Source organism: Hyla sarda, chromosome 1 (genome assembly GCF_029499605.1).
Source record: "Hyla sarda isolate aHylSar1 chromosome 1, aHylSar1.hap1, whole genome shotgun sequence".
NCBI lineage: Eukaryota > Metazoa > Chordata > Amphibia > Anura > Hylidae > Hyla > Hyla sarda.
The window spans coordinates 288,640,180-288,774,393 of record NC_079189.1 but is presented as its reverse complement, the minus strand read 5'-3'; the positions used below and the strand labels follow the sequence as shown (position 1 = coordinate 288,774,393).

Sequence of the window (134,214 nt, the reverse complement as noted above, 5' to 3'; positions counted from 1 at the left end):
ACCTATCATTATCCAACCAATCCCCAACTCCCATAATGGTGCACCAAATACTATTCCAGTGTTTCCCAACCAGAGAGCTTCCAGCTGTTGCAAAACTACAACTCCCAGCATGCCCGGATATACACTACTATATGGTCCAACATGCTTGGAGTTGTAGTTTTGCAACAGCTGGAGGCCTCCCTGGTTGGGAAACACTAACCTATACTATATACTACTATATAGTGCATCATGCTGGGAGTTGTAGTTTTGCAGCAGCTGGAGGCACCCCTCGTTGTTAAACACTGACATATACTATATACTATATGTATAGTCCAGCATGCTGGGAGTTGTAGTTTTGCAACAGCTGGAGTCACCCCTGGTTGGGAAACAGTTAAACACTGACATATACTATATACTACTATATAGTGCAACATGCTGGGAGTTGTAGTTTTGCAACAGCTGGAGGCACCCCTGGTTGGGAAACACTGACCTATACTATACACTACTATATAGTGCAACATGCTGGGAGTTGTAGTTTTGCAACAGCTGGAGGCACCCCTCGTTAAACACTGACATATACTATATACTATTATATAGTCCAGAATGCTGGGAGTTGTAGTTTTGCAACAGCTGGAGTCACCCCTGGTTGGGAAACAGTTAAACACTGACATATACTATATACTACTATATAGTGCAACATGCTGGGAGTTGTAGTTTTGCAACAGCTGGAGGCACCCCTGGTTGGGAAACACTGACCTATACTATACACTACTATATAGTGCAACATGCTGGGAGTTGTAGTTTTGCAACAGCTGGAGGCACCCCTCGTTGTTAAACACTGACATATACTATATACTATATATATAGTCCAGCATGCTGGGAGTTGTAGTTTTGCAACAGCTTGAGTCACCCCTGGTTGGGAAACACTGACCTATACTATATACTACTATATAGTGCAACATGCTGGGAGTTGTAGTTTTGCAACAGCTGGAGGCACCCCTCGTTGTTAAACACTGACATATACTATATACTATTATATAGTCCAGAATGCTGGGAGTTGTAGTTTTGCAACAGCTGGAGGCACCCCTGGGTTGGGAAACACTGACCTATACTATACACTTCTATATGGTCCAACATGCTGGGAGTTGTAGTTTTGCAACAGCTTGAGTCACCCCTGGTTGGGAAACACTGACCTATACTATATACTACTATATAGTGCAACATGCTGGGAGTTGTAGTTTTGCAACAGCTGGAGGCACCCCTCGTTGTTAAACACTGACATATACTATATAATATTATATAGTCCAGAATGCTGGGAGTTGTAGTTTTGCAACAGCTGGAGGCACCCCTGGGTTGGGAAACACTGACCTATACTATACACTTCTATATGGTCCAACATGCTGGGAGTTGTAGTTTTGCAACAGCTGGAGTCACCCCTGGTTGGGAAACACTGACCTATACTATACACTACTATATAGTGCAACATGCTGGGAGTTGTAGTTTTGCAACAGCTGGAGGCACCCCTTGTTGTTAAACACTGACATATACTATATATATAGTCCAGCATGCTGGGAGTTGTAGTTTTGCAACAGCTGGAGTCACCCCTGGTTGGGAAACACTGACCTATACTATATACTACTATATAGTGCAACATGCTGGGAGTTGTAGTTTTGCAACAGCTGGAGGCACCCCTCGTTGTTAAACACTGACATATACTATATACAGTACTATTATATAGTCCAGAATGCTGGGAGTTGTAGTTTTGCAACAGCTGGAGGCACCCTTGGGTTGGGAAACACTGACCTATACTATACACTACTATATGGTCCAACATGCTGGGAGTTGTAGTTTTGCAACAGCTGGAGGCCTTCCTGGTTGGGAAACACTGACCTATACTACATACTACTATATAGTCCAACATGCTGGGAGTTGTAGTTTTGCAACAGCTGGAGGCATCCCTCGTTGTTAAACACTAACATATACTATTAAATAGTCCAACATGCTGGGAGTTGTAATTTTGCAACAGCTGGAGGCCTTCCTGGTTGGGAAACACTGACCTATACTATACACTACTATATAGTGCAACATGCTGGGAGTTGTAGTTTTGCAACAGCTGGAGGCACCCCTCGTTAAACACTGACATATACTATATACTACTATATAGTGCAACATGCTGGGAGTTGTAGTTTTGCAACAGCTGGAGGCACCCCTGGTTGGAAAACACTGACCTATACTATACACTACTATATAGTGCAACATGCTGGGAGTTGTAGTTTTGCAACAGCTGGAGGCACCCCTCGTTGTTAAACACTGACATATACTATATACTATATATATAGTCCAGCATGCTGGGAGTTGTAGTTTTGCAACAGCTGGAGTCACCCCTGGTTGGGAAATACTGACCTATACTATACACTACTTTATAGTGCAACATGCTGGGAGTTGTAGTTTTGCAACAGCTGGAGGCACCCCTCGTTGTTAAACACTGACATATACTATATACTATATATATAGTCCAGCATGCTGGGAGTTGTAGTTTTGCAACAGCTGGAGTCACCCCTGGTTGGGAAACACTGACCTATACTATATACTACTATATAGTGCAACATGCTGGGAGTTGTAGTTTTGCAACAGCTGGAGGCACCCCTCGTTGTTAAACACTGACATATACTATATACTATTATATAGTCCAGAATGCTGGGAGTTGTAGTTTTGCAACAGCTGGAGGCACCCCTGGGTTGGGAAACACTGACCTATACTATACACTTCTATATGGTCCAACATGCTGGGAGTTGTAGTTTTGCAACAGCTGGAGGCACCCCTGGTTGGGAAACACTGACCTATACTATACACTACTATATAGTGCAACATGCTGGGAGTTGTAGTTTTGCAACAGCTGGAGGCACCCCTTGTTGTTAAACACTGACATATACTATATATATAGTCCAGCATGCTGGGAGTTGTAGTTTTGCAACAGCTGGAGTCACCCCTGGTTGGGAAACACTGACCTATACTATATACTACTATATAGTGCAACATGCTGGGAGTTGTAGTTTTGCAACAGCTGGAGGCACCCCTCGTTGTTAAACACTGACATATACTATATACAGTACTATTATATAGTCCAGAATGCTGGGAGTTGTAGTTTTGCAACAGCTGGAGGCACCCTTGGGTTGGGAAACACTGACCTATACTATACACTACTATATGGTCCAACATGCTGGGAGTTGTAGTTTTGCAACAGCTGGAGGCCTTCCTGGTTGGGAAACACTGACCTATACTACATACTACTATATAGTGCAACATGCTGGGAGTTGTAGTTTTGCAACAGCTGGAGGCACCCCTCGTTGTTAAACACTAACATATACTATTAAATAGTCCAACATGCTGGGAGTTGTAATTTTGCAACAGCTGGAGGCACCCCTGGTTGGGAAACACTGACCTATACTATATCTATATATATAAAACACGATGTGTGTGTGTGTATGTGTGCATGTATGTATGTATGTGCTGGAGGCACCCCTCGTTGTTGAACACTAACATACACTATTAACCCTTTAACAACGCAGGACGTTTATTTACGTCGTGCGCCGGCTCCCGCGATATGAAGCGGGGTCGCGCTGCGACCCCGCATCACATCGCGCCGGTCCCGGCGTCTCATCAACGGCCGGGACCCGCGGCTAATACCACACATCGCCGATCGCGGCGATGTGCGGTATTAACCCTTTAGAAGCGGCGGTCAACGCTGACCGCCGCTTCTAAAGTGAAACTGAAAGTGACCCAGCTGCTCAGTCGGGCTGTTCGGGACCGCCGCGGCGTCCCGAACAGCTTGCAGGGAGGGCCCTTACCTGCCTCTTCGGAGTCCGATCGACGAATGACTGCTCCGTGCCTGAGATCCAGGCAGGAGCAGTCAAGCGCCGATAATGCTGATCACAGGCCTGTTAATACACGCCAGTGATCAGCATTAGAGATCAGTGTGTACAGTGTTATAGGTCCCTATGGGACCTATAACACTGCAAAAAAATTAAAAAAAAAAAGTGTTAATAAAGGTCATTTAACCCCTTCCCTAATAAAAGTTTGAATCACCCCCCTATTCCCATAAAAAAACAAAACGGTGTAAATAAAAAAATATATAAACATATGTGGTATTGCCGCGTGTGTAAATGTCCGAACTATAAAAATATATCATTAATTAAACCGCACGGTCAATGGCGTACGCGCAAAAAAATTCCAAAGTCCAAAATAGCGTATTTTGGTCACTTTTTATACCATTAAAAAATGAATAAAAAGTGATCAAAAAGTCCAATCAAAACAAAAATCATACCGATAAAAACTTCAGATCACGGCGCAAAAAATGCGTCCTCATAACGCCCTGTACATGGAAAAATAAAAAAGTTATAGGGGTCAGAATAGGACATTTTTAAACGTATACATTTTCCTGCATGTAGTTATGATTTTTTCCAGAAGTGCGACAAAATCAAACCTATATAAGTAGGGTATCATTTTAACCGTATGGACCAACAGAATAATGATAAGGTGTCATTTTTACCAAAATATGCACTGCGTAGAAACGGAAGCCCCCAAAATTACAAAATGGCGTTTTTTTCGATTTTGTCGCACAATTATTATTTTTTCCGTTTTGTCGTGAATTTTTGGGTAAAATGACTAATGTCACTGCAAAGTAGAATTGGCGACGCAAAAAATAAGCCATAATATGGATTTTTAGATGGAAAATTGAAAGGGTTATGATTTTTAAAAGGTAAGGAGGAAAAAACGAAAGTGCAAAAACGGAAAAACCCTGAGTCCTTAAGGGGTTAAATAGTCCAACATGCTGGGAGTTGTAATTTTGCAACAGCTGGAGGCACCCCTGGTTGGGAAACACTGACATATATTATACTATATACTACTATTTAGTCCAACATGCTGGAAGTTGTAGTTTTGAAACAGCTGGAGGCACCCCTCATTGTTAAACACTGACATATACTATATACTATTATATACTCCAACATGCTGGGAGTTGTAGTTTTGCAACAGCTGGAGGCACCCCTGGTTGGGAAACACTGACCTTTACTATATACTACTACATAGTGCAACATGCTGGGAGTTGTAGTTTTGAAACAGCTGGAGGCACCCCTCATTGGGAAACACTGACCTATACTATATACTACTATATAGTGCAACATGCTGTGAGTTGTAGTTTTGCAACAGCTGGAGGCACCCCTGGTTGGGAAACACTGACCTATACTATATACTACTACATAGTGCAACATGCTGGGAGTTGTAGTTTTGCAACAGTAGTTTTGCAACAGCTGGAGGCACCCCTCGTTGTTAAACACTGACATATACTATACACTACTATATAGTCCAACATGCTGGGAGTTGTAGTTTTGCAACAGCTGGAGGCACCCCTCGTTGTTAAACACTGAGCTATACTATATACTACTATATAGTCCAACATGCTGGGAGTTGTAGTTTTTATTTAGGGCAGCTAATGAGTCACAGGCTGCATCAGGTTCTGCTGGGAGTTGTAGTTAGTAACTAACTGCAACTCCCGAATTTAATTAAAAAAAAGCAATCAAAAAGTCACATAAAAAATGATACTGTTAAAAACTACAGATCGGGGTCCTAAAAATGAGCCCTCATACAGGCCTGTATAAGGAGAAATAAAAAAAAGTTATAGGGATCAGAATAGGACAAAATTTTCCCTGTATTTGCGTATCCTGTGATGTCACGCATATATAATGAATTATATACAGGGCATCACCGCGATCGGTGATGTCCTGTATTAGCCGCGGGTCCCGGCCGTTGATGGCCGCAGGGACCGCCACGATAGGGGTGTATTCGCCGTATAAGACGCACCGACTTTTTCCCCCCAGTTTTGGGGAAGAAAAAGTGCGTCTTATACGGCGAAAAATATGGTAACTGGCTCAGTGATAGGAAACAGAGGGTGGTTATTGCAGCAATGAAAGAAGGTAAATGGCACTCACCAGTGTCGTGGTATAACAAACACGTTTATTCCATAAAGTGCAGCATAGTTACAGGCAAGGCAAGGGAGGACTCGGACGCCGTCCACGTAGCGGTGATAGCTATTTCGTGCGCAAGGCGCACTTCCTCAGACCACTCCCCTACTACCGCCGGAACTCAGGTTAAATACCTGTGCTCCGGTGCAGATGGGCGTATCTCATAACTTACAACTGTGCAAAGGGACATAGAGAAAAACCCAAAGTGAAACACAGACAAGTTAAAAACAATTACAACTTTGCAGAGAACCAGAAGGAGATGCAGGTATAACCTTTTAGATAAAAATTGCTAGGTCTACCTTATCATTCAATCCTAAAGTGCCTTGTGCCTTAGTGCACAAAATCCATCTTGTTTCGCTCTGAAGCAAGGCTTTTCTCCTATCACCGCCGTCTTTGGTGTTAACTCTTTCTATTCCGAAGAATTCCAATACTTTGGAATCTCCATTGTGTTCTTCTAATACATGGTTAATTAATCTTGTGGAGCCCTTTAGCGTTTTCAAGGAGTGAATGTGTTCTCGGAATCGTGTGTGCATGGGGCGCACGGTGCATCCAATGTAAAAACGCCCACAAGTGCACACGATTCCATAGACTACATAATCTGTACGACAGCAGATAAAATCCTTTACTGAAAAATCGCAGCCCCCTAGGGTAAAATTCCTCCCTTTTTTTAGGAAGCTACACCAGTTACAACTTCCACAGCGGTGATTACCTACTAATGTGGACTTGTTCAATCAGTTACGATTTTGTGATACAAATCTGCTGTGTGTTAACACATCTCCAATATTTTTTGCTTTTTTAAAAGTGACAAATGGTTTTTCAATTGCTACATCTGATAAAAGGGGATCTTTTTGAACCAGAGGCCAGTAACGAAAGATAGCTTTTTTAATAATATTAGCTAAAGGGCTGTACTTGAATACAAATGAAAAACGTGTAGATTTTTTTGTAACATTTGATGTAAATTTTTTCCAGTTTTTTCTACTGCTTTTTTTTAACAGGATATCTCTTTTCTGTTCTGGTGCTCTTTTTAGAGCTTTTTCCAAAACTTCCAGCGGGTAACCCCTTTGCTGCAACCTATCAGATAATTCTGAGGCTTGTTTAAAAAAAGATTCTTCTGTACTGTTTATATGGCGCAGTCTTAGGAACTGTCCATAAGGTACTGCGGTTTTTACATGTTGTGGGTGGTAGCTTTTGTAATGCAGCAAGGAGTTACCCGCCGTTGGTTTTCGGAAGCCTTCTGTAAGGAGGAATTTACCCTCAGGTATTACAAGGACATCAAGAAATTCAAGTTTTTCTTTACTGGTTTTCGACGTGAACTTTAAGTTCATCTTGTTTGAAGTATTGAGGAAGGTGACAAAATCTGCGAATTCTTCTTCTGTTCCCGACCATATAAGAAACACGTCGTCTACAAAACGACTGTAACTTTTAATTTTACTTATGTATTTATTGGACGTGGAAAAAATTTACTCTCTCAAAAATCGCTACAAACAGATTAGCGAGGGTGCACGCAACTGGAGTGCCCATGGCCACCCCGCTAATCTGTCTGTCTGTCTGGGGGATGCTAGTATATAAGCTCTCTATATCAATAGAGGCCCTTATATACCCATCCTCCCATGTCATTCCCTTCAAGTCAAGCAAAAACTCATTGGTATCTTTTACTAGAGTTGGTATTTCCTTCAGTAATGGATGCAAAACCCAGTCAATATATTTTGACAAAGATTCACTGACCGACCCCTTCCCGGAGACAATTGGTCGTCCGGGAGGGTTGACTGTGGTCTTGTGAACCTTTGGCAGGAAATACCAACAGGGAAACTTCACTTGTTCCGGTAATAATCTTTTTGCAACTTTTTTAGATAACACCCTTTTCTCTACATAGTTTCTTAGCAGAGATTGGAGTTTGGACAGATATTTATGTGTCGGGTTAGCGGCAAGGCGTTCATAATTAAGTGTGTTATGCAACTGACGAGTAGCTTCCTCTATATAGTGTTTTTCGGTGAGGAGGACAATGTTGCCCCCCTTGTGGTTATTAATGGTACTTATTCTAATTGGGTGACTATTACTAGTGGGGTACCACAGGGGTCAGTCTTGGGTCCTGTCCTATTTAATATATTCATTAATGACCTTGTAGAGGGGTTGAATAGTAAAGTAGCAATCTTTGCAGATGATACTAAACTCTGTAAAGCGGTAAACACTATAGAGGACAGGGCACTGTTACAAATGGATCTGGATAGGTTGGAGGTTTGGGCTGGGAAGTGACAGATGAGGTTCAACACTGATAAATGTAAGGTTATGCACATGGGGAAGAAAAATCTGGGCTGGGATTATGTATTAAATGGGAGAACACTTGGGATGACTGACATGGAAGAGGACATAGGAGTCTTAGTTAAAAGTAAATTTAGCTGTAGTGACCAGTGTCAGGCAGCTGCTGCCAAGGCAAATAAAATCATGGAGTGGATCAATAGGGGCATAGATGCCCATGACAAGGAAACAATTCTTCCGCGGTACCAATCACTAGTCAGACCACACATAGAATACTGTGTACAGTACTGGGCACCAGTGTACAAGAAAGATATAGTGGAGCTGGAGAGGGTTCAAAGACGGGCAACCAGAGTAATACGGGGAATGCGAGGACTACAGTACCCAGAAAGATTAGCAGAATTGGGGTTATTTAGTTTAGAAAAAAGAAGGCTTAGGGGAGACCTAATAACTATGTATAAATATATCAGGGGACCGTACAGAGATCTCTCCCATGATCTATTTATACCCAGGACTGTATCTATAACAAGGGGGCATCCTCTACATTTAGAGGAAATAAGGTTTCTACACCAAAACAGACGGGGCTTCTTTACTGTAAGAGCAGTGAGACTGTGGAATTCTCTCCCCGAGGAGGTGATCATGGTGAACTCTGTAAAAGAGTTCAAAAGGGGCCTGGATGCATTTTTGGAAAATATAAACATCGCTGGTTATGTATATTGGATTTACAGGGAATGAACGTTGATCCAGAGATTTATTCTGACAGTTTTTTTGCCTTCCCCTGGATCACCTCAGTAGGGACTCATTAGAGTTATAGGTTGAACTTGATGGTATTTTTTCAACCTTATGAACCATGTTTCTATGTTACTAAATGAAACCACAGTGCCGTAGTTTCATATTCATGGCAGCCGGCCGGGGAGCGGAGCGCTTGTCATCTGCACTGCATGACTACAAATCTCAGCATGCCCTTACAGTAAAGACTGTGGTGCGGTAATAACTCAAATATGAATTATGGTCATAAAAAATATTAATGACAAAAATAGAAAATTTATGAAAATTACCAAAATTATGACCTGGTGAATTGTAGACAAAGCCAATCAATATAATTCACATCTGAGTCTGACTAATTCCTCAGATATCAACAAGTTCTTTTTATGACGGGATGACATTAACGCTTAAAGGGGTACTCCACCCCTAGACATCTTATCCCCTATCCAAAGGATAGGGGATAAGATGTCAGATCGCCGCGGTCCCGCTGCTGGGGAGCCCCGGGATCCCCGCTGCGGCACTGCACTATCATTACAGCACAGAGCGACTTCGCTCTGCACGTAATGACGGGCAATACAGGGGCCGGAGCATCGTTACGTCACGGCTCCGCTCCTCGTGACGTTACGGCCCGCCCCTTTCAATACAAGTCTATGGGAGGGGGTGTGGCGGTCGTCACGCCCCCTGCCATAGACTTGCATTAAGGGGACGGGCCGTGATGTCACGAAGGGCGGAGCCATGACGTCACGCTGCTCCGTTCCCTGTATCGCCCGTCATTACGCACAGAGCAAACTCCCTCTGTGCTGTAATGATAGCGCTGTGCCGCAGCGGAGATCCCCGGGATCCCCAGCAGCGGGACCACGGCGATCTGACATCTTATCCCCTATCCTTTGGATAGGGGATAAGATGTCTAGGGGCGGAGTACCCTTTTAAGAATCTAGTTTTGCAATATACAATAATAAAAAATGGAAATTGAGGCTCAGGGTCAATGAATATTGGATGATGATATGTTTATTTTGATAAAATATATATGATAAAGTGTGTGCCGAACCTCACAGGGCCCTTGTGGGTCGGCAAATACACAATAAACATTCACAATAAATAAACAAATATACGGCAATTGTAACTAATATCAACAGGTATTAGTAAAATTCATAAAATTGTAAAAAAAAATATACGAGTGTCCACAGTATCCGATAAAACAGCCAAAATTATCCACAGTGTCCGATAAATCAGTCAAAATTATCCACAGAGTCCGATAAGCCAGCCGATAAAATTGAGATATTTTTGAGAAATTGATCTAATAGTTCAGATGTTGGGTACCATGAAAATAAAGTGCATATTAATCTCTCAGTAGTTTTGTTCAAATGAATCCCCTTGTATATGAATATTTGTAATCCGATGTATAAATTCTGTCTCTTTATGCAAAGAGCCCGCTGCTAGAGACTGGGAAGTCTCACCGAGGGAGGATACAATGTTGCTAGACAAGTGATACAATTTATGCATACAATTATGCAAAGGGTTTAGTTCTCTTGAATGAAACACCTGCTGCTAGAGATTTTGCGGTCTCAAATACAATGGGGATCGAAAGTTTGGGCACCCCAGGTAAAAATTTGTATAAATGTGCATAAAGAAGCCAAGGAAAGATGGAAACATCTCCAAAAGGCATCAAATTACAGATTAGACATTCTTATAATATGTCAACAAAAGTTAGATTTTATTTCCATCATTTACACTTTCAAAATAACAGAAAACAAAAAAATGGTGTCTGCAAAAGTTTGGGCACCCTGCAGAATTTATAGCATGCACTGCCCCCTTTGCAAAGCTGAGACCTGCCAGTGTCATGGATTGTTCTCAATCATCATCTGGGAAGACCAGGTGATGTCAATCTCAAAGGTTTTAAATGCCCAGACTCATCTGACCTTGCCCCAACAATCAGCACCATGGGTTCTTCTAAGCAGTTGTCTAGAAATCTGAAACTGAAAATAGTTGACGCTCACAAAGCTGGAGAAGGCTATAAGAAGATAGCAAAACGTTTTCAGATGTATCTGTTCGGAATGTAATTAAGAAATGGCAGTCATCAGGAACAGTGGAAGTTAAAGCAAGATCTGGAAGACCATGAAAAATATCAGACAGAACAGCTCACGGGATTGTGAGAAAAACAATTCAAAACCCACATTTGACTGCACAATCCCTCCAGAAAGATCTGTCAGACACTGGAGTCTATAAAGAGATACTTGTACAAATATGGTCTTCATGGAAGAGTCATCAGAAGAAAACCTCTTCTACGTCTTCACCTCAAAAATCAGAGTTTGAACTTTGCAAATGAACAGATAGACAAGCCTAATGTATTTTGGAAACAAGTTCTGTGGACTGATGAGGTTAAAATTTAACTTTTTGGCCGTAATGAGCAACGGTACTTTGGAGAAGAAGGGGAACAGAATTTAATGAAAATAACCTCTGCCCAACTGTTAAGCATGGGGGTGGATCAATCATGCTTTGGGGTTGTATTGCAGCCAGTGGCACAGGGAACATCTCACGAGTAGAAGGAAAAATGGATTCAATAAAATTTCAGCAAATTTTGGATGCTAACTTGATGCCATCTGTGAAAAATCTAAAGTTAAAGAGAGGATGGCTTCTACAAATGGATAATGATCCTAAACACACCTCGAAAACCACGGGGGATTACATCAAGAGGTGTAAACTGAAGGTTTTGCCATGGCCTTCACAATCTCCTGACCTCAACATACTTGAAAATCTATGGATAGACCTTAAAAGAGCAGTGCGTGACAGACAGCCGAGAAATCTCAAAGAACTGAGATTTGGGCAAAGATACCTCAAACAAGAATTGAAAGACTCTTGGCTGGCTACAAAAAGCGTTTACAAGCTGTGATACTTGCCAAAGGGGGCAGTACAAGATATTAACTCTGCAGGGTGCCCAAACTTTTGCCGACACCATTTTTTTGTTTTCTGTTATTTTGAAAGTGTAAATGATGGAAATAAAATCTAACTTTTGTTGACATATTATAAGAATGTCTAATCTGTAATTTGATGCCTTTTGGAGATTTTTTACATATTTCCTTGTCTTCCTTATGCACATTAATACAAATTTTTACCTGGGGTGCCCAAACTTTTGATCCCCACTGTACCATGCTGCTTTGCACGGGATTGTGATGTCACATTCCCCCCTCCTCCCCATAAGTTGTTCCTCCCATTGCTTGTTTGCCAAGCTCCCTTTTTTATTTTTTGGGTTTAACTACATGTCCCATCATGCCTCAGTTTTTTCCTTGCCCTCCCTTTTTGCTTTTGGCACACCCTGTGGTTGTCTCTCCCATTCATGCCTTCCAGTGTTCATATGCATGCATGCGGGGGGCTGTGGACTACATTTCCATGCATGCATCTTTTCTATCTGATTACTCCCACACTGACACCTTTTCCCTGGCCTGTCAGGTGTTTTTGGCTGGTATTTCAATGAGAACTATTAGAGAATCTTCCCATTTAAATCAATAGGCTGGGTAAAGCCTATGATAGGTGTGCTGACATGTTAGTTTGCTATACATGAGGGACCATGGTCAAGCAGTGGATGGGTGGCTAATATTGTGTTTCATATCCCAGCATGGGCATGAACTTTAATATGTAGGTGAATTTTAATTTATGACAGAAGTAGGTCAGTGTGTTAATTGAATATTGATGTGGTCATGTAAAGGATGAGTGTAATGATGATTGACAGTGCTGGTAAATTGTTGTGGGAAAATAAACAAAGGTCATGTGAATACTTTTGTATACTTTGTTGAAATACATGCAACTTTGTAAATTCATGCGCACATAAGTTAAAGCCAGTAGGTGGCAGCAAAGATATGCAAAATGCCTAAGTGTAGAATTTTTGAATTATTCAATTAATACACTGACCTACTTCTGTCATTCAGACATGAATTAAAATTCACCTACATACTAAAGTTCATGCCCGTGCCGGGATATGAAACACAATATTAGCCACCCATCCACGGTCCCTCATGTATAGCGTGTCAGCACACCTATCATAGGCTTTACCCAGCCTATTGATTTCAATGGGAAGATTCTCTAATAGTTATACCCAGCCACACATTAAGTTGTATTGTACAAGCCCAACCAGCAGCGGACCCTGGGGCCAGGTGACATCACAACTGACCCCGCGACCCGCTCTCCCACAAAACTTTGACAGTTTCTGGGGGAGATTTATCAAAACTTGTCCAGAGGAAAAGTTGATGAGTTGCCCATAGCAACCAATCAGATTGCTTTTCATTTTTCAGAGGCCTTTTCAAAAATGAAAGAAGCAGGGGGCGTGGCTTGGCCGCTGAACGGAATGGCCGCGTGTTAGCTGAGCTCCGGCACTAGCACTCTCTAAACGGCTTATATTGCCTGCCAGCGACTATTATCTCCTCTTTTGAGACATCCAAGACCGAGATGGCGACTAGGGGCAGGAAACGATACAACAACTCGGGGGACTCCGGCTCCTTGAAACAGTTTTTCTCTGCTGGGAAGACCAGAGACGAGCCTCTTAAAGATGGCGCCGGCCTCCCCGCCTCGCAGCGCAGTGAAGCGCGAATGCAGAGATCCCTGATCCCTCAGCCCCGCAGATCCAGCGGCTCCCCCACTGACAAGGTAAGCGATGCCTCGCTTACCTCCAGAGCTCCAAAAGACTATCTACTGCCCCTGGAATGGGAGACCCCCGTGGGTATGGAAGCCAACCTGTGGGGTGAGTCGACAGCTGGGGATGATACCCTCCCGCTGGAACCGGGTGATGAGTCGGCCTTGCAGCATGTTACTAGTGACTCGCCAGTGATGGCATGTTCCTCACCTAAAACCAGTCCTGTGAAGCAGAAACCTAGGCTTACTGTAGGAGATGCACTGGAAGGAGAGAATGGTGTGGTGGGAGAATCAGGAGCTGAACCAGTAGAAGGGGACCTGTTTGCAGCATACCAAGTCTCTGATAAGACTGTTTCTGAAAGCTCCCTGAAGGACATGTTGTCATTACTGCGCTCCTCTATCAATAGAGACTTTACCTCTATCCTTGCTCCACTAAAGGGTACAGTGTCCACACTTGGTAAAAAATTACACCACGTTGAGAACAAAATGGCGTCATTTGCTGCAGCGCACAACGGTATGGTGGATGCGCACAATACCCTGGATGATAAAGTAGCTGACTTGCAGGCCAAAGTAATAGACGCCGAAGATCGGAACCGGCGAAATAATATAAAATTTCGGGGTATACCAGAAAGCATCCCGAACTCCCAGTTAGCGAAATATGTACAGGACCTGACCCGCCATTTCCTGCCTGATTTGGACCCCTTTGAGTACAGTATTGACCGTGCACACAGGGTTGCTAAGCCCAAATCGCTACCTGAAGATGTACCCCGTGATGTATTAGCAAGGTACACGTTCTTTAAAACTAAAGACTTGCTCCTTCAGTACTCTAGGAAGCGTAAATACCTACCTGAACCTTATGTGGATATCCAGCTCTTTGTGGATCTTTCGGCTGCGACACTTCGGGCGAGACGGGACCTGCAACCTTTGACCTCGGAACTCCGCAGACTTGATATACCCTACAGATGGGGTTTTCCGACCAAGATTCTTGTGCTCAAACACAACAAAATGCATGTCTTTACCTCAGTGGCAACTGGACTAGAGACTCTGTTGGAATGGGGATGCCAAGTGCGCGATCTACGCACCTCTCCGAATCACTCTTCCCTGGAGGGAGAAACACTTACCGCAACCTGATTACTTCCCCCCCGAATTGTTTCCAGAATATTGTTCATAACTAGAGGGTGTGATGTTACTTCATTGATCTTTTTCTGTTTGCCACGTTTCCCGGTTGTAGTGTGCTGAAGCCTCTCTAGTTCACACTACTCTGAAGTACACATCTTCCTTTTTATTATTTTAATTATACTATCATCTCTCTTTTTTTTCCTATCTTATATTGATTTATTGTGACCTGCCTGTTTGCCAATTTATCCTTTTATACCCTAACCTCCCTTTTTTCCCTCCCCTTTTTAATTTTTTTAAATTTTTTTTTTTTTTTTTAACCCATAAGCTGCAGCACGGACCAGTGATCAGTGAGCTCCAACTCTGGTAAGGCACAGATCCATTTACTATACCTTCTCTTCTTTTCTTATTTTCTGTTCTTTCCTTCTTTTTCTTCCTAGTCTACTGCCTATATTTTTGCATACTGAGATGGGCTTAAAGATATTATCCTACAATGTTAACGGCCTAAACAGCCCTCAAAAAAGAAACTTTATGTGGCGAGAAGTGGACGTAGCTTTAGCAGACGTGATTTGCCTGCAAGAAACGCATTTGGCTGACAAAAACACCCCAATTCTGCGCCACAGAAAGTACCCTATTGTTCTCACCTCTACATTTGTTAAAAAGCAAAGGGGCGTAATGGTGGCCTTTAGCGACCGCATAGCGGTTACTCTACACCTCCAAATCGTTGATCCACATAGCCGGTACATCATTGTTGTTTGCACCATAGACAATGTAGATTACACAATTGTAAACGTATATGCTCCCAACACTGGACAGGGACGTTTTCTACGGAAAGTGTTGAAAAAAATTGAACCCTTGAAAAGGGGTTCCTTGCTCCTTTGCGGGGACTTCAATTCTGTTGTCTTCCCCTCCTTGGACCAATCTGCCCCTAGCACTCGGAGAACCTTTTATCTCGAGAGCCTCCTGAGGGACAACGACTTATTTGACATTTGGCGTCTCCACCACGCAGCAGAGCGTGATTACACATATTTTTCCCCAAGATTTCATTCCTACTCCAGGATTGATCTGATACTTGTGGATAGGGCCCTCATTGAGAGAACATCCACGACTGCCATCGGTCAGCGGACGTGGTCAGACCACGCTCCGGTAGAAATCACCTTACATGACACGCGGTCTCATCACAGTGATTTCGTATGGCGTGCAAACACACACCTGATTGCGCACACGGTACATTCCGCCACGCTTAATGATGCTCTACTCGACTATTTTCACCACAATGTCACTCCTGATGTTAATGAGACCACCGTTTGGCTAGCCCACAAGGCAGTGATTCGCGGCTCCTTCATTCAAATGGGTGCCACCCTGAAAAGGCTCAAACAACTGGAATTGAAGGAGTCTATGAATAAGATAGCTACCTTGGAGGCTCTCCAAAAGCATTTGTTTGACCATGATAGAAACGAACACTTGAATAGGGAACGACTACACCTACGGAGAATCTTGCTACGTGACTTTGAAAAGGCTATGCACCGTTCCAAAGTGAACTTTTACTCCCAAGATAATAAAGTGGGTTCACACCTGGCAAGGAAGCTGAAACCAGCTTTCTATAAACAACGTATCCCATTCTTAAAACACCCAAAAACCCAGAAGCCTTATTCGGCACCCAGGGAGATTGCCAATGCGTTTAGGGACTACTATGAGAGCCTTTACAACTTAAACAATGACCCTACCTGTCCACAACCTCAGCAAAACATGATTGACTCCTTTCTCTCCTCTCTCAATCTCCCCACACTACACCCTTCTCTGCTTTCCTCTCTCAATTCTCCTATCTCTGCCCAGGAGGTGACCGAAGCTGTAAACTCTCTCCCGACAGGTAAAGCGCCCGGCCCAGACGGACTCCCCAACGAATACTACAGACGATTCTTACCTACTCTTCTCCCCCATCTCACCCCTGTCTTTAACAAAGCTATGACTACAGGATCTTTGCCCCCCGACATGTTGGACGCACTTATCACGACGATCCCCAAACCGGGTAAACCGACAGATCAGACTTCCAACTTCAGACCGATTTCCCTTCTTAACGGTGACGCAAAAATATACGCTAAAATTTTGGCTGCTCGACTCAGGCCCGTGTTACCCGCACTCCTGCATAAGGATCAAGTGGGTTTCACCTTGGGGAGACAAGCCCCAGATAATACTAGGAAGGTGATTTCGCTCTTACAACATTGTGAGAAACATAAGCTCCCAACAGTTTTCTTGACGTTGGATGCCGAAAAGGCATTCGACAGGGTGAACTGGCAATATGCATTCTCAGCATTACAAGCCTTTGGCTTTCAAGGCCATATTGTCACTGCCATTAAAGCATTATACTCTAATCCAGTTGCTAGTGTGTTCACTAATGGTGCGTTGTCCAATCGGTTCACCCTGTCGAATGGCACGCGTCAGGGATGCCCTTTGTCCCCCTTGATTTTCTTGATCACCATAGAACCTCTAGCACAAGCGATTAGGATGAACCCAGACATCAGAGGTATCCCTATAGCTGACAGAATCCATAAACTTGCACTTTTCGCTGACGACATTCTTCTTTCCTTGACGGATCCCTCTTCTTCTTTGACTGCTCTATTCTCTTTAATTGACAAGTTCAGTGCCCTATCTTACTACAAATTGAATGTATCTAAATCCCAAGTACTGCCAGTGGGGATTCCGATTGGTCTTCTACACACCCTTCGTGAGCACTACAATCTAGACTGGCAACTGGAATCGGTCTCCTACCTGGGCATACTGCTTACCTCCCCTTCTTCAAATCTTTTCAGCAAGAACTTTCTTCCTCTCCTTTCTACGCTCTCCTCCTCTTTAACGTCTTACTCTAAACATATTCTATCTTGGTCTGGCAGACTCGCAGCATGCAAAATGCTACTCCTCCCCAAACTTCTCTATTTATTCCGCACTTTACCTGTCTCTATCCCTAAGTCTTACTTTGTTTCTCTAAACCGACTGTTTGACAACTTCATTTGGCAAGGTAGGAACCCGAGGGTATCAAGAAGTATAATGACTCAACATGCTTTACATGGTGGACTGGGTAGACCTAATTTTGAGGACTATTATAAGGCAGCAATTTTGGATCAGATGAGACATTGGTGGGCAGGCACCCCTGATAAACTTTGGGTAGAATTGGAACAGCACCTCAGTCCTGAGTGCTCTTTGCAGTCGAGAATGCTAGCCATAGCGTCTAATACACCGCTAACTAAGACACATATCACGGCAATAGATGTATCTGACAAAATTTGGAGATCGTGTTTGAGGGGCCTCCCTGATGCAACTCCTTGCCCGTCCTCGGCCATTCCGCTGCGCCATCTGTGTCTCCTAATTCCTGATCTTGATATTACAAAGTGGACTGACTCCGGCATATTTTCTATCGCTGACATTTTAGATGACACAGGTTCGGTTCATTTCCCCCACATCAGACACAAATATCACCTATCCAATAGGGAATTCTATAAGAGCCTACAAATCAGGAGTGCACTTAATTCTGGCCTATTGACTGCTATACGAATCCCTCACAAAATGCTGAAATACCTAAACTCTGACAACCCAACCAAAGGCATTACATTTTTTTATGACATTTTAGCAGATAGATCTAATGTACATGCATTCCCTTACATGCACAGATGGGAACAGGAGCTGGGGATCTCCATCTCCTCTGACCGGTGGCAAGAGACTTTCACATTCATTAAAAAGACGTTTAAATGCACGAACCATCGGGAGGCTCTCTTGAAGACGATATTCCGTTGGTATTTCACACCCGATCGGCTACACCGAATTTACCCCACCTCTTCTCAATTGTGCTGGCGGGGGTGTGGTGTTGTAGGCTCTTTGAAACATATACTCTGGGACTGTCCAGTGATCAGACCTATGTGGAAGGGGGTTGAATTGATTGGCTCTAAATTACTAGGATTTGATGTACCACTACTCCCGGCCACAGCTCTCCTATTGATTGACATGTCGATCTACCCACGCAATGCTAGAACAGTAATGGCTCATCTATTTATGTCTACTAAACTTCTCCTGACTAGGAAGTGGAAAACATGTGTCCCCCCTTCCCTGTCCGAAATTCTAGCCCATGTCAATTTCACTTGTGCCATGGAAAGAACCTATGCTCTAGCCAATTTTAGAGATTCTGCATTCCTTATGACCTGGGACATTTGGATTCACAGCCCCCATTACTTTTCTTAAAGCCAGAACTCTAGATTTGCCAATCTCTCTTCCCTTCTTCTGATCTGTCTCTCTATCTTTTCTTCTACTCCCTCTGGATCTGTGCCTTAGACTTAGACCGAGACACACAAACGCAATATATGTGTGGAGTGGATGTGTGCACTATCACGCAGGAATAATCACTGGCCTATCCGCACATTCTTTGTTTATGTTTTCGTGCTCTCAACTCCGTGCTGACATACCCTGAAGCCATTGAATAGTATGGACGCTCTAGATTTGCTAACTCATATCTGTGACCTTATGTTGGCTCGCTTATTGTTAGTATTGCATTGTATCTTATTCTGTTCTGTGCTATACTGCCATATGACACTTTTGTTTATCATGGCGGGATCCGCCATTGTTGTTGTTTATTGGAAAATAAAAAACCTTTTGAAATGGAAAAATGAAAGAAGCAATCTGATTGGTTGCTATGGGCAACTCAGCAACTTTTCCTCTGGACAGGTTTTGATAAATCCCCCCCCCCCCCCTATGTATATAAGAGAGTGTGATGCATACTGTTTGTTATGAACCCGACGAAGAGGGGGTGCCCCCTCGAAACGCGCTGTTCTGCACCTGAAATAAAGCTTTCGATAAACTCCACATCCAATATGTGTCTACCTCGGGCGTGCTCCAAACTAGCCACTAAGTCGCATTTCCACCAGACATCTGGTTAGCCCTGCCAGGCAACCCAGACTCAACATCTGTACACTACTTCCAGACCACTTGCCAAGCAGGACTGACAGCCGGCTTCCTCCCGACAATTATATTCAAAGCTCCCATCAGTGGTGCTGTGGCCCATGGCAACCCATCAGATTGCTGATTTCATTTTTAAAGAGAACTGTGAAAAAGGAAATCAGCTGATTGGTTGCCATGGGCAACTGCACCACTTTTTCTCAACACAGGTTTAGAAAAACCATCCACAATAGTCTGTACCTTATGGAAGTAGTTTGGAACATTTTATACAAACATTAGTGGAGATTTTAACAAACCTTTGTAGAGGAAGAGTGGTGCAGTTGCCCATAGCAACCAGATTGCTTCTTTATTTTTCAAAGAAGCCTGTGAAAAATGAAAAAAGTGATCCGAATCATTGCTATGGGCAACTGCACCACTCTTCGTCTACACAGGTTTTCAAAATGCTACACCATTATTACTGCCAGGGTAGGAGCAAAAGGTGGCCATCAATGCTGCCTGTAATACTACTACAGCCATCATGGTACCAACTGTGGACCATGATGGGGTTAGTAGTACAGGGGCTGAAGGATTGATCGCACCGGGTCTCACTTCTGAGACCTGATCCGATCAGAAGTTATTAAGCAGGGGAGGATGCGGCATGGTCCGCAACCCTGCGATCACCGATGTATGTTTTACTTTCAGTTTTATTTTTTTCAGAAATAATTTTTATTAAAGTTTTTCACATTAAACATACAAAACTGTGGTATTGGGTCATTCGTTGATTATTTTACCAAATCCTATACCATCGGTCGAGTCTAGTGGAGTAGTCACACTCCTCCCGACAACAGTGCCCAATTAGTGTTGTCATACATATTTTACATATCAACCAACAAGATAACACCGAGAAAATAAAAGAAAACAAAAGAAAACAAAAGAAAACCGGCAGCGGCCACTCCTCGTTTCTCTGTAAACATATAAGTCGTGCACAACCATTAATTTTCTGTATTCTCAAGCTTATGAATAAAAAGAAGAGTTTCTGTTATGTTAACGTTAACGGTGAATGGGTAATGGTATATGAGTAATTTTATACTTAGTTCTCTTCAGTGTCGCTAAACCGGAGGCCTATCTTGGTCCGGAGATCTACAATAGGTAGAAGATGCCCACGGGAGCCACCTTGTGAGAAAGGCCTCAAACCTGTTTGCCCCCTGAGCTATAATTTTCTCAAATGCGTGTGTCATATTTATTTTTTGTATAAGTATCTCTATGGTGGGTATCGTTGTGGACTTCCAGTTGCTGACTATTGCTATTTTTGCTAGTATACATATAATACAGAACAAATCTCTCCTATCCTTCGGCATATGTTGAACCCCCAGGAAAAGCAGTACCAGTTGGGGCGTCCACACAATCAGTCTCCCAAATAGAATTCTGATCATTTGCTGACATGATGTCCAAAAGGATGTGAGTAGGGGGCAGGACCACAGCAAATGGAGTAAGGTACCACGCCCTCCGCACCCCCTCCAACATCTGTCCGAAGTATCTGGGTATATTTTACAAAGCTTAACGGGGGTATAATACCAACGTAGAATAGTTTTTAGAGCAGATTCTAAATGGGATGAGCACTGGAATGCTCTATGAATAGCCTTGAATGTTCCCTGCCATTCTTCACATGTGACCTCAAGATTAAGTTCCCTCTCCCATTCTCTCAAAGGATAAGTTTTTGTAAAGGTGTCATACGAAAGTAAATTATTATAAAATTGTTTTATGCCTTTTACTTGTGTAGATAATTGATTTAGAGCCGCGCAGTCCAGAGGAGCATCCACATGTTTTAGTCCTGCTAGAAAATGTCTAATTTGGAGGTATTTATAAAATTCACAATTTTCTAATCTATACCGCTCTTTTAACATGGAAAAGGACATGGTGACAGAACCTTCTTTAAGGTGTCTAACTGAGGTAATTCCCTTATCTATCCAAGATGTTAGGTCCATGTCTGGGATAGAGGCTTGTATAAGTGTAAGCGGAATGTCCTTGCAATTTGGTGAGTTCACCATACCAGGTCTATGTAAATATTTCGTCCAAGTTATATAGGTGGCTTTAACTAGTGGGTTTGGGAGATCTGGCTTAGGCATAAACCAGTAGGGCAAATGTAGCAAATCGCTCACTCTATACGGGTGAGTAGTGTGATTTTCGATATCCACCCATGGAAGATCCGTCCTATTCTGTCTCCAGTGTCGCGCCATCGAGACCAACGTGGCTGTATAATAGTGTCTTAAATTCGGAGAACCCAGCCCTCCCATTGATTTCAATTTAGCGAGAATATGCGCAGAGAGCCTTGGTTTTCCTCCAGCCCAAATAAATGAAGTCAATAGTTTCTCAGCTTTGCGGAAGAAAGAGAGTGGTAGAGAAATAGGGAGAGTACGGAATAGGTATAGAAATTTGGGAAGGAGGAACATTTTAAACGTAGCAACTCTACCCACCCAAGATATTTCAGATTTGGTCAGTCTTTCCACTTCAGTTGCTATGTTCGTCAATAGAGGGATATCATTTTCTTGATATAGTGAATTGTGGGGATAAGACAGTTTTATGCCCAAATATTGTAATGCGGTGGTCTTCCATTCAAATTTAAAGTTGGATTGGAGAGTGTTAAGTGTAGGGGTAGGTACATTAATTGCTAGAGCTTGCGTTTTAGTGGCGTTAAGAAGGTAATAAGATAGTTCACCAAACCTATACACAACGTCCATGACTGCCGGAATTGATTGGGCTGGTGTCGTGAGAGAGAGGATCACATCATCAGCATAAAGTGAGATAGTATGTTCTCTATCGCCAATAGTAACTCCTCTTATTTCAGGATGTTGGCGGATAGCCTGGGCTAGGGGCTCCATGGACAATATGTATATGAGTGGCGAAAGTGGGCATCCCTGACGGGATCCGTTAGTTATAGAAAAAAATTGGAAAAGGATCCGTTGGCCAGCACTCTGGCTGTCGGCTTGGAATACAGCGATGACAAACCTGATAATATTGGTCCGCTAAAGCCCATGTGTGAGAGGGCCGAGAAGGCGTACGACCACCGGAGGCGGTCGAAGGCCTTCTCGGCGTCCAGGGCCAAAACCACCGCAGGGGTACCCTTTCTCTCCAGATGTGAGAAAATGTAAAGTAAGCGCCTCGTATTATCATGTGCCTGCCGCCCGGCAACAAAGCCTGATTGATCAGTAGATATCAAGGAGGGTAATACAGCAGAGATGCGGGACGCCAACAGTTTTGCAAAAATTTTTATATCCTGGTTCAGGAGGGATATTGGTCTAAAGTTCTGGGGCCGGTCTGGGGTCTTTCCTGGTTTAGGGAGAGTTATGATAGTGGCCTGTAAATTTTCCAGCGGAAACTCTCCTCTTTTTATAGCTGAATTACAAAAGTTTGCGAGGTGAGGGGATAGGATCATTTGAAACTTCTTGTAATAAGAATTAATGAATCCGTCAGGACCAGGTGCTTTATCCGACGGTAATGATCTAATTGTCTTAGCCACCTCCTCCACTGTCACATCACCGTTCAGAGAAATCAGCTGGTCTGAGGTAAGTTTGGGTAAAGTGAGAGTAGATAAGAAGGCCGAGGTTGCGAGGGATAGATCAGGTATAGGAGGTTGTAAAGCCCTGAATAGAATGTTAGGAATCCATTTGCTATATCTGTTGGTGTGTATAATTTGTTGCTAGTGAGCGGATGTAATAAAAAAGGAATGCGGGCCTTTTGCTGACGTTTTTTCAGCCTATGAGCGAGCAGCTTTCCTGATTTATTATTTTGAGAGTAATAAGCTGCTTGTAATTTGCGGTGCGATTTTTCATATGTGTTAAGCATTAAACAGCGAAGGTCACGTCGCAGAGCAGCCACCTCCTCCGCTGTAGTAGCTGTGGGAGTTATCTGGTTGGCCTGTTCCGCGAGGCGAAGACGCTGTAAGGTATCTTCTAGACATTTTTCTCTCTGTTTTTTCATGAGAGACCCATATTGTATGCAATGTCCCCTGACCACTGCCTTGTGGCAATTCCACAAGACAATAGGATCCTCCGTGGACGGGCTGTTCAGGGAAAAGTACTCTGTAATGTTGTTTGCTAAGCTTTCTGAATATTCATTATGTGACCACAGAAAGGGGTTGCTACGCCAGGCATAACTAGGGGGTGAGGAGACCGTATCCTTAAGTTGTAGCGTGATGACAGCGTGATCTGACCATTTGATTTGCTCAATGGACGTATTCACGATAGTATGGATAAGAGATCTGTCAGTTAGGAATAAATCAATTCGTGAATATGTGTTATGAGCCATAGAGTGGAAAGTGTAATCTCTTTCCTTGGGATGGTGAATTCTCCAGCAGTCATAAATGTCATGCTCATAAAGGAAAGAGGAAAGGGGTTGAGAAGGAAAGCGAGTGGTAGACGTAGTATCTATAGTAGGTTCAGGTACAGAATTAAAGTCCCCGCACAGTAATAAGGATCCCCATGGCGATCTGCGCACTAGCCTCATTAGTTTTTTCAGAAAACCGAGTTGACCAGAATTAGGTGCGTATACTGCCACTATAGTCAAGGGGGCGGCATTAATGACACAACGGAGAAGTACATACCTGCCCTGTGGATCTGTATCTACCGACTTCAGAGTAAACGCTACAGTATTCTTGATAGCAATGGCCACTCCTCTGGACTTTGAGCTATAGTGTGACTGAAAAATATGTGAAAAGAGAGGATGTGAGAGACGGAATGCATCTTTAGAAACTAAATGTGTTTCCTGTAGGCAAACGACATCACATTTAAGTTTGTGTACTTCTTTCCATAAATATGCTCTTTTATGCGGCGCATTAAGCCCATTCACATTCAGACTTACTATCTTTATGACTATCTTGTGGTAATGACTGTACTTATGAGAATGCGTTGCGAATAATAGAATTTAAGAGGACAGAACACACCTCCCAGCCAGCGTGTGTCTGTCAACCTGTAGTCGTGCACATTACATGGATTTAGGGTAGTGACGCTGCCAATAACAACAATACAAACACAAACAAAAACGTAACAAGAGGTTTGCCACATTAGGGCAACGCACAAGGACAAGGATGGTTTTAACGAAACACCATCCACAATGGAGTGGGGGTCAGAGTCCACTCTGAACTGAGGAACACAGTTAGCACGCCGGAGCCCGCTTCACATGAAAAACAGAACCACCGAAGAGCTTTCAAGCATTGTCCCATTCCTTTTGGACCCGGGCTCTCTGCTCCCTACCACGCTGTCCTCCTGGTGCTTGAATAGGAATGTTCCAAGTTGTCAGCAGGGCTTCACCTTCCTCCGTGGTTTTAATCACGTGTGTGACATTGTCTTTTTTTATCAAAAGGCGAGTCGGAAAGCCCCAACGGTACAATACTTTCGCTGAACGTAAAGCCGATGTTATATGTGATAGTGCTCGCCTAGCCTGAAGCGTTGTTGCGGACAAATCAGCGTATACAGAGATGCGGTGGTATGGAGCAGGTAAACCATTATTGCGTCTGGAGATCTCCATAAGTCTCTCTTTAATATGGTAGAAATGTACTCGGGCTAAAATATCCCTTGGAATTGTGTCATCCAGGTGCTTGGGTCGCGGAATGCGGTGTGCTCTATCCACTATCAATTCTTGTGGCGAGCAGGCTGGCAGGACCAATTTTATAAGAGAGCACACATATTCTGGAATGTCCGCTGGAGCAACAGACTCTGGTACGCCTCTCAGCTTGATGTTGTTGCGGCGGCTGCGGTCCTCTAAATCCGCTACTTTTGCACGCAACGCCGCCACCTCATCTTCCACCTCATAGTGCATATCCATTAGGGTATTGTGGGACTCTCCGATCTCTCCCATCTTATCTTCCAAGTGGTCCACTCTGCTTCCCATCACATGTATTGTGGCTTGTAGAGGGTTAACTAGCTTATGAATGTCCTGCAGGAAAGATGTGCGTAGTAGCATCAACATGTCTTTCATAGCTGTGTCTGTTAGGGATGTATTCATAACGGGCATCTCTGCCAGAGGGTCCCCGAGTGCCGCAGCTACTGGTGCTGGCAGATTTTTCTCTCCACTGCGTTGTGGTAGCGGGGAGAGGCCCGACACAGGCTCGCTCAAGCCTGGTGAGCGCTGCAAAGCGCCGGAGCAGGCTGGGATTCCCGGGGATGAACAGGTGCTGCGGGGTTCACATTGTTCCTCCGATCCCCTTCTTGCCGGTAAGTCTACAACCTCCGTACCTGCAGTTGTCGCCTCCTGTTCAGCCGCATCGTGCAGAGCTGTGTCAGAGGCAGATCTGCGGCGCAATGAAGGTGGCGGTGCTGTCTCTTCACTGTAGCTGGGAGACGAAGGCCGCGACGGCAGGTCCGCAGCGCCATCTTGGATCGAGGCCGCCCGCGGTGAGAAGCGAAATCTAGCCAAGGAACGGTGGCGAACTTGCTTCTTCCTCCTCACAGGCATCTCAGGCGTCTCAGAGGGTCCGGTCCCGGTGAGTAAAGCGGTGATGAGCTGTATATTAGTCGCTAAACGGGCTTTTGTCAGCGGAGCTCTACAGACCTGCGACCATGCGCCTCAGCAGCCAGGCCACGCCCCTACTTTCAGTTTTAAATTCCCCGCCGGGAGCCCTGAATGGTTGGTACTGAGGAGCCATTCAGGGCTCCTGGTGGGGTTTTTAAAATGGACAATGTATATTAAAAGCACTGTGGGGGGCAAGATATATAAAGCTATATATCTAGCCCCCCAGCGCATATATAACACCCCCCCCCGCCAGCACAAAAATATAGACCACCGCATTATATATATGTGACCCCCCGCTGGCGCAATTATCATATACCCCCCGCCGGCACAATTATCATTATGTCACCCCCCCGCTGGCACATTTATCATTACGTCACCCCCCGCCGGCGCATTTATGTCACCCCCCGCTGGCACATTTATGATTAATGCAGCGCTATCTGTGAATAGTATTTTACCCGCAGAGCATCGCACCAGCCGCCGCCAGCGCGATGCTGCTGATAAAATACCATTCATACAAAGCACTGCAGGGGCATATTATATAGAAGCGCTGTGGGGGCCAGATAATACTATATATCTGGCCCCCACATCACTTCGATATAATATGCCCCTGCAGCGCTTTGTATGAATAGTATTCTATCATCAGCATCACAGTGGCGGCGGCTGGTGCGATGCTCTGTGGGTAAAATACTATTTACAGATATCGCCGCATTAATGGCAAATGCGCTAGCGGGGGGTGACATAAATGCACCGGCGGGGGGGTGACAAAATGATAAATGTGCGGGGGGGGGGGGGGGGTGACAATGATAATTGCGCCGGCGGAGGGTATATAATTATAAATGCGCCTGCGGGGTTACATTACAAATGCGCCAGTGGGGGGTCACATATATATACTGTGGGGGTCTATATTTTTTGCACTGGTGGGGGTTATATCTGTGCTGAGGGGCTAGATATATAGCTTTAAAAACGCCGGGAGCCCTGAATGGCTCCTCAGTACTGGCCATTCAGGGCTCCCCGCGGGGAATTTAAAACTGAAAGTAAAAATACATCGTGATCGCACGGTTGCGGACCATGCCGCCCACTACCCCTGCTTAATAACTTCTGATCGGATCGGGTTCCAGAAGTGAGACCCGATGCGATCAATCCCTCAGCCCCGGTACTACTACCCCCATCATGGAACAGAGTCTGTTCCATGATGAGGGTAGTAGTACAAGCACTAATGTAGTCCCCCCAGCCACCGGCAGACTCCTGCAGCCAGGAACTACTACTCCCACCATGGAAACAAGTCTGTTCCATCATGGGAGTAGTAGTAGTCCTGGCTGCGGGAGTCTGTAGGTGGCTGATTTTTCACAAAGTCACAACACGGTTCATTGGTCAATAACCCTCACCCCCAACAAAACCCCAAAAAAGAAAAAAAATTACCTTGAAACACTATAGGATCACAGAAGCCGCAGAGTTATATGCTGAAATAAATCCCAACACATAGATGCTGATCTAATATATTTTATTTCAAGCTTTCTTTTATAATCACAACATAATTAAACACAGACAGACAGGATGTTTAAAAAAAAAAAATGCAGGCTACCGACTTTCATTATTCAACTAAAACCACTTCCAGGGTGCAAATCCAGTCCGGTTTTTGGCCAGCAAAGTATTGACGACAAGACGATCAGACAATATTAAAAACACATGTTGCTAAGAAGAACAGCAAGTTAGTGTGGAAATAATCAATATGTATGACGGCCTCTTATAGTGATCAAATGACGAACCCATGGGCGTCAATAACGTCAGCGGGGGCGGGCTGCAAAGCAACAACACACAGCAGCCATGCCCACTTACATCACAAGATATTCGAGAAATCATGTGACTTTGCTGCAGAGCGGTGATGCGCCCACACACGTCCCCAAAGGAGACGTCATCAGGGGGAAGGGTTCCCAAACAGAAGAGAAAGCAGCACAGCCCACAAAACTGTGAGGTCACGTCTCGAAACGCAAGGAGAGATGGGAAAAAAGGGGCTATAACACTGCACACACTGCTCTTTTACATTGATCAATGGTTTCTCATAGGAAACCATTGATCGATGATTCTGCCGCTTGACTGCTCATGCCTGGATCTCAGGCACTGAGCAGTCATTCGGCAATCAGACACCGGGAAGCAGGTAAGGGGACCCTCCTGCTGTCCTACAGCTGTTCAGGATACCATGATTTAACCGCAGCGATCCCTAACAGCCCACTGAGCTAGCCAGGGGCAATCAACTTTGAACACCGCGTCTAAAGGGTTAATAGCGTGCGGCACCGCAATCAGTGCCGCACACTATTAATCACGGGTCATGGTCCCGCGTTATAGAACGGGAGTAGACTCATGGAGTACAGGTACGCCCTTGGTCCTTAAAGGGGCTATTCTTCAAAGAGATAAGCCGCTGTAAAAAATAAATAAATAAAAACTCCAGAGAAAGAGATTAAGATCAAATTAGAAGCGAAAGGGGCAGAAGTAATCTTTTCAGATAATCCGAACCCAAAATTTTTTTGCCTTATAAAGACTAAGCAGGCCCAGCATCAGGAATTGGTCATTGAAAAAGCACAACAAAAAGTGTATTTTCCGGGAGAGAAGGCGGTAAACCTAATAAATTATTGGCCGATGTCATCTGTGGTCAAAAAAGGGGGGTTAACATTGCTGCGGCCCATAGACAATTTGGGGGTATAACGAACGACCCAGACAAAATTAAGCAGAAGTTAAGGAACTTTTTTTTATTCCCTTTAACAGTCAGAAATCATATCATCATCTGAGAACAATAGAAGGTTTAATGAGATGTGTGATCTCCCCAAAATATCAGAAGAACAAAAGGCTAGGCTTGATAAACGTATCACTGAAGCCAAGGTGAGAAATGTACTATCTATGACGTTCAGGGGCTCGGCACCCGGGACAGACGGCTTGCCCTTAGGTTTTCCAAGACTACAATGAAATTTTGATACCTAACTTCGTTTTTAATGAATCCTGTAAGTCGCGGACTCTTCCTCAGTCCATGAAAGAGGCTTTAATAGTCCTCATACCCAAGAAGAATGCAGATCCACTTAGTGTGTCCAGTTATCGTCCAATCTCGCTAGTAAATGCAGATATAAAGATCTTGGCTATAGTGCTGGCCGCGAGGTTGGACGAGGTGATTGGGGATATAATTCATCCTGATTAAACTGGATTTATCCCGAAAAGATTAATTCATGAGAACATCGCCAGGGTCTAAGCTAATTTATGTTCAAAGTATAAAAGTTCTGAGGATTGGCACTTTTAGCCATTACATACCAGTGCCTCTTGGTTCCAGGAAGAGCAGCAGTGCCCACTAAGCTGGTTACACCTAATCAAGGTGCTCTGTCATTCACACAGATGAAGATGTTATCAAGTCACAATATACAAGGGTGAATTAACCACGGCACTCTCTTGCAGGTTGCACAAATCGGTACATTTGCCACAGAGGAGGAGAGGCCCAAGGACTTTCTGTCCACCTGCTCTGTGACCAATGTACCGATTTGTGCAATAAATGAGGTCTGTTTTTATATGCAACCTGCGAGAGTGCCATGGTTAATTTACCCTTGTATATTTGTGACTCTATGCTAATTTACAACTAGCTGGCTCAGGGTCCCACTCCATCCTGTCACTTGAGGCCATAAAGGACTTTGACAGGGTGGAGTGTGGGTTCCTCTGGGATTGAGGCCTTCGGTTTGCGGAAACAATTTTTCTGCTGGATTCAGTTATTTTTTTCGCAGCCCCGTAGCTAAAATTATCATGAATGGGTCCACCTCCGCCCCGTTTTCGCTGTCTCGAGGAACTAGGCAGGGTTTTCCCCTGTCCCCACTCATTTTTGCTTTGTATACTGAGCCATTGGCTCAAGCCATTATTGTTGCGGTTATGGTGGTGAGGATGACCAGCTAGATGCAAAATTGAGACTTCTGGTAAAAAATTAGGCCTTCGAATATCTTGGTATTAAAATAAAAAATGGGAAAGGAAGACAGCGGCACTCCAAAAAAATACAAAAAATAGTGGTCTTTATTCACCCAAAATGTTCATTGCAACGTTTCAGCCTCACAATGAGGCCTTTCTCAAGCATTATATCAGTGTTACATCACTTCCTTATATGTGAGATTCATTAGTGACATCAAATAACATGTCACCAATTAAGTACAAAACATTACAAATACATACATATTTACAACATAGTGCAATATCAGCATAATCAATTATCTTTAATATCGTGTGCATATTCACAATAACTGTTCCGATCTTCAAAATGCAACCCCAGATCGGCAATACAGTAGTGTTTACATCCTATAAAGTAGGCGGTCCCTCACCTCTGTGCCCATGTGTTTGCCCTCTGATTCGCTGCTCCACTGTTGCGGCCGTCGTTTGTAAACATTACAAATTGCGCAGGTCCGGAAGTGCGTTCATCCCTCAGAGCGCGCTTTCCGGTGCTGTCAATTCGTCACATCCGGAACTACGTATATTATCAGCGCATGCGCACACGCTGATTAATACTTCTGTTCACCATCTTTGTCAAGGGCCAGTCGAGCAGCCTGTGGGCATGCGCATCCTTGTTCTCCCTCTCATAGAGGCCATCTTTATTATTGGAAAGCATGCTCACATCACGCTCCACTAGCTACCCAGAGGTAAATGACGGATCACATACTCAGTGGCCATATTTAGAACATCATCCTAATCTCTCCCATCCAAGATAAAGGGATGCATGAAACAACGCTAAGTAAACCATAGTCTGACCTGTGGGGAATAATAATACCGGCCAATCTATAATAATAAATATTAATAGTTTTCATAAATATGTCTATAAATATGTCCATATATGTCCATAAATATGTCCATATATCATTATTGTAGCATATGTTAGTTTTGAGTCCACATGATTGGACAATATATTGTATGACACTCTCAGCACATAACAAAACACACATGCACCACAGTGCCGTTATTTCGTGCATGATATATCATCATATGCTGCCCGAACATTTATCATTGTCCATGCTCGATCTATAATCGTACATGGCCCAATTCTGTGTGTGCCATATTTTCAGATTCAACTCCACAAGTCCGTCCAGACTATAAAATAGATGTAGAGCCAGATTACTTCTGTGATCTTAATTTTACTCCCTTAGTGAATAAATAAGGCAGATAGAACAGAGTTAATTAAAATGGTGGTCTTGCCACAGATACTCTACATATTATATGCTTTGCCGGTATGGATTTCAGAAAAGCTTTTTAGGGCATTTGAGATCCTGTTAAATGCCCTAATATGGGGGAGGAAAAAAACAAGAATCAAATATGAATCTCTAACCCTTGAAGAAGCCCAAAGTGGGATAGGCCTCCCGGACTTTAAATTATATTTTATTGGCATGAAATTGGGCAACATCAGAGCCTGAAAGTCCAATGGGTTGCTTAGATATGTTTTGAACACATGGGGGAAGAATTGGAGGAAAATATTTGAATGGTTGAATGTAGGGCAGAAGGATAAAGCTGACATTTTCAAATTTTTGAAATTATATAAAAGGGTATAGGATAGTGTTAGGAAAATGTGTGGGATAGAAAAGTGTTGCACAACCCAAAAATTTCTCAATTTGGAAAAATTGAAAATTGTAAATATTGGATAGGGGGTTGTACTGGTGGGTCACTTATTTAATGAAGGAATCATTAGAAAGTATGACGAATTAAAGGATGAAGGGGTGTTAGAGGTAAAACATACATTAAAAATATTTACATAAGTATGGAATGCATTTCAACACACGCAGGATAAGGAGATATTATTGAATCACATGGGGTGTTGGAATTATTGAGAACGCAATCTGCACAGACAAAGGCACTTGGTAAAATTTATAGGATGCTCCGGGAACTTACCCCTAGAGGATTCCAGGAAAGAATAAGGCTTAGATGGGAAAACGAATGTGGGTGTCTCCCAGTGGATTCATGAAAAAATTGTATAAGAAATTTGAAAGAATCATTAATGAAATGCATAAGCTAGTCCAATTAAAAATCTTATACAGGCTATACTATACCTCAAAGACCCTCATTAAAATGGGTGCTAGGTCGGATTCTGGTTGTCCAAGGTGCGGAGTGTTAGAAGCCGATATGTGTCATATGTTATGGGAGTGCCCTTCTCTGCGATGCGTTTGGATGACTCAGAGATAATGTAAGAAGGGTAACAAACAGAGAATTTTGATTTGAATTGGGGTATTAGGTCATGTGGAAGAGTCAGAAAAGAGGAAACTTTTTATAATAAGACTTATTGCATATGCTAAGGTGATATTAGTGAGGCACTGGTTTGATACAAGAGCCCCGATATTGAAAAATGGAAGGGGTTAGTAGAGAAGGTAAAATAAATGAATGGGCGCTTACTAAAAAATCCAAAGAGGGCAGGAAAAAGTTCCAGAAAATATGGGGAAAAAATAAAGGCAAAGTATTTGGATAATATGGGTCAGGCATAGATATGGGAATCCGACACTGAAAAAAACTTTGATATATTTTTTTCCTGTGCCCTGCATTGAGTGGTTCGGGGGGGGTCTGAGGGGTATTGTGTATGGGGGAATTTTTTATTTGGATGTTTGTTGTCGTCTATTTTGTTAAAAGAAAAAATTAAATAATATTTGAGACAAAGATAATTATCCATGTCTATGTCATAGCAAAGGGTCTATTGGGGGAGATTTGTCAGAACCTGTCCGGAGGAGGGGTTGCTGGGTTGCCCGTTGCGGCCAGTCACATTGCTTCTTTCCTTTTTCAGGGGCCTTTTCGAAACTGGGGAGGCAGCCTGGTTGGTTGCTGTGGGCGGCTCAGTGGTTTTTTCTCTGGACGGGTTTTGATAAATCTTCCCCCATATTTATGTCCATATGAAATTGTGTTTTTTTACTTTTAAATAAATTAGCTGAAATTTGTCACAAAAAAAAGCAAAAAAGAAAAAAAACATTCAAGACATTATGGAAAATATATCACCCCAGTACAGTCAAAGGGACAGAAAGGTCTCCGTCCTGCGGCTTTTACTCCAACTGGAGTATGTCAGTACACCGGATAGCATTCATTGGGAGGAGCTTGCATACAAGAACAGTCAGTGCGTAAGCTCCCTCCCATGGACTTTTTTTTCAGAATGTCCACCCCGAAAACAGACAGCGGGCGCAGGCGTAACATGCTAGTGCTAGAACCGCTCAGAAATGTGCCGTCTTCATAGATGGCAATGCATTTCCAATCTGTTTCCGCAGAAAGAATTGATGTCATTTTTTTTCTGCGGAAGCCGAAATAAAAAGAATTTTTCTGCAGAATTTTTCTACTTGCTCCGCTAGGATATTCTGCCATGTGAACAAAGCCTAAAGAGTACTGTCTAGTGACAGATTCCCTTTAGGGTAGGGTCACACGTGCCATATTTTGCTGTGTATTTTCTACAGCTGATTTTGCTACCCACGGACTGTAATGGGTTGAAAACTATGCAGCAAAATACGGCTTGTGTGGCTCCTCCCATAATCAAATTCTTTTTCTAACGGGTTGGAAACCTGTTTTATATTTCCAGTCAGAATTATATTGCCATATTCAGAATTAAACTGCCAACAGTTGTGTTCTTTTACTGTTTTTATTAACACAGCTAACCTCTGATAAAAGAAGATGTTTTAGGCGAATGGCTTGTTCAGGTGGGTTCACACAACGAATGTGCCTTCCATGGTGTGTATGTATTGGAAAGGCTGGGTTCAAACTGGATTTGTGTTTATATTTAATAAATACGTTTTATACTCTTAGCCTTTAAGGAATTGGACTTCTTGGTGCCTGTTACTTCACATACCAGGATATACATTGACGTCCTGAACGTCATTCCGTCTATAAAGTGAGCGCAGAAGCTGCACTTGCTTTATAGACTATAAGTGATGGCTGCTATAAGCCATCACTCACAGTCAATGATGAACAACAGCATTCCCGCTGATATCTGTCATTAACTCCTTATGTGCTGTGATAAATAGCGTTCATGGCACAAAAGAGCTACAAACGACAGTCCCCCTGACCCATCGGTAACCGCTGCAACACATATGCGGGGCGTCCAATCGGTTTCAATGCCCGTCGAAGGTCCTCTCACCTGCAGTCAATATTCCATTCTATGCATCCCAATCAGAATCCATATACACGTTAGAGATCTTTACTTAGGGACAAAATATGTATAACAATACTCAGTATTATCATCCCTGTTTATTTAAAGATACACAATAAAAAAAAAGAACAAAATATAACTATGAAAAATTTTATTTAAGAAAGTTAAAAATATACCTGGAATACCAAGTGCAATAAGAGGGAAGTCAAAACAACAGTATACATTATTTACTTTTGCTTCATTTGCATGAATGTACAAAACTGCTGTGTATGAGATCATTGAAGAAAAGTAAAAAGCAAGTGAGGTTACGATTTTCTTTTGTTTCAACAACTAAAAACTGGTCAAACACAGATTACCATACTTTGATACAACATTCACTTCATATTCAGTTTGATTTGTTTTAAAGTTTATCTCCACTTCTACATACCCCTCAGACATATGGCCCAGATATATCAATCTTTCTGAGACGAAAACTCTTTTGCTCATAGCAACCAAACACAGCTCAACTTTTGTTTACAAGGGCAGTTTAAAAACAGAAAGATGAGCTGTGATTGGTCACTATGGGCAAATTAGACAGTTTCTGTCTCAGACAAATTTGGGACAAGTGTTGTGTTATTTCAGAACGCAGTGTTGCTGGAGATTTGTAAGTTGCATGTATAGTTGCCTTAACTACAGCTTGGAGATATCAAAATTTAAGATGAGTTGAAGGTGTACACCTCTTAAAGAGGTACCCCAGTGGGTGCCAGAAAGTTAAACAGATTTGCAAATTACTTCTATTAAAAAAATCTTAATCCTTCCATTACTTATAAGCTGCTGTAAACTACAGAGGAATTTCTTTTCTTTTTGAATTTCTTTTCTGTCTGACCACAGTGCTCTCTTCTGACACCTCTGTCCATGTCAGGAACTGTCCAGAGTAGGAGTAAATCCCCATAGCAAACATATGCTGCTCTGGACAGTTCCTGACATGGACAGAGGTGTCAGCAGAGAGCACTGTGGTCAGACAGAAAATAAATATAAAAAGAAAAAAACAAACAAAAAAAAAAACTTCCTGTTGAGCATACAGCAGCTAAGTACTGAAAGGGTTAAGATTTTATAAATCGAAGTAACTAACAAATCTGTAACTTTCTTGCACCAGTTGATTTATAAAAAATGGTTTTCTACTTGAGTACCCCTTTAAAGAGTCTCATCAATACTACATTCTTTCTTGTCTAAAGGTGCCATACATTTTCATTAATAATTATTGTCCGAATGTTTGTCAAGATGATCTCCTAATGTATATCTATGAAGTTTGTAAAAACAATGTGAAAATAGCCTTGTTGAAGTCTTAGAAGATATCAAAAATTGGAAGTACATTTTCCATATAATGTTCAAGGGTTATGTACTATTACATCTGAAATCTGAAGTTTGCATTACTATTACTTGTGAGAATGCCTTAGTTGACTCAGTTCAGTTGACTGACAACTTCTTGAAAAGTCTGCAAACAAAAAGTAAACTAAAATGAGATAAAAGTTAATGGAATCAGACAGTTTAAACATCACATATACCGTATATTTTTTTACTTACAGAAAGGTGCGTGAACAAATATGACATTGCTATAAAAAGTGTCTTTTCTTTATCATCAAATCGCCAGCAGTTAATCACATGACCTGACAAAAAAAGGTAAAATGAGTCAGATCCAATGTCAATATTTTTACAGGACAAGTTGCTACATTTTTATGCCACCCTTCTTTTATATAAAGGGGTGTGAATCGCCAAGAATTTGGCGATACGATTCGAATCGCGATACCAGTGTGGCGATTCGATATATCCCGATACCGTCTAGGTGACAATACATCACGATATATCCCGATACATCGCCCACCTGGGAGCATTCATAGATCCCAATAGACGCCGCTGTCAGCTTTGACGGCGGCGATCTAGTACTCCGCTGCACACTTTTCTCATTTTATCCCGTCCGGGCTGCAAAATAAAAGGAAACACCCTTTATCTTACCTGCCAACGAGCCCCCGGAGCTCCGGTACAGGTGTTCGGTCCCCGGGCTGTATTCTTCTTACTTCCTGTTAGCCCGGCACGTCACACGGAGCTTCAGCCTATCACCGGCAGAGGCGGGACATCGCTGCGGCCAGTGATAGGCTGAAGCTCCGTGTGACATGCCGGGCTAACAGGAAGTAAGAAGAATACAGTTCGGGGACCGAACGCCTGTACCGGAGCTCCGGGGGCTCGTTGGCAGGTAAGAGAAAGTGCGTTTTCTTTTATTTTGCAGCCCGGACAGGATAAAATGAGAAAAGTGTGCACCGGAGTACTCCTTTAATAGCCAGCCGCATGCTGGCTATTAGCGGCGGCCCCCGGCTACTGAAATCAGCCGGGGGTCGCATAGTACGGAGCGGGCACGAGTCGGAGCCCGCTCCATACACCCAGAGCGCCACCGTGCCAGATCCGGCCTTCCCGGCTTCACAAATGTGGAACTTTTATCTCCTGGTGCCCAGGACATGCTGTAGTGGGGGTCAGGAGATAAAAATTCCACATCCCTAAAAGAATCGATTCAAAAATATTTTGAATCGATTCAGTATCGGCAAATGAAAAAATCGCGATTATCGCGAGAATCGATTTTCTCTTACATCCCTAATATATATATATATATTTTTTTTTTTTTTATTGAAAATTATTATATCAATACAGGAACTATAGAACATTCACCAACAAGAGTGGTACATAAGCATGGACAGGCAGAGAAAATACAATGCATATCAAGTTGTGTGTCGATCGAGGAGGATTTTGTTGGTAGAAGGGCGATATGGGAACTACATAACTAGAAGGTAAAGGGACACAGAAAGTGGAACATAACCAGCACACATTGTATAAAGACATATAATAGAGCATGAAGAAAAAGACCTAATGGTGTCTCCCAGGTCTGTACTGGGGAGGGGAAGGAAGACGAAAGAAGTAGCAACCCATGCCAAAATAGACAGAGCATGGAGGCAGTATAAAGATGCCCTTCTTTTTTTACCATACTTGCGGTACCGCTGAACGGGTCCAGATGGAGAGAAAATCCCAGGTTGGTTGCGGTGCGCACAACGTTGATAGCAGAAAACCACTGGCACCGTGGATCATAAAAGGATTTGTTTTATTTAGCAATAGACAACGCGTTTCGAGAGCGTCCGCTCTCTTTTTCAAGTCTTTCAAGAAGAGACTTGAATAATAAAACGGACGCTCTCAAAACTGGTCGTCTATTGCTAAATAAAATAAATCCTTTTAAGATCCACGGTGCCCTTGCTTTTCTGCTATCAGCGTTGTGCGCCCTGAAACCAACCTGGGATTTTCTCTCTATCTGGACCCGTTCAGCAAGTATCTTCTAGCCACCCTACTGCAGGTGGATCCAGGTCCGGTGGCAGCCACGCAAAAATATCGCTACTAGGGATCGACCGATTATCGGTTTGGCCGATATTATTGGCCGATATTCACGATTTTTGACGTTATCGGTATCGGCAATTACCTTACCGATAATTTATCGCCCCCCCCCACCGCACGTCGCCTTCCCCACTGCACGTCGCCCCCCCCCCACCGCACCGAACGCCGCCCCCATTGCCTTCCCTATCCCTGATTTTATAATTACCTGTTCCCGGGGTCTGGGGCCTGTGCTACTTCTGGCTCCTGCTGCGTCCTGCGTTACGCTGTACGCTGCGCAGCGACGTCCTCAATGTGACGTCACCGTCAGTGCGCACAGTGACAGCTCAGGACGGGAGCCAGAAGTAACGCGGACCCCGGGAACAGGTAATTATAAAACCGGGGATAGGGGAGGCAATGGGGCAGCGGCGGTGTGCGGTGCGGGGGTAGGGGAGGGATGGCTGGGGGGCAGCGGCAGCGTTGTGGGGGTAGGGGGGGGGTTGGCTGGGGGGCAGCGGCGGTGGTTGGGAGGACATCCAGACAGGCCGGGGGAGAGAAGGGGTGGCGGCGGTGGTCTCTGATTCAGCCAAAGCCGCTGCAGTTCATTGATTTAAAGCGGCCTTTCAGGCCGATAGCCGATAACTTATACCGATATTCCGGTATAAGTTATAGGCTATCGGCCTGAAAGGCCACAGATTAACGGTATCGGCCCTAAAGAAACGATATCGGTCGATCCCTAATCTCTACTATATGCTATAACAGGTGTTGAACTCTAAGCCCAACACCTTCAGGTACGTGAGCATTTTGCATGATCACATGCACCTACTTTGGTAACGGCAAAAGGCAGCACCATCGGTTGTCTAATTTTTGTTTCCACATATTCCATCTTTTTACCATACAATATATAGCCAAACCCAATTTTACAGTATCTTCAGTCAATAAGAAAAAGTAAAGGAAAGACGGAGTACATACCAATCATTTGAATGCCGTGATCTCTTTATTGCTTCATACAGCATAGACGTGGAGGGAGGGTGGACGGGTGCTTCCGAGGAACTTCGTACAACGGTTTGTATCACGCTTCATCATGCCCTACGTCACAGGACTCAAGGGAACATCACCGTGGGATACAACGAAGACCATGACGTACAAATGGATCAGGATTGGGAAGACACAGAATACAGGTACACAGAAAATAAGTGATGATAAAAACAATACATCTCGTCTGTAAATCAAGTAGACATCACAATAGCTCTGAAGCGGAATGGAATTCAGTGTCGGAATTCCGCTAGCAGAATTTCCGCAGTGTGAACAGGACAGCGGAAAAAAACATTAAAGTCAATGGACAGAGGAGATGTGCATTAATTTGGAGCGGAGAATTCAAGAGGAATTACTCGAGTAAATTCCTCTTGAATTACGGTATATATCGGCGTATAACACGCACTTTTTAGGCTAAAATTTTTAGCCTAAAGTCTATGTGCGTGTTATACGCCGATAAGCCGCTGCAGTTCAATGATTTAAAGCGGGCGCTTTAAATCAATGAACTGCAGCGGCTTTGCAGGTGCAGAGACAGCCAGCGCTGCTGGCTTCTCTGACCCTGCCTGCCCTGGAGTCTAGAGCCCTGCTGCCGGCACTTCTCTTCCCCTGGCTATCGGCGCCGCTGCTCGTTCTCTCCCCTTGACTATCGGTGCCGGCGCTTATAGCTAGGGGGAGAGAAGCGGCGCCAGCAATGGGGCAGCGGCGCCGACAGACGGGGAGAGAAGGGGCAGCGGCACCCATTGCTGGCGCCGCTGCCCCATTGCCTCCCCCCATCCCCGGTTGCATAATTACCTGTTGCTTCAGGCCTCCGGTGTGCGTCCCATGCGTCGTTGCTATGCGCTGCACGGCGCATGACGTCAGTGCGCCGCGCATAGTAACGACGCAGGGGACGCACACCGGAGGCCTGAAGCAGCGCGGACGCGACCCCAGCAACAGGTATTTATGCAACCGGGGATGGGGGGAGGCAACAGGGCAGCGGCTTCGGCAATGGGTGCCGCTGCCCCTTCTCTCCCCCTGGCTGTCGGTGCTGCTGCCCCATTGCCGGCGCCGCTTCTCTCCCCCTGGCTATTGGTGCCGGCACCGATCGTCAGGGGGAGAGAACGGGCAGCGGCGTAGATAGCCAGCGGGAGAGAAGAGGCGGCAGCAGGGCTCTAGACCCCAGGAATGGCAGGGGGAGAGAAGCGGGCAGCGACGGCCTCTCTCCCCCTGCCTTTCCTGGGGGTGTATCGGGGTATACACGCGCACACACACGCACCCTCATTTTACCATGGATATTTGGGTAAAAAACTTTTTTTACCCAAATAACCTTGGTAAAATGAGGGTGCGTGTTATAGGCCGGTGCGTGGTATACCCCGATAAATACGGTACCCAGTGTCAATGCACCCTTATATGAAAACTCCCATTTCATTATGTTCATTCAGGCCTAAGGGGCCTGTAGCATTTGTATGGAGAATCCATCTGGATTCTTGCAGCAGCAACTGTTAATGTATATCTCTGCCTTTTGGCAGCGACTGTTCAATCCTTTCCAAGACCATAAACTTTAGTTATTTTGGGTTCCAATCATGATTTTCACATATATGTTGAATAAACCTGGTACAAACCTTTTTAGTTATCAGAGAACGTAAATGCTTTCTTATCCTCTGAAAAAGAGGTCTCTGTTTTCCCTATGTAGTATCTCCCACATATGCATATGAGGGCATATACTACATAGGCTGTCCTACAGGTTGCAAATTGTTTAAATATTATTTTTTTGTACCTCCCAGATTTATTTCATTCTTTTTTAAATTGAACTCACAGACAGAACAATACCGCAGGTAAATAAACCTCTCGTTTTTGGGCAGTAAGCCAGTCTTTTTTCTCATTAACCTGTCTTTATTTCTTTTTAAGATAGTCTTGAATGGTTCTGTTTTTTTCTGTATTTTGCAATAGGTTCTTTCTCTGTTATAATTTTTAAATCCTCATCACACTGTAACATAGGCTAGTTTTTAAAACTGGCTTTTTAAACTATCTTGTTTAATGGTGAGTTTCTGAATGTGAACACTGTCCTGTCGTATTTTTTCTTTTGTCTAAACATGTTTCCCTGGGGATTTTTCTACTTTATCTTTAGCTTTGAATATGATTTCCAGTGGATAGCCTCTTTTAAGTAGGCGGTCTTCCAATTCTTGTTAATGGAATACTTCAGGATCTGTATTAATTCGTTTTAACCTAATTAATTGGCTAACTGGAATGCTGTTTGTGTAGGATGGGATGAATTGTAGTGAAGAATAGAATTTTTTTAAATTGATTTCCTGTAACCTGATGTATGAATTGTATTGTTGTAGATTTCAATTTTAGTATAAAGGAACTCGAGGGATAGCCCCCAAAATGGAAAGTGAACCACATATTGGGGGGGGGGGGGGGGGAGTATTTATCAATTTTGCCTGTTGACAGTTTCTTTTTACCCTTTTTTTTCGTGGACATGCACCAAATTTATTATTTGGCGCAAGTTGTTAGTAATTTTGGCTCAAATGTTGAAATCAGCTGTTCACAGCGCCTTTTACACAGAACTTACCACCACAGAGGACGCGTATATTACCCTGTAGAGCAGCCATTTCGGAGTCCCTCCTGCAGTATATCAGCAAGCGATGCAAGTTATTTTCTTTGTTTTCTTTATTGCCACCTTGTGAAATGGATTTTATTTTCGTAGTTTTTTTTGTTTTTTTTTTGTTACTTTGGCGCAGTGGTCTTCAACCTGCGGACCTCCAGTTGTTGCAAAACTACAATTCCCAGCATGCCCGGACAGCGCTGGGAGTTGTAGTTTTGCAACATCTGGAGGTCTGCAGGTTGGAGACCACTGCTTTAGTGCTTACCTTTCCTGAACCTGTGTGGCCATGTCCAATGCTGGCTCAACGGAGGGTGAAGGTTCCTCAGAGACAACTATGTCGCAGGATAGTATTGCGCAGCCCTGGAGGCGTCGCTGCTTTCACAAAAAAATGTTTAATGTATTTTGAAGTCTTTACATTTTCTGACATTGGTAAGTGTGTTTTCCATGTGCAAAATTTCTTGGCGGGGATTTGCTCCAAAAAAAACGGGATTTGCGCCAAAATTGCGCCAAAGATCAATTGGCGCAAATGATGAATTACTGACTAAAGTTGAAATCACACACAGGACCGTGTGATTTTGAGAAAGTTGTAAAAATGACAGTGGAGAAGATGCAACAAACTTTGGCGTAAAAAGACACTGCGCCAAAGTATTGCGCCAAAGTTACATGAAAAAAAAACACATAAATCCTTTGATAAATACCCCCTATTGACTCCATTATTGCTGCTAAGATAGTTGCCGAAAAGGGAAAAATTTTCCTGGAAATCATCCCAAACTATAAAAATATCGTCGAGCGTAAGAGCATGATCATTGCGATTGGGCATACCATTGCCCCTCATACTGGAAACAATTTTTTGTTAACCCCTTAATGACGAGCGCGCTGCTAAGTGTCACTTCGCACACAGCGTCGTACATTTATGGCGCTGCGTTCCTTGATCACCGCGTCTCCGGACGCAGCGATCGGAACGGGATGACTGCTGATATCTATCAGCAGCCATCCCGACGTATCGCCCGTAAACCCCCCCCCCCCCATGTCTGCGATCGGCGTGATTCGCTGGTCAATTCTGACAGCGAATCACTGCTTTTCCGGGCTGATCGGGTCTCTGGTGACCCGACAACCCGGAAAATAGGGATGATCGGAGCAGTCAGGGAGAGCTCCGATCAATCATCCTAAAGGATAGGAGCAAGGTGGCAGAGGTGCCACCTCCTCCTATCCCCTGCGATTGGCTGATCAGGACTGAGCGGCGAATAACAGGGCAGGGGGGGTCAAAGTTGAGATCCCCGCTCTGCCCGCTCTGGAATTCTGAGCAGAGCGGAGCAAAGATGGCGGCGGCGGTTACCGGCGGCATACAGCAGGGGGACAGTGGAAGACAGCGGGTGACCGGCGGTGGGGAGGACCGGTGGCAGCAGAATGCAGCAGTGAAAATCTGGCAAGTGATCTTCACTGCTGCATTGTAGTTTCCCAACTACAACTCCCAGCATGCCCAGATAGCCAAAGGCTGTCTGGGCATGCTGGGAGTTGTAGTTTTGCAATATCTGGAGGGCTACAGTTTGGAGACCACTGTATAGTGGTCTCCAAACTGTGTACTTCCAGATGTTGCAAAACTGCAACTCCCAACATGCCAAGACTGTCCAGGCATGCTGAGCGTTGTAGTTCGGCAACATCAGTGGTCAGATGTTTATATTTCCTTTTTTGTGAGGCAGTGGTTCTAGGTTTGTAGTTCTTCCTTTTGATGGTTCTATTCCCTGCATTTTGTTCTTGTTTATTTTTCATCCAGGTAAAAATCTGATTATCAAAATCTTTTTTGTCTCTAAGAAATTTGTCTCTCTTGGACTCTTATTGTTGTCTGCAAGAGAGCCAATTTATTTTCCAAATTGTGAGAAAAAACTGTGAACTGTTGTTCAGACTGTCTAGTGCGTAATTCACATTTGGTTCTGCACAACTCTGCGGTAATGGTCGCGTATTCACTTTTATTTTGCTTAAGGATCAACATTTGGCGAATGTTGTAAGTGTAACTCATTCCATTTATTAAAGAAGGATTCATTATTAAGGAACTGAGATGGATATTTGTATGGCCTTAACCCTCTGTGTGCGATTTAGCTTCAGCATAAGCTTGTAGGTAGTTAACAGTCCAAAACAGGTGGAACTCTCGCTCTGCTAGTGAGTACACTTTGAACTCAAGTCTTTTAGTACATGTGACTTGTAGTTCATCTACTGATTCATAGGACGTGAAGAAGTTCCTCATGTCCACCCTCCCTGTAGATACCGCTGTCTCAGGTGTAAATATCGTAGTGTCCATTTCCATGGTGAGTAGAAGCTTAGCGTGCCTGGTATGTTGAATGTAAAGACATATCAATCCAGTATATAGAAATATGTACTGGCACCGCTGCACATGTAGATCCCTGCTGCAATCAGGTCAATGAACTATATGGCAGTTTGGAAATTGAACATTAAAATTTTTTTGCATCACAGAAAAATCTAAATAAAAAAGTTGTGCCACATCATAAAAGGGAGGGGGAAAGTAAATGTACAATTGTCCCTTTGGGTTTTAGACCCTTTAAAGAAATGACAAGGGAGGATGAGGAATTGTTATCTAATTTAAGAGAGCTTGCGGGTGACACGGAGGTTGAATTTGTGGATCCCAGTGAGGATTTTTTTGTGGGTGGGAACCCGTCAAGGTTTAATCCACAGATCACACCAGGAGGAGCGATTGACCTTTTTTACAGAGCAGTCTGAGAAGATGTCAAGGCGCTCATTTATCCTAATCCCCCCTTTAATATTTCAAAAGAAGAAAAAAAGTCTCTTGACTGGTTGGCTGGCAAAATTAATATAGTGGTCTCCAAAGGAGACAAGGGGGGGATCAATTGTGATCTGGTGGAAGAAGGATTATGAGGCAGTAGCCATGAATCAACTTGGCAATATCATGGTCTATAATAAATTAAAAACCGATCCTACTACTAAGATTACGAGTAAATTAAGGTCCCATCTTCACAAATATGTTGAAAACTCAGCAATAACAGAAAAAACTGCAGAAAAACTTACCACTCAACCCTAAAAAAACACATTTGTATTTGTTACCGAAAGTTCATAAGGGAATCATCCCACCCCCCTGTCGCCTGATAGTGTCGGGAATTGGTGCACCAACACAATTCTTATCTAGTTCTATTGACTGGCTCATAGCTCACCTGCTAAAGCTCACATCCACCTACCTCCGTGATACAGGAGATTTAATAACTTCACGATTTTTGTTGGCAGGAAGGATTCTCTTTGGCCTCCATAGACGTTGAGAGCCTGTACAGCCGCATCACCTCATGATGTGGGTGTACAGGCTCTCAGAGAGTTCTTGGAGTGCTCTAATAAATGCACCGATTTCATAAACTTCATATCCAATTCGGTTAGGTTAATATTAACAAACAATTGTTTCCGATCTCATGCTCTTACGCAAATTACTATTTAGCCATCCTAGAAAGAGATCTAATTTTCACTACAAAAAATTCCTTCAACTCTAAAATAAAATTGCTCTTAAGATTTGTCGACAATATTTTTATAGTTTGGGATGATTCCCAGGAAAATGTTTCCCTTTTCGTCAACTATCTTAACAGCAATGATGGAGTCAATATGTTGTTCACTTTCTATTTTGGGGGCTATCCCTCGAGTTCCTTGATACTAAAATTGAAATCTAAAAACAATACAATTCATACATCAGGTTACAGGAAATCAATTAAAAAAATTGTATTCTTCACTACAATTCATCCCATCCTACACATGTTAAAAACAGCATTCCAGTTAGCCAATTAATTAGGTTAAAACGAATAAATGCAGATCCTGAAGTATACCATCAACAAGAATTGGAAGACCGCCTACTTAAAAGAGGCTATCCACTGGAAATCATATCCAAAGCTAAAGATAAAGTAGAAAAATCCCCAGGGAAACATTGTTTTGACAAAAACTAAAAGAAAAAATATGACAGGATAGTTTTCACATTCAGAAACTCACCATTAAACAAGATAGTTATAAAGCCATTTTTTAAAACTGGCCTATGTTACAGTGTGATGAGGATTTAAAAATTATAACGGAGAAAGAACCTATTGCAAAAACAGAACCATTCAAGACTATCTTAAAAAGAAAAAAAAAGACAGGTTAATGAGAATAAAAACTGGCTTACTGCCCAAAAACCGAGAGGTTTATTTACCTGCGGTATTGTTCTGTCTGTGAGTTCAATTAAAAAAATAATTAAATCTGGGAGGTATTAGTTCTGGGCAGTATGGTCAGAAATGTGTATCACGGTATTTTTCATACTTATGGCGGTTCCACAGTATTTGATGGTATTTTTTTGTTTCACTCATCTCCCCCTAACCACCCCCCTTGAATGAATTATCAGCTGCAATGCGCTGGGGAACTAATCATATATGACCCGCTGGCGCTGCTCTGCTTTTCCTCCCCCCACCGAATGAACTATCAGTAGCACCGCTGTCCCCACATAGGGGGACCAATCATGTTCCCACAGGCACTGCTCTCCTCCTCCTCCTGTGAGCTGCGGCACTGGAAATAAATAAATTGTGAGCCGCGGGCGCAGGAAGGAGAACGGAAGCCGTCACCTCCCCCTGCAAGCACTGAAAGCCAGTGGGCCGCGGGTGCTGCAGAGCTTCCTGCGCCCACGGCTCACAACTCATTTAAGCTCATTCATTTCCAGCACCGGTATGAACCGGTATACCGCCCAGCAGTAGGAGGTACATTAATAAAATTTAAACAATTTGCAACCTGTAGGACAGCCTATGTAGTATATGCCCTCATATGCATATGTGGGAGATACTACATAGGGAAAACAGAGACCTCTTTTTCAGAGGATAAGAGAGAATTTACGTTCTCTGATAACTAAAAAGGTTTGTACCAAGTTTATTCAACATGTGTGAAAATCATGATGGCAACCCAAAATAACTAAAGTTTATGGTCTTGGAAAGGATTGAACAGGATCGCCGCCAAAAGGCAGAGATATACATCAACAGTTGCTGCTGCAAGAATTCAGTTAGGCCTGAATGAACATAATGAAATGGGAGTTTTCATATAAGAGCTACTGTGATGTGTCCACTTGATTTACAGACGAGATGTATTGTTTTTATCATCACTTATTTTCTGTGTACCTGTATTCTGTGTCTTCTGAATCCCGATCCATTTGTACGTCATTGTCTTCGTTGTATCCCACAGTGATGTTAAAACACTCCCTCTAGTTCTGTGACGTAGGGCCAGATGAAGCGCGGACCAGCGTGATACGAACCGTTTTCCGAAGTTCCTCCGAAGCACCCGTCCACCCTCCCTCTCCCTCCACCGTCTACCCCGTATGAAGCAATAAAGAGATCACAGCATTCAAATGATTGGTATGTACTCCGTCTTTCCTTTTCTTTATGATTGAAGATATAACATTGTACAGACAACGTGAGCACTACCATACTTTGCCGAGGGGGCTCTTGTCCAGGTGTTTTAGATCCATTGACCTGATTGCAGCAGGGATCTACATGTACAGCGGTGCCGGTATATACCTTGCTTTATACCCAATTTTACGATATTTACACTGTAGTGAAAACTACTTAACCCCTTAAGGACCCAGCCAATTTACCTTTTTGCATTTTAGTTTTTTCCTCCTCCCCTTCTAAAAATCATAACCCTTTAACCTCTTGGGGACCAAGGGTGTACCTGTACACTCTGGTCCCGCTCCCCTTCTATGACGCAGGGTCATAGGCTGACCCCGCGTCATAGTGGGGTGGTCCCGGCGGCCATCAATAGCCGGGACCCGTGTCGGATGCCGAACATCACCGGCATTAACCCTTTAGACACCTTTTACTTTAAAGTGAAAATAAACCGTTCTCAGCAACTCAGTCGGGCTGTTCGGGACCGCCGCAGTGAAATCGCAGCGTCTCGAACTGCTAAGAGGACAGGGGGAGGGTCCCCACCTGCCTTCTTGCCATCCGATCGGTGATTTTCTGCTCCATGCCTGCTCAGCAGGTGAAGCAGCAGAGCGCCGATAACACTGATCAATGCTATGCTATGGTATAGCATACAACAGTGTATGCAATCAGAAGATTGCATGTAATAGTCCCCTATGGGGATAAAAAAATGGTGTAAAAAAAGAAAAAAAAAATGTAAACAAAAAAAAAAAGCATAAACCTATGTGGCATCGCCGCGTGCATAAATATCCGAACTATAAAAATATAATGTGTTAGTTAAACCGCACGGTCAATGGCGTATACGTAAAAAAAGTCCAAAATTGCGTATTTTTGTTTATTTTGTATACCCTAAAAAAACTAAATAAAAAGTGATCAAAAAGTCCCATCAAAACAAAAATGGTACCGATAAAAACTTCAGATCCCAGCGCAAAAAAAATTAGCCCTCATCACTGTATGCAGAAAAATAAAGTTATAGGGATCAGAAGATGACAATTTTAAACATGCTGATTTTGGTGCATGCAGTTCTAATTTTTTTAAGAAGTAAAATAAAATAAAACCCCTAGGTTCACACTGCGTTTTGTACTTATGGTTCCCGTATACGGCTGGGAGGAGGGGGGGCGGGGCTTAATCGTGGCGCCCGCACTATACGGGATATACGGGAAGCGTATTTAATGCATGTCTATGTGCCTGCGGTCGGGAAACCGCATTCGGCCGAAAATGCAGCCCGACCGGTACAGTATGGTACATACTTGTATGACCTGCATCCTTAACAGGTTAACTTTTTTCTGTGGGTCAGGAATTGAATACTCAGCCAATCACTTGCAAAAGTGATGTTTCACCATAGCCAGTGACTGGTTCAATGGCACTCCTTGCGAGAACATGTCACCAGCAACCAGGAAGTTGCTGGTGCCAATATACTATGTTGTGCACCAGCATTAGAAGTCAAATTTGAGCTTTATAACCATCAGAATTTTCCTCATCAGAAAGTGGTGAGCAGCAAGGACCCAGGCAATGTGAGAATAGCAATAGTGAGGGATCAGGCAGGCGATGTAAATGGGCGATGTCACGATGAGCCGTGTGTAAATGTCCCGGGCAATCTTGTAGCCCAAGACTGGTGCCATCAGGAGTCGGAATACTAAAAGTCTCATAGACTGGCATGGGGCTTCCAGCATTCCAACTTCTGATTACATCAGTCTCAGGATACGAGATTGCCAGAGACTTCAAAACATATTCTGCCATGGCTCTTCGGCACAGGTATCCTTTAAAGACAAAAAATAAAACAACCCCTTTAAACAGTTGCACAATAAAAAATATCTAGATCTGTCAACTAATGCATTATGAAATATTTTACTTAAATATGTGAATGCATCCTAATTAAACTATGTTTAAACAACAACAAAAAATATAATACCTTGCTCCTTCTGTACACATCCTCCAGAGTCATCCCCTATAAAAAAAAGTCCTTCATCAAAACTTATCTGATCATATTTTTCAAAATTTACTAAGAGATGTGATGTGACTGGATAGTACAATGTGCTGCCATTGGGTTTCCATTTCTCTGACTGGAAGACTCCTTTGTTGGGAAGCATTTGTACAAAACAGGTTGCTAAAGAGAAAAGAAAAACAATAACACATTGTCAATGCAAATTTGTTTTAGTACCATGTCACACAAGTTAACGGCTAGGACAATTACCTCACACTAGTCATACTCATAATATGAAGGAATGGATAGCGCACAGCGATAAACCTTTTAAGGTAGGTGGGTGCCTTTCCTCAGAGGTTGACCAGGGTAAGGAAGATACAACAAAGTAAGAAATGGAAGGTGGCACTCCAGGTCTGGTGTCCAAAATACAGTGTTTTTTATTGGTCCAAACACAGATGATGCGACATTTCAACCTTACAATAAGGTCTTTATCAAGCATAGTGCGTAGACTATCAAACATGTGTTTTATAGAGTCACCAATTGATGGTATCATAAGGAGGCGTTACCCTCAGGCATAAAGTGGGAGTGTACAAAAGTGACATGACCGATAATAATAAAGTGCTAGAAAAAACATCCAAATGCAAATATGACAAAATGCAAAAAAAAGCATTTTGACATATTTTTTAAGGTTTAACCAATAAATATGCCTTTGATCTGATATTATTAACCCCCTAAGGACTCAGCCCATTTGGGCCTTAAGGACTCAGCAAATTTTATTTTTACATTTTCATTTTTCCTCCTCGCCTTCTAAAAATCTAAACTTTTTTAAATTTTTATCCACAGACTAGTATGAGGGCTTGTTTATTGCATGACCAGTTGTCCTTTGTAATGACATAACTCATTTTACCATAATATGTATGGCGCAACCAAAAAAAATACTATTTGTGTGGGGTAATTTATAAGAAAACAGCAATTTTGCTAATTTTGGAAGGTTTTATTTTCACTGTACAATTTAAAGTAAAAATTACATGCTTTCTTTATTCTGTGGGTTAATCTGATTAAAATGATACCCATAATTACATACTTTTCTATTATTGTACCGCTTTAAAGAAAATCTCAAACTTTTAAACCAAATTAGTACATTTAAAATCCCTCTATTTTGACAACCTATAACTCTTTTTCATTTCTCCGTATAAGCGGCGGTATGAGGGCTAATTTTTTGCGCCGTTTATTGGTACCACATTTGCGTATATGAAACTTTTAGTACATTTTTTTATAAATTTTTTTCGGGATCATTAACATTACATTTTTATATTTCGGAGCCCTGCTTGTCCTCGCTGCACAGAGCGCCGCTTGTCCTCGCTGCACAGAGCGCCGCTTGTCCTCGCTGCACAGAGCGCCGCTTGTCCTCGCTGCACAGAGCGCCGCTTGTCCTCGCTGCACAGAGCGCCGCTTGTCCTCGCTGCACAGAGCGCCGCTTGTCCTCCGTGTACAGAGCAGAGCCCTGCGGGGTATGCGAGTGAGCAGACAGGCGGGGAGCTGCGCTGAGCTCATCACGTGCTCAGCCAGCGCTTTGCGATTTCGGACTCACTGCCAAGCCTGAAATCAATGCAAAGCTTGTGGCCAGGGACTCCTAGGTGAAAATACACCTAAAAGGAAGCATTTTTTATTTTAAATAAAATCCAATTAGAAAGTTGATCTATATACAATCAGCAATAGCATATCAAAAAAATATAAAGCTTAAGGTATGGTTTGCTCAAAATGTCTCAAAAAGCTGATGTCAGAGCTGGTGAATTGATTTTGAAGAACTATGATTTGTATAACAAAAGTGAGTTAATGCCCCCAGTTAATTATGTGGCCATTGACACTTTTATATCTCTAGTGAATAGGGATACACTATCTTTTAGGCAGAAGCAATCATCCATAAGAAGAAAACTTGAGGCAATTTTTCTAGGACCGACCTTGAGACACTGCATGCGCTTGTCCATAATGACGACATTATCATCAAACTCGCTGATAAGGGCGGAGCTATCATCGTTATGGACAGGCGCATGTATGAGGATAAGATTGTCAGGCAGGTTTCTGATGTTGAAACATATGAATGTATTGCATATGATCCTACATCTAGGATCAAGACGAGATTAAAAACTTTAGTAGATCATGCCTTAGCCATTGATATTATCGATTCTGAGACATAGATTTGTGTTACTGGAACATCCAGGATACCTGTCATCTATGCCCAACTAAAATCCACAATTCATTGATAAATCCCCCAGGTAGGCCCATAGTGTCTGGGTGCAAGTCTCTTTTAAGCCCTTCTTCTATACTGGTTGATAAAATATTGAGAACACATGCCACACGGGCTAGGTCCTATATTAGAGATACCTCTGACTTCTTGACTACAATTAATGATCTTGTGATTCCCCCTGGTGCCTTATTGGCATTGTTTGATGTTGTTAGTCTATACACTTGTATTGAATATGAGAGGGGGCTTCATAGTGTCTTTAAGGCCTTACAAACTACAGATTTTACAATTGAGTGTAAAGAATTCAAACTAGGACTGGTCAAGATCATTTTATCCTGTAACTACTTTCTTTTCAACAACAAATTCTATATCCAATGTAAAGGGACAGCCATGGGCTCTAATATGGCACCTACCTATGCCAATATTGTCATGGCTGATCGTGAGGAAGCTGACATCTATGTATCCCACCACTTCAGCCAAGTGCTGCTTCCTATGCGCCTCTCCCTCTATTCCGGAGATGCGCAGTTTCTTTGTTCACAAGCCTAAGCATGACGGTGACAGAGTTGGTGCGGGTCCGCTCCCGATTGGCTGATATGATTGTTCTTGTTTTCTGATTGACAGGTTAGATTATCTGCATTCATGAATATGTTTTGTTTCTTAAATATATAGTCAAGATCATGACGTATTGATGTACTGATTCGCACATTGTGTATTTAACACTTTATTGTATATATAAATGTACAGCATGTGAATGTTTTTCTAGCACTTTATCGGTCATGTCACTTTTGTACACTCCCACGTTATGCCTGAGGGTAACGCCTCCTTATGATGTCATCAATTGGTGACTCTATAAAACACGTTTGATATTCTATGTACTATGTTTGATAAAGACCTTATTGTAAGGTCTAAACGTCGCATCATCTGTATGTGTTTGGACCAATAAAAACCACTGTATTTTGGACACAAGACCTGGAGTGCTGTCTTCCATCCTTTACTTAGTGATATTCATACGATAGTACAATATGTTTACTTAATATGATTAAGGGGTACTCCGGTGGAAACATTTTTTAACCCCTTAAGAACTCAGTGTTTTTCAGTTTTTGCATTTTCGTTTTTTCCTCCTTGCATTTTAAAAATCATAACCTATTAAATTTTCCACCTAAAAATCCATATGATGGCTTATTTTTTGCACCACCAATTCTACTTTGTAATGACATCATTTTACCCAAAAAGTAAAAAAAAAAAAAAAAAAAAAAAATAATCATTGTGCGACAAAATTGAAAAAAAAAAAAAAGCCATTTTGGAACTTTTGGGGGCTTCCGTTTCTACACAGTGCATATTTCGGTAAAAATGACACCTTCTCTTTATTCTGTAGGTCCATACGGTTAAAATGATACCCTACTTATATAGGTTTGATTTTGTCATACTTCTGGAAAAAATCATAACTACATGCATGAAAATTAATACGTTTAAAAATGTCATTTTCTGATCCCTATAACTTTTTTATTTTTCCGTGTATGGGGCGGTATGAGGGCTCATTTTTTGCACAGTGATCTGAAGTTTTTATTGGTACCATTTTCTAAAAATTTTTTATTTAAAAAAAAAATGTTATACATTTTTTTATAGTATAAAAAGTTATCAAAAATACGCTATTTTGGACTTTGGAATTTTTTTTACGTGTACGACATCGACCGAGCGGTTTAACGATATGTTTTTATAGTTCGGACATTTACGTACCCGGCAATACCACATATGTTTATATTTATTTACATAGTTTTTTTTTATTTATTTTTTTAAATATGGGAAAAGGGGGATGATTCTGACTTTTATTAGGGAAGGGGTTAAATCACATTTATTAACACTTTATTTTCACTTTTCACCCATAGGGGACTATAGCATTGCAATAACATGGCATTGATCAGTGTTATCGACTGCTCCTGGCACAGAGTAGTCATTCAGCGATCGGACAGTGAGAAGGCAGGTAGGGATCCTTGTCGCCTCCTGCGAGCTGTTCGGGATGCCGCAATTTCACCGTAGCAGTCCCGAACAGCCCTACTGAGCTGCTGGGAAGGCTTCACTTTCACTTCAGACGTGGTAATCAACTTTGATCGCCGCGTCTGAAGGGTTAATTTAGGGCATCACCGCGATCGGAGATGTCTGGTATTAGCCGCGGGTCCCGGCTGTTGATGGCCGCCGGGACCGACCCGTTATGATGCAGGGTCACAGCGCGACCCTGCGTTATATCGTAGGAGCTGGTGCAAGACGTAAATATACGCCCTGCGTCATTAAGGAGTTAAAATCAACTGGTGCCAGAAAGCTAAACAGATTTGTAAATTACTTCTATTGAAAAATCTTAATCCTTTCAGTACTTATCAGCTGCTGTATGTTCCAGAGGAAGTTGTATTTCTTTCTGGAGTTCTTTTCTGTCTGTCACGCTATCACGCCCCCTCCCGTAGGCTTGCATTGAGGGGTGGAGCGTGACGTCACATGGGGGCGGAGGCGTGACGTCACACGCCACCGGCCCTGTGGTCGTCGGTAATCAGACCCGGAGTGAACACGCTCCGGGGACTGATTACAAACGGGGTGCAGCATGCAAGATCCCGTCGGTCCCCAGTGGCGGGACTCCCGCGATCAGGCATCTTATCCCCTATCCTTTGGATAGGGGATAAGATGTCTAAGCACCGGAGAACCCCTTTAAGATTTTTAAATAGAAATAATTTACAAATCTGTTTAACTTTCTGGCACCAGTTGATTTAAAAAAAATAATAAATTTCCACCGAAGTACTCCTTTAAGCGTGAAAAGGCTGCCCGAGAGTTTAAAAAATAAACTAGCTGGAGACTGTATCATAAAATAGAAATAAAATACCTGTTTAACCCCTGCCACTCCAACACTGTAGCTAAGCTGGACAGTGGCTGTCTCTCTTTATTTTCCTGAAATAATGATGATACATCCACATGACCACTGCAGCCAATCACTGGCCTCAGCAGTAATGCTACCATGTGTCTGCCTTCAGCACATCATCACTCTAAGTAAAGTGAGAAAAAAAAAAGTAACAGCACTTAACCCTTTAAGGACATGCACCGTAAAATGTACGGCACTAAATAGCATCACTTAGGGCACAGCGCCATACATTTACGGCGCAGCTGTGATACGAGCGCAGGAGCTGCGCTTGCTTCATTCCCAGCGGGTCCCGGCGGCTGTCAGCAACTGCGGACCCGCCGGTAATGGCAGACATCAGCGATCGTGCTGATGTCTTCCATTAACCCCTCAGGTGCCGTGATCAATACAGATCCCCGCGGGGATCAAATCAGCCAAGATGGCGGATGGAGGTTCCCTCAACTGCCTCTCCGTCCGTCTCCCGGGGTCTTCTGCACTTATCTGCCTTCCAGCAGACCAGAGCAGAAGATCGCTGATAATACTGATCAGTGCTATGCCCTATGCATAGCACTGAACAGTATTAGCAATCTAATGATTGCTATAAATAGTCCCCTAGTGTAAAAAAAAGTTTTAAAAAAGTGAAAAAGCCCCTCCCCCAATAAAGTTTCAAAATCACCTCTTTTCCCCATATTAATACAAAAAAGCGTAAAAAAAGACAAATAATAAACATATTTGGTATAGTTGCCTGCGCAAATGTCTGAACTATAAAAATATAATGTTAATCCTCCCCTACGGCGAACGGCATAAACGTAAAAAATATATATATATATAAAAGTCAAAAATTTCTGCTTTTTTGTCACATTGAACTGCAAAAATTTTTAACAAAAAGCGATCAAAAAGTCACATATGCACAACTATGGTACTAAAACAAACTACAGATCATGGCACAAAAATTAAGCCCTCAGACACGGATAAATAGGAAAGTTAGGCTAGGTTCTGACTACGGAATCTCCCAGCAGAAAATTTGTGTGAATCAGTCGGCGCTAGGACCACGCAGACATTGCAGGCTCTAATAGGCTCTAGATTCACACCTGAAGAAAGAGCAACGCCATTCTTCAGGCGGAAATTTCCAAGCGGATTTTCCGTTCACAAATTCTGAAGTGTGAATTTGTGAACGGAAACCCATTTACTACACTATACATTTTAGCAAGCGGAATTTCCGCCTGCAATTTCAAAGCGGAATTGCAGGCGGAAATTCCGTAGTCTGAACCTAGCCTTAGAGGTGGTCAAAATAGGGCAATTTTAAACAATGATTTTGTAAAAAAAAGCTGTACATTAATAGAAAATGTAACCATGGGTATCATTTTAATCATATTGACCCAGAGAAGAAAACATGTAATTTTTTACCGTAAAGTGTACAGCGCGAAAACGAAACCCCCCAAATTTGCAAAACTATGATTTTCGTAAAAAATTCCTTACACAAAAATTTTTTTCGGGGGCTTATCATACATTCTAGGGTAAAATGAGTGATGTCATTGCAAAGTACAACTGGTCATGCAAAAAACAAGCCCTCATATGGGTCTGGGAATGGAAATATAAAAGAGTTATGAATTTTAGAAGGTGTAGAGGAAAAAACAAAAACGCAAAAATAAAATTGGCTGTGTCCTTAAGGAGTTAAAGGGGTACTCCAGTGGAAAACTTATTTTTTTAATCAACTAGTGCCAGAAAGTTAAACAGATTTGTAAATTACCGGTACTTCTATTAAAAAATCTTTATCTTTCCAGTACTTATTAGCAGCTGTATGCTACAGATGAAATTCTTTGCTTTTTGAATTTTTTTTTGTCTTGTCCACAGTGCTCTCTGCTGACACCTCTGTCCGTGTCAGGAACTGTTTTGAGTAGCATAGGTTTGCTATGAGGATTTTCTCCTGCTCTGGACCGTTCCTGATACGGCAGCTGGAGATTTAACATGCTACTACAACTAGTTTTATTTCTCAAACTTTCAGTCAACCCCTCTAAGCAAAAAGAGAGACCTCTGACATTGCTTATGTCCTAGTTGATCAAATGATCAGGTTTTAATCAATAGATCCTGATAGTTATGGTCTGAACAATAAGTGTTTATTATGGCAAATATTACATGTTCTACAATTTTGTAATGTACTTGCTTTAACAATATATCCCCTACACCCCCAAAGTCAAACTATTGTAGAATGGCACTCTATGAGAGGCGTAAATACTCCTACAACCACACACACTCGCCCATAGAATTCATTATATGATTGAGCCACATAGAACCCTATGTATGCTACTTGTGATAGGCTCTTTTCACACTGGGGAAATTTCTCATATCCACACCCTATGTATGTTATTTTTTTTCTTTTTCTGGCTTTTACACCAGCTGCAACACTGTTAAAGTGGGGGGGGGGGGGGGGGGGGGTATTAGCATAAAAGGATGTGGCCTTCTCTAACCAGATTTACTACAATTTATGCCAGGAAACTCGTGGAAGGTTCAGATGAAAGGCTGATGGGGCGGGGTGGGGGAGAAGCCACCGGGAATCTCCCTGATAACTTGTAGTTCAAGCAGCAAGAAAGTAATGACAGGTTCCCTTTAGTATATTTTCCCCACTGTGTTTTTGCAGTGTCTAGGGTAAACAATATACATTGGGGAACTGCATAGCTAAAATGGAAGCCACTATCCATGTAAAAAAATAAAATAAAATAAAACATATACCGCGTCATACATGTTTTTACTGGATTCTGCTCTATGGACACAGATGGGGTTTACACCCCATTCCCAAATATTAGTCACAGTAGTGCACTGTTTTTCTTCTTTCCCCACAGTAATTGCAGCAGTGACCATAAAATTGCTCACTCTTCCCATAGAAGTCATCACACATATCTAGACGCTTCCTTTGCTGGCACTAACAGCTGCATATAGCTCCCATTTCCAGCTTGATTTGCTTTTGAGATTGATGCATTAGAAGACTTTGCGCTGACATCATCTGAGGGTGCTTTCACACCACGTTTTGTACTTACGGTTCCCGAATACGGCTGGGAGGAGGGGGCGGGGCTTAAACGCGGCGCCCGCACTCAGCTGTATTCGGGAACCGTATTTAATGTATGTCTATGAGCCGACCGGAGGGAACCCCAGCCTCCGGTCGGCTGCGTTTTCGGCCGTATGCGGTTTCCCAACCGCAGGCAAAAACGTGGTCAACCGCATTTTTGCCTACGGTCGGGAAACCGCATACGGCCGAAAACGCAGCCGACTGGAGGCTGGGGTTCACTCCGGTCGGCTCATAGACATGCATTAAATACGGTTCCCGAATACGGCTGAGTGCGGGCGCCGCGATTAAGCCCCGCCCCCTCCCAACCGTGTTCGGGAACCGTAAGTACAAAACGTGGTGTGAAAGCACGCTAACAGCTATTTGCTATTTCCTTTCCAGGCATAAGTGTATGAAAACCTCTGCTGGGAGACATGGAGCCAAATGCTGTCACACATAGCCTGGCTCATTGCACCCTGCAGTAGAGTGAGGATTTGTTATACCTGTACCTAATTTATAAGAAGTAATGACATTCTCTCATTTCTGTATTGTCACCATGACATGATACAGGTGTACTGTGTATGATGTGTGGGCTTTATTAACATTTCATTGTACTTAGCAGAGCTCAGGAGAACTTAATGAAAGTAGAACTTAAAGGGGTATTCCAGGAAAAAAAAACTTTTTTTTATATATCAACTGGCTCCAGAAAGTTAAACAGATTTGTAAATTATTTCTATAAAAAAATTCTTAATCCTACCTTATCAGTTGCTAAAGTTAAGTTATTTTCTGTCTGACAACAATGCTCTCTGCTGACACCTCTGTCTGTCTCAGGAGCGGTCCAGGGCAGGAGAGGTTTGCTATGGGGATTTTTTTCCTACTCTGGAAAGTTTCTGAGACAGACATAGATGTCAGCAGAGAGCACTGTGGTCAGATAAAAAAGGACAACTTAAAGGGGTATTCCAGGAAAAACTTTTTTCTATATATCAACTGGCTCCAGAAAGTTAAAAAGATTTGTAAATCACTTCTATTAAAAAATCTTAATCCTTTCAGTACTTATGAGCTGCTGAAGTTGAGTTGTTCTTTTCTGTCTACGTGCTCTCTGATGACATGTGTCTCGGGAACCGTGCAGTTTAGAAGCAAATCCCCATAGCAAACCTCTTCTACTCTGTGCAGTTCCCGAGACAAGCAGAGATGTCAGCAGAGAGCACTTGTCAGACAGAAAACAATAACTCAACTTCAGCAGCTGATAATAATGGAAAGGATTAAGATTTTTTAATAGAAGTCATTTACAAATCTGTTTAACTTTCTGGAGCCAGTTGAAATAAAAAAAATAAAAAATAAAGTTTTTTTTCCCTGGAGAGCGTAATGAAAGTAATACATTCGGGTTTAAGAGTTCCAAATACCTCTTAACTTGGTAGGTCCTTTCAGACTTTCTTTGCAGCCATTGGAGTCAGTGAAATATCCGTTCTCATATCTCTTCCTCTTATAAGCTGTGCCGTTAGACTGTTTATCACCATTCCATGCAGACAGGCTTGTGTTGCATACACCATAGCTGAATGAATTTTCACATTCCATCCTGATAAAAGTTTTGATCAAGCAGGCTGCTTAGAGGAAAAAAAGACATAAAATGTATTTAAAAGCCACATTGATTCCAGGTCGCTGGTTAAAATACATAGCATAAAACAGTACAATAACACGAATAAAGTAAATGACATATTGATATAGAGGGAGAGAAGACTCTGCTTACAATCTACAAAAGGGGGGGAAGCAGATAGTCACATAGCAGTGCAGTGCAAGTGGGATTAGAACAGGTTGTAAGCTATCCTAAAGAGATGAGTTTTCAAGTTATTTCTGAAAGCTGTGGTGGTGGGTGAAAGTCTGGTGTGTTGGGGTAATTTGTTCCAGTGTATAAGGGGTGCACATGAAAAATCTTGGAGTTAGTTTTAGGAGGAGCGGACAAAAGGGAGATATTCAGAGGTCAGGGTGGATCTTATATGTCATATATCAACTGGTGCCAGAAAGTTAAACAGATTTGTTAATTACTTCTATTAAAAAATAGAAAAATCTTTACCCTTCCAGTACCTATTAGCAGCTGTATACTACAGAGGAAATTATTTTCTTTTTGAATTTCAAATTTTTCTTTTGTCTCAGCTGACACCTCTGTCCACGTCAGGAACTGTCCAGAGCAGAAGAAAATCCCCATAGCAAACCTATTCTGCTCTGGACAGTTCCTGACACGGACAGAGGTGTCAGCAGAGAGCACTTCCTGTAGTCCTGAGCAGTTTGGTTTGCAGCTCATTCGGGTGTGTCTCTTTGTGTGCTCCAGAGAGTTCCAGCAGACCAGAGCAGGTGTTTCATCAGCCTCCCCAGGAGTGTGGCAGCCTCCTCGGGAGAGCCTCCCTGCATGGCGTCCCTGGCCTCCACCTCCCGTTCTTCAAGGCTGGCGGGGGGTGGAGAGCAAACAGCAACAGCCATTCCGGCCCGGGGTAGAAGATCTGGCAGAGTCTGCAGCAATGCAGGCTCTGCTCCCCCGGCAACAGGTACCAGCCAGAGATCTGGTGGACAAAAGGCGAGGAGGAGAAGTGTGGAGTTGTGGGTAGAGCGAGGGCCCAAGGAGTCCAGTGCCAACTACTGCTCCCGCCTGGCCGCGAGGTTTGCTGAGTATGATCGGTGCGGCAAGGATCTGAAGTTGGCCAGAGAAGATCTGCGAGGCGCTCAGAATCTGGTGAACACTGCACCAAAAAAGAACAGGCCAGAGTTAAGGAAAAAGATCGCAGCACTGAAAGCTGAGATTGTGCAGCTGGAGGAGAGGAGAGCAGAGATCTTGGAGGGGAGCGGTCTCTTTAAGGAAAAGCTTGAGAACGACAGCCGGTTTGCCGCCACGAAATCCCCAGGTAAGGTGGAGGTGGATGTTGGGGAGAGTAGTGGCGGTGAAGATAGCGAGGATGGTGGTGAAGCTGTAAAGGAGGAGGAGAAGGTGGAAGAAAGTGCACAAGTTGTGGAGATGGATGCTGTTCCTGTGGCTACTCCCTATGACACCAAAACACAGGACAGCTACATTGAGCCAGCACAGGTGGCACTACCAGCAAGCGACAGTGAGGAGGATGTGGAAAGTGAGGCTGGGGGATTGTTGAGGGCGATCATAATGCAGGAGTCCCCAGCCCACCTCCAGAATTTTACCTTTGGAGAAGATCAGTGTGAGGATGTGGTGGTGAAGCAAAAAGCTAAGAAACAAAAGATTCAGGAAACAGTACAATATGTGTTTGTTCCCTTCCAGCAGTCTGGGCCAGCTGCAAAGCTGGTTCAGGCTGCTGGGCCCCCCAGACTGCCAGACCCCGTTTCTGTGGTGGAACGGAGCCAGCATGGGGGGTACAGCATGGCGTCAGAAAAGGCAGAGGGCGCAATAGATGTGAAGCCCACCCATCTTGCCGGTAGGGAGGGGCAGGATGGGCTGATGGTGGGCAGTGGCGAGGCAAGCTATGCTGCCGTGTGCTCGGGGGGCGGTTCCCCGAGTGCTATGGGCATTACTGGCACTGCGGGGCACTCCCCTGTGAGGGGGGGGAGTGTCCGGGTGCCGGTGGAGGAGAGTGGTAGGTCTGTGTGCTCGGGGGGCGGTCCTCCGAGTACTGTGTATTCTGTGGGCGCTGCGGGGCACTCCTCTGTGAGGGAGGGGAGTGTCCGGGCGCCGGCATCATCCACAGAACCCGTGTGGTTGGGAAAAGTAGGTGCTGGCACTGTGGGAGGAGCTGGGGTGCGCCCGGAGGGGCAGCCCCAGACTCCGGAAGTGACTTCAGCTATGGAGCAGGAACTATCAGCATCGACCCCGGCAGCTAAGCCAGAAAAAAAGAGTGTAATAAAACCTGCAACACTACAAGTCCCAGCCAGCCCAGAAAATGTTAGTCAGGATAAGAGTGCTGGATGTGAGAATGCTGAGTGTGGAAGTGTTGTGGATGAGAGGAGTGTATGTGGGAGAGTCAGTGGAGTGAATGATGGTGGGAGTAGTAGTGATATGAATGGGAAGAAAGATGATGAGAGGAGTGGTGTGAATGGTGTTATTAGTGGTTCTGGGTTTGGTTCTGGGTCTGGTCCGGCTGCCCCCCCGGTAGTGACTGCTCCTAGGAGCTATGCCAATGTCGCTGCCGGGGGTTCAGGGGGGTCCCCGTCTCCGTCCGGCTCTGGAGGCCTCTTGCAACAGCGCCTCCTGGAGGCTCTACGCAGGGGTGACAGGTCGATCCAGGTAGAGGGAAGGGGTGAGGTCGACCTGTCTTTCTGGATAGAGAGGCACGGTTTGGGGGCTTTTCGAGAGAGGAATGGGGAGGTGGTCTGGTCCCTCCCGACATCCGGGCAGGACAATAACCGTAGGAATGTGGTCCGTCTGATTTGGAGGGGCGAGGATGCGTGCCCACCTCGCGCAAAAGTGGTTGAGCTCCTCCTTCAGATGGAATTCAGGGCGAGCGACATCTTTGCCCTGATTCACCCCTATGGTTCGTCTGAGTTTGACGTCAGTTTCGTTCGGCCGGAGGGTCTTGAACTCTTCTGGTCGAACTACGAAGTGGCGAAGAACGAGCCCGGCTGGCGGGATTTCGCCGTAAAGGCGATTTCCCTTCAGAACTCTGTCAAGAAGGTGACCGTTTTGACCCGTAACGAGTCGCTTTCTTGTTATGACATTATGACCTGGCTCGGACGGTATGGGGATGTGACGGACATGCCCAAGAAAAACTTTGATGAGCACGGGATCTGGTCCGGGGCCTGGACGTTTTCCGTCAAACTCAAGCGTTCAGGGAGTACAGTTGCCCACATTCCGTCAGCCGCCTTCCTTGGACGTGATAGGATCCAGGTCTTCTACCAGGGGCAGCCTAAGGTCTGTCACAGGTGTGGCAGCCCCACCCACTTTAGCGCAGCCTGTACTGTGCAGGTCTGCGCTTTGTGTGGTGGGGTGGGTCATCTGGCCGCATCCTGTAGGCAGATCCGGTGCCACCTGTGTGGTGTCCTCGGGCACCCTTTCAGCCGTTGTCCTAGCGCCTTCGCCCGTGCAGCGGCCGCTCCGGCTGAGGAGAGCTGTGAAGTTGCCTCGGCTGGGGAGGGCACGGGCAGGGATGGGGGTGCAACAGGGCTAGTGAGGAGGAAAAAGGGCCCCGCCAAACTAAGGCGGGAGGAAAATCGGAGGAGGAGTAGGGAGCTGGAGAGTGCCCAGGTGGCGGGGGTAGCTCCGGCCCCTGCTCCTGAAGCTGGCCCTGTAACCGCTGAAGCCCAGGAGGAGGACGTGCTGGATGAGGAGGTCAGGATGCTGCGCAAAGAGGAGGGCAATATGGCCGACACTTCCGATTCCTCCCACTATGAAAGTGTGGATGAGGAGAGTGGAGAGAGGCCTAAAAAGAAAGACAAGGGCAAAAGAAAAGGGAGAAAGAAGAGGTCAGAGCCCTCTGTTCCCTGTACTACGGGCCAGGTCCAAAACGGAAGCCTGATTGCCCCCCCTCTGATTGACCTGTCAAACCGGTACCTCGTCCTCGATACCATCTCCTCCCCCTCCTTGAAGGGGGAAGGTGAGGGCCAGGTGCCTAGGAAGAAGGAGCCTCCAGGGGGAACTGGGCCCTGTCCTATTGAGGCTCCTTCCTTGGAGGGCAGGGCTAGACCGGGGCCGGACGTAGATGGGGATCAAATGGACCAAACTGAATCAAAAAAAAGAACTAAGAGTGGTCCTGCCCTCTCATCTTCTTCGGGGGATGAGGGGGCTAAAAAGAAGGGAAAGAAAAAGTAAAGGGTGTGGCCGTCTAATTTAATCACCCTGTATGGCGGCACTCACCCCATTGACGCTGGCATCTATTAACTGTGCCAGCATAAAGTCAGATACGGCTAGATTCGCAGCCTTTGATTTTCTCGGCCACGTTGAAGCTGACATTTTCTTTTTACAGGAGACCAGGTTGCCAAATCTAGCCTCTCTGGTAAGAGCCAGAAGAGAGTGGAGGCGTGGTCCCTCCCACTGGTCTCTTGCGGCTGAGCCGTATAGTGGGGTGGCGGTCCTTTTTACCGCTCCTGTTGAATGCCGACGGGTTATTGAATTAGAAATGGGGAGGTGCCTGATCTTAGATGTCTTCATGAAGGGACAAGAGCTTCGGCTCATTAACATCTACGCCCCGCAAACTAAGCGGGGCCGTAAAGATCTCTTTATGAGGATTAAGCCCTTTCTTTTTACGAGTCGGCAAGTGATCTTTGGAGGGGACTTCAATAATGTCACGAGGTCCCAAGATCGGAGAGGCTCCAATGGTCCGCTGACTTGCGATAGTGTGGCACTGATTAGCATAGCTAGAGAAGCTCGCCTAGAGGACGCCCACATCCGGAGCCCCTCGGGCCACGCGGGTTTCACCTATCATCAAGGTAGTCGCAGGTCTAGGATAGATAGGTTTTATTTAAAGGAGGAAGCCGTCTCTTCCGCAGTGTCCGTGGTTGAGGTGGAGTTCTCCGATCACTGTATGATTTTGTTTTCCCTGAATGTTTCAGAGACCCCCCGGATGGGTAAAGGTTATTGGAAGCTGAATTCGTCCCTCCTGGAGGAAGCAGAGGTGAGACAGTCCTTTGAGGATTTTCTTCAGAGTCAGGTACCTTTACTGGGCCTCTGTAGTAATAAGCTGGAGTGGTGGGAGATATTCAAGAAGCGGGTTGCGGGGTTCTTCCGCCAGCTCTCGAGCCTCAGGTCCCTGAACAGGTATCGCCTGTATCAGGGTCTGAGGAGGAAACTCGAGCTTCTTGTCTCGACTGGAGGTAGCCGAGAGGATATCTCCAGAGTGAAGTCCTTGCTGATGAGGTGTCAGTACGATAGGCACGCATCTTTGGTTTTTGAGAGGGATTTCGGGAAGTACCGCTCGCCCGACCCTTACAGGAACTGCAAGATGTCAGTGAGTAGTAAAGTCATTTCAGGACTGATTGATAGTACAGGATCTCTGAATCGGTCCAGATCGGCCCAGGAGGAAGGATCTAGATCGAGACAGGATGTCGGTTTTCCTGACTGAAACCATTCCTGAGCCAGGGGTAGACCCCTCTCTTGATGTTTTGGCAGAAGAAATAGGGGAAGAGGAAGTGAGACTGGCGATCGAGGGGCTCGCCCCCAAGAAGTCGCCAGGCCCGGATGGCTTAACATCTGAGTGGTACAGGACCTTTAAGGAGTCTTTAGCTCCCCTCTTGACTGAGGTATTTAATGAGTGTCTCTCCTCGGGCACTCTGCCGAAGTCAATGAGGAGGTCAGCCCTGATTCTTCTGTCAAAGGGTAAAGATCCTAGCCGTGTTGAGAATTGGAGGCCCATAGCTCTTCTCAATACGGACAGGAAGCTTCTGGCCAAGATATTGTTTAATCGGTTGGTGGATTTTGCACCCCGACTCCTTTCGGGGGCTCAGCACTGCTCTGTTCCAGGCCGAAGCACCTTAAGTGCTGTCCTTAGTGTCAGGGAGGCAGTGGAGCGGAGTAGTGCAGGTCTCTGGAAGGGGTACTTGCTGTCCTTGGATCAGGCCAAAGCATTTGATCGGGTGAACCACGAGTACCTCTGGTCCGTCCTCCTGAGATATGGCTTACCAACTACTTTTGTTAATTGGCTTAAGATCTTGTATGCAGGGGCAGAGAGTTTCCCGCTTGTGAACGGGTGGTCTGGCCGCTCTTTTGAGGTGGGGTCCGGAGTCCATCAGGGTTGTCCTTTGAGCCCGCTTTTATACGTGTTCGCAATCGATCCCTTCGTCCGGAGGGTAGATTGTGGGCCGTTGGCGGGAGTCGGGATGAGTCTGGCGGAGCCGGCTGTCACCCAGAGAGTGGTGGCGTACGCTGATGATGTCACTATTTTCGTCTCCTCGAGAGAGGAGGTCGATGTGGTGATGTCGGAGGTGGAACGCTACTCGGAGGCATCCGGGTCTAAGATCAACCGGGATAAGTGTGAGAGTCTCTGGCTGGGAGGGGGGGATCCCACGTTTGATCTCCCGGACACCCTTCCAGGGCCCCAAGAATCAGCAAAAGTCTTAGGCATCACATTCGGCCAGGATGATTATCCCACCAAAAACTGGGATGGTAAGCTCCAGGATGCCACTCAGAAGGTGAACCAGTGGAAGGGTTGGTCTATGACCCTCAGGGAAAGGGTACACCTGATCAAATCGTACCTGCTCCCCTTGTTTATCTATCTGGGCAGCGTATGTATCTTGCCAGAGGCTTACTATACTAGGATCTACAGCCTGTTTTTCCAACTGTTATGGGGGAACAGGATGAACCTAGTCAAGAGGGAGGTTACGTACCGCACGAGGAGACTAGGGGGTTTATCTATGGTAAACCCTGTGGTGTTCTTTACGAACACCTTCTTGAAAGCCAACATCGCAAACCTCTGGTCAGAGAGGGCTCCTCCGTGGGTACTCTCCTGCAGGGAATGGTTTCGGCCTTTCTTCCAGGAATGGGAGACAGGAGGGCAAGTGAAGGACCTCCGTACGCCCCATGGATATCTTCCGGCTTACGCTACCCCGATTCTGAAGGCGATACGTCGGTGGGGTCTGGGAGTGTGGGAGATCAGGACCCAGTCAAGGCAGTTCCTTGACAAACGGGTTCTGTTGACCCACTTTCAGAAGCCTCTGGCGCTCAGGGACTGCCCAGGTCGGGATCTGAGGGTGGGGTTGTATCTTTTGAACATGAAAAGGATCCCCCAGAAGTTTTGGGACTTGGCCTGGCGCTGCTTTCAGGGGAAGCTATATGTAAGGGACAACCTGAAGTGTAGGAACTCTGATGACCGGGGATGTCCCCGAGAAGAGTGCGGGGACACGCTGGAAAGCATGGACCACTTCCTGCTTCATTGTCCCTTTAATATAGGGGTTTACAACCGGGTGGGCGCTTCCATCGGCTGGAGTCAACTTGCCGGCCTTACCTATCCGGAGTGGGCTTATGGGGCATTCAGGTCCCTGGGTGGCCGAGACCGGGGCACTTTATTCTTAGTTAGCTTAGTGGTTAGGTACTACACGTGGAGTGCACGGTGTTTAGTGTCGACCCAACAGAAAATCCTCTCCGAGGTGGAGGTCTGTAGGAATATCACCGGTGACCTTGGGAAGATCAGGTCTTTGGAGTATGGCAGTCTTGGTACCAGTAGGGCTTCTCTCCTATGGAGAGGTTTTTCTTTTGATGTGCCCTAGGTACTAGGCCCTTAAGGTGAAGTACCTTATTTTGGCCAGGGATAGTGTATATATCTTAGGGTGAGTATAGGGTCAGTTTCATGAAGGGATAGTGATAGGGTTAGAGGTTGATAGGGAGAGGAATTTAAATTTAATTTTATCAGGATTGCCATCCTTCTTCCTGGTGGGGGGCTATGCATGTCACCTTAGCCTTTTGTTTTGTTTTCTATGGAAAAGATTGTAAAGGGCTTGCAGGCAACCAAACTTGAGCCTTGTGGTTTTGGTGTATTGTACTGTTAATATTGCTTGTTGTAGAGTATGTAAATATTGTTTTGTATATATATTGTTCTGTTTACATTAGGTGGGTAGGGGTGTATTTTAGGTTGGGTGGGGGGTTTTCGGGGGGTGGTGGTGGTCTGTACCCAGGACTGGACTGTTGCAGTGGGTACTATTTTGGGGGTCTGGTATGGGTCAGTTGTGGACAAAAACTGTGACCTATGGACTCTGACCCATGTCCAGAGGGGGTGGTGGGTGATGGGATAGTTTAGTATAGGTTGTTTTTCTGTGTTATTGAGTTGTTTGTTATGTATAATCTGTATAGTTTTATGTATACACCTTATATATATATATATTTTTTTTTTGTAATATTTTTTATTTTATTTGTACAATGTCATAATTATTTGGGAGAGAAAGGCAGTCGGACCAGTTTTCAGTTATTATAGTATAGTGTTAAGAGTACACTATATTTATGTTTGTGTTTATGTTTGTGTCCCAGTGTGGATTAGTTTTTGTTTGTGGGTATATGTATGTGTGTGTGTGGTGGGGGTAGGGGAGGTTAAAAAAAAAAAAAAAAAAAAAACATAAAAAAAAAAAAAAAAAAGGGTGGGTGTGTAGGTATGTGTGTATGTATATATATATATATATATATATATATATATATATGTATATATATGTGTGTGTGTGTATGTATATGTGTATGTATGTGTATATGTGTATGTATGTGTATGTGTATACATATATATATATATATGTGTGTGTGTGTATGTGTATGTATATGTGTATATATATATATATATATATAGAAAAAAAAAAAGGAAAAAAAAAAAAAAAAAGTGTATTTGTATATATATGTACATATGTATATATATATATATATATATATATATATGTATATATTTTGTTATCCAAGTTGAATTATTTTTGTTACGGCAGCTAGCCATATTTTTGTTTTGTTATTGGGGGGAGGAGCAGTGTGGTAATGTTTCCTAGTTTGGATATTTTTAGTTTTTGATCCCAGCGTGGAAAGCTTTATTTATGTTCATTAGGTATGTGTGTGTGTGTGTGTGTGTGTGTGTGTTGGACTATAGTAGGTAATGATTTATTTATTCATTTATTTTTGGTTTATCTGGGCTGGCCGGTTAGGAAGGTTTAAGTTGTTATTTTGAGACGGATAGTTTGTTTTTATGTTCAGTTTTGTTAATTTTGTTACAGTGAAATGAACTTGTTTTATGTTTTGTAAAGTTTTGTACTTTTATAATAAAAAAAGAGTGTCAGCAGAGAGCACTGGGACAAGACAAAAAAGAAATTCAAAAAGAAAATAATTTCTTCTGTAGCATACAGCTGCTAATAAGTACTGGAAGGGTAAAGATTTTTTAATAGAAGTCATTTACAAATCTGTTCAACTTTCTGCCACCAGTTGATTAAAAAATAATAATAATAATAATAATGTTTTCCACCGGACGACCCAGATAATTTTCATTTTTGCACTTTCATTATTTTCCTCCTCACCTTCTAAAAATCATAACACTTTCAATTTTGCACCTACAGACCCATGTGAGGGCTTGTTTTTTGCATCACCAATTGTACTTTGTAAAGACATCAATCATTTTACCACTAAATCTACCGTGAAACAAAAAAAAAATTAATTTGTCGGGTGAAACTGAAAAAAACAACAGCAGCACCGTTTTGTAACTTTTGGGGACTTCCCTTTCTATGCAGTGCACTTTCAGTAAAAAATGACACTATCTTTATTCTGTAGGCCCATACAATTACAACGATACCTAATTTATATAGGTTTTATTTTACTACTTTAAAAAAATTGTAACTACATGCACTAAAATTAGTATGCTTAAAATTGTAATATTCTGACCCTTATAACTTTTTTATTTTTCCGCATACAGGGCTATATAAGGGATCATTTTTTTCCGCCGTGGTCTGTCGTTATTATCGGTACCATTTTTGTTTTGATTGGACTTTGATTGCTTTTTATAATTTTGTTACGGTATATGAAGGGACCAAAAATGCTATTTTTTTTTTTTTACGTGTACGTCCTTGACCGTGCAGTTTAACTAACCATATATTTTAATAGTTCGGACATTTACGAACGGAAACATAATATGAGTTAGTTTAGAAAATATGGTTTAATGGAAAATGGGGTGATTCTAATTTTTATTAGGAAAGGGGCTTATTCACATTGAACACATTCGCAAAATTCTTTAAGGGGCACTGGCAGCAGTTGGATCTCCACTGATAACAGTTATTGCCTATGAGAGATGAGCGAAGTTACAGTAATTCGATTCGTCACAAACTTCTCGGCTCGGCAGTTGCTGACTTTAGCCTGCATAAATGAGTTCAGCTTTCAGGTGCTCCGGTGGCTGGAAAAGGTGGGTACAGTCTAGGGATCGACCGATTATCGGTATGGCCGATGTTATCGGCCGATAATCACGATTTTGGGCATTATCGGTATCGGCAATTACCTTGCCGATAAGCCGATAATGCCCCGCCCCCCGCACCAAGACCGCCCCCCCACCACCCACCGCACTGCACCGCGACCCCGACCCACCGCGTCTCACCCCCCACCGTAGTGCTGGGCGTATACCGGTATGGATTTTTGCCCATACCACTATACCGGTCGGGCCCCTCCCCCACCCTCGGAGTCAATAAAAAAATAAACTTACCCGTAATGGGGGTGGTCCGGGCCATCCATCCTTCCTTCCTGTAGTGTCCGGCGCCATTCCTGGTGAAGGGTGCACCGGTCCGGGCTGTCCTTCTTCTCCGGCGGTCATCTTCTCCACTCCGGGCAGGCTCCGGCCTAGTGCGCTGCATAGATGCCGTGACGTCAGGTGCGTTGTTGCGCACGGGCGTCACTGCGCAGCGGCGTCTATGCTGCACTTCTAGGCCGGAGCCTGCCCGGAGTGGAGAAGATGACCCCCGGAGAAGGAGGACAGCCCGGACCGGTGCACCCTCCACCCGGAATGCCGCCGGACACTACAGGAAGGAAGAATGGATGGCCCGGACCACCCTGACAGGTAGGGGGAGAGAAGCGGGTGGTGGCGGCGGCGGCGGCCTATGGCACCGCAAAAGCCACTGCAATGCATTGATTTAAAGCGCCCGCTTTAAATCAATGACCTGCAGCGGTGTCGAGGGGAGATAAATAGCCGATAACTTATACCGGAATATCGGTATAAGTTATCGGCTATCGGCCCTAACCTCCACCGATTATCGGTATCGGCCCTAAAAAACGATATCGGTCGATCTAGTACAGTCCTAGGAGTAACCGTCGAGCTGCGAGGTTCGTGACAAATCGAATTGCTGTAACTTCGCTAATCTCTACTGCCTATCCTGAAAGGTGGGGGACATTAGAGGCTCCTGACTCCTAGAATATGCCAGCATCGTCCACTTGCTGTGCCTCCTCATCTGCAGTCATCTCTACACAGGCCACGTGCACATTGTGACATGGCTTTCCAGTGCTGATTGGTGATCAGGCTAAAAGGAAGACAAATGTCCATCAAGTCCAACCCATACTACAGTGTTTATCTAGAGGGAGGGATAGGGCCTATGAGGTGAATGTCACTTGCCCTATACAGTAGAATCTACCAATAGCAGACACTCATGAGGGATTAAAAAGATTCCGCTATTGAGAGATGTCACCTATTGGGGGAAAAGGCTCAAAAACCTTTCCAAATGTCTGAATACTGTCCTGTACTCACTCCAGAGTGTAATTACCTATGAAACATGATAAAAAGCAACATTACAGTATAATCTCCTAGTGATGTTTAATCACCCCTTATCATTTCATCCACTCTTTACAGCCTGTGCCACTTTATGCCAAATTATCCCCCCCTACCCCGTCTCACATAATTTCCCCTTGATCCTCCCTGTGCCATTACATTCCCCCATCATTACCCTCTGTGTAAATGCATCCCCTCTTTATGTAGTGGCAAAGGGCGATAAAATAGCACAGGGGAGGGATCAAGAGGGAATGATGTCGCACAGGGGGTAAAAAGGGGGGTGATTTGACACAGGGGAATAAAGTGGCATGGGGGGTGGGATCAAGGAAGGAGGGGGTAAATGATGTGGCCGGCAGATGTACAGAACCATGTGACCACTGAGGTCTTCTGCTTCTGTGCTGGGGCTGGGCCCCTTAATGGGTATTGGCTGTACCCCCTGACGGCGACCCTGTGTACAAGGTAGGGCCGACACATAAGCCTGGTTGTCCCCTATTGGGAGTGTTTTGTCCTTTATTGTCCCCTATTGGGTGTGTCCGTGTCCACTATTGGGAATTTGGAGGGTGAAAATACAAACTTTTGAAAACAAAAAAGTTAAACAGATTTGTAAATTACTTCAATTAAAAAATCTTTCAGGACTTATTAGCTGCTGTATACTACTACTTTTTGGATTTCTTTTCTGGCTGACCACATTGCTCTCTGCTGACACCTCTGTCCATTTTAGGAACTATCCGAAGCAGCATGTTTGCTATGGGGATTTTCTCCTGCTCTAGACAGTTCCTGACATAGACAGAGAGGTGTCAGCAGGGAGCACTGTGGACAGATAGAAAAGAAATTCAAAAAGAAAAGGACATCATCTGTAGTATACAGCAACTAATATGTACTGGAAGGATTAAGATTATGTTTAATAGAAGTAATTCACAAATCTATTTAACTTTCTGGCACCAGTTTATTTAAATAAAAATGTTTAAGTCTTATGGGACTCCTAAGGTGGAACAGTTCTCTTTCTAGGAGAACTGAGAGGTAGGTAGCAGAGAGGTAGGCCCTGGGCAGACATAGTGTGGGCACCCACAGTCAAGTGCCCATTCTAGGGAGGAGATGCCAACAACTCTCCATATGTGCGCCATATAGTGACAATAATCACCCCACAGCGCCCTACCCCACAGAGTTTCCCGCCTCCTCAGACTTACAGAACAGGTCGTGTCCACTTCACGCTACTTCCTCGAGAAGTCACAGAGACAGGACACCATAACACAATCCTTCTTGTCCGTAAGTGATGGAGTAACAACTTCCCTAACTGAAACACAAGGGGAAAGCGGGCTCGCTTCCCATTGGTTGCAGCGCGGCTGTACGTGGTCACATGATCCTTCACTGTTTACTTACCATAGTACCGAAGAGAGTCCGTAAGCCATACAGTAGCAGAAGTGTGTCCCTTACACCACTCCGTACTCCCGGAAGTGTAACTAGGAAGTGTCGCCGCCAGCTGTTGCTTGGCGATAACCACTGAGCAAGGGAGCACGGACAGCCGAGCCATGAAGGTCGGGTCGTCGGTCCTGGCTTGCTGTTGCCTTTTGATTCAGGTACTTGGTCTGGCCCTCTTCCTCCGCGGCTTCTTTCCAGTCCCTGTCCGATCTCAGTCCAGAAAAAGCAGCATCTCTGAGATCCCAGCAGAACCTTGGGCAGGTAAGTCCTCCTTACATATACTGAACTCTCATTAATTTCTGTACAGCTGCTTGTTCAGAGACATCCACCTGTATGCACTGTGACTTCAATGAATGAACCGTAGGTATGTGTGCGGGGAATCCTCTGTGCTGTCTTTGGTGCTGAAACCATCAGGGGCAACACTAGCAGAGTACCTGGCAGTGTCCACCTACCTAAACCTTGTGGGAAAGGAAAACAACAATGGCGCTCCTGTCCTTGTGTCATGTACTCATATCTTGTCCTCTTATGCCTACCTCTTTTCTCGTCCTTGTATGCCTACTAGAGATGAGCGAACTCTTGTCCTCTTATGCCTACCTCTTTTCTCGTCCTTGTATGCCTACCTTATATCAAGTTCTGGTATCCATTTTCATATCTCGTCCTTGTATGCCTACCTTATATCAAGTTCTGGTATCCGTTTTCACATCTCGTCCTTGTATGCCTACAAGAGATGAGCGAACTCTTGTCCTCTTATGCCTACCTCTTTTCTCATCCTTGTATGCCTACCTTATATCAATTTCTGGTATCCGTTTTCACATCTCGTCCTTGTATGCCTACCTTATATCAAGTTCTGGTATCCGTTTTCATATCTCGTCCTCGTATCCCGTTCTCATATCTTGTCCTTGTATGCCAACCTCATTTCTGTCCTTATATTCCGTCCTCATTTCTCTAACTTGTATGCCTACCTAATATCTCTTACTCGTATGTCAACCTCATTTCCTGTCCTTATATTCCGTCCTCATTTCTCTAACTTGTATGCTATCTAATATCTCTTACTCGTATGTCAACCTCATTTCCTGTCCTTATATTCCGTCCTCATTTCTCTAACTTGTATGCTACCTAATATCTCTTACTCGTATGTCAACCTCATATCCCGTCCCCCCGGACATACAATTCTCTGCACCTCTCCAACCCAACCCATTTTTTTCCAGTACATAGGTTTCTATTTTTATTTTCATTAAAGGGGTTGTCTGGGGAGCAAAGAAAGGCATTCCCTATTCTGCTAATGTTGCGATCGTGACTGGCACCAGCCCCCTCTTACCTATGGAAAGGGTGGAAGTGAGTGCCAGGTAGCAGAAAAATGAAGGATTTTTCTGCTCCTTACACAACACCTTTAATAACACTAAGGGGGAGATTTATCAAAACCTGTCCAGAGGAAATGTTGCCCATAGCAACCAATCAGATAGCTTCTTTCATTTTGCAGAGGTCTTGAAAGAAGCAAGCTGATTGGTTGCTATGGGCAACATTTTCTCTGGAAAGGTTTTTTTTTATAAATCTCCCCCTAAGTCTTTTGGTATTTGTCTTTTGCTATTGAATCTGAATTTACTAAAATTCAACAGCTTCAGGAAGGCAGGTATACACTGTCCCTGTCTTCTCTCTGGAGAGTCAGCTCTCCTATCCTGCAGCACCATCTCTGCTACTACAAGGACATTCAGGAGCATCTTTGTCTGTAAAATCTATGGGTGCTTAGGTCTTTATTCCTTCTAATGCTATGTCTAGACATGGCGGACATCTCATACATTTATTGTCCTCTTACACTGTGGATGTATTTGAGGACATGCTAAATTCTTGCACATTTTTTCTGACAGCTAGTTTATCTGCACTAAACCCAGTATACTGAGTTATAGTGCTGGTGAAGAGCTGTGAAATGAGGGTTTACTCACTGAAATCTGTTAGTTAGGTGCTACGTTATGCTTGTAAATAGTTTTATTCCTAATGCGCCCCAGTGTGTATTCACGGCAGGAAGCTGGCTGCCGAGCTCCCCTGTCTCCTCCATATTCCTCCATGTAACCGAAACATTTCAGTAAGTAACTCCTCATTTTACAGCACTTCACCCGCCTTGTAACCCAGTATACTGCATTTAGTGTGGGCAAACTAGCTGTCAGATTCTCTTTAAAATGGGCACTGTCAGATACAAAAACTTTTAATATGTTGTACATCTTGGCAAAGCATTATCCTTTCTCATATACTTCATAAGAAAATATTATTTCCATTTTTATAGAAATCGTGGCTTGTAAAATCATGGCTTTGTCCAAGCTGAAGCACAGGCATGGACAAAGACCAGTAAGTGAGGGTGGGCTATCACTTCTTTCTGATAGGAAAGTAGAGAGCACAGAGGAGTGCTATCAGACAGGAGAGCGCACAGATCAGACAGGAGAGCGCACAGAGGAGTGCTATCAGACAGGAGAGCACACAGAGGAGTTCTTTTGGGCAGGAGAGGGCACAGGGGAGTGCTATCAGGCAGGAGAGGGCACAGGGGAGTGCTATCGGGCAGGAGAGGGCACGGGGGAGTGCTATCGGGCAGGAGAGGGCACGGGGGAGTGCTATCGGGCAGGAGAGGGCACGGGGGAGTGCTATCGGGCAGGAGAGGGTACGGGGGAGTGCTATCGGGCAGGAGAGGGTACGGGGGAGTGCTATCGGGCAGGAGAGGGTACGGGGGAGTGCTATCGGGCAGGAGAGGGTACGGGGGAGTGCTATCGGGCAGGAGAGGGTACGGGGGAGTGCTATCGGGCAGGAGGGGGCACGGGGGAGTGCTATCGGGCCGGAGGGGGCACGGGGGAGTGCTATCGGGCCGGAGGGGGCACGGGGGAGTGCTATCGGGCCGGAGGGGGCACGGGGGAGTGCTATCGGGCCGGAGGGGGCACGGGGGAGTGCTATCGGGCCGGAGGGGGCACGGGGGAGTGCTAGCCCACCCTCACTTACTGGTCTTTGTCCATGTCTGTGCTTTAGCTTGGACAAAAATCCAAATCTCCCACTAAGGGTTTCTCAGAGTTATAAATTCAAATTACTAATTCCCATTCAGGCTTGCACCCTCCAGGGACTGATTTCCCAAACTAGGGAACCCTATCCAATTAAAACTTTTATTTTAAAACTTTATTTATTCATATTTAAAAATGTATCAAAGTGTGAACAAACTAAATTATGATGTGTATTAAAAACATAGCTCTAGGATCAGTTGGTAATGGAGCTTGCACTCCTATTCCTATCTCTTATAGCAGATATGTAAATTCCCAGCCGGGATGCTTCTTTACTGTTTCTCAGGAGTTTTTCTTAATAATACCAACTACTTGCAATATATAATATTCTGATCCTAGAGCTGTGTTTTTAATACACATCATAATTTAGTTTGTTCACACTTTGATACATTTTTAAATATGAATAAATAAAGAAAAAAGTTTTAATTGGATATGGTTGCTTAGTTTGGGAAATCGCTCCCGGGAGGGCGTCAGCCTGAATGGGAATTAGTAATTTAGCTTGGACAAAGCCATGATTTTATAAGCAAGGATTTCTGTAAAAATACTCCAATCCCGGCTTAGTATGCAATAACAGAAGAGTTGACTAGCGCCATCCGGTGCATGAATTTCTTATTCACAGGATACGGACATGTACAAAAGTGACGCATTTCGGACACTGTACCACATACAGTGGCCAAAACGAGTCCCTTTGTCCATATCCTGTGAATAAAGAAATGCATGCACTGTATTTGCGCTGGACAGCTTTTCTGTTATTGCATAGAAAAGTTAATGTTTTGCTAAGATGAACAACATATAAAAAGTTTGTATCTGACAGTGTCCATTTAAATGGGTATTCACGTGAAAAACATTTTTTTTTTCATATCAACTGGCTCCAGAGAGTTAAACCTATTTGTAAATTACTTCTATTAAAAAATCTTAAAGGGGTATTCCAGGAATTTTTTTTATTTGACTATGCTACAGGGGCTGTAAAGTTAGTGTAGTTCATAATATAGTGTCTGTACCTGTGTGTGACAGTTTTCTCACAATTCTTCTGTGATTTTCATCCCAATATTTTTATCAGCATACAAAATGACTGTTGTCTCAGATTTTTCCCAGCTTGCAATGCGGCTGAGACCTGACTTACTAGTCAGCTGATGACAGGGAGCCTGTCTGCTTCAATGGGTGGAGGGATCGCTTGGTGGGAGAGAGATCAATCTGCAACTAATGCAACAGCTGTAGGCACCCTGATTGAAAACCACAGGTCTTTTGAATGGATGCAGCCCATTTATGTTTCAATGGGTGGAGTGGCTGATGTGTGAGAGGGAGGAAAATGGAATTGTGGGATTTGTAGTAAAAAAAAGAAAAGTCAAACAGGAAATATCAGTTCACAAAAAGCTAAAAAGCCATTTAGCCCCAAGACAAGCGCAGATCCTTCCTAAGCATGTCCATTACTGTCTGCCAGGTACGTACTAAAATCACCTTATGGTGGAGAACCCCTTTAATCCTACCAGTACTTATCAGCTGCTGAAGTTAAGTTGTTCTTTTCTGTCTGACCACAGTGCTCTCTGCTGACACCTCTGTCTGTCTCAGAAACTGTCCAGAGTAGGAGCAAATCCCCATAGCAAACCTATCCTGCCCTGGACAGTTCCTGAGACAGAGGTGTCAGCAGAGAGCACTGTTGTCAGACAGAAAAGAACCCAACTTCAGCAGCTGATAAGTACTGGTAGGATTAAGAATTTTTTAATAGAAGTAATTTACAAATCCGTTTAATTTTCTGGAGCCAGTTGATATGAAAAAATAAAATTTCACCGGAATACCCCTTTAGGGTACGTTCACACATACAGGATCCTGCGCAGATTTGATGCGCAGGATTTGTATCTGCAGATAAGAAGCTGTGCTCAGTCATTTAGTTTACATTTAAATCTGCAGCAGAAAATCCTGTGCATCAAATCCTGCGCATTAAATCTACGTACGTGTGAACGTACCCTTAAGGCATATGTTGGGTAATAATTAATAGATCAATGGGGTCTAACTGCTGCCATCCACACCAGCTGCTTGAACGCAACAACTTGGTCTCTGTGTTTTCTCCATTATTGTCAGCCGCTAGTGTGGGAGTATATGAAGGGATGATGATGCATGTGTATGAGTCTATGGGGTATATATGGAAGCAGCAGAGCATGCTATTGGTGCCTGATGAAGTTTGCCATCTACACTCCATGGTTTCCTTGCAGATCTGTCAGCAGACACTGCTGATGCATTGCTTTTTAACAGGATCTGTGGCCTCGATCATCAGGTTCATCCATTGTTTCACAGATTCAAGGGTTTTTTCTAATCATTGCTGGAAATTGTGTTAAAGAGTAACTATCATCAAACCATATTTCCTAAACAAACTCAGATTATATTCTCTAACTACTCCTGACACCCCTCAAATTTTTTTTCCGAGCTTTAAAAAGCTCTGTATCATACCTTTCCTCTTGTTCACACTGTATGAGCTCTCGGCAGGAGAAAGTGGATGTTCCCTAGCAGGTGCAACGTCACTGAAGCCTGTGAGAGCTGTGCCCTGCCATGCCCCACATGCACGTCCTGAGTTTGGTCTGCTGACAGGCCAGGAGGAGACCAAACTGACTGTTTAAAGGGGTTCTCCGTTGCTTAGACATCTTATCCCCTATCCAAAGGATAGGGGATAAGATGCCTGATCGCGGGAGTCCTGCCGTGTGACGTCAAGCTCCGCCCCTCAATGCACGCCTATGGTAGGGGGCTTTATAGCTGTCACGCCCCCTCCCATAGGCTTGCATTGAGGGGCGGAGCGTGACGTCACACGGGGGTGGAAGCTTGACGTGACATGCTGCCGGTGCTTTGCAGTGGATTGCAATTTGCCATAGAATGTAATGTTAGACTCAGCACTTTTCTCTGCCTGAGCGCTCCGCCTCCATTACATTCTATAGGCTGACACTCGCACACCAGCCCCCAACCATTGGTTTCTGCGGGGGCTGGGGTGCGAGTGTCATGTGACATATTTAATTGTCACTACATCGCTCCTCACTGCAGTCTCACGGCGGGTGACATTAAAGAGTACCGCTGACAGGGACAGCGGTGCTGACCGATGGCGCTCGCCGGGGGCACACGATCGATATCGCTGGCGGGTGACATTAAACAGTAAATACAGTGAAGAGCATATGGCTTAGCTTTTGTGGCCCGATTCCGCTCTCTGAATCGGGCCACAGGAGCCAAGAGAGCTGCATGAAGCTTTGGGTTATCATAGGGAGAGGAGATCATCTCTACCTGTGATAACCCAAGTGAGACTGCAGTGAGGAGCGATGTGGTGACTATTAAATATGTCACGTGACACTCGCACCCCCCAGCCCCCGCAGTAACCAATGGTTGGGGGCTGGTGTGCGAGTGTCAGCCTATAGAATGTAATGGAGGCGGAGCGCTCAAGCAGAGAAAAGTGCTGAGTCTAACATTACATTCTATGGCAAATTGCAATCCACTGCAATGCACCGGCCCTGTGGTCGCCGGTAATCAGACCGGAGTGAACACGCTCCGGGGACTGATTACAAACGAGGTGCCGCGTACAAGATCCCGGGGGTCCCCAGCGGACTCCCGTGATCAGGCATCTTATCCCCTATCCTTTGGATAGAGGAAAAAATTTCTAAGCACCGGAGAACCCCTTTAACTTGTGCAGGGAACAGAACAAAGCCACCTAGGGGTAGTTTTTTAATCGCATTAAAAACATATAAAGGTTGAGAATTTTAATAGCAAGTAAATAGTAAAGTGTCTTAGAATTACATAAGGAACAATATATTAAATATATTTAGTTTAATGGCAGTTACTCTTTAAACTAGACTGTCAACTGGGCTGCACCGTCCATTCCCTTCTCAAAGGAGGACTCCTTTCGATTCACACTTCATTGTGAGCCTCTTCAGTCTATTTACATTGTTGCAGTGTGAATTGTCAAGGGGGCAAATACCACTGCAATGCAGTGTGAGCCTGAGCTCTCTGATCTGAGTAGTGGTGACAGTAGTAGCCCTTATATTAATTCATGCCCAAGTCTGTGAAGCAGAGGCTCTACATTAGTGGTCTCAAACTGTGGCCCTCCAGATGTTGCAAAACTTCAACTCGCTGCCCGGGCATTCTGGGAGTTGAAGTTTTGCAACATCTGGAGGGCCACAGTTTGAGACCACTGCTCTACATGAATGATGACAGCACACTTTGTGGAAGTGGTCGCAGGTTCACTTTTAAAGCCATGTAATATTTTGCATTAATAGTTTTTTTTTCCAATTATCTCAAAGCATCTAAAAGTAAAGGAACGTAGCAAATGCTATGGATTAAACATTTCCTACATTGTTTTATTTGTAGCCCCAATGCAGCCCAATGCATCTTCTTTGTAACAGCTAGAATCAAACCTCTTTGTAGTTCTGTCTTATCCCCTTTACATTCAACAAGTTAGCAAGTAGAAGAGAATAGATGTAAAAGAGTGTGTCTGCAGGATGAAGCGGGTTTTTATGTTGTATGTAACCACGAAAGGGCATAGGAGCTATAGACATAAAGAGAAGTGCAATATGAATTTGTCATACTGCAACTCTTGTCCAATCTATCAGCAGCGTGTTCTAAATCTGGAGGAGCGACATAGAAGATTGTAAGAGATTCAATATAACTTGCATTTTATACAGTTAAAGGGGTATTCCAGATACAATGTTTTTTGTTTTTGTTTTTTATACAGTCATGGCCGTAAATGTTGGCACGCGTGAAATTTTTCAAGAAGATGAAGTATTTCTCACAGAAAAGGATTGCAGTAACACATTTTGCTGTACACATGTTTATTCCCTTTGTGTGTATTGGAGCAAAAATGGGCTGGGCAAAATTATTGCCACCCTTGCAAAATTGTGGATAAATAAGATTGTATTTAGCAAGTAACAGGTGTGGGCAATATAAAAATCACACCTGAACGCATATAAAAAGGAGAGACGTTCACTTAGTCTTTGCATTGTGTGTCACTTCCGACGGAAGTGTCCGGCGCTCATTCAGCGGTTCTCCTTCGTGAGAGGAAGGAAGGTCCTCTGAACTCCACATGCCCAAGAAAGGGTGAAGATTGAATGGAGCTCTTATGGACTGTCGCGGATATCAGTGAGCACTTGGGGTGATTATTGTTTGTATTTCTTGAAATTTTGGCCGGAAGGCTGCTACTAAAGGAAGTTTTTTCTAAACGCAAAAATTGCTTTGTGATTTTTCTCTCCAATACTTGTCTGAATATGGACTGAGCCTCCATTGTTTAAATCACATTCACCCATGTGCATAATCAAGGTATCATCTTTTTGCTATTTATACACTAAACATGGACTACAGAAAGAGGAGGAGAGAACTGTCTGAGGACTTGAGAACCAAAATATCAACAATTTCAAGGTTACAAGTCCATCTCCAGAGATCTAAATTTGCCTCTCTCAACTGTGCGCAACATTATCAAGAAGTTTGCCACCCATGGCACTGTAGCTAATCTCCCTGGGCATAGACGGAAGAGAAAAATTGATGAAAGGTGTCAATGCAGGATAGTCCAGAAGGTGGATAAGCAGCCCCAAACAAGTTCCAAAGATATTTAAGCTGTTCTGCAGGCTCAGGGAGCATCAGTGTCAGCGCAAACTATGCGTCAAAATTTTAATAAAATGAAACGCTATGGGAGGAGACCCAGGAGGACCCCACTGCTGACACAGAGACATAAAAAAGCAAGACTACATTTTGCCAAAATGAACTAGAGTAAGCTTAAATCCTTCTGGGAAAACATCATTCTACTGTTTACCAAAAACTGAATGAGGCCTACGAAGAAAAGAACACAGAACCTACAGTGAAATATGGTGTTTTGGGGTTGTTTTGCTGCCTCTGGCACTGGGTGCCTTGAATGTGTGTGCAAGGTATCATGAAATCTGAGGATTACCAATGGATTTTGGGTCGCACTGTACAGCCCTGTGTCAGAAAGCTGGGTTTGCGTCCGAGATCTTGGGTCTTCCAGCAGGACAATGACCCCAAACATGCGTCAAAAAGCACCCAGAAATAAATGGCAGCAAAGCGGTGGAGAGTTCTGAAGTGGCAGCAATGAGTCCAGATCTAAATCCCATTGAACACCTGTGGAGAGATCTTAAAATTGCTGTTGGGAAAAGGCGCCTTCCAATAGGAGACCTGGAGCAGTTTGTAAAGGAAGAGTGGCGCAACATTCCGGCTGAGAGGTGTAAGAAGCTTATTGATGGTTATAGGAAGCCACTGATTTCAGTTATATTTTTCCAAAGGGTGTGTAACCAAATATTAAGTTAAGTGTAACATTATGTCCAATTTGCTTTCTTTCCTCCCTTTTTTGGTTTAGTTCCAAAATACTCAAAGGGAATAAACATGTGTATAGCAAAACATGTGTTACTGCAATCCTTTTCTGTGTGAAATACTTAATTTACGGCCATAACTGTATATATGTTGCTAGGGCTGTTGTGAAAAGAAAAAAGTGCATGCTCTCCTACTGTTAGGCCTTGTTCACACTGAGGAAAACGACAGGGAAAATGTCTTTGCTGAAATGTTGGAGCAGAAATCCTCATTGTGTTCCAGAATTGGTAGAATTTGCGGTATTTTGCTCATGGATTCTTCCTCAAGAATTGACTGTCAATTTATCCTGCAGAATACGGATCTACTTTGGAGATTTCTGCATTATTATTTTGAACTCCATGGGGGACATATATCAATGTTTGCTTATGTATTCCTTTTTTTAGTAATTTTTTTCTTACTATTTTTTTGCTTATGTGTGACTTATTTATCAACTGCTTTCAGCCTGTTGATAAATTTATTTTACGTAAGCACTTTTTCTGTTTTTGCTTTGGTAGGGGCTTTTTCTGCTCCATGTTTGAGCTGGAGTAAATTTAGTAGTTTTTTTCATGCGATGCGACTGTTTTGCGACTGTCGCACTTGATAAATCTCTGATCACTGCAAGTCAAAAATCACTTTTTGCTTTGGTAAGCGAGATTTTTATTTTTTGCTTAGGACACTGAACAAGCAAAAAGTCGCAGAAAAAAGAGCGTAGGCGCACGTGCGACAATTATGTGACAAATTTAAGCAAGAAAAAACTACTAAATGCTTTGATAAATGTCCCCCCATGAGAGCCTTAAACCAGGTGGAATTCATGCTGATTTTGTTGCGGAATCCACCTCAAAATTTGCTTGCGTTCCACCGGTTATTCGCCAGTTTTCGGATTTGTGAGCAGTGAATAAATGTTGACCTGGTGTATTTATTTCCTTTCTAGGTAAAACCTCTAACTGGACGCAACTTCCCCATCCTCTGTTTAAGAGAGTGGTCATTCTCCTCATTGATGCATTGAGACAAGACTTTGTATTTGGTGCTAAAGGCAAAGAATACATGCCTTATATAACACAACTTATAGAAAAGGGGCCAAGCCTTAGCTTTATAGCAAAGGCCACAGCACCAACTGTTACAATGCCACGTATTAAGGTTAGTACTTTATGTGCATTCCAGATGCTTTTCTTCTTTCTTTACACTTCCCTGCTTTGATTTGGAATCCTAGCAATAAAAAACAAAGAGACCACGAGGGAGCCTGATGCGTTACCCGAGACACAGCGAGCATGATGTCGGGGGGAAAGAAGGAAGTATCCTGCTCACCTTGAGTGTATAATAAATATGCATTGAACCCTGTATTTAGGGTGAGATGTCTGCAGGGAGTGCTGCTGGGCCATAGGGTAGTGGGGTCCACTGCAATTCCAGTAACATGTCATGGAGATGATACTTTCAATAAAGATGAATTTTTATTCCAGTACATGAAATTTACACATTTGGAGTAAGTACTCTTTGTCAGGTTGGTATAAGGCAATAGTGTAACATACAGAATATAGCGGTTTTATTTTACCAAGTTCTCGGAAACTTCCACATACCTGTGACGGACTACATCTGTGACGGAGGTGAGCGCCCACAGAAGCACTTCTCTTTTTTTCTCGGGACCACGGGACCGATATTCTTCCACATACAGAATATATATATATACACACACACACACACACACACACAGCCTTCTTTATACATAGCCTGGTAAATAATAATCAGAAGAAGTTGGTAGCATAGCAATTGGTATAGAAAATAAAAATTACATAAGATTAGGTTAAATGAATTTCTCAGTGGGAGGCACAATAACATGCAGTTCAATGAAATTGGTGTGAAAGTAATGTACAATGAGTTATATAGTATAGGATGAGGTTACGAAAATGGCGTAGAAACACATGACCAAATCTGCCAGCTGAAAAAGAGCGTGACCAGAAATCTAGTATTTCAATCAAATAGTATTTGATGCTGTTGCCTAGTGTTAACAGAACTGGCCAAATGCTATGTTATGCGAGCTGTAACCTGGCATCTGTACGCGTGGTTATGACTCCAAAATGGAACAGGCTTATCCGTGAAACGTATAGGACCAGATCAATTAGGCAAGTATGTGTCTACATGCTACATGCTGTTAGCTTTGTTCAGTTCACAGAAAAATGTGTTTTATCTTTTACATCTTCTATTATCCTTTCCAACAGCCCCCAATCACTTGAGGGTACTACTGTTTTTTTTTTTTTTTTTTTACTGCTTCATCCTACGAAACATTCCCCTTCCCCCCCCCCCCCCAAAAAAAAACAGAACTGGTGACAATGGAGCGGATAGAATACAAAAGATATCAGACTACATAACTGAAGCTGAAGATTTATTATCCAACACCACCTTTTATAAACCGGTCACCCACAATCCCACTTCAGAATATTTAACCACCTTTAAATCATTAGTTATCATGAGGTATGGGAAGGGTATCATCTCTAAATATGGGATGAGCTATATCATCATCCTCAAGGAACCATCCCATATCCTATTTTATTATTAACTGAAACGTCATAAAAGTGTTGTCAATTCTCTCTAGAGACCTATAGTCTTTGGAATCAATTCATTGTCTTCGAATCACATTGCGTAGATATTCTACTTAAAAAATATTTTTGTTTTAAATCGCATCTAAAAAGATACAACTCAAATTTTCAAAGCTATTAAAGAGATAAACTTAACCTTTGTCGCAATGGACATTACCTTTTTATACACTGTTATAGACCATAAACATGGTATTTATGCAGTGATCCTAAAAAAACTTGTTTTGAATGCCATCGGTTTTAGTCTAGGGGTATGTTCACACTGAAAAATTGGATAGGAAATGAAGTGGAATAATTTTGGTCAGGAAAATGTTGATTTTTGCCTTTTTCTCCATTCCACGTAATTGGCATGGAATTTTCCCACAGAAATGAAGGGAACTGAAGGAGGAAGAAATGCTGTGGGAGGGGAAATTCTCCTTTTTAAAATCCCTTTGACTTCAATGGGCTTTTAGCTGTGGATTCTGCCTGAAGAATTAACAGGTTCTATCCTCAGAATTCAGCAGCAGAAATTCCTCAGTGTGAACATGGGAGCGGAAAGTCCATAAAAATCAGTGGAACGTTCATTTAAGAATGAATGTGAGCAAAATTACTCGAGTAAATTACTTTCTAATTCCTGCTACATGATGTATCCAGACATTCCTCTGAATGCCATAAAGCATCTTTGACATATTTAAAGTGACCCCAATTGAACACATTCAAACTAGTCACCAACATCGGTTCAGTAGGTTAAAACAGATATAATCTCTGGATATTTAAATTAAGCACACTTGTACCTTAAGGGTTAAGCTAATATCATTACAACCATTTCTAAAATGTGCCCTATCAGTTCTTTTTTTTTTTCTTGTGTCCTGTTTTTTGTGTTCCTTCGTTGTATATCAGCATTTCATTCTATAGGTAAGCCCCAAATTTATGTCTTTAGGAAATACAAAATTCCATAAAAATACATGAATATAAATATATATAGGGAACCAAAAGTAAGGCAAGAAGCGGCACTCCAGCAATTCAGGATATAAAATTATATTTATATCATTTTACCTTGTGGATGGGTGAATAAATATAATTTTATATCTTGGATTGCTGGAGTGCCGCCTCTTGCCTTACTTTTGGCTCCCTGGATTTCAAGTGCCTGTGTTTCTTGGACTTATATATAATTACTTTTATATATCTTTAAAGACTCACTGCAGTAGGCAGGACACTTACGGAGGAAGTGGATCCACTGGACCTGTGTGGCAGATGAGGCGGCAGGGAGCGGCGTCTAAGGTGCTGCTAGTTTTCACCAAAGCCCGCTGCAAAGCGGGATGGTCTTGCTGCGGCAGGCAGCACCCAGGCACGACTCGACCACACAGGAGGCTGAGGTGAAGTGAGGCACAGGAGGGATAGGCAAGACGTGGTCTGGATCGCAGGAGGTCAGGGCTGGCAGCAGTGGAGCGAGGTCAGGTACATAGCAGGAGGTCAATAGGCAGGCGGCACAGGAGCAGGGTCAGGACACAGCAGAGCAAAGACAGAATAAGCTTTCACTAGGGCATTAAGGTAACAAAAGATCCGGCAGGGAATGAAGGGAAGTGCAGAAACTTATAAGTGAGGCGCAGGTGGAAACAATAATTAAGGGCGTACTGGCCCTTTAAATCTTAGAGCTCCGGCACACGCGTGCACCCTAGGAGGCGGGGGCACACGTGTCGGCGCTGAGAGAGCACAGAAGGGACAGTGGAGAGTGGAGGTAAGTGATGGACTGGGATTCACATGCGGACACTTCCCGCGATGCAAAACCCGGCTCCGCCAGCAGAGGAGGAGGAAGAAGGAGAGCGTGACATTATCCATTTTTTTTTGTATCATTACCTTTTTATCTATATTAAGTTTGCAGATTTGTTAGCACATGTCATAAGTTAACCAATTTTTCCATATACTGAATGAACCCTATAGTATGTATACTATATACTTACCTAATTGATCAAATTCCATATGTTTTAAGGTTAATCCTGGTCCATTTTGCGGTCATACTTACCTATTTGATCCAATCCCATACATTTCATGTTTAATCCCGGTCTATTTTGTGGCTATAATCACGTGAGCAGACCCCTTACAGTTTCCCTAATGACTATTAGCCAGTCCTTGTTCTAGGTAACAGTGTGGAAATTGATCTATCTGATTGATACGGATACTGTAAGCCTGTGCTAGCATTTCTCCTGCAGTATTGCTATAAGTGTGTGAAGAGTGGGAGAAGAGGGTTGCATTGACAATCCAACACAATGGGCAGCACATTGAACACATTTTATAAGTGGTCAGAAACTTGTAAATAACTCATGAAAGAATAAAGTTACATTAAAACCAAGAACATCACTGTTTTTCTTGTGAAATTCCCAATAAGTTTGATGTGTCACATGACCCTCTTCCTATTGAAAAAAACAAAAGTTGGATTCAAAATGGCCGACTTCAAAATGGCCGCCATGGTCACCACCCATCTTGAAGTTTCCCCCCTCACATATACTAATGTGCCACAAACAGGAAGTTAATATTACCAACCATTCCCATTTTATTAAGGTGTATCCATATAAATGGCCCACCCTGTATATTCCCACACTTAGGACAATCTGCATTCCTCCAACACTCTATCTGTTTTAAAGGGGTACTCCGGCGCTAAGACATCTTGTCCCCTATCCACGCTTTCACAAACGTATCAATTTTTCCAGCCCCAGGGACTCCTTTAGGGGAGACAGATCTTCTTACATTTGCCTTTGGGGGCATAGTCCCTCCTTTTTATTTCCCCCTGAATTAAATATATGCTCCAAGTTACCTGGGAGAGAGGGAAAGGATAGCGGAACAAGACTTGGTCCATTGTAGCTTCCCAGATAGTAGCTTACCTACGCACTTCTCTCCCCCCCCCCCCCCCCCCCCCCCCCACACCCTGACTTCTGTCCAAGCTTATGATGTTAAACAGCACTTGCCAAACATGGTTCCAATAAATTCTCCTTCCCAGAGCTGCATACACAGCTCTGAAGGGGGGGGGGGGAGGAGCGGCGAGTACAGCAACAAACAGCACCGTGGCGCCCCCCGGAGTAACCTAATTTCCAGCCCCACCAAGCCACAAGTTCTTCTACCCCCGGACGGGTCCCGTCCACAGTTACTTTAAAAAAAAAAAAACTCACTCGGCATCCAGCCTCCCAGACCCCCAAAAGCAGCCAGGCGCAACAACCCTCCTCCATCACAATCTCCCAGGTCACCCAATCTCCATCCTCACCGCCGGTCAGCAAAGTTCCCCACTCCATTCCGGCAGCCGCTTCTCTTGAGCTCCATCTCGCATCTGCAAACAGCACCATACCTGTCCTCAGACTGTGTGTGGTATTACAACTTGTCTGCATTCACTTTAATGTAACTAAGCTGCAATACCACATACAACCTGAAGACAGAAAGGGGGCTGTTTTGGAAGGAACTAGCTATGTTTAAACTGAATACTATTTGAATGGATTATGACTGATACTGCTGGCATACCGTCAAAATGCTATTTTAGCAGCCCCTGAGAATTCGTTCCTATGGAAGAAATGAACTGTTTCCTATTGTGTCTCCAGGCATTGATGACTGGCAGTATACCTGGTTTTATTGACATTGTAGTCAATCTCAATTCCGCTGAACTACTGGAAGACAACCTGATATGGCAGGCAAAGCAAGCTGGAAAAAGAATAGTCTTTTATGGTGATGACACTTGGATAAAACTTTTTCCAAAGCATTTTGTGGAATTTGATGGAACAACATCATTCTTTGTTTCGGACTTTACAGAGGTACAGTAATGACTAAAATACGGGGCCTTCCTATTTCTCATGTACCTGGTTTTATGTTTGCCTGAACAGCCCTAAGTGAAAGTAGCATTATGATTGTGTATAATTCCATCACATTCTTTTTCTTTCAGGTAGATGATAATGTCACCCGGCATTTAGATGATGTTTTAAAGAGGAATGACTGGGATATGTTGATACTTCACTATCTTGGATTAGATCACATTGGGCACTTAACTGGACCACACAGCCATTTGATTGGACCAAAGCTTTATGAAATGGACCTTGTCTTAAAAAAGATCCACTCTGCCCTGATGTCAAAGGCAAGAAGCTTTTGATGCTTCCTTTTATTTTTGAAAGAATAAAGATGTAGTAATAGATATGTTTGAGTAGGTTTATACAGTGGTCCCTCAAGTTACAATATTAACTGGTTCCAGGACGACCATTATATATTGAAACCATTGTATGTTGAGACCATAACTCTATGGGAACCTGGTCATTGATTCTAAAGCCCCAAAATGTCATCCAAAAATAGGAAAAAGTGAGAATTAAACAAAAATAAGTAGATAACTAATATAGATAAACCAAGTCCATCCATATAAAAGTAATAAAGATCTGCTGGAAGCTGTAATCACTGTCTATGTAGAGGACAGGAGCTTCTTCAGGGTCCTGTACAGTACACACAGTGTCCTAAAAGCTGCCCTTACTTGGTGTCCAAAGGAGCAGCTAACCCTGGCACAGGTAAAGAGTAGTACAGAACATGTAATAACTCTCTGTACTGTAGGGGGCGCTACCAGACAGGAATTCAGTGCATACGCTTCAGTAATACAGGTGTTTTACCAGTAAATGTTCATTCTAATTGGTCAGTTCCTCCAGCCATCGACATGTTTTGCAGATCTGGACTGTCGGTAGCATTGTATGTTGAGTCTGGTTTTAAGTAACAATGGTCCAGAAAAGACCATTGTATGTTGAAACTATTGTATGTTGAGGCCATTGTAAGTTGAGGGATCACTGTTCTTCTATTGACGCCACAACACTTTACACAGATATTGCATAGCAATTACTCACACCTACAGGATCTGCTGCATATTTTCTGCAGCTGATTTTGCTACCAATTGAAGTTAATGGGTAGCAAAATCAGCTGCATAAAATATGCATCAAATCCTGTACGTGTGAACTTACCCTTACAGTAATAATGTGTGTTTTAATTTGATCTACTTGCTTCTCAGCATAATTTGAAAAACTAACAGGTTGTTAGTATACATTCTGATCAAAAAGTACAAGCCCACTCACCACGTCAAGGCCACCTAGTCAGAGTGGGTTCCAAACATAACACTGGCATAGCGGCAGGCAGTGACCACCGCCTCCAAGACTCTATTCCCACAGGGGGAATGATCCAGTGGCCTGGCAGCCCCACTGCTGCCCGACCAAGCTCCTGGCTCTGGCCCAGCCCACCTAACAAAACATCACAGAAACAATGGATGCCACAGAGCACCACACCAGTGTGAAACCTACCATGTGCTCCCTGCCAGAGGGCTGGGAAAATGCTCAAAGGAAACCCTTAGGCAGTCTCCTGCTAATTAAAAACACTGGGTCAGTAATGGTGTGGGGTGGCATTTCTTTGGGGGGGCCGCACAGCCCTCCACTTGCTTGCCAGAGGTAGCCTGACTGCCATTAGGTACCGAGATGAGATCCTCAGACCCCTTGTGAGATCGTATGCTGGTGCGGTTGGCCCTGGGTTCCTCCTAATGCAAGACATTGCTAGACCTCATGTGGCTGGAGTGTGTCCGCAGTTCCTGCAAGAGGAAGGCATTGATGCGATGGACTGGCCTGCCCGTTCCCCAGATCTGAATCCGATTGAGCACATCTGGGACATCATGTCTCGCTCCATCCACCAACACCATGTTGCACCGCAGACTGTCCAGGAGTCGGCAGATGCTTTAGTCCAGGTCTGGGAGGACATCCCTCAGGAGACCATCTCATCAGTAGCATGCCCAGGCATTGTAGGGAGGTCATACGGGCACGTGGAGGCCACACACACTACTGAGCCTCATTTTGACTTGTTTTAAGGACATTACATCAAAGTTGGATCAGCCTGTAATGTGGTTTTCCACTTTGATTTTGAGTGTGACTCCATATCCAGACCTCCATGGGTTGATAAATTTGATTTCCATTGATAATTTTTGTGTGATTTTGTTGTCAGCACATTCAACTATGTTAAGACGAAAGTTTTTCATATGATGAAATATGTGTGTGTGTTATTCTTGGTATAATGAAAAGTTACACATTTTTTTCTGTTAACTTGTATCAATGTCAATGCTTGCAGTCATTGAGTAGCAACTTCCATGATGATCACACAGGACTGATTACCAGTTACAATTCTGTACAGCTATCAGAGCACTGTCATGAAATAGGCTGTGCACCATTGTATATAGATTTTTGTCCCCAAAATACTAAACAATAAAAGAATTGATACAGAAAGTATACCCAAAAGTGATATAACTTTTTCCTTTATAAAAAGAATGACTTTTATTTGCTAAACCCAAAATACCTGCAGAACGATCCCCATATCTTTAATACTTCTGTCCCCGCTCTTCTGTGCATACTGCCCATGACCAACAGTTTGGTAAAGTGTACCCATTTCTAATTTCTGTGTAAAAGAATCTTCTGTAAGGTCTTTCTGTTTTTGTAGTAACCATGCATGCACACACATTGTATAGTATATAGTTTTTTTTTTTCTTTTCAAGTACAGGAGGAGGATCCGTCTTTCCCAAGTTTACTTGTTGTCTGCAGTGATCATGGTATGTCAGAAGCGGGAAGTCATGGCGGATCATCTGATGAGGAAGTGCAGACCCCGCTTGTGTTAATAAGTCCAGCGTTTAACAACAAAGCAGGTACCATATTTTTCGTCATATAAGACGCACCTAATTTTATAGGATAAAAATCTAGGAAATAAAGATTCTGAACCAAATACAATGTAAAGTATAGGACAGTGATCTTCAACCTGCGGACCTTCAGATGTTGCAAAACTACAACTCCCAGCATGCCCGGACAGCCGTTGGCTGTCCGGGCATGCTGGGAGTTGTAGTTTTTCAACATCTGGAGGTCCGCAGGTTGAAGACCACTGGTATAGGAGGTAGTACTCACGTGTCCCTGCCACTCCGGACCCGTCACCACTGCCCTGGATGTCGCCCTCAATCGCTGTCGTCGTGTCCCCGTCGCTCCGGAACATCTCTGCTGCCGGGCATCCTCGCTCTCCATCGCCGCCATCACGTCGCTACGCACGCCGACGCACGTGCGTGATGACGAAGAAGAGCGCCGGCCATGCAGGGGATCCTGGCACGGAGCGGACACCGAGGAGGCAGGTAGGGTCCCTCCCGGTGTCCTGTAAGCTGTTCGAGACGCCGTGGTGGTCCCGAACAGCCCGACTGAACAGCCGGGTTAGTGTTATTTTCGCGGTCAGCTTTGATTGCCGTGTCTGAAGGGTTAATGCAGGGCATCACCGCGATTGGTGATGTCCTGTATTAGCTGCGGGTCCCGGCTGTTGATGGCCGCAGGGAGCGCTGCGATAGGACAGGTATTCGCCATATAAGACGCACCCCCCCTTATACGGCGAAAAATACGGTAATAGTAAGGATGGAATAGTTTTTACAAACACTATGGTTAGCGGCTGCAGATGTGTATGTGTATTATATGTAGCAGCCTGAACTGTTGTCTGTAACCTGCATATCTGGGGTCTTTCTGCTAGGGATCGACCGATTATCGGTATGGCCGATATTATCGGCCGATAATCACGATTTTGGGCATTATCGGTATCGGCAATTACCTTGCCGATAATGCCCTGCACCGCCCGACCGCACCGCGGTCGCCCCCCCCCCCGACCAGCCGCACCGCGATCACCCACCTCTAGATCACCCCCCCCCCCACCGTGCTGGGCGGTATTCCGGTATGGATTTTTGCCCATACCGCTATACCGGTCGGGCCCCTCCCCCACCGTCCGAGTCAATAGAAAAAAATTAAACTTACCCGTAATGGGGGTGGTCCGGGCTATCCATCCTTCGTGTAGTGTCCAGCAGCATTCCGGGTGGAGGGTGAACCGGTCCGGGCTGTCCTTCTCCGGGGTCCTCTTCTCCACTCCGGGCAGGCTCCGGCCTAGTACGCTGCATAGACGCCGCTACGCCGTGACGTCAGGTGCATCACTGCGCACGGGCGTCACTGCGCATCGGCGTCTATGCGGCGTTACTAGGCTGAAGCCTGCCCGGAGTGGAGAAGAGGACCCCGGAGAAGAAGTACAGCCCGGACCGGTTCACCCTCCACCCGGAATACCGCCGGACACTACAGGAAGGATGGATGGCCCGGACCACCCTGACAGGTAGGGGGAGAGAAGCGGGTGGCGGCGGCGGCCTATGGCACCGCAAAAGCCACTGCAGTGCATTGATTTAAAGCGCCCGCTTTAAATCAATGATCTGCAGCGGTGTCGCGGGGGGATAAATAGCCGATAACTTATACCGGAATATCTGTATAAGTTATCGGCTATCGGCCCTAACCTCCACCGATTATTGGTATCGGCCCTAAAAAAAAACGATATCGGTCGATCCCTACTTTCTGCTTCCATCTGCTGGTTTCTTTTTTCTTTTTTCCCATCTCTATGCTTGCTTGGCTTCCGATGTTCTGTCCAATGAGATAAATATGAAAAAAAAAAAAACTCAGCCGCACACTGCAAAAAAAATCTGCACAAAACTTGTGTGGCAAGTTACCGGAAGTGTGGATTTAAAGTCAGCAAGACCACTCCAGATGTTAAGGATTTTTCTATGGATATGGAATTATACTGTTGATATTTGCTACTGTGGTCTTTAAATGCATTGCAGTTTTAACAACATTAGCATATTCATAACTAAAGTCACAATAACAAATTCACATGATTTGTTGTGGATTTACGGCAGCAAATTTTCCGCTGTGGAGAATCTGTAGTGCATGTCGGTTCATCCTTGTACATTTGGATTCTGATTGTAATCCATACCGCCACAATGATGCAGACGGCGTTAATTTCTGTACTGAACAATGTGCCTCCCAGCTTATTGTCCGTGAGCCTTTTGTATCATAAATCTAATGTGTTATTCTCCTGGTTTGTGCAAGCTATATTGGCATAGTGTGGCTTATTGCTTTGTCTTTTAGGGACGTTTAAAGAACCTGAAATGATTCAGCAAACGGATTTGGCTCCCACGCTAGCACTGGGCCTTGGATTGCCTATTTCCATGAGCAGCTTGGGTATGGTTTTACCAACAGTAATAGAACATAAGACCATGAAAGAACAGCTGCGTTTTTTTCACTTAAATGGTTATCAGCTCTGTAAACTCCTGAAAGAGAATCTGAAGACTTATGAGAAAGGTAGGTCTTGTTTTCAGTTCGCCTTATATAATCTCCTGATATTTAGTTTTTCAATTCTTAGCTTAAAGAACACGGTCTTTAGATAGCTTTTCTCAACACCCTCTTTGATAGCTTTTTCAGAACCCATGTGTATATTTTTTTAAAGCATTAGCAAGAAGGAATTACTAATGGTATGTTGACTGGGTTATAGTGGGGGGGGATCACTGATTAAAATACGTACCTTCGGTCTGAATATTTGTTGTCCCTGGTCACGTGAGCACTCAGTCGGCGCGTGTGCTTGCGTTACCAGCCACTCCACATTTCTGTGGCGTCACAGACTATGAATATTCAAATTGAGAGACAAAGGATAAAAAGTGCCCGCAACTCACCGTTGCTTCTCGATCTTCTTTAATGTAGCAAAATACTCACGTACATGTAACTGACGGGGAGGGACACATAGCCGGGGGGGTAAGTGGTAGGCGACAGCAGCCGTTGTTTTGCACGAGTTACGTGCTTCGTCTGGCCTAAGGCCAGACAAAGCACGTAACCTGTGCGAAACAATGGCTGCTGTCGCCTACCACTTACCCCCCCCCCCCCCGCTATGTGTCCCTCCCCGTCAGTTACATGTATGTGAGTATTTTGCTACATTATAGAAGATCGAGAAGCAACGGTGAGTTGCCGGCACCTTTTATTCTTTGTCTCTCGTATTGATCAGCTTGCCACACCAGAGCACCTCCGTATCTCATCAAGTGAATAGCACTCCCCTACTCCCAATAAGTGACGTTCTACATTTACAGAGTAAGCAGTGCCGGTCCTACTTGTGTTTCCTAATATTCAAATTGACCCGGGAAGATAGAAGCGGAACTTCAGTGGGACATATCTTCGGACTGAAGGTACATATTTAAGTTAGCGACCCCTCATTGGTCTCCTGTTCACCTACCCTAGTATGGGTGAACAGGATGACTGTTTGTTTTCTTTTAAAATATAATTTGTGTTCTTAAAGGGGTAGTCCGGTGCTTAGACATCTTATCCCCTATCCAAAGGATAGGGGATAAGATGCCTGATCGCGGGAGTCCCGCCGCTGGGGAACCCCGTGATCTTGCACGCGGCACCCCGTTTGTAATCAGTCCCCGGAGCGTGTTTGCTCCGGGTCTGATTACCGGCGACCACAGAGCCGACGGCGTGTGACGTCACGCCTCCGCCCCCGTGTGACGTCACGCACTGCCCCTCAATGCAAGCCTATGGGAGGGGGCGTGACAGCTAGGACACCCCCTCCCGCAGGCTTGCATTGAGGGGGCGGAGCGTGACGTCACACGGGGGCGGAGGCATGACATCACATGCCATCAGCCCTGTGGTCGCCGGTAATCAGAACCCGCTTCGGGGACTGATTACAAACGGGGTGCTGCGTGCAAGATCATGGGGGTCGCCAGCGGCGGGACTTCCGCGATCAGGCATCATATCCCCTATCCGTTGGATAGGGGATAAGATGTTTAAGCATCGGAGTACCCCTTTTAAGCCCAATATAACAAAACGTATATTCCATCCAATCCATTAATAAGCTATTGCTGGTCCCGTTTTCAGTGAAGTAAGCATGCATTTGAACTGTTGATTACTCGATTGGTGTTGATTACTCTTCTAGGAATTGCTTGAACCTTGGCATGAGCAAAACTTTTTTGGGCTAGAGAGAAGATATGCAGAACATGTATAGTCTCTCTCTGCTAAGCTGGTTGTGTTCCAGACTTCTTCTTCAATTATGTTATAGGGTACTAAAAGTAGCTGTATGACATTCCTCTTTTGTTCACCATATAGGCTTCCATAAGGGAGCTCCTACTGTCACCCAGAGGGTTCTCTTCCTCCTTCTCTCAGAAATCAATTGCTCAAAAAAGTATTTGAATCTAAAAATGTTCTGACCTATAACCAGAATATGCCAAAACATTATGATCAGTAAGGGGTTTAACCTATAGAACCCCCACCAATTTTGTGAACAAAACCACAGGATAAGAATGGTAAGACATGGGGTTTCTGACAGATGTAGTATTTGTATTGTATTGGACTATTAACACATTAGGGTTAGTTTCAAATTGGTTTTTAAAAAGCTCTATATTTGTGGTATACTTCGCCATGCTGACTTAAACTGTGGCAGGCAGGCTTATTCAGTTTACTGGATCAAATATAGTCTACTAATGTTCTGTCCAGCACAGAACATAGCCATTAGATGATCACACTTGGTCCATGATACTGAATGGAGCAACCAAGGTATTTGTCAACATAACTTTCTGCCAGAATGCTGACCTAAAACACACATGTAGAGAAACTGTAGAGAAACTGCATGAAATGCGATGTGATGCCACTTATCATCTTTACATCCTTACAAAGGAAGCCATGTTGTCACATTTGTCCTCATAGAGATGCAGTGTGGATGCCACAGCTACCAGGCTGTCACCAGTCTGTCCCTGACTTAAATATTTTTTTTAACAGTTGCTTCCTGCAGATTGGCATATGTACATTTTTAGTGGTGCCTTGCCGCAAATAGACTTATATATACACGTCCATTCTGGTCCCAAGCTCTGTAGCTGTGCGGGTGGTGACCAGCCGCGGGACCCAGCTGCCATGTATTGCCAGGCATCCGCCGCAACTGTCAGAAACAGAGCTTCCTGCACTCATTCACTCATTCAGATTGTCGTTGACTTCTGTCTGGATGGAAGGAAGTGCAAAAAACTTACTATAAATGTTTTGCATGACTGCATAACCAATAACAGTCAGGGGCAATTAAAGTTAGTTTACAGCCCTCTGCACACCACAGAGAGCGGAGGAAAAGTGTCAGAGCACTGTTCTTCTTCTGACAGGTTCCCCTTTGAACTTTCTGAGAACTACAGTTTTCATTTATTCCTCCCATTCTGTTTTTCCCCTTTTTAACTCATTGTTTTCTCACGATACAGCTATGCGGACTTAATTCAGTGGAACTATTTTCATTTCTAGTGGGTCTGAACATGTTGCTCACTGAGATAAATTCTTGTAAGGCTGGGTTTACACCACGTTTTTTCCAGGGCTGTGGAGTCGGTAGATAAATGTTCCGACTCCGGAGTTTTTTTGTGCTTCCGACTCCGACTCCTCTGTATTAATATGTGAATGTATTTTATACATTTCTTGAAGGAAAGAAAGGCAACCTACATGTCATTACTGTCTGGGAAGCCAACAGTCTACCGTATTGAACAGTTTGTGTGCTGATATGCTGCTGAAGATAGGGCAGTGGGAGGATCCAGGAAGGGGCATTTATTATAAAACATAATTTTCCTAGTAGAATCCCATAGTCAAGTTTAAAGGGGTACTCCGCCCCTAGACATCTTATCCCCTATCCAAAGGATAGGGGATAAGATGTCAGATCGCCGGGGTCCTGCTGCTGGGGACCCCCGGGATCGCCACTGCGGCACCGCGCTTTCATTACTACACAGACAGAGTTCGCTCTGTGCGTAATGTTGGCCGATGCAGGGGATGGAGCAGCGTGACGCCATGGCTCCGCCCCTCATGACATCACGCCCCGCCCCCTTAATGCAAGTCTATGGCAGGGGGCGTGACGACCCCCACGCCCCTTCCCATAGACTTGTATTGAGGGGGCGGGCTGTGACATCATGAGGGGCGGAGCCATGATGTAACGATGCTCCGGCCCCTGTATCGCCCATCATTACGCACCGAGCGAACTCGCTCTGTGCAGTAATGAGCGTGCAGTGCTGCAGCGGCAATCCCAGGGGTTCCCAGCAGCGGGACCCCGGCGATCTGACATCTTATCCCCTTTCCAAAGGATAGGGGATAAGATGTCAGAACGCCGGGGTCCCGCTGCTGGGGACCCCCGGGATCGCCGATGCGGCACCACGCTATCATTACTGCACAGAGCAAGTTCGCTCTGTGCATAATGACGGGCGATACAGGGGACAGAGCATCGCTACATCACGGCTCCGCCCCTCATGATGTCTAGGGGCGGAGTACCCCTTTAAGCTAACAATCGAGTTTACAAGTTTTTATAGCCTTAGCTGAATGGCAGCAGTTTTTTCAATGGTTTCCAGCTTCAGCCTTGAACTATTTACCCTCCATTCCCTTCACTTATACAAGTGTCTCTAGTTCTGCAAAAAACATATTTCCTTAACCCCTTATCAATGAGAGGCTAGGTTACCCATGGGTTCCCTGTAACAGCAGAACACAACACTATGGAAAGTATAAGTATTGCCACTCCTAATTGTGCGTTGTGTGCCAAATAGTAAAGCACATGAAAAGCATGCTTCTTCACAGTCACTTAACGTGTTCGTTTTGCGGTTACATGAGGCACTGCATGCATTGGTCTTTATTCTTAAAGTAGAGAAGTCATTAATTATAACTTTTTGTGAATTGGGACATTTAAACTTGCTTTTTTTTTTTTTTTATTCCAATCTAAATTTAGTAGGAGTCGGAGTCGGTGCATTGTTTGCCGACTCCGACTCCAGGTACCCAAAATTTCGTCCGACTCCTCGACTCCGACTCTGACTCCACAGCCCTGTTTTTTCAATACAGTTCCGTATCAGGTTTTTGATTTTTTTTAAAACGGATTCCTCAAAACCTGACTAAACTGTATCAAAACGTGTGTACAAATTCTTTTGAAAACCGTATACAGTTTGAAAAATAATGTCCGGTTGCATCCGTTTTTTAAGAAAAAAGACTTATACGTTTAACTTTTCACTCCATTGTGAATAAAGTTTCACTTGTTTGATTGAAATTCCAAGAAAAAAAACTGTGCAAAGTCAAAAACGGTATGGTGAAAACCTGATGGAACCGTATGCACATACGGTTCTGTACAGTTCCCATTTACTCCCATGTTAAAAAAATAAATAAAAATAAAAAAAAAGTATACGGTTTAATGCGGTTTTTCACCTGGACCAAAAACCGTGGTAGGCCACGGTTTTCTGTCTGGTAAAAAATCGTATGGTTTGAAAAACTGAGACAACCGTCTACATTATGTTGCATATGGTTTTGTGTCTATGGGCACAGTTTTCTGTACGGTTGCATACATTTTTTTTTTTTTTTTTTTAACGAAACCATATAGCAAAACCGTGGTGTGAACCCACCCTAATTTTGAGCTAAGCATGTTTTCCTATTTATGATCTTACCTGCTGAAATGTACCCAATTTTATTTTCATTGATTTTATTTTAAGATGACGGTGTGGAACAATTTAAGAAGGCAGAAAAGTTACATGCTAATTGGATTAAGCTATACCTTGAAGGGAATACATCAGAAGTCCTCACCAACCTTGGCAGAAAACTGATCAGACAGTATTTAGAGGCGCTGCAGAAACTAAGCTCTTCATTAAGTAAACAAGTGGCAGAGTATGACATCTACTCAATGACCGTTGGAGCCATTATAACTCTAGAGGTAGATCCATGTCCTCTAAAGTTTTCCGTTTTGCAAGATTGTATAATGTTTTGCTTATAATGACATGGTCAAATTGTAATTGCACAGCTGTGGCGTGTTATTGATATTATTTATCCCATCACCCCTTGCTGAGCAGGATAATCTAAATGCATTATTGGAGTATAGCCAAAGACCATGTTAACATGCTGTGAGTTAAGGCCGACATACACTTCAACGTACATACACTTAATGGTCCAACGTGATCAACCATTGACTATGTTTGGGCTATTTCACAGACCTATAGATTTATTTAGTTGGGCTCAAAAACACAGTAGACTATGCTTTTGAGTCTTGGTAAATAACCTTATCTGTGCAGGAAATTGGCCCAAACGTGGTCACTGGTTTTCTACTTTGGGTCCATTAGTAGTACACTGCGGTATACAACAGCATTCTCCGGAGATGTGGAAATCCTATTGCCCGACGCCCAGGACATGCAGGTGATTTTTGCTGACATTTAGCCCTGCTTCAGGCTAGCAGAGCTGGACTGACAACTCTGAGGCACTAAGGGTGTATAGAGCAGGCTAATAGCCGGTATGCGGCGATCACCACTGCTGACTATTAACCCTTTAGATCGGGACCTTTTTAACCTAGTGGTCTAGTAGGGTCGATCGCCCATGAATTAATTAATATACAATGTCATCAGATATGAATTTATTCCATACACTGCATCCTCCACATATGAATTTATTACATACACTGTAACCTCCACATGTAAATTTAACCCCATACACTGTAACCTCCACATATGATTTTTTTCCATATACTGTAACCTCCACATTTGCCCCATATTATATTATATGTATACAAGTATGTCCACCTGTACAATACTTAACTAACAGTGTGCTAGCTCCCATCTCACCATTGCTCCCGCGCCAACCTTGCTAGATGTCATGCTCTGGCCTCAGCTAGCGATGCGTGGCACAGAGATACAGATGTAGACCATGTGATTACGTCCTGGAGAGAGCTTTTGGTTCAAGAACAGAAAACTACACAACTCTATTTTATTTTATCTGTCTATATGAGATTCTGGCCACATGTCTTATATACTTACAACAGTTAGCTGGTATATTTTCTTTTTGCAGATGTTCTTCCTCCTTATCCTCGCCATTCCAAGTGCTTTGAGCAGCAAGGCTGAGTTTGATCTGCCTCTAGCTTCACCAGTCTTTTCACTCTTCTTTTACCTGACATGTCTTGTGCTTGCTGCTGTCCATGTTGTTGTATGCACATCAGCTGAAAACATGTGCTTCTTCTGTAGCATATCATGGATGATGGTGATGGGCATTATGGTGCTCATGTCAGCACTTCTCTGTATTCTTCTATCAATCTTAGGAAAGATTATTTTGAAACCTAAACTATCTAATGAGGTGAGTACAATTAATAGAATACCATATAAGGTATGTGGTGTGCCTGTTATTTATATTGTATGTATTATCATTGGAACTACAGTCAATAAATATTCTCCACCTTGCACATGGGCGTGTATATTTATAATTTTCAAATTATTTAAATTTTCAACTTTTCCTCTCCACAGGAAATAATTTTTATATAATAATTTTTTAATAATTCTTCCCCCCTAATCTCTATGTAAATATCATCTCTAACACTTCAGACACAAGCCGCATGTCTGAAATGTCAATCACTAAAAGCAGAAAGTGAGAGGAGGCTTGGCTCTGAAAAGAGCAGATAAGAAAATCCCTTTAGGGTAGGGGCACACATACGCTGTGTATAAGCTACATTTGACCCTACCCTTTGAGTTAACTTATTGTTTTCCATCTAAATTAAAACATATAAAATATGTGTGTGTGTGTATCAACCTTCTGTATTACAATGTGAATAAGTGCCAGTAGTCTGGAGACTGTTCAAGACTCTACGTAAACAGATAAGAAAATGAACGCAGCACTCCAAATCGGATTTATTCATCCATGTTCTGCACTGTGTGAACACGGATAAATGAATCACTGATGTATCTGGATTTCTTTGGAGTGCTGTGGTTATTTCTTACCTATTAACATAGAGTCTTGACCAGCCTCCAGACTCCATACCTTGGGCAGCCGTCCATTCCGCCGGTTGAATTTCACTGCGGACATTGCGCAGTATGCACAGAGCAGCAGAATCCCATTGAAAACAATAAGACTCTGCTGCAAGCAAATTTCGCTGGCTAAATGATGAGCCCTATCTTTCTGTGCAGATGATTCGGAGAGCTGTGTGAAATAGAGCTCTGACAGCTATAAATACATGTTAAGATATTTTTTAGCACAGATTGTTGGATCCATATCGTGTCAAAGTTTAACATTCACTGTAAATCCTTAGCGTAATGCACTGTACATTATCAGTTCTGGGACTATGTATTTCGCATCAGATGCTGTAAATGTACGTCACAGGGATAGTATGGCAGCAGCAATGTCCACATTGAGACTCTGTGATGCAGTCATTAAATGCCTCACTTGGGTAGGCAGAAGGCCTAAAGCAGTGTAATATGATGTAGCATTACAACATAGTATTGTTGCAAAGCATTTTGTAAGTAGTCCGAATGTATGGTCTAAAAAACATTATGGCTCTCAACAAAAGATTTAAAAAAAGAGTAAAACTTGACAGAATTGCTGTTTTTCTTGTCAATTTCACCTAGAAATTTTTGACACATATATGTACCCAAAAAGGATATTACAAATTTAAATGGACACTGTCAGATGCAAAAACTTTTTATATGTTGTACATCTTGGCAAAAAATGTACCATTCTAATATACTTCCTAAGAAAATTATATTTCCTTGTAATAGAAATCATGGCTTATAAAATCATGGCTTTGTCCAAGCTGAAGCACAGGCATGGATAAAGTCCAGTAAGTGAGGGTGGGCTAGCACTCCTCTGTGCTCTCTCCTGCCTGATAGCACTCCTCTGTGCTCTCTCCTGGCACTCCTCTGTGCTCTCTCCTGGCACTCCTCTGTGCTCTCTCCTGTCACTCCTCTGTGCTCTCTCCAGCCTGATAGGACTCCTCTGTGCTCTCTCTCCTGCATGATAGCACTCCTCTGTGCTCTCTCTCTCCTGCATGATAGCACTCCTCTGTGCTCTCTCCTGTCTGATAGAACTCCTCTGTGCTCTCTCCTGTCTGATAGCACTCCTCTGTGCGCTCTCCTGTCCTGTCTGATAGCACTCCTCTGTGTTCTCTCCTGCCTGATAGCACTCCTCTGGGCTCTCTCTCCTGCCTGATAGCACTCCTCTGTGCTCTCTCCTGCCTGATAGCACTCCTCTGTGCTCTCTCCTGGCACTCCTCTGTGCTCTCTCCTGCCTGATAGCACTCCTCTGTGTTCTCTCCTGCCTGATAGCACTCCTCTGTGCTCTCTCTCCTGCCTGATAGCACTCCTCTGTGCTCTCTCTCCTGCCTGATAGCACTCCTCTGTGCTCTCTCTCCTGCCTGATAGCACTCCTCTGTGCTCTCTCTCCTGCCTGATAGCACTCCTCTGTGCTCTCTCTCCTGCCTGATAGCACTCCTCTGTGCTCTCTCTCCTGCCTGATAGCACTCCTCTGTGCTCTCTCTCCTGCCTGATAGCACTCCTCTGTGCTCTCTCTCCTGCCTGATAGCACGCCTCTGTGCTCTCTCTCCTGGCACTCCTCTGTGCTCTCTCCTGGCACTCCTCTGTGCTCTCTCCTGTCACTCCTCTGTGCTCTCTCCAGCCTGATAGGACTCCTCTGTGCTCTCTCTCCTGCATGATAGCACTCCTCTGTGCTCTCTCTCTCCTGCATGATAGCACTCCTCTGTGCTCTCTCTCCTGTCTGATAGCACTCCTCTGTGCTCTCTCCTGTCTGATAGAACTCCTCTGTGCTCTCTCCTGTCTGATAGCACTCCTCTGTGCGCTCTCCTGTCCTGTCTGATAGCACTCCTCTGTGTTCTCTCCTGCCTGATAGCACTCCTCTGGGCTCTCTCTCCTGCCTGATAGCACTCCTCTGTGCTCTCTCCTGCCTGATAGCACTCCTCTGTGCTCTCTCCTGGCACTCCTCTGTGCTCTCTCCTGCCTGATAGCACTCCTCTGTGTTCTCTCCTGCCTGATAGCACTCCTCTGTGCTCTCTCTCCTGCCTGATAGCACTCCTCTGTGCTCTCTCTCCTGCCTGATAGCACTCCTCTGTGCTCTCTCTCCTGCCTGATAGCACGCCTCTGTGCTCTCTCTCCTGCCTGATAGCACTCCTCTGTGCTCTCTCTCCTGCCTGATAGCACTCCTCTGTACTCTCTCTCCTGCCTGATAGCACTCCTCTGTGCTCTCTCTTGCCTGATAGCACTCCTCTGTGCTCTCTCTTGCCTGATAGCACTCCTCTGTGCTCTCTCTTGCCTGATAGCACTCCTCTGTGCTCTCTCTTGCCTGATAGCACTCCTCTGTGCTCTCTCTCCTGTCTGATGGCACTCCTCTGTGCTCTCTCCTGTCTGATGGCACTCCTCTGTGCTCTCTCCTGTCTGATGGCACTCCTCTGTGCTCTCTCCTGTCTGATAGCACTCCTCTGTGCTCTCTCCTGTTCTATCAGACAAGAGGAATGCTAGCGCACCCTCACTTATTGGAATATGTCAATGCCTGTTCTTCAGCTTGGACAAAGCCATGATTTTATTATGATCCATGTTTTCTATAAAAAGGAAATAACATTTTCTTATGAAGTATATTAGAAAGGTTAATGTTTTGCCTAGATGTACAACATATAAAAGTTTTCGTATCTGGCAGTGGCCCTTTAAATTGTCCTGCAAAAAACTATGCTTTAAAAAAAAAAAAAAAAAGGAATGACTTTCGGAATGTGAGGTAATAAGAAAAACTTATGTCCTCCTATGGCCCAAAATATCTGTGTCCTGAAAGGGTTAAGATGGCCAGAGACTTGAGTTAAGTGTTTCTCCGTGATTATCATCCATGAATTGCACACAAATGTTTATGCAAATTTCAAGTCAGCATCACTTTTAGGCTATGTTCACATAGTGAAATGTCCGCATGGAAAATTTCTGTGTGGACATTATACTTAGGCTACGTTTCGACTTGCTTTTTTTGTGGCCCAAAAAAATGCAAGAAGAAAATGCCAGAAAAAACTCCACAGCGTTTTCCTGTTTGGCGTTTTTTTCTTGTGTTTTTTTTTTTATGAAGTTTTTTGCCTTTGAGTGGAAATTGCATTTTTATCAAAAAAAGATGCAGTAGTGATGGAAAAAATGTACTTCATGAAATTTATATTCTTTATAACAAAATTTCAATACATTTTTAAACAGGGATCAATCTATATGTGGGCGGGCAAGGGACTAAAAATGTAGCGTCAATAATAAAAATGTAGCGTGTGTGTGTTTTTCACTTTTGTTTTTTTTTTTTATATATTTTTTTTAGGTAGTAGAAGAGCGGCCGGTCGCATCTATAAATTATACAGGAGGATCTCAACGGGTGTCAGAAGTGATACCGGGAGCGATCTGTCAATTAGTACAGGTATTACTGCTCCCATCATGGAACAGTGTGTTCCATGCTGGGAGTAGTAGTACTACCTAAAAAATATAAACAAAAGTGAAAAACACACACGCTACATTTTTATTATTGTCAGCTACATTTTTAGTGCCCTGCCCGCCCACATAAATTTATCCCTGTTTAAAAATGAATAAAGATTTTGTTATAAAAAAAGATAGATTTTGTTAAATACAATTTTTTCCATCCCTACTGTATCTTTTTTTATAATTTTTTTTTAATGGTACCCTACGAAATTTTATTTAAAAAAGTATCTCCATCACTTATCATTCTTTTTTGGACTTTAGAGATAACCGCCTGCAAAAACGCCAAAGTTAAAACCCACATGTTGTATTTCTTGTTTTTTTTTTTTTGTTTTTTTTTACTCCCATAGACTTCTATTGGAGAAAAACGCCACAATTTCAGGGAAAAAAACGCCATAGGCTCAACATGCTGTGACTTTGCAAAACTGCCAAGGAGCTAACAGTGAAAAAATGCCAAAAGGATAAAAAAAAAAAAAATATGCCAAACTGAAAAACGCAAAGTGGAAAAAAAAGTAGCGATTTCTCATTGATTTACAGCTAACATCTGGCCGCAGCGTTTTTGCACTTTAACTTTTACATGCATAATAATTACAGATGTAAAATTAAACTACATGTAAACTGACAGACATTCCCATTGAATTCCATACAGTTTTTGGAGGTTTTTAATGAAAATAAGTCCCAAAAATAGTGTGTGGACATAGTCTGAGGAATATAGTCTAATGCTTCAGCTGCCACATGCAAATTAAACTATGCTCACATGTGGTGGGCAACGTCAGATAAACTGTCAGCATACAGGTATAGTTTTATCCTTATGTGGTTGCTTCCCTAATGTGGAATATTTTCTTTTGCTATTGGGTCATAACATGTATTTATGATATCCTTGGCTGATTTTACATGCTCTTGCACTACCTTTTTCATGTTTTTTATTTGTGACTTTAATGTTTTTCAGAAAAAAACCTCTGACACGTCAACATGGTCAGAACTAGATCTGCTTCTGTTGGTGGGAACACTTGGCCATGTTTTGAGTATGGGGGCAAGTAGCTTTATTGAGGAGGAACATCAAACCTGGTATTTTCTTGTCAACACATTATGTTTAGCTCTATCGCAAGAAATGTGTAGGAAATACTTTCTTGTAAAAAAAAGAAATAATGTAAACACTGAAGACTCAGACCATGAGGCAAAAGGAGAAGTTTACATTGATGAAATTTATGATGCACACAAAAAGGAGTTAAGAGAAGAAAAGTTATCAATTTTACAACGTTTTACTAAAGACAATGAAAAATGGATTTCGTTGACAAGTCCTGGTGTTATCCTGATATTTTGCCGGTTATTACGTCCTTTAAATCAGACTGGAGTTCAATGGATACATCGATCAGATTTTGGACACTGGTTGACAAGGTAACCATGCAATTTATCTAGTGAACAATCTGACTATTGCTCAGTAAATCCCCCCCTCTAAGTATATGGGAACATCAAAGACCAGGACTCTGCTGCAATGGAATTTCGAAGCGGAATATTTCTGCCGGATTCCGCTTGGAAATTTTGATGTGTGAATGGAGCCTTAAAGTGTACCTGCCAGGTCACCCAAAAAAACCAAAACTGTTATATGTTCCTTAGTATCTCATCCTGATCATGTACATGTAATCTTTATGTGCCTATGCCACCCAATATTTCTCTTAGAATTCACATGATTTACTTGGAATGAAAGTACTTTTCATTTACAGCAGGGGGGCGGGTCCTCATTGTGATGACCACTCCCCATCCCTCACTGCTCTGGGAGCGGTAACTCTCACCTTTCTGGTTTTATGCTCTACACACACACATACACACTGTGTGCCTACAGATTTTGCAACACTACAGCTCCCAGCATGCCCACACATCCTAGGAGTTGTAGTTTTGCAATAGCTGGAGGCATATGATTGGTAAAACTGATTTTCAGCAGTGTTGCTGCAGGCTGTGTTCCTCGATTTGTTGCAAAACCACAACTCCCAGCATGCTCACACATCAGTTGGCTGTGCAGACATGCTGGGAGTTGTAGTTTTGCAATAGCTGGAGGCATATGATTATAGTCCCCCTGTAACACACACACATTCACTTGATATATTCACAGATTTATACACATACATATATATATCCACACACACACACGCACATATATATAATATATAATATATATATATATATATATATATATATATATATATATATATATATATATATATACATACATATATATACACATATGCTGGGACACTTACTTTAAAAAAAAAAAAAAAAAAAATCCTCCATTCAGTCTCCTGCTCTGTCACGGCAGCGGTTAGCTGCCCCTTCCCCCCTCTCCTTCTCTTCACACAGTAGACAGTGAGGGAGCCTGTGCTTCTGCACCTCCCCTCCTCTCCACAGGAGCACGCAAGCAGCAGCTTTAGACCTGCAGACCTGTCAATCATGAAGTGTGTCCATGACGTAGGTGATGACAAGTGGACACAGCAGGTCTAGTATGTATCCCAGGAAGCGGGGGGCAGTTTTTTGACTGGCTTTTTCAGTATAAAATACAGAAAAAAAATTTATGAAAGCAATTGCAAAACCTATTGGTTCTGCATGCTTTACAACATATCAAAAGTTTTTATTTCTGACAGTGCCCATTTAAAGAGTTTTCCAGCAACAAATATATGTATGACACATTTCCAGTAAACTGTGACATTTAGAATGTCCCATACATTAACCATACATGGTTTACTTAATGCTGTGGGCAATCACTGGAGCTTCCCTCATGTATGGCATGTGTCCACTGAGGCTAGTGATTGGCTAGTGATTTTTGTGGACATTTAACATTATATGACTCTAAAAAGTATTGCATTACGGGACATTCGCACATAATGTGTTTATTTGCTATAGATTTGATGCGGTGTTCAACTAGTTATTTGTATTTATTCAACTGCAGCAAATCTGCAGTGAATATGGTATGTGTAAATGTTCCCTAAGGGATAAATTCACCAGTGTGTGTTGATATTCTGCTGTGACCTTAGAACACTATTTCTTTTAAAGGACTATTGCTGTCTAAGTAAATTCTTGTGCGTCTCCTCTGATATTACTCATATGCCATTATCTCTTTTGACTAGACTTTTTCTTTATATTTACAGCTCTGAACACAAGGCTGAACTGTCATTTTTGGTAGGAATCTGCTTAGTGATGATCTTTATTTTAATTCAAGGAAAATGCTCTTTAGTTTCCAAAGTAGCACTGATGTTTGGATTGCTGGGAGTTTATAGTTACAGAGCCGCCATAGGTCATGTTTTGTATCCGTGGCAGCAAACTACTAAAGACATCACAAAGTGAGTATATGGTGGATATTTTTTCCCTTTAAAATCTCATTCATTTCATTATATATTTTGTCTAGCATACATTCTGTATAGCTGCTGCCCATGCACATCACATGAACAGTTAGTTGCATAACTGCAAGTGCCACACAACAAGAGCATCAGCTGAAGATCTCATGTGCATTAGAAAGCCGTTTGCATGCATGGCTCTGTAGTACTGGAGGAGCATGACCTCGGTATGCCTTAGAAGGCCAATTTTTTGTGCAGTGTTGGGTGTTTGCCTTAAAGAGATTTCATTGTATTCATTAAATGGAAAGCATTATTTAATAGTTAGAAAACTGTGTTGAAGGGGTAGTCCAGGGAACCGAACTTATTAGACATTTATCCCCATCCGCAGAATAGGACATAAGTATCTGATCGCGATTACTGCTGGGACCCCCCCCTCCCATGATCTTCTGTACTGGACCCCGGTTACTTATGCGTCCTCTGCACTTTCGTGCACAAACACAAGTCACAGCTGCCTCAGCCAATCACCGCCAGGACATTTCTGGGGCTGGGCTGTCAATAGCTTTCGTCCAAGAAAATAGGGGCTGCTCTGCTCCGAGGACGTGTAAGTAGCCAGGGCCTCGTAAGGAGATTGTGTCCCAGCAGTAGGACCCTCTCTGGGGGGATAAGTATCTAAAAAAGTTAAGTTTCCTGGAATACATCTTTTAATTTTGCACAGGGTAAATAATGCTAAGCAGTGTTAGCATTGTGTGTTAGTATATGTAGTACAACCAGTACGTCTGCAGATACTAACATCACTTCTGCGACCTAGAAGATGACCACTTTTGTTTGCAGGAAAGCCTAGGTAATCAGATCGTAAGGACAAGTGGGGCCTGTTGCTTGTCTGCTTCCATAAGTCATTTAGGCACTGCCTAGCAAGCTTGGTGCCCACATTTCAGTAATGTTTTCTAATAAGCTGTGATTTTATTTATTTATTTTTATTACAGAGGAATCACCGAAGCTCGTTTTGTCTACATATTTGTACTTGGGATTCTTATAACTGGAATAAAAGATTTGTTGAAATCTCATGTTATGTGCACAGATCCTAAAGCAAAATCTATGGGATTATGGGAAGTATATAGTGGATTGATCCTTCTTGCAGCACTGTTATTTCGACCGCACAACCTTGTGGTTTTGGTATTCTGCCTCCTCATCCAGATTATTCTAACAATGTTTATCTGGAAAAAACTGAAGTATGATGCAGCTCAAATCACTATAATGCATTATTGGTTTGGACAAGCATTTTTCTTTTTTCAGGTAGGTGACACAGCAGATATACTGTATCTTTTAGGCTATGATAATGCAATTCTAAAAAAAAAAAAAAAAAAAAAAAGTGTAAGCATGTTTGTTTCAAAAGTTGTAGCAGAAAGGGTAGTACTGGAAGGCCCTGCATCTCTTCTCTCTACACACATATATGATTGACAGATTTCGTCCTATGCATAGTGATGGGGGGGGGGCAGAGCGGTGGTGAATGTTTCAGATAGCCTTCTGCTCGCTTGCAGGTGTAGGTTCTCAAAATCTCCTCAATGTAACGGCATAAGGGACACATGTAAGCAGGGGAGCATAACATAGCTTACTGATTTCCTTTTAACCTCTTAGAAGACGAGGAGGAATAAAATAATTAGCTCAGTTATTAATAGCCATAAGTGTTTTTTTTTTTTTTTTTTTTTTTTATCCACAGAGTCCTTTATTTTGGGGGCCTGTTTTTTCCTTCTTAAATGGTGCACTTTTCAGTAAAACGGACATGTTGGGCCTCATTTACTAAGCTGAAACCGACCGTTTTTTGTCTGGTTATTTTGGCGCAGAGTGTCTGAGACATGTCTGTGCCAGTTTGTGACATTGTGCGCCTGAAAAATCCAACAAACCCGACATTGCACTGTGAAAAGCCAAAAAGAGGGGGTGGTCTGTTGCAAAGGGGGCTTGGCCGGCCCGTAAAGGGGCGTGGTTTCTATTGAATTCACAGAAAACCCTGTGGATAAATGGCTGGAAATATCGACCTAGAAAAAGCTGGTCAGAAAATGTTCCCGACTTTTCCCACTAGGAAAAAACCAAAACTCTTCGTAAATGAGTCCCGTTATCTTTATTCTATAGATCATATAAATATAAAGTTTTATTTTACCACTTAAAAATGGAAACTTCAAAGAAATATGCTCAAAATTGCCCAATTCAGACCCCTATTCCCCTGTTTCTGAAATTAGAAGTTTTATTTTTTGGCTGACTGTCTGTACCTGACAATATGGATGAGAACTTTATAAAAAAAAATAATAATCATAACCCTGGAACATAATTCGCCTCCCTTTTACTTCCCCTAACCCTAACATTCACACCCTGTTGTGCAATAAAGTTCTCACTCATCTGACTATTCCAAGAAAAGTAACGGGTAAATGGGTAACGTGTCAAAGTAGGAATGTCGTTTATAGTGCATGTTTTAGGATCTCAGAGGGTCAGAAAAGTATATTGGGGGAGATTTATGAAAACCTGTGTAGAGGAAAAGTGGAGCAGTTGCCCATAGTAACCAATCAGATTCCAGCTTCATTTTTCAATAAAAAAAAAGGCTGCTGAAAAATAAAAGCGATCTGATTGGTTGCAATGGGCAACTGAACCACTCTTACTCTACACAGGTTTTGATAACTCTCCCCCTATAACTGGAAGTCTCCTTCTGTTGCAACAAAAAGAGAGGAAGGTATCAGTTATTCCTTTAGGGTAGGGTCCCCAGTGTATTTCACGCTGCGGATCAGTCTGTGCACCGACCCATTTTGTGCCTCCAGCTGTTGCCCTTCCGCCGCTATGAGCAGCCACTCAGGGCCAGCTGGAGGCACAAAATGGGTCGGGTCACTGGAGGATCAGCAGTGTGAAATACACTGCGGATTAGTTATGTGACCCTATCATAATACTTTATTTTTTTTATTCCTTCATTTTGTATGCACTTGAGGCATTGTTTGAGTTACAAAAAAAAATAAAAAAACAAAGAGCATTAGGCTCTTTTCACACTTGAGGGTATATGTCGGGGGACTCCCAACACATGGCAAACTGACACCACAAATGTGGAGGGAAAAGAGCCATAGAACGTGCCACAAAAACGTCACTTATGATTCCAGCATAAAGTTACCAGTCCATCAGATTAGTGTTTTCAGTATTATTATAATATATACACACACACACACACGACTAATTGACAGTAAGGTGTTTAAATTGCTCAACCATCTACACAAATAAGATATTGCTGCCCTCTTGCATTGTGATGACTTTATAATGCTAAAGCATTGTCTTTTTGTCTTTTGTTTTTTTTCTTCAGGGAAACTCCAATTCAGTTAGTACTGTGGACATTGCAGCTGGTTTTGTTGGTCTGGAGAACTATATCGAAATACCAGCCATTTTACTTACTGCATTTGTGACCTACAGTGGGCCGTTCCTTTGGTCTATACACCTGTTAGGTTATCTCAGTGGAGAAACCAAGAAGTAATTATTCTATTAATAAAACGCTATTTAACCTAGTAAAAGAACTTTAGGATGATTTCACAGTATTCATTCATGTCAGCCTTATATTGTATTTTTGAGATTTCAGTATTTTATCATTTAGTTGGCTCTTAGATTATATTTTGTAATTTGCTGTTAAAGAAATACAAGACTTCTGGTTGCCACAATCAGGCTTAGGCTATGTTCACCCCACCAGAATTTCCGAGTGGCATTACACGTGAATATTCCGCAAAATTTACTGCACATTATGTGCAATGGTATTCAGCTGTCCCAATCATACAGACGTGTCTTTAAATTTTGCGGAATTCTGTTCAGTGTCCCATTGAATTTAAGCAGAAATTGTGTTTTGGAATTTCGCAAATCACAGAAAATCCTCATTCCGCTTTTCTGCACAGAATTTGAGCACATAGCCTTAGCGTCCTTTTTACACTGCAGAATTCCCACTACTTCTCCATGCCAAAAGCATGTCACATGAGTAATTTGACGCACATTCAGGTGGAAATTCTGCCTGGGATCCTTGTGAAATCAAAGCCCCATTGATGTCAAAGGAAGGTCCTCATGAGGATTATTTTCTGCTTTATGAAAGGACATGTCAATTCTTAAAGCAGAAAATAATCGTTGTCGGGATCTTTCATTGACATCAATGGGGTTTTAATTCTACAAGGATTCCAGACAGATATTCCACATGGAAATTCAGCTTGAATCTGCTTTAAGTTACTTGTGTGCCATGGTTTTTGCATGGTGAAGTAGAGGAAATTCTGCCATGTGAATTTGCCCTTATGTTTGCATGGCCGAATGTTCACCCGGAAAATATCTAGACAAACATTCCTAAGGCAAGGGGTGCCGGCAGAACATGCCAGCGCTAGGACCACTGTCTCCATTGACTGCAATGCATTTACGAGCGAATTTCGCAGAAAGAATTGACATGTCATGTTACGGACATTAAGACTGGAATTGGAATTTCTGTGGCAGATGTTTCCTTTGTGGAAATTCCGCTTTGTGCATAGTGCAGCAGAATCCCATTAAAAACAGAATTTCCGAGTGGAATTTTTCCAGCAGATTCTGCTTAGAAATTCTGCTGCGTGAACATGCCTTTTTCTGCATCTTTCTAGACATTTATGGCATATCATGTGGATAAACCACAGATGTTTGTGATGGGAGTATTATTTTAAGGTGTTGTCCCTTCAGAAATACTTTATATTAATCTTTTATTTTAGAAGAATTTTTTAATAAAATTTTTAGTATCTTACCAGAAATACCTGGAACTTATGATCATCTATTAAAAGAAGTCTAAAATTGTAAGTGATTTCCATTGAAATCACTTGATCATAGCATATTTCTATTTAATTTAACATTTCTAGCAGTAGTATTGATCTGTATAATAGTACACAAACCAATCACATACGACATGTAAAGTTGACAATCAATATTTAATCGAATATGGTTGTCCCTTTGCACAATATAGCAAATGAAGTTTCGCTTTACAAAGAAACAAACTAACATTTTGAAGAGCAACTGTCATTTCAGAAAACTTTTGACATGGCACACAGACATGTCAAAAGATCTGATTGGTGGGGGGGGGGAATCTCAGTGCTGAGGCCCTCACCGATCTCTAGATAGAGTTAGGAAGAATACGATGATGTGCACTCTCCGTCTTGGCATTTAGTCCAACTCATTACAGGATGGAGGTTCAATCTTAAGAATGTTCAAGACTACCTATCACCATCTAAACTTTCCCTAATCCCCCTCCCCATCTGTACCTGACTAACTCTGTCCCTGCATTTATTTTGCTTTAAAAACTCCTAAAAATACCTCTTTTCTATGCTCTCCAGTAGCTCAATTCAATGCACAGAAGGTCGTCATAGCAACTGCAAGTCGTGGAGAGAGCAGCATGTGGAAAGTGGATAGAGGGGAGAGGAACGGAGAAAAAGAGAAGAGGGAATGTATCCTCTCTGTTTGCTCCCTGCTTGTGTATAAGCTGAGTGCTCCCCCTCCGTCCTGCCTGTCTGACTGACAGGCTGGGTGCTGCACAGAGCAGATTTCAGACTGCTTGCTGACAGGATTGCTAGGGAGACCCCTAGTGGAGAAGTTTTTAAAGTAAAAAAAAAAAAAAAAAACACGAAAGGAGGAATTTTTTTTAATTAAAAGCAATTAAAAAGTTATTCAATAGGGCTTTATCTTTAATATATAAAAAGTTTGTTTAATGAGAGGTACACTCTAAGTCTATGAAGCATGACTGCTGCATTGAGACAGATTGTGTGCTGAGCCGGGAAGTGAAGCACACAGCTGCACACTTCTTCCAGGTATTTCTAGCATTCAGTAGGGGTCTTAAAACTGAATTTATGTGATGTCAAAAGTGTTTTTTTTTTGTTTTGTTTTTTTACACAGTAATGATTTAAATATGTTCTGTCACCCTTGCCACCCAAACCCTCCCACCCCACAAAAAATGTAGTGTGCACTGTCCAGCGGAATTGTATGCAATGCTGCTGCACTGGAATTTCCTAGCGGAATTTTAAAACAGAATTCCACTCTGAAATTCTGTAGTGTGAAGCCAGCCTTTAAAAAAAAAAAAAAAAAAAAACTGATTCAGAGTTTATTATAGTTTTTTAAAGGGGTACTTCGCTGGAAAACTTTTTTTTATTTTTTTTAAATCAACTAATGTCAGAAAGTTAAACAGATTTGTCAATTTCTTCTATTTAAAAATCTTAATCCTTCCATTATTTATCAGCTGCTGTATGCTACAGAGGAAGTTCTTTTCTTTTTGAATTTCCTTTGTCTGACCACAGTGCTCTCTGCTGACACCTCTGTCCATGTCAGGAACGGTCCAGAGCAGGATAGGTTTGCTATGGGGATTTTCTCCTACTCTGGACAGTTCCTAAAATGGACAGAGCTGTCAGCAGAGAGCACTGCGGTCATACAAAAAATAAATTTAAAAAGAAAAGAACTTCCTGTGGAGCATACAGCAGCTGATAAGTACTGGAAGGATAAAGATTTTTTAATAGAAGTAATTTACAGATCTGTTTAACTTTCTGGCACCAGTTGATTAAAAGAAAAAAGTTTTCCAGCGGTGTACCCCTTTAAGGTCGAAAAAAAGATCACAATCCATCAAGTTCAACCTATATTCTTATTTTGTCCCTCCTGTGTTGATCCGGAACAAGGCAAAAAAAACAAACTGTATGAGGCAGATACCAAACACCCCATACATTATTAGCTTTCTACTTACATTTTCCCACCACAAACTTTAGGAGTCCTCTCCATATTATTACCAAGCTTAGTAGTCCTCTTTAGGCTTGTAAGGAGATTTATCAAAACCTGTCCAGAGGAAAAGTTGCCCATAGCAACCAGATTGATTCTTTCATGTTGCAGCGGCCTTGTTAAAAATGTAAGAAGCGATCTGATTGGTTGCTTTGGGAAACTCAGCAACCTTTTCTCTGGACAGCTTTTGATAAATCTTCCCCCATAGTGAGGGAATGCTAGTGAGTAGAAAGATAAAAATTACAGATTTGAAAACTGTGTCCTTTTAACCTATTTGGGGGGAAAGGGTGGTTGGAGTAGACAGTGAGTTTTCAATTTTTTAGCTTTTGGATGAAACCTTTTTGTAATATTTTATTTACAAAATAAATGTTTTAAAGGGGTACTCCAGCATTAAAATATTTATACCAAATCATGCCCAGGCTGGCAGCATTTAAAAAAAAAAAAAAAAAAAAAACCTCTACTGACCCCGAAGGCAAAAAAGAAGTAGCAATAGGTAAATAGTTTATTTTTTTTTTCTGGCAACCTGGGCATGATTTTGAAAAAAAAAAGTTGGAGTACCCCTTTAGATTTAATTATGGCATAATAAACTGGCCTAAACATCCTTCCATTTAGCCCTTTTGTAATGTATTCAGTAGGGATCGACCGATATCATTTTTTTAGGACCAATAATCGGTGGAGGTTAGGGCCGATAGCTGATAACTTATACCGATATTCCGGTATAAGTTATCGGCTATTTATCCCCCCGCGACACTGCTGCAAATCATTGATTTAAAGCAGGCGCTTTAAATCAATGCACTGCAGTGGCTTTTGCGGTGCCATAGGCCGCCGCCGCCACCCGCTTCTCTCCCCCTGCCTGTCCGGGGGTCCTAAGACCTGCCACCGCACCCGCGACCGCCCCCCCCCCCCCCCCCAACCCGCCACACCGCGACTGACCCGCACCGCACCAACCCCATTGCCTCCCCCATGCCCGGTTTTATAATTACCTGTTCCCGGGGTCCACTCCACATCTGGCTCCGGTGCCGTCCTCCTGAACTGTCACTGTGCGCACTGACGGTGACGTCACGTCGCGCATGTCATGTCACTCGTCATTGCGCACAGCGTAACGCAGGACGCAGCAGGAGCAAGAAGTAGCCTGGGCTCCGGAAACAGGTAAATATAAAACCGGGGATGGGGGAGGCGATGGGGGCGGTGCGGTGTGGCAGGTCGGGGGGGGGGGGACGTGGTGCGGCGGGTCGTTGGCGGTGCGGGGCATTAGCGGCTTATCGGCAAGGTAATTGCCAATACCGATAATGCCCAAAATCGTGATTATCGGCCGATAATATCGGCCATACCGATAATCGGTCGATCCCTAGTATTCAGAACCCCTTTTAAACTACAGAAAGTGATGAAGTGCACATACTAATTTGTACATCTTCTATCCACAGGACCTCCACAGCTGTGGCACATGGATGTTACTGCTATGCCATCATCCGTTCACTACCAGTGACTGTTTACATTATTCTGGTAACGGGGCTGCGTTACCATTTGTTTATTTGGAGTGTGTTTTCTCCTAAGCTGCTTTATGAAGTGATACATCTAGTCATTTCAACTGGAGTTTGTGTGACATTTACTGTTGTGGATAAGAACAAAGTATCAAAAAGTGAAGTATGAGTAGTGTTATCGTAAAGTGACTCTTCTCCATTAACACTATGGTGTTATTAGGTCTTTCATTCTGTGCTAAATAATTTCTTTAGAGCAGTTACAGCTCCATCTAGTGCTCCAAATCCTGGCACTTTTAGCTGCCACAAAAAAACCTGCATATTGCACACGGCGTTCTTATGACTTTACAGTTTATTTATTGAAATAAGTTTCCATCTAGTGGTGGCTGCCTATTTATGGGATTGGGGGATCTGTAATAGAAACAGAGCTCTGAATACTATAAAGAGCTCATTAGAATTTTAAACCCAATGAGATAAAAATAAAAAATGATGTTGAAGGGTCAGCAGATCTTCTGTTGGCATATTAAAGGGTTGTCCAGGATTATAAAAACAGCAACACATCAGTTTATGGTTTACAGGCCAGCTCCATTGAGGGGAACGGGCGCAGCATTGTAATGACACACAACCTGTGGACTTGGCACTGCTTTTGTAAGAAGGCAGACTTGTTTTCCTAATCCTGAATAATCCATGTAATTGTTTAGCATTTTAAGAGTATACCCTCTTGTCATATATTTTAGAAACCTATTTCAGGCTATATGTTTATATTTTTATTTATATAAATGGGGCCCTTATTAGATTTAAAATTAAGTGCTGATTAATTTAATAGAAACAGTGCTCTCATTTTCTGATACAGAGCTCCAAATCTGCTGCAATATGAAACAGCGTTCTGGCTTCCTGCTACCCCCAGAGGCCCAGATTTACTTTGCAAATGCACAAACTGTCTCGCATGACTAGCATCTCATTTATGACTTTTAGACATTTTAGATGCTTTTCTGCTGGGTCCAGCAAAAGGAGTGTGTCCTTTTGGAAAACCAGCATGGCTTAAAGGGGTATTCCAGGGGTATCAACTGGCTCTGGAAAGTTAAACAGATTTGTAAATGACTTCTATTAAAAAATCTTAATCCTTCCAATAGTTATTAGCTTCTGAAGTTGAGTTGCTGTTTTCTGTCTTAACTGCTTTCTGATGACTCGCGTCCCGAGAGCTGTCCAGCTCCTATGGGGATATTCTCCCATCATGCACAGCTCCCGTGACGTGACATAATCATTGAGCAAAATGTATTCTATGGAGAGAAAGATAGAGCAGAGCTCCTCATAGGGCAATATGTTTGGAACAATGTAAATATGTATAAGGTGAGGCAGTAAAACAAGTAAGTAGTCTCGCTCACCTTGTACTGTTGTGTATATAGACACAACAGCAATAAGCGCGTGGTTCAAAGTGATGGTGGAGCAGCTTCCTGGGATCGGCAGCAGGTGAAACCTGTCCGAGGAATATGATGCAAGTACTGGTGCTAGGCAGGAAAGGTACCAGGTTCTATAGCGCAATCCACCACTCAGGCAACACTGTACAGGTAAAAAAAGAGATATCTTTATTCTTCAATCTTTAAAATCCTCTCTTGCTGAGGTTACAAATGCAGACAGGTGGGGGATGTTAGGTGCAGGGACGCAAGGTTACAGAGATGACGGCTCTGTTTCGTTCCCTGGGGAACTTCTTCCGGTCTCCTCACCTGAGGAGACCGGAAGAAGTTCCCCAGGGAACGAAACAGAGCCGTCATCTCTGTAACCTTGCGTCCCTGCACCTAACATCCCCCACCTGTCTGCATTTGTAACCTCAGCAAGAGAGGATTTTAAAGATTGAAGAATAAAGATATCTCTTTTTTTACCTGTACAGTGTTGCCTGAGTGGTGGATTGCGCTATAGAACCTGGTACCTTTCCTGCCTAGCACCAGCACTTGCATCATAATCATTGAGCAGTTAGACAGAAAACTTCAGAAGCCAATAACTATTGGAAGGATTAAGATTTTTTAATAGAAGTAATTTACAAATCTGTTTAACTTTCCGGAGCCAGTTGATATATAAAAAAAAGTTTTTGCCTGGAATACCCCTTTAATTTTGACTTGAAGTCAACCAAGTAATAGTTGGTCTAAACTTAGACTAGACAGTCTTCAGATACACCAATCAGCCTGATGCACTTTGATAAATCTGGCGCATTCAAAGACTGTGTGACACTTTTAGTAAATCTGGAGCAATCTTCTACATTAAGGAAGATCTGTAGTCGGATTCCAATGGTGTTTTTACTTTTTTTAATACTCCTCCTTGGTTTCCAAGATGAAGAACATTTATTTTTTGGCTGATCTGCACTTTTTACTGAATAATCAGATGGATAGGAACTTGTAGGATGAGATGTGAAGCTTTTTCAATAAATATATAATGAAAGAAAAGCTTCAAATAATTTTTAATAACTGATCCCATGCCCCCTTTATTGAATGCTGTTTTATTATTGAAATTAAACTCCCAAGTGGCAGTTGCATGAAGCCTCACCAGTTAGAACATGGTGATTCCTGGGCCTCACTGTCTGCGGTTGAAGCCCATGCCAGAATTTTAGAAGTTAATGCAGATTATTATGATTATCATAATGTTACAGTGACAGTTACAGTACAGTCACAGTGAATGCCGCCAATGTATTCATATTAGTATTCTGAGCTACAAACGTAGTGGAGAATGTGAGGCGCTGTACATAGCAATCTACTTTAGCTGTGCGCTAGCCCCTTCTGATTGAAGCCTCAACAACTTTTTTTCAAAGTGGTAAGGGTGGCATAAATCTGTCCAAACACTGTGGCCTTTGGCTCTTTTTTTCCTTTACATTAGATATAAAAATAGGTAAACCCCCCCCACCACCACCATTTTACTTCTAATGTGTAATGTGTTTTCCAATGTGTCTGTAAAAACCAATGAGGGAGATTTATCAAAACCTGTTCAGAGGAAAAGCTGCTGAGTTGTCCATAGCAACCAATCAATTAGCTTCTTTAATTTTTGAGAGGCCTTTTCAAAATTGAAAGAAACGAATTGATTGGTTGCTATGGACAACTCTGCGACTTTTCCTCTGGACAGGTATTGATAAATCTCCTCCAATGACTTTTGGTTAAATTGTTAAAAAAAAAAACTAAGAAAATATCCAGTTAGCAGCACTACCAGGGGACGGTTTCAGAAAATTGGTTTAAATCTTTGTCTATGAAGAAAAATCTAATTTCTGATCACAATGGGGGAGATTTATCAAAACCTGTGCAGAGGAAAACTTGCCCAGTTCCCCATTGCAACCAATCAGATCGCTTCTTTCATTTTTATGAAGGCCTGTGAAAAATGAAAGAAGCAATCTGATTGGTTGCTATGGGCAACTGGGCAAGTTTTCCTCTGCACAGGTTTTGATAAATCTCCCCCAATACCGATATATTAAAGGAGTATTCCTATATAAAAAAAATGTAATGTTTTGCTGGGGTTAGTGCTAAAAAGAAAAAAACTACTTCTTTTGGAAGCACGAACAATCTGTGACCAGTGGGGTGGGAAATGGAACAGGTGCTGTAAGGGGTAGGGGTCTGGTAGAGGAGTATAATTTTTTATTTATTTTTAGAACTCCAGCAAAAAAATAAAATAAAAAATAAATATATATACTGTAATACCCCATTGAAAACTTTATCAGAAAGGACCTAAAAATGACATGGTATTAAAAGATGGATAAAGACAATGTTTTTATAATACCTACCTGTTTAAATTTACTGATTGCCACGCTGTTTGGATACTTGCTTTAGTAGCTTAATATCTGATACATGTAAATAGTTTTGGGGTGTAATATTTTTCTAAAAAACTGTACATGAACTTTATATATTTTACTTGTTTGTTACTCCGCTGTACGTTTATATGTAAATAAGAAGCAATTCCTTTGCATTTAGGTATGATCAAGATTAAAGAGAAATTAATAAATATTGTATTCCCTGCCTCTATTTTATACTAGCTGAGTACCCGGCGTTGTCCGGTTTTTCCGTCCTAATCCTTTATGTGGAGGAAAATCAACAGAGGAAGCTTTTGCCTTCATATCCCGACCTCCTATCCCAACCACCTATCCCGACCATCCCGTCCTCCTATCCCGACCAGTAATATGTGTACCAGGTATTGAAATATCTCCAGCCGTAAGGAAGTTATGTGGGAAACTATAGTTCCTATTGATTTTCATGGGACTTTAAACAAAAACCCTGACCCTCACAAATGGGGAGGTTAAGGTTTAAATTAACTATCCTATATTTTAAGTGGACATATAGGTAACATGTGACCAAGTATTATCGAAATATCTCCAGCCGTTTGGAAGTTATGCAGTAACATATTTCCCATAGACTTGTATGGGACTTTAAACAAAAACCCCGCCCCTGGCAAATGGGGGTGAGTAAGGGTTAAATTACCTATCCTATGTTTGTTGTTGACATATAAGTAACATGTGTGCCTAGTTTCATGTTAATATCTTTAGCCATTTGGACGTGATGCTGGAACATACACACACACACACACACACACACACACACACACACACATTGAGTTTTATATATATATATATATACTAGCTGAGTACCCGGCGTTGCCCGGTTTTTCCTTCCTCATCCTTGTTGGGGAGGAAAAAGCTTTTGACTTCATATCCCATCCCCATATATTGTTGTCATATCCCAACCCCATATCCCGTCCTCATACCCCGACCTCCTATCCCGTCCTCCTATCCCGACCTCCTATCCTGACCTTCTAACTCACCCTCCTATCCTGACCTCCTATCCCGTCCTATCTCCACCTCATATCCTGACCTCCTAACTCACCCTCCTATCTCCACCTCCTATCCCGACCTCCTATCCCTTCCTCCTATCCCTTCCTCCTATCCCGTCCTCCTATCCCGTCCTCCTATCCCAACTCGTAATATGTGTACCAGGTATCGAAATATCTCCAGCCGTATGGAAGTTATGTGGGAACATACATTACCCATTGATTTGCATGGGACTTTAAACAACAACCCCGACCCTCACAAATAGGATAGTTAATTTAACCCTTAACTACCCCCATATTTTAAGTGGACATATAAGTAGCATGTGACCAAGTATTATCGAAATATCTCCAGCCATTGGGAAGTTATGCAGTAACATATATTTCCCATTGACTTGTATGGGACTTTAAACATAAACCCTGCCCCTGGCAAATGGGGGTGAGTAAGGGTTAAATCACCTATCCTATGTTTGTTGTTGACATATAAGTAACATGTGTGCCAAGTTTCATGTTTATATCTTTAGCCATTTGAAAGTTTTTGTGGAACATACATACATACACACATTGAGTTTTGTATATATATGTATATATATATATATATATATATATAGATATAGGACTATGTTTTAGCTATAATGTTCTGGCAGTTGCTTGCTTGAGCCATAGCTGTTTTCCAACATAGCTGTTTAGGGGCTTGTTTTTTGTAGGACAAGTTTAACCCCCTTAAGGACCAAGCCCATTTTGATTTTAAGGACCAGGCCAATTTTATATTTGCATTTTCTTTTTTTCTCCTTGCCTTACCAATTGTACTTTGTAATGAAACCTCATTTTACCATAAAATGTACGGCGAACCCGAAAAAAAAAGTTTTTATAGTGAGGAAATTTTAATGAAAACCACAATTTTGCTAATTTTGGAGGGTTTCGTTTTCACACTGTACACTTTACAGTAAAAATTACATGTTTTCTTTATTCTGTGGGTCAATACAATTAAAATGATACCCATCTTTACATACTTTTCTATTTTACTGCTTTTAAAAAATAGCAAACTTTTTGTACAAAATCAGTGGGGGAGATTTATCAAAGTTGTCTATTTCCCGCATCAATATAGAACAAACTTCAGTCTATTGTGCGCTTAATTCATCAAAAGTCACACGGCTCTTGATAAATTTTGCGCACAGACTTTGGGATCTACTTCAGCACACTTTCGCCGAAAAGTCGCTATTGATAAATTTAGCACCAATGCATTTTTCCGTCTAAAATAGACTAGAATGCATCCTGTTCTAAAAATCCTCTAAAGCAAAAGTCGTGAAAAAGTCACACATATTTAGACTGCGACTTTCTGTGCAACAATTTTAGACAGGAAAAAACTGTCTAAATCCTTTGATAAATCTCCCCAGTATGTTTAAAATCGCCCTATTTTGACCACCTATTTTTCATAGGAACTTTTTCATTTTTTGTATACGCGGCTGTATGAGGGCTAATTTTTTGTGCCGTGTCCTGTAATTTTTTTTATAAATGTGACAAAAAAGCCGCAATTTTGGAATTTTCTAAATTTTCCCTGTTTGCCGTACAGGATCATTAGCATTATATTTTGATAGTTTGGACATTTTACGCACACAGTGATGGCAAATATGTTTATGATTTTTTTTTTTTTACACTTTCTACGGGTAAAATGGGAAAAAGGGACAATTTACATTTTTATTGGGGAGGGGCTTTTTCAAAATTTGTAACACAATTTTTACATTTGTGTCCGTGGTCATTAAGGGGTTATTATACAATATCTTTAAAAATATTTGTGAAATGGGAAAAAGAACTCTAATTCTGAACTTATGGGAACAATGTTCCTGCACTTTTACTACCGCAGGAATGAGGATGTGAGATGTAAGGAGGCAGCTGACATAGCTTGCAAATTGAGACCATGGGCTTTTGGGGCTTGAGCGGAGCCAGAGATTAGATTGTTATAAGTTCCATGTCAACGGTGGCAAGGAGGCTGGTTTGGGGCCTGTCACCAAGGGAAAAAAAAACATATTCCCTGCTCACATGAGGCACAGCTAAGAAGAATTAAAGGAGTTCTTGACCATGTCCTGTACAGGTGGACAACAACAAGCATGAGACTAAAAGCAGAAAAAAGGCCCTGCAGGCAATGAAGAGAGACACCGGGGCAACAGAAGGCTGGTAAAGGGTAGGTATAAGCAGAGGCTAGTGAGGGTAAGACATAGGCAGAGACTGAGAAGCAGGCAACATGGAGTAGAGGCTAGTAAAGGGTAGATGCTTGTGAGGGAACAGGGATGGAGTAGGGAGATAGAAGGGCTTTGTGGATGACATGGGTATAATGAGAGACCAAAATAGCGGAGGGTGGAGGTGGAAGGATGAGTAAGGACACCAGTGAAGAGACACTTGTGGTTGAAGACTAGTGATGAGAGAGACATGAGTGAATAGAAATGGAGTGCGATATAAATGGTAAAGAGGTAACAATCACATTTAGCCAACCACACAAATAACCCACGCACATCATAACCAGCCCCTCTTACAACAACACACAACCACACACACCAAATTAACTGTGTGATATATTCTTGCACTGTACATTATTATTTGTACTACTGCACATTACTGTGAATGTTCTTACTGGGATACACTCACAAACACACTGCACTTTAGAATGACAATTCAAGGGAAAATAAGAGTGAATTTCAAATGTACAACCAAAGTACCTGGACTGAAAGTATACATCATTGTTTTAAGTTTGGCTTTTGTTACCTTGAAAATAAAATTCACTTTGAATCACCATGAATTCTCAGTTTAGTTGAAAACCCTCTGTGATCTATATTGCTAGTGAGCTCTGTGATGCACTCATACACACCTCATTATTAGTTTTCTGAAACTGTTGAAGTTATAAAAAAAATGGTAGACAGGCAGGATTGTGTTTCCTAGACAACAATGGGCGTACAGGTATGCCCTTGCTGTCTGGGACCTGTATGCCCTGGATTGTTAAATGCCTATGAAGTGAGCGTATAGGCAGTGAAGATCGACTACTATCATTGGCTGGGACCTCACTGCTAATGACAGGCAGCGGTGATTGAGCTGCTGCCAGCATTTACCCTTTAGACGCTGTGATCGATGTCGATCACAGTATCTAAAGGCATTAATATCAAGTGCCGGTAGCTCGGGGATGCTTATCTGAACCATGCAAACTTGATCGCTGGGGTCTGATGAGCTTAAATAGCAGAGAAAAATCCCCTTACCTGCCTCTGGTCACCAGGTCTCACTGTTCAATGCTATGCAGCGTAACCTTTAACCCCCTTTACTCAATAGCTTGTTTTGACTTTAATGACCAAGGCAAATTTTCAAAATCTGACATGTGTCCACTTATTTGGTAATAATTTTGGAACGCCTTTACTTCTGAAAGCGATTCTGCGATATTTTTTTCGTGACATATTGTACTTAGCGGTAAATTTTCATTGCTATATTTAGCGTTTTTGTAAAAAAAAAAAAAAGTTGCGAAAAAAATGAAAAAATTGCACTTTTCTAGATTTCACATTTCCTGCTTGTATGATAAATAGTCATGCCGCACCAAATTAATGATTAATTCACATCTACAATATGTCTACTTTATGGTCCCATCTAGAGATGAGCGAACTTACAGTAAATTCAATTCGTCACAAACTTCTCGGCTCGGCAGTTGATGACTTTTCCTGCATAAATTAGTTCAGCTTTCAGGTGCTCTGGTGGGCTGGAAAAGGTGGATACAGTCCTAGGAAAGAGTCTCCTAGGAATGTATCCACCCTTTCCAGCCCACCGGAGCACCTGAAGGCTGAACTAATTTACGCAGGATAAGTCATCAACTGCCGAGCCGAGAAGTTCGTGACGAATCGAATTTACTGTAAGTTCGCTCATCTCTAGTCCCATCATTTGGTAAACATTCTTTTACCTTTTTAAAAAGTTTATAATTTTTGCAGCAATTTTCCAGATTTTCAAAAAAATTGCAAAATCAGATTTTTCAGGGACCAGTTCAGTTCTGAAGTGGTTTTGACGGGCCTGTATGTTAGATACCCCCATAAATCACCCCATTTTATAAACTGCACCCCTTAAAGTAGTCAGAATGACATTAAAGAAGTTTAGAAGTTTATTAACCCTTTAGGCGTTTCACAGAAATAAAAGTGGAGGCGGAATCTTAAAATGTTTTTTTTTTTTTGCAGATTTTTAATTTTAATCCATTTCTTTTCTGTAACACAGTAGGTGTTGACAAAGAAATACAACTCAAGATTAATTTAGAAATATCCCATATGAGGCCTTTGTGCGCTACGTGTCTCTCACACAGGCCTCAGACATGAAGTCGTGCTGTGTGGAAACTGTCACAGACTGCAGAGCATTGCACCCTAGGGTCTTCTAGCGCAGCTCTGATCCACTGCGATTGGTCCCTGGTCGGCTGCACCCTCGTGTCTTCTATAGACCCTAGGGTGCACTGCTCTGCAGTCTACACATACCCCCACCTGTATAGTAATGTACATACCCCCCCCCCATGTGTATAGCAGTGTGTGTGTGTATGTGCAGACTGCCGAGCATTGCATCCTAGGGTCTTCCAGCGCAGCTCCGATCCTGAGTGCCCGCGGGTAGCCTCCTCCGATGGGGCACCCCTCACCACCAATTGCTTCACACAGTGAAGCGACGGAGGAGAGGGGGAAGGAGGAGACTCCAGTCAGATCCCTGCTATTGGTCCGTCTGTACTAACGGACCAATAGCAGCGATCGCCGGCTGGGGACCGCTGCGATTGGTCCCTAGCCGGCTTCAGGGAGGCTCAGCTTTGCAGCACAGCCAAGCTCAATAAACTGTCACAGCGCCCGGCAGCGATGTGACCGTTTATTTCCATCAGGTACATGTACGTGGTGATTCGGGAAGTCATCCCTAATCATCACATACATGTACCTGATTTTGCCTAAAGGGGTTAACAGTGAATGCACGCTAATAATTGCACTTATAAAAGTGTACAATAAAACAAGCCCCAACCCTACTTAAAAATGAAAATCACCCTTCTTTTCTCATTTCCCCCCAAAAAAGTAAATAAAAAAAAAACCCAAACATTATTTGGTATCGCCATGTGCGAAATTGTCAAAACAATAAATATATAATGTTAATGATCCCCTTCAGTGAACGGTGTAAATGTAAGAAGAATACCAAATGCCAGAAATGCTGATTTTTGGTCACATCTCATGTCAGAAAAAAATGAATAAAAATAGAACAAAAAGTTCCATCTAAACAAAAATAGTATGGATAGATCATGGGGCAAAAAATTTGCTTCATATGTAAAAATAGAAATGGTATAGGGGTCATAATAAGGCAATTTTAGTCATACTTTTTTTTAGTTTTTCAACCCCTTTAAGACACAACCCATTTTAGCCTTGAGAACACAGCTAATTAAAAATTTTTCCCTTGTAATAAAGAGGCATAACTATTTTTATTTTTCTATCCACAGACCCATATGAGTGCTTGTTTTTTGCACAACCAATTTTACTTTAGCCATAAAATGTACGGTGAAACAAAAAAGTATTTATGGGGGAGAAAACCACAATTTGATTTCTTTTTTATGCAGGGCTCTTTATGGTTTAACCTCTTTAGGACTCAGCATTTTTGCATTTTCGTTTTTTCCTTACCTTTTTAAAAATCATAACCCTTTCAATTTTCCAACTAAAAATCCATATTATGGCTTATATATGAACGGCACTCCAAAATCACATCAAATAGTGGTTTATTCACTCATCTGTGTAATCTGTTTGCTTACACAGATGAGTGAATAAACCACTATTTGATGTGATTTTGGAGTGCCGCTTCCACTTTTCTGAGGATATTACATTGGGGGTCGGTCTGCCCCTGAAGCTGAGCACCCAGACGGATCTAGAATCCTGTACCACGGTGCTTCTTCTTTGTTTTCTATATATATATATATATATACATATATATATATATGGAAAACAAAGAAGAAGCACCGTGGTACAGGATTCTAGATCCGTCTGGGTGCTCAGCTTCAGGGGCAGACCGACCCCCAATGTAATATCCTCAGAAAAGTGGATTTATATATATATATATATATATATAAATTTTTTTTTTTTGCGCTACCAATTCTACTTTGATGTAACATTAGGAATTTTACTCAAATCTACAGCGAAACAAAAAAAAATCATTTTGTAACATTTGGGGTCTTCTGTTTCTACGCAGTGCATTTTTCGGTAAAAATAACACCTTATCTTTATTCATATGGTTAAAATTATACCTTTTTTATTTTGTCGTACTTCTAGAAAAAATCATAACTACATGTAGGAAAATTTATACCTTTTAAAAATGTCCTCTTCTGACCCCTATAACTTTTATTTTTCCACATATGGGAATGTATGAGGGCTAATTTTTTGCGACGTGATCTGAAGTTTTTATCGAGACCATTTTTGTTTTGATCAGACTTTTTGATCGCTTTTTATAAAAAAAATTTTATGGTATAAAAAGTGACCAAAAATACGCTATTTTGGACCACTGACCGTGCTGCTTAATTAACAATATATTTTTATAGTTCGGACACTTACGCATGCGGCGATACCACATATGTTTATATATTTTTATTTACATAGGTTTTTTTTTTCTTTAATGGGAAAAGGGGGGTGATTCTGAATTTTATTAGGGAAGGGGTTAAATCACATTTATTGACACTTTATTTTAACTTTTTTTTTGCAATGTTATAGCTCCCATAGGGGGCTATAACATTGCACACACTGATTTCCTACACCGATTACTGCCATGCATTAACATGGCATTGATCAGTGTTATCGCTGTTCGACTGCTTCTGCCTGGATCTCAGGTACGGAGCAGTCATTCGGCGATCAGATGCGAGGTCACCACGGGAGCAGGAGTAAATATACGTCCTGTATGACACTGGGTCACCGCGGGAGCAGGAGTAAATATACGTCCTGTGTTGTTAAGGGGTTGAATAACGTTCTCTTTATTCTGTAGGTTAATATGATTAAAACATTACCCAATTTATGTAGTTTTTCTATTATTGTACAACTTAAAAAAATAGTTTTTTTTAAACAAAATCATTATGCCTAGAATTTAGTTTTTTTTGACCCCTATAACTTTTATTTTTCCCTATACGGGGATGTATCAGGGCTTATTATTTGTGCTGTGATCTAGAGGCCCGCATTGGGATTGGGATCCCATGGGCGGTCAGGAGGCTGCTGCAGGCGGGCACGGATGGTCAAGCACTATGCCTGCGGGTCCCGCAAATCCCGCACCAGCCTCAATATAACTCAAAATGAGACAGTCACTGTCTCACACCCACAGTGCTCATCCCAGGACTGTCTCCTCCCCCTGTTGCCGGCGCCCCCACCACCATCGCCATTTTGTGGAGCCCACTGAGCTTAGCCTGCCCTGTACTCTCTCCATCTTTTCCTGCCGGCCTGGTAGGTCAGAGAACTGCCACCAATGCTCACACACAGAGACACAAAGTGTGCCGTGCTCGTGCTGCGGCCCCGGCTGGGTATGTAAGTGACTGCATCTCAGTGATCCTCCCAGCCTGGGCCTCTGCACTGCTATGCACATGGGGGTAAGTGCACTGCAGAGCATTGCACCATAGTGTCTTCTTCCCTAGTATTCTCTGCAGTTTACACATACCTGTGTATAGCAGTGTGTGTATGTGCAGACTGCAGAGCATTGAACCCTAGGGTTTTCTACAGACCCTAGGGTGCAATGCTCTGCAGTCTGCACATACCCTATGGGAGCTATATCTAAAAGCAAAAATGTACAAAAAATTAATGTATGAAGTCAGATACGGAGCGGCAGATCAGTCACGGCTTTGCTTTGAGTTATATGCACCAGCTGAACTTCCCTGCTACCCAGGAAAACTGCTAAGGATCCTGTTGGGGGTGCTAACTTCTAATAGAGGGAAGGTAATAATCCATAAAACAGCAGTAGCAGATATAAAAGTTGCACTAGTTTGGAGTCATCCCAGGACGCTTCTTCTGGCCAATGCGTACACATTGGCCGGAAGAAGTGTCCTGTGATGATGCAAAACTAGTAGCCATTGATTTGTGTGCCCCCGTGTCCTGAGAGCTGCTGCTCTTGTTCTCTGCAAGTGGAACCTGTGTTTCCTTGTATTCTGCACCTGTCTTTCTCTAATAAAGGCTTTCTATTTGGATCCACTATACATCGGGTGAGTGTAATTTTTATATTTTCTACTGCCGTTTTATGTAAAAGAAAATAATTAACCCCTTCCCTAATAATAAAAGCTTGAATCCTCCCCATCCTTTCCCATTTTTTAAATAAAATTATATAAAAAAAGATAAATAAACGTATGTAGTATCGCCGCGTGCGTAAAAGTCTGAATTATTTTAAAAAAATGATGTTAATTAAATTGCACACATAAAAATACTAAAGTCCAAAGCTGCGCATTTTTGTATGCCATTTTTATAGGCCATAAAATAAATAATAAAAAGCAATCAAAAAAAGTCCCATCAAAACAAAAGTGGTAGTAATAAAAACCACAGACAACGGTGCAATAAAATGAGCCCTCACACATCCCTGTATATGGAAAAATTAAAAAGTTATAGGGGTCAGAAAAGCACCATTTTAAACATACTAATTTTGGTGCATGTAGCTGTAATTTTTTTTTTTTAAGTAGTAAAATAAAATAAAACCTATATAAATTGGTTGTGCAGAGCATTGCACCCTAGTGTCTGTACATTCCTATGTTAGCAGGAGCTGGCGGGACTGGACAAACATTTTAGCGGGATTGGACACCAATGTTGCGGGAGTGGAGCAAACACCCTACGGGAGCGGGCGAGTTTGATCAAAAAAATCATCGGGAGTGGGATTAAAAAACCAGCCCCACGCAGGGCTCTACTGTGATCTGTAGTTTTATGTTAACTATGTTTGTTTTGGTGGAACTTTTTGGTCACTTTTTTTTTTATAAAAAAAAATTCTGATATATGATGTAACCAAAATATCATTAGATTGCATTTACTGTATAGTGCTATGCCTATTGCATAGCATTATACAATGTAATCGGTGACCCACTGACCAGTTAGTAGGCAGTCCGGCAGCCAGTAAAGGGATCCTCCACTGCCATTTAGCTCATTGGACCCCCAAGATGTGATTGCAGGGATCTGATGAGGTAAAATGGCCGATAAGCGACCTGAGCTAACAGCATCTATGATTTAATGCTCTAGATGCCATGATTGGCATTGAAAGGGTTATTTACGGTGGTCATTTACGATGAGTGTCCAGCTATTGATAGTAGCTGACACTCACTGCTATTAAGCAGGCGCAGCTCCTATAATAGTGTGTAATGTCCCGGGCATCAAGGGGAAAATTTTTTGCCCAATGTCCTTAGCAAGTTAAGAAAATATTGAACCAGTTCCCAGACATATGGGGGAGATTTATCAAAACCTGTCCAACAGAAAAGTTACTGAGTTGCCCATAGCAACCAATTGCTTCTTTCATTTATCAGAGGCCTTTTCAAAAAGGAAAGAAGCAATCTGATTGGTTGCTATGGGCAGGTTTTGATAAATCTCCCCCATTGTGTAGTAGAATTTAGATGGTTGTTGGTAAACACATATAATTCAGTTAAACACTGTGCAGATCAGTGGTGGATTGAGAGGCTGAACATTGCCCAAAGGGTCCGGGCCTGTGGGGCTGGGCCTGCTCACCGAAGTAATCCTCCAGTCACCTCAATAGCCGCAACCATTATTCCCGTGGTTCCCAACCTTTTTCGGCTCGGGGAACCCCTCGGCAAAAAAAAAATTTCCGCTGAGCACCCCTACCAGATTTGACAAAAAAACAGCTGCAGCAACTCACAAGTGACATCTTCTAAAATCAGCATCATTCCCTTCTCTTCTCCGGAGAGAGGGAGGAAGGCGCCTCATGTGCGGGATCAGTAGATCTTGTTGGTGGGGGTAGGGGACGGTAATTCCCAAGCCGCTTACCAAAGTTGGTTGTGCGCCCACACACAACAAGGTAAAGTGCAGAAGGAGTAAAGAAGAAGGTCCACTGCAGCCCTCCTGGGTAAGAGTAAAATCAAAACCGAAAGACCAGGGAGTCAGGAGTTTGTCTGGCGCAGAGAGGAACCATCAGGCAGCCGAGTAAAATCAATGGATTTATTAGATGCAACGCCCTGGTCTTTCGGTTTTGATTTTTCTCTTCTCCGGGTCATCATCTATCATCATCAACTATTTCTTCCTGCCACAATTCTTCAGAGTTAAACCTGCAAAACAAACCTATTAGGTAGGCTCCGAACTTTTCCTGCATCAGCCTCCAGATTCCCCTTTTACAAGTGAAGTGGCGTACAGGGGCGTATAGGTGTAAAGGGGTAACAGAGGGGTGTAGAATAGTGTACATGGGTGACAGGGGTGTAGAGGAGTGTCCATGGGTGACGGGTGTTGAGGGGTGTACATGGGTGACAGATGGTTGTAGAAGAGAATGCATGTTTGACAGAAGGGTGTACATGGCTGTACATGAGTGTACATGGGTGACGGAGGCGTAGGGGTGACAGAGGGGTGTACATGGGTAACGGGTGTTGAGGGATGTACATGGGTGACAGATGGGAGTAGAAGAGTGTACATGGGTGACAGGGGGTGACAGGGGGTGGACAGGAATGACAAGGAGGTAACAGAGGGGTGGACAGGGGTGACAATGGGACAGAGGGGTGGTGAACATGGGTGACGGGCGGACAAGTTGGACATGGATGACAGGAAAAGTGAACAAGGGTGAAAAGGGGTAACAGAGGTGACAAAGGGGGGTGACGGAGGGAAGAGAGTGCATTACCTTAATTAAGCTGAGCTGAGGTGATGGAATAATATAGGGTCTGCCCAGCAGGACATCAATTTAGGGCATACTGGCCCTTTAAATTTAGCAACGCCGGCACGCGTGCACCCTAAGGACAGGGGATGCGCGCGCCGGCGAGGCAAGACAGTAGAGAGGGCGGGGACAGAGGAAGATAAGGGAATGCCTGGGGCTCGCATGCGGGAGCGCTCCGCGTAGCGAGTCCCGGAGTCAACAGTAAAGACATGTTATCACGGCCGGATAACATGGCCGGAGCGTTGCCCCTATTAAAGCCCAGGACACGTGTGCCGATGCGTCCCACCGCGAGTCCCGGAGCCAGGGAAGTCAGGAAGGGGGGAGCGCTCACGGCCAGAATGAATGGCCAGAGGGCATGCCTGTACCCCCTCCGTATTTCCAATCACCGCCGCTCGCCGGGCGGTGATCGGAATGGGTTGCCTGCTGAAATCATTCAGCAGGCATCCCGGCATATTGCCGAGCGGGGTCCTGAGACCCCCTCATATTGGCGATCGCCGCAGATCGCCGGTCAATTTGGACTGGCGATTTGCGGCATTTCCGGGCCATTCGGGTCTCCAGAGACCCGATGACCGGAATTAGAGGGTCACGTAACACACGTGACCCATCTCCCTCCTGACATAGCTGTGAGAGGAAGCAGTGATGCTCCTCCCGCAGCTCTTTGATTGGATAGTCGGTACGACCATCCAATCAAATATATTGGCGGGAGGGGAGCCCCCTCCCCTTGCCCTCCAGATGCCCCCAAATCACCTCAAGATTCTGCTCTGCCCACCAACAGCTTGTAGTTGGTGAGCAGAGCAGGGTCTGTAAGGTGATTTTGTGAAATTCCCTCCCCCCCATACTGTGCCCTTGGAGCCCCCCTGTAGCCCCTTGTCCTGTGAGGGATAGTGTTGTTAGGCTGGGACAGCATGTTCTTTTTTTGCAGTGCCCTCCGTCCACGTGCACTAGCCCTTACACTGCGGCTCACCCCCATTTTTTTTTGGGGTGGGGGGGGTGTAAGTTCCCCCCCCTTATTCGCTAATGTTAGCCGGACCCTCTTTCCTTTAAAGAGCCTCCGGCCACTGTTAGCGAGTCGCCCCGCCCATCGGGATAAGTGTTTTTTTTTCTAGCACCTTTTTTGGGGATCTGTGGTCCGTTCCACCAGCAACAGGTCCGTGCTGTGTGGAATGACCATACCCCTGTGTCCACCTGCCCGGACCACTGACAGTAATTTATAACTGATCAGCATTTTTTTTTTTAGGGTTCAGGCAGGTGCTTTTTTTTCCCCGTTTTTATCCCCCCTTTTTGTGTCTTCTGTGCCCCCTGCCGCCACTTAGCCCTAATCAGTGGTGCACACAACTGATTAGGTATGCGCTCTTTGGCACAGGGTTTTTTGCTCTAGAAGCACACACCTATTTTTTTTTTTATTTTCCTTTTTTTTTTTCTTTGATAGGTTTGGTATAAGTATGCATATGCCATACTTGCCTCTGACACTGAAAGAACCAGTGAGGGCGAGGAAGACCCCTATTTTCTGCTCTCTTCCTCGCTCTCCTCATCATCTAGCGATGATGAGCCCCTAAGGTGGCGGTGACGCCGCCGTGCGAGACCACAACCCCCCATGCAACTGATCCTGTGCCCCATAGCCGTTCTAGCGACCCTGTTGCCAGTACTAGTATGCCGGCCCACCAGGCAAGTCCACCAGTACCCTTTACCGGTGAACCTGTCTGGACTACTTCAGAGAACATAGAGCCCATGATTCCTGAGTTTGTTGACAACCCAGGAATCCAGATTGACATTGCCAGGTTCACTGAAATAGACTTTTTTTTTAGTGAAGACGTTGTTAACATGATGGTGACACAGACAAACCTGTATTCCCAACAGTTCGTTGCAGCTCCCCCAGGCTCAATTTTGGCTAGGCCCAATGGTTACCAGTCGATGCAGCCAAAATGAGGTCCTTTTGGGGCCTCGTGCTGCAAATAGGCCTAGTCATAAAAACAAGTGTCAGGCAGTACTGGAGTGGGGATATCCTCTACCAGACCCCACTCTACAGTATGGCCATGGCAAGGGAACATTTTGAGGCCATACGGAAATGCTTGCATTTCAGTGACAATGCCGCATGTGCCCTTCCCAAGGTGATAGATCACTTTGGGGCCAAGTTTTTGGAGGCCTACATTCCCCAAAGGGAGATCTCAATTGATGAGTCTCTTATCAGTTTTAAGGGGATACTCATTTTCTGCTAAAACATCCCATTCAAGCAAGTGGGATATGGCATGAAACTCTAAACCTGTAAGTGTACCCTGAGGTACTCTCACAGAGTTTATAGAGTATATGAGGGTTAAGATTCCCGTATTGAACCCACAGAATGTCCCCCCATTCTATTTGTCAGTGGGAAACTCGTGTGGGACCTTTTGCACCCACTACTAGAAAAGGGTAACCACCTTTTATGTGGATACATTTTATTCTAGTATTCCTCTGTTCAAATCCCTCGCTGCCAGATCTACGTCTGCTTGTGAGACCGTGCGGAGAAATCAGAGAGGCATTCTGCCCTATCCCCTCCAGGCACCAATCCCCAGGGGTGAGTCCCGTGCCCGTACCCATAAAAACCTGTTGCTGGTCAGGTATAAGGACAAGTGGGATGTCCTTATGCTCTCCACAATTAATTGTAACGGCGCCACTCCTGTCTCTGTGCGAGGTACCGCGGCACCGATCCTTAACCCTAATTGTATTGTGGACTACAATCAGTATATGGAGGGGGTTGATCTTCCCGATCAAGTCCACAAGCCATATAATGCCATGTACAAAGCCTGTGCATGGTACAAAAAAGTTGCGATCTACATGGTCCAGGTTGCCATGTACAACGCATTTGTACTATACTGGAGCGCTGGCAACACAGGGAGATTTCTCAAGTTCCAGGAGATGCTCATAAAGACCCTGATCTTTGAAAGGAGATATGGAAGGACACCACCACTCAATTCGACACTTGCCCCGATCATCCGGGCCTCTGCATTAACGATTGCTTCAGGGAGTGTCACTGTCACGCACCTGGATGCGGGTGGTCTGGAACAGGATGTGGATCCTCTACCTGTGTGGCTGATGACTCGGACCGTATCGGGGAGCGGAGTCTAAGGTGCTGCTGGTCTTTACCAGAGCCCGCCGCAAAGCAGGATGGATTTGCTGCAGCAGGCGACATCCAGGTCGCTACCCCCAATACGGCTCGACCACACAGGTAACTGGACAAGCCGAGGTACAGGAGGATGAGACAGAGGCGTAGTCAACGTAGCAAAAGGTCAAGGCAAAGGTTCGTAGTGAATAAACGTAGCGGAAAGGTCTGGGTACACAGGTATGGCAAACAGACAATAGGGTACGCTTTCTCTCAGGCAAATGGCACTGAAGATCCGGCAGGGTGGTGTGGGAGGTGCAACAACTTTATAATGTGCTGTTCAGGTGCATTACTAATTATGAGCGTACTGGCCCTTTAAATTTCAGAGCACCAGCGCGTGCTGGAGCTGAGACACAGTGAAGGAGGCAGCAGAGGAGCGAGGTAAGTGACGGGCCGGGACTCAATGCGAATCTCGCCCCCGCCGGGAGTAACAATCACACTTCCGTGGAGTATTACATTTTACAATATTCTTTCCCCAATTTAATTCTCCTTGA

The 134,214-nt window shown here is 43.3% G+C and overlaps 2 protein-coding genes across 5 annotated transcripts; one reads left to right on the top strand and one right to left on the bottom strand.

Moving 5' to 3' along the window:
- Positions 1-34,381: 34,381 nt before the first annotated feature.
- LOC130369551 (uncharacterized) lies at positions 34,382-71,491 on the bottom strand. 4 transcript variants are annotated; one of them, XM_056574927.1, is made up of 5 exons: positions 71,341-71,491; positions 58,228-58,425; positions 48,650-48,844; positions 35,860-35,942; positions 34,382-35,770 (listed from the first exon to the last, which is right to left on the bottom strand). In XM_056574927.1, exons 1-5 carry the CDS (start codon positions 71,489-71,491, stop codon positions 35,738-35,740), a joined length of 660 nt encoding a protein of 219 aa, XP_056430902.1. In that variant the 3' UTR covers positions 34,382-35,737. The 4 variants fall into 4 exon arrangements, with proteins under 4 accessions (XP_056430902.1, XP_056430910.1, XP_056430927.1 ...); XM_056574935.1 differs by having other exon boundaries at positions 48,650-48,685; XM_056574952.1 differs by lacking the exon at positions 71,341-71,491 and adding an exon at positions 71,148-71,307 and having other exon boundaries at positions 35,231-35,770; positions 58,228-58,428.
- On the top strand, positions 71,490-116,483 carry PIGG (phosphatidylinositol glycan anchor biosynthesis class G). The gene is made up of 13 exons (XM_056574916.1): positions 71,490-71,640; positions 81,664-81,869; positions 86,884-87,093; positions 87,222-87,410; positions 89,840-89,981; positions 92,263-92,475; positions 97,635-97,852; positions 98,974-99,255; positions 104,335-104,783; positions 106,526-106,717; positions 107,695-108,004; positions 110,043-110,206; positions 114,904-116,483. The coding sequence occupies exons 1-13, from the start codon at positions 71,490-71,492 to the stop codon at positions 115,127-115,129; spliced, it is 2,952 nt and encodes a 983-aa protein (XP_056430891.1). The 3' UTR covers positions 115,130-116,483.
- The last annotated feature ends 17,731 nt before the right edge of the window (positions 116,484-134,214 follow it).

Excerpts from the sequence above, each read along its gene's own strand:
- PIGG (XM_056574916.1), top strand. The coding sequence starts at position 71,490 with ATGAAGGTCGGGTCGTCGGTCCTGGCTTGCTGTTGCCTTTTGATTCAG. Across the intron at positions 81,870-86,883 it reads TTACAATGCCACGTATTAAG|GCATTGATGACTGGCAGTAT; the intron begins GTTAGTACTTTA and ends TTGTGTCTCCAG. Across the intron at positions 89,982-92,262 it reads AGCGTTTAACAACAAAGCAG|GGACGTTTAAAGAACCTGAA; the intron begins GTACCATATTTT and ends TTTGTCTTTTAG.
- LOC130369551 (XM_056574927.1), bottom strand. The coding sequence starts at position 71,491 with ATGGCTCGGCTGTCCGTGCTCCCTTGCTCAGTGGTTATCGCCAAGCAA. Across the intron at positions 48,845-58,227 it reads AGGACCTACCAAGTTAAGAG|CAACCTGTTTTGTACAAATG; the intron begins GTATTTGGAACT and ends TTTTCTCTTTAG. Across the intron at positions 35,943-48,649 it reads ATGTGTACAGAAGGAGCAAG|GTCATGTGATTAACTGCTGG; the intron begins GTATTATATTTT and ends TTTTTTTGTCAG.